At 40.1% G+C, this 144,179-nt stretch overlaps 1 protein-coding gene and 1 pseudogene across 1 annotated transcript; one reads left to right on the top strand and one right to left on the bottom strand.

The window, feature by feature from the left end:
* The first annotated feature begins 80,793 nt into the window (after positions 1-80,793).
* LOC110561298 (large ribosomal subunit protein uL15-like) lies at positions 80,794-81,213 on the top strand (annotated as a pseudogene).
* Positions 81,214-102,096: 20,883 nt separating this feature from the next.
* Slc17a6 (solute carrier family 17 member 6) lies at positions 102,097-141,765 on the bottom strand. Its single transcript, XM_021657649.2, has 12 exons — positions 140,826-141,765; positions 138,092-138,344; positions 136,708-136,826; positions 120,558-120,672; positions 119,443-119,530; positions 118,208-118,294; positions 114,323-114,465; positions 110,723-110,872; positions 107,108-107,240; positions 105,522-105,632; positions 105,013-105,140; positions 102,097-104,182 (listed from the first exon to the last, which is right to left on the bottom strand). Exons 1-12 carry the CDS (start codon positions 140,909-140,911, stop codon positions 103,847-103,849), a joined length of 1,749 nt encoding a protein of 582 aa, XP_021513324.1. The 5' UTR covers positions 140,912-141,765; the 3' UTR covers positions 102,097-103,846.
* Positions 141,766-144,179: the final 2,414 nt, after the last annotated feature.

Genomic DNA, 144,179 nt, shown 5'->3' with positions numbered 1-144,179 from the left:
ATTCAACTGACAAAGATTCTAAAATGTATTTAAGATTATAAATAGTCTTGTCTTAGAAATTCTTCATTTCCCGTTCAGTTCTGAAAGATTGCATTTTTGGTGTAAATTCTTGGCTGCCCAGTTTTTTCTCTTAATGACATTGAGTGTGTACTGTTTTTCAGACTTTACCAGTTTACTCTGAAATCTGTTGCTAGGGAATAGTGTGTTCTTTTGGTAAGTTACAAAGATCCATCTTTCTGTTTTAGACATCTTTCATAGTGTAGCTTTCTTGGCAAGGTATCTTCTCAGAGGATGTGTCTTAGTATGCTGATTTGGTAGGCTACTTTGTTTCTAAGTTCAGTTGAGGCAGGGAATTCACCCAATAGTTAAAGCGGCTTAAAGCAGAGGCTGTGGGCTGAGTGTGTACACTCAGAGAGAGTGTACACAAAGAGAGAGCCCAGTAACTGGGAGAAAGTGCACTGCAGGTGTGTATCAAGGGGAGAGGTTGCCTCTGCAGCAGGTATGACCACGGAGCTGTAGGGGTATTGGTCTAGAAACATACAGGGTCTTGAATACATAAAACAACCTTTAAAAAGAAGAATAAAAGTGTTGAAATTAACCCATTCAAATTCAAAGCTTTACTGTAAGCTCTAATAAATAAGATATGGTGAGATTTACATAAAGCAGCCATTTAATTAATGAAACCAACTTTACAGCGAAACATCTCTTCCCTTTATATTTATAGACAGTTAGTGCTCAGTCAGAGAACCAATGTGTTCTGGTGGATAAATTCTAATGAAACAAATTGGATATGGAGGAAAAAAAGTAAACCCTTAGTTAGCGTCCTACATAGCACTGAAATGAAGAGAGAAGCTATGGGTCCACAATAGCAAACGAAGGCCTTGACTACCCATGAGCAGGGACCCAGCTATTAATGAGCAAGACCCAGCAGGATCCCAGCCATCATTCTGTAGGTAACATTTCACTTTGTTTTAAACTTCACGTTGAAAATTGCTTGTATTTATTCACCATTCTTCTAGATGCTTCCCTATGGGATGAGGCATAAACAGCAACACATTCTTTTTGTTCTTTCACATTCCTGTTTCAATTAGAATTTTTCAGGCAACCATGAACATGTTATTTCCATACCAACTCTCTCAAAATCCCTGAGTCTCCACAATTCCCTTGGGCCTGGCCCCATTTCATGAGCTGAAGTTAATTTTCATGTTTGTTCAAGGCCCTAACATTTTTTTTTTTTTTTGTATTATTCCATAAATGTTCGACACAATTTCGGTAAACTCTTGTATCAAAGTCCAAAGCTCAGAATGAGCCCTGGAGTAAATTAACTTTCCACAAACTCTGTCAGCCCATGACTGGTCAAAACACCCTAGCACCCAGTTTCCAAAATCAAAGCAAGGCAAGCGTCAGAAATGTCTTTCTTTGTCAGTTAATGAGGTGTTATTTTCTAAAGTCAAAATGTCCTAGCAGACAGGCATTTAATCATTTATATTCCAGGTTTTAAAGTTCAAATTATAATTGCTGCTGGACCCAATTTCAAGTAGAAATATTAAATTTTAAATGATAAAGTTTTTGTTGTTGTTGTTTTTAAGACAATTAAAACCAGATAAGGGCAAGCCTACCACCCTGGAGCAAAGCTGGATTCACATTAATCTGGGTTTAATTCCACTGATGCTTTTGTTGTCCAGGTAAAATTTGGACAAATTATCTCAAAGCCCTTGTCTCGATTCTTCACTGGTAGAAGGGTAAGACACCTGATTCTCAGGATTGTCCTGAGTAGCCAGGAAGGAGTGCTCATTTGTATTTTAGGGTGTGTTCTTTTTTCTTTTTTTTTTTTTTGCAGTAAAGATTCAGTTGTTTTTATTTCAAGAAGTCACAATCTTCACTTTTTACACATGCAACTATTCTATGTATGGACACTGTGAAAATGGGGGAAGAAGATATGGTTACACTTGTAGGTTACTCAGATTTTGTACCCTCAGCCAGACTGTATTACAAAGTGTCTGTTCTTTTTTTTTTTTTTTTTTTTTTCAATGCAGTTTATTCAGGAACCTTGAACAATCCTCGGACCCTGGGGAAAGCCAGCCCACAGCTTAAATAGCCTCTGGGTAGCCAAGCCAGGCCTGCCACGTGGGCAATGCAGATAGGTCCACATACATGGAAGCAAGCCAGATCCTCGGCCTTAGCCAAATGTGGAGTTGTTCGTGACAGAGAGCACTCACCGTCGGGAAGGTGGAAGGCGGAAACCAGCTCCATCTTTAAGGCATAGCATTCCGCAGCTCTCTACAGTTCCCCCTTTTTGTTTTAGACTCATCAGGCAAGAGTAGAGGTCTGATCTCTGATATTAGAAATAAATTGGGACTTTGTACCGATGTTCATTTAGGTGTCATCCACCCAAAGAGCATCAGACTTAGGGTGTGTTCTTAAGGCGAGCCATCTTAATAGCCTTCGGGGTGGCCATTAAGTCCCCAAAACTGCAAGAGACATTTCAGACATATGCATGTAGTGACTTTTATTAAGAACCACAATTGGGTGCATAGGTGCTTGGTAAACTTTTAAGAACATATTGATGACACCAAGAGATTCCTTTCCTCTCCTTCTAAAGGTCAGATTAACACAGCCAACAGAGTAAAACTCTGAGCGGGAGTCTTCATTCACAGCTCACAAATGAGACAGATGTGTAGACCAGAGCAGCACAGCATGCATTCAAGGGAATGGTCCAAGACCAAGGTCTGCATTTCTGCCTTGCTCAGTTTGGCTTTGGGAAAATGGCTTAAACCATGTTTACTACAGTTTCTTTGTCTCCACATAAAAGCAAATAAAAACAGCCATTTCATGAGGCATCCATGCAGCAGTTTAAGACAAATATTGTTTTGGCGAAGAAGAAAGGCGGTTGCAAGCTTAACTTACTTTCTGATTGGTAAAGCACTGGGATGAAAGTTCAAATACACATCGATATTGTAATTATTTGAGATGGTAACTGAATTTGACTTCTAAATTTTAAGGTATGCCTTACAAAGCAGTTTCCATTAAGAATTTGTTCCTGAAAATTCTGATAATTGTTTTTAAATGTAAATATTCCTGGGAAAGATAACAAAACAATTTACAAGATGTCAGAGTCAGGTTTAGCCAAAGAATACATGCAAGGGAGGGCTGGAGAGGGACTATGCACACATATTATGAGTGTATATATGCAATTAGATGTACTTAAAGAGATTTATTAAATGTCTTTGGGCCATGAGATTTAAGGGCAAAAGGCCCATGTAATTATGGATTGGCCCCACCCATAGTGAAGGTGGGTCTTCTCACCTCATTTAGCTTCACCTAGCTCATCCCACATAGATGTGCTAAAGGTAACCTACTCTAATCTCCCACAGGGTTACCATAATCTACGTAATCCCTGATAGTCATCCCAAGGACTAACCTAATCTAGATCATCTCTGATGGGCATGCCCAGAGGCTAACCTAAACTAGATAATCCCTATGCCAAGAGGCTAACTTAACCTAGATCATCCCCATAGGTGTGCCCGGAGGCTTATCTCCTAGGTGATTCTAAAATTGGGAATCTATTGACCACCACAGGTTTCAGTAGGTCAAATAAAGCCAAGCCACAGGGAGAAGCATTCCTCCTTCCTCATTCTCCTGATTAAAATGCTAATGTCTCCTAGAAACATCTACTGTATTTAACCAAATGTCCAGCTGAACTAATACTAGAAATACCAACAGCAAACAGATTTCTCCAGAAACAACACACATCCTCCTAACACGAATTAGCAGGTGCTCCTGAAGGACTTCATTGATTCCTAACATTTAATCTTATAGAACTCACAATTAGGACACACTCTTCCTACCCTAGTTAAATGTTAAGCTTATATAAGCTTCCTTGTATTGAGATCTTTTGTTAATTTTTCTACTGTTTTCCACTTTCAATTTCTAATCAGTCTATTTAGAGTTTTATTGTAACATAATATTTATTATTCCATTTAAAGTTCACTAATATTTTTGTCTACAGTCCCCAGAATTCTTGCAAACCACTCAGTAAATTTCGTTAAATATTTAAGCTTTTGATGACTACACTTTTTAAAAGTAGACATGACTATGAAATTCAAAGTTAGTCAAAATGTATCTGAAAGTCTTTCTCAAGCTCCTGTCATGACTGACACACTTTATCCCAGCATTTCTATATAAAATCTCACTTCTTGAAAAAGTTCTTCTTTGACTGTAAATTGTAACAATTTAAAACCTCGCCCCAAGCCAAATTCCTAGTTTTCATTTTTTGTTTTTGTTTCCTTGAGGTAGAGTATCAGGAAGGCACTTCTTTGCTAAAAACAAAACAAAACATGTCAGCTAACTTCCTAAACATATTTTTGGTCAAAATAGCATCACATGCTTACCTCTAGCTGCAAGGTAACCTGGAAAAGAGAGTGTGTTAGTGGCAAAAGGCAGGATCTTGCCAGAAGGAAGGTCAGGGTGAATAAAAATGGCTGGGTGGTAGGATCTGGCTTCTGAATTTGATAAACAGGGAAGAGAATATTGATCATTTTTATATTGAACTGCCTTTATTTATTTATTTGCACTTTTGTTTTTCATGTAGGGATTCATGTGGCCCAGGATGGCTTTTCAAACTTACTATGAAGCCGAGGATGACCTTGAACTCCTAAGTCTCCTGACTTTACCACCCAAAGTGATAAGAATGCACCATTAGAGAGGGACAAGATGGCAGTGCCAGGGGAACACTGAATCTGAGGAGCAGTACAACATTTTCCATACAACAACCAAGAGACTGAACTCTGGGACCTAAAACAACAGCAATCATGTTTCCCAGGTGAGAGGAAACCCCCATGCCATGGGAATCAGTTGGGTCCACTCTCAGGTCCCCCAGCCAGAACCTGGAAGAGATCCCAGGTCGCTCAAGCACTAGGTCGCCAGACCAGAGCCACACACCTGTGTGTCCTGATCACCTTCCCAGGCTGATCAGTCGGCACAAAAACACCAGAGACTGGGAGTCCCAGTTGGGAGAAAACCCCACAGGGCAGGAAGGAAACGGCACTGACTTAGGTAACCCAGTCTTTCCCTGGAAAAAGTCTCACAGACCAGCCAGTACGAGCTACCATCACTGAACTGGGCTTCAGCCGCAGGCACAGACAGTTGCTGCATGCCCAGCTCTCCAGCACAGACAAAGCTGTGACCCCAGGGCACCAGAGACTGGGAGTCACTGTCAGGAGAAATCCTTACAGAAAACGAAGCAAAGGGGACAGACATAGGCTACCCAGTATATCCCTGGAAAAGGTTCCACAGACCAGCCCAAACCAGGGACCTGCTGTGTACCAGATATCCTGCTGTTACCAGGAGAGCAGTACCCACCCACCACAAATAACAGCTCGGATACTGGGGTACAGAGCCCCAACCTCAGACCTACAAAAGACCGGAATTCCCAAGATCAACCCCCAGATACTGCTCTAAGGGGCAACCAGTTATCCCTAACAAAACTGACCAAACCACGGGACACACAGGTTACAGCAGCAGATCACTAAATTTACAGCAAGAAACCCAGAAGCAGGACAGCTGTCTTCAGGACTTCTCTGGGTGAGAGGAGAGCCCTCTCAACTAACAAGGACGACAGTTACCACTCAGGTCTCTATGCCTGAGGTGAGCAGCAGCAAGTCCTGAAAAACACCGGCCATCCAGTGACTATACCCAAAAAGCTGAGAAGGCTTCCTTCAGGAAAAACCACCTTCCTGCCAAGGGGATTCTGTCCACCACAGCATTCTAGGAACCACCAGAAACTAACTCCAAACAACTAAGATAGCCCAATGGGTAGAGACCAGCATAAAAGCTCAACCAACAAAAGACAGAGCAATATAGCATCTCCAGAACCCAGTTATCCAGGGGCAAGCAGCCCTGTAAACCCCAGCATAATTGAAATTCAAGAAGATGACCTAACATCTATGCTCATGAAGAAGATAACAGAGGAAACAAAGACCTAGAGGAAGATAAACTCAGACAGATTATGGCCATCCGTAAAGAAATAGAGAAAGTTTCAGCCAATTTGTGGCCTTTAGAGAGGAAATGCTTAAATCACTGAAAGAAATAAAAGAAATAGGATTGTTCAAACAAACAGCTGAAGGAATTGAAGGAAAAACAGGAAAATACAGTCAGACACGTGAAGGAAATCAACAAAACTGCTCAAGATCTGCAGATAGAATTGGAAAAGTTAAAGAAAACACAAATGGAGGAAATCGTGGACAGAAAGAACTTAGGGTAGATGGGGAAGGACACTTCATATTCATCAAGGGAGAATTCCACCAGGAAGACATCACAGTCCTGCACATCTATGCCCCAAATACAAGGGCACCCATATTTGTTTTTTGTTTTTTTTTGCTTTTTATTTATTTATTTATCTTTAAATTTTTTATTTAACTTTTATTAATTACACTTTATTCCTTTTGTATCCCCCATAAGCCCCTCCCTCCACCCTTCCCGGTCCCCCCTCCCCCCTTTCTGCATGCATGCCTCTCCCCAAGTCCACTGATAAGGAGGGTCCTCCTCTCCTTCTTTCTGATCTTTTTTTTTTTTTTTTTTTTTTTTTTTGTTCTTCTCAATGCAGTTTATTCAGGAACCTTGAACAATCTTCTGATCCTGGGGAAAGCCAGCCCACAAATTAAATAGCCTCTGGGTAGCCAACCCCAGCATGCCTCCTGGGCAATGCAGATAGGTCCACATACAAGGAAGCAAGCCAGATCCTCAGCCTTAGCCAAATATGGAGTTGTTTGTGACAGAGAGCACTCACCATCCAGAAGGTGGAAGGAGGAAATCAGCTCCATCTTTAAGGCAGGGCATTACGAAGCTCTCTACAGTTCCCCCTTTTTGTTTTAGACGCATCAGGCAAGAGTAGAGGTCTGATCTCTGATATTAGAAATAAATTGGGACTTTGTACCAATGTTCATTTAGGTGTCATCCACCCAAAGAGCATCAGACCCGTCCAATACCTTTTTCTCAGAGGTGGGACGTGGGGCATCAACCCGCATGCAATCAGACATGCTCTTCTCTGGGTCGAAAGTGGCTGACCCTGAGTGCAGTGCTTAGCCTCGCATCCTGAGCATAACGTTTTAGCTCTTTATGGTAGCCAACCATGCTTGGGGAGAATGTCCTGCTTCAATGGCTGTAAAGGCCTGAATGGTCATGGCTGCATTATGCTGTTGTGAGACTCTAATCTTGCATATACACCACAGGCAAACCAAGGAGACCAACACCAGAAGGCCTGCTAATGCTCCCATGCCCGCCCATTCCTTCAGATGATTTATGGCTGCAGCAATCCATGATGATAATCCTGTGGCTAGTTCTGCGTCCACTCTGGTAGAATTTACCGTAACAATGGCCACTCTCAGTTGCTCCATCATAGTATCGAATTCTTCAGTCCAATTACCTAAACTATAGCTAGACAATTGTTTAGACAGATTTGCAGTACGGGAAAAATTCTCATATTGTATGCTAGTGACACAAATTCCAGAATACTTCCATTGACAGCCAAGTTGAGCGATTTGCCATAGGGTATCAATTTGCTCCTGCACGAGGTCAATCCTCTGATTGAACACTATCAAGTCTCCTTTTAGTTGAGCATTAATTCCTTTTTGTACATCTAGAGCATGAGCTACATTGGCTAAAAGATTATTTAGGGTCTGAGCAGTCTGCATAGTATGACTCATGGCTAATGCCGCGGTGGTAGCTCCAACAGCCGCCAATGAGATGGCAGTAACAATGGCAGCTGTAATTCCAAGATCCCTTTTCTGTCTGAAGAGAGTCATAGCATGAGGGGCATCAACAGGCACAGGCACCCAGCGAGGCATGCGAGTAACCAGGACATACCTAAATTCTCTTGCATTCTGCCATTGGGCAAAAAAGCAAGTATCATTACCACAATTACTTGGCTCTATCTGGCTATCAATGAATAAAAATGGGGGTTATAAACAAACAGGTGTGGACTTATAGGAAATATTATGAGAAGCCTTAACCCCCTCGTTGGAACATCCTGCATCGGTTCTAGAACTAGCAGTGGTGGTGTCCGAGGTCTGAGTAGGTTCAGGAGACCATTGCCCCCAGGGACGAGACATGCTCCATGTAAATTGACTAACTCCATGTTTTCCTCCACTTTTGAAAGTCATTTAAGGTTCTTAAATTATCTTTTCTTTTTTTTTTAATTTTTTGTCAATTACACTTTATTCATTCTGCATCCCCCCATAAGCCCCTCGCTTTCTCCCCTCCCGATCCCACCCTCCCTCTCCTTTCTGTATGCATGCCACTCCCCAGGTCCACTGATAGGGGAGGTTCTCCTCTCCTTTCTGATCTTAGTCCATCAGTTCACATCAAAAATGGCTGCATTGTCCTCTACTATGGCATGGTAAGGCTGCTCCCCCCAGGGGGAGGTGATCAAAGAGCAGGCCAGTCAGATTATGTCAGAGGCAGTCCCTCTTCACATTGCTATGTAGTCCACTTGGAGACTGAGCTGCCATGGGCTACATCTGTGCAGGGGTTCTAGGTTATCTCCATGAATAGTACTTGGTTGGAGTATGAGTCTCTGGGAAGGTCCCTGTGTTCAAAATTTCTTGTTCTGTTGCTCTTTGTGGGGGCCCTGTCCTCTCCAGCTCTTACTATTTCCCAGTTCTTACATAAAATTCCATTCACTCTGCCCAACAGTTGCCCATCAGGCCCAGCATCTGCTTTGATAGTCTGTAGGGCAGAGGCTTTCAGAGGGTGGTAGGTTCCTAGGTTGTTTCCTGTTTTCTTCTTCTTCTGATGTCCATCCTCTTTTCCTTTCAGGATGGGGATTGAGCATTTTAGTTAGGGCCCTCTATCTTGCTTAGTTTCTTTAGATGCACAGATTTTAGTGGGTTTGTCCTATGTTGTATGTCTATATGAGTGAGTATATACCGTGTGTGTCTTTTTGCTTCTGGGACAACTTACTCAGGATGATCCTTTCCAGGTCCCACCATTTACCTGCAAATTTCATGATTTCCCTATTTTTCATTGTTGAGTAATATTCCATTGTACTGATGTACCACAATTTCTGCATCCATTCTTCAGTTGAGGGGCATCTGGGTTGTTTCCAGCTTCTGGCTATTACAAATAAAGCTGCTACAAACATGGTTGAGCAAATGTCCTTTTTGTGCACTTGAGCCTCTTTTGGATATATGCCCAGGAGTGGTATGGCTGGATCTTGAGGAAGCGCTATTCCTAGTTGTCTGAGAAAGCACCAGATTGATTTCCAGAGTGGGTGTGCAAGTTTACATTCCCACCATCAGTAGAGGAGTGTTTCCCTTTCTCCACAACCTCTCCAGCATGTGTTGTCACTTGAGTTTTTGATCTTGGCCATTCTGATGGGTGGAAGGTGAAATCTCAGGGTTGTTTTGATTTGCATTTCTCTAATGGCTAATGAGGTTGAGCATTTCTTTAAGTATTTCTCTGCCATTCGATATTCCACTGTCGAGAATTCTCTGTTTAGCTCTGTTCCCCATTTTTTAATTGGATTACTTGGTTTGCTGCTTTTCAGCTTCTTTAGTTCTTTATATATACTGGATATGAGTTCTCTGTCAGATAAAGGGTTGGTGAAGATTCTTTCCCAATCTGTGGGCAGTCGCTTTGTTTTGATGACTGTGTCCTTTGCTTTACAGAAGCTTTTCAATTTCATGAGGTCCCATTTATTGATTGTTGCTCTTAGAGCCTGTGCTGTTGGTGTTCTCTTCAGGAAGTTTTCTCCTGTACCAATAATTTCTAGGGTATTCCCCACTTTTTTTTCTGGCCGATTTAATGTGTCTGGTTTTATGTTGAGGTCTTTAATCCACTTGGACTTCAGTTTTGTGCAGGGTGATAAGTATTGATCTATTTTCATTTTTCTACATGTGGACAACCAGTTGGAACAGCACCATTTGTTGAAGATGCTATCTTTTTTTCATTGTATGGTTTTGGCATCTTTGTCAAAGATCAGGTATCCATAAGTGTGTGGGTTTATTTCTGGGTCCTCTGTTCGGTTCCATTGATCCACCATTCTGTTTCTATGCCAGTACCATGCAGTTTTTAGAACTGTTGCTCTATAGTACAAATTAAGATCCGGGATGGAGATACCTCCTGAAGATCTTTTATTGTAGAGGATTGTTTTAGCAATTCTGGGTTTCTTGTTATTCCATATGAAATTGAGAATTTTTCTTTCCAGGTCTGTAAAGAATTGTGTTGGTAATTTGATGGGAATTGTATTGAATCTGTAGATTGCTTTTGGTAAGATGGCCATTTTTACTATGTTAATCCTGCCAAGCCATGAGCATGGGAGATCTTTCCATCTTCTCATATCTTCTTCTAATTCTTTCTTCAGAGACTTGAAATTTTTTTCATACAAGTCTTTGACTTGCTTGGTTAGGGTTACTCTGAGGTCCCTTATGTCATTTGTGGCTATTGTGAAGGGTGTTGTTTCCCTAATTTGTTTCTAAGCCCTTTTGTCTTTTGTATACAGGAGGGCTACTGATTTTTTTGAGTTAATTTTGTATCTGGCCACTTTGCTGAAGGTGTTTATCAGCTGTAGGAGTTTCCTGGTAGAGTTTTTGGGGTCACTCACGTATACTGTATACTATCATATCATCTGCAAATAGTGACAATTTGACTTCTTCCTTTCCAATTTGTATCCCCTTGATCTCCTTCAACTGTCTTATTCCTCTAGCAAGGACTTCCAGAACTATATTGAAGAGATATGGAGAGAGTGGGCAGCCTTGTCTTGTCCCTGATTTCAGTGGGATTGCTTCAAGTTTCTCTCCATTCAGTTTGATGTTGGCTATAGGTTTGCTGTATATTGCCTTTACTATGTTTAGATATGTGCCTTCTATCCCTGATCTTTCCAATACTTTAAACATGAATAGATGTTGGACTTTGTCAAATGCTTTTTCAGCATCTAGGGAGATTATCATGTGGTTTTTTTTCTTTCAATTTGTTAATATGGTGGATCACATTGATGGATTTCCGTATACTGAACCACCCCTGCATACCTGGGATGAAGCCTACTTGGTCATGGTGGATGATATCTTTGATGTGTTCTTGTATTCGGTTTGCAAGTATTTTGTTGAGTATTTTTGCATCAATGTTCATAAGGGAGATTGGCCTGAAGTTCTCTTTTTTGGTTGGGTCTTTGTGAGGTTTAGGTACCAAGGTGACTGTGGCTTCATAGAATGAATTTGGTAATGTTGCTTCTGTTTCGATTTTGTGGAATAGTTTGAAGAGAACTGGAGTTAGCTCTTTTTTGAATGTCTGGTAGAATTCTGCGCTGAAACCATCAGGCCCTGGGCTTTTTTTGGATGGGAGACTTTCGATGACTGCTTCTATTTTTTGGGGGGATATAGGACTATTTAATTGATTTACCTGGTCCTGATTTAGCTTTGGTAAGTGGAATCGATCAAGAAAATTGTCCATTTCATTTAAATTTTCAAATTTTGTTGCATATAGACTTTTGAAGTAAGTCCTAATGATTGCTTGGATTTCCTCAGTGTCTGTAGTTATGTCCCCCTTTTCATTTCTGATTTTGTTGATTTGGATGGTGTCTCTCTGCCTTTTAGTTAGCTTGGCTAAGGGTTTGTCTATCTTGTTGATTTGCTCAAAGAACCAGCTCTTTGTTTCATTGATTATTTGAATTGTTTTATTTGTTTCTAATTGATTGATTTCAGCCCTGAGTTTGATTATTTCCAGCCGTCTGCTCCTTCTTGGTGTGTCTGCTTCTTCTTTTTCTAGGGTTTTTAAGTGAGCCATTAAGTTGCTTGAATGCGCTGTCTCAGATTTCTTCTTGAAGGCACTTAGTGCTATGAACTTTCCTCTTAGCACTGCCTTCATTGTGTCCCACAAGTTTGGGTATGTTGTGTCTTCATTTTCATTGAGTTCTGGGAAGATTTTAATTTCTTTCTTTATTTCTTCCCTGACCCAGCTGTCATTTAGTAGCAAGTTGTTCAGTTTCCATGTGTGTGTAGGCTTTTTGCTATTTCTGTTATTACTGAGGTCTAGCTTTATTCCATGGTGATCAGACAGGATACAAGGGATCATTTCAATCTTCTTGTATCTGTTGAGGCTTGCTTTGTGACCAACTATGTGGTGTATTTTGGAGAAGGTTCCATGGGGTGCTGAGAAGAAGGTAAATTCTTTTGTGTTTGGGTGTAAGGTTCTGTAAATGTCTGTTAGGTCCATTTGATTCATGACCTCTGTTAGAGATATTGTTTCTTTGTTTAATTTCTGTTTTGTTGATCTGTCCTTTGTTGAAAGTTGGGTGTTGAAGTCTCCCACTATTAGTGTGTGTGGATCTATGTGTGGTTTAAGTTTTATCAATGTTTCTTTCACAAATGTGGGTGCCCTTGTATTTGGGGCATAGATGTTCAGGATTGGGATGTCTTCTTGGTGGAATTTTTCCTTGATGAGTATGAAGTGTCCTTCCCCATCTCTTTTGAATAATTTTGGTTGAAATTTTATTTTATCAGATATTAGAATGGCTGCTCCTGCTTGCTTCTTGCATCCATTTGCTTGAAAAGCAGTCTTCCATCCCTTTACCCTCAGGTAATGTCTATCTTTGTGATTTAGGTGTGTTTCTTGTATACAACAGATTGCTGGGTTTTGTTTACCCATCTATTCTGTTAGTCTGTGTCTTTTTATTGGAGAATTAAGTCCATTGATATTGAGAGAGATTAATGACCAGTGGCTGTTAGATCCTTTGAATTTGATGTTGGCTGTAGTCATACGGTTGTGTGCTTGGTTGCTTTTTGTTTTACTGTAGTGGGGTTATTTATTTCCTGTGTTTTCTTGAATGTAGTTAGTTTTCTTGGGTTGTATTTTCCCTTCCAGTGTCTTCTGTAATGCTGGATTTGTTTGTAGGTATTGTTGAAATTTGTTTTTGTCATTGAATATCTTGTTTTCTCCATCTATGAGGACTGAGAGTTTTGCAGTGTATAGTAGCCTGGGCTGACATCTGTGTTCTCTTAGGGTCTGCATGATATCTGTCCAGGCCCTTCTGGCTTTCATAGTCTCTGTTGAAAAGTCAGGTGTGATTCTATTGGGTTTGCCATTATATGTTACTTGGCCTTTTTCTCTTGCAGCTTTTAGTATTTCAGCTTTGTTCTGTATACTTACGGTTTTGATTATTATGTGGCAGGAGGATTTTCTTTTCTGGTCTAATTTATTGGGTGTTCTATAGGCCTCTTGTATTCTTATTGGCCTCTCCTTTAAGTTGGGGAAATTTTCTTCAATGATTTTGTTGAAAATATTTTCTGGGCCTTGGTGCAGGGAATCTTCTTTTTCCTCTATTCCTATTATTTTTAGGTTTTTTCTTTTTATGTTGTCTTGAATTTCTTGGACGGTCTGTGTCAGGAATTTTTTAGATTTAACATTTTCTTTGACAGATACATCTATTTCTTCCATTGTATCTTCCACCCCTGAGATTCTTTCTTCTATTTCTTGTAGCCTATTGGTTTTGCAAACCTCTGTAGTTCCTGCTTTCTTCCCTAACTTCTTTCTCTCCACAATTTCTTCCATTTGTATTTTTTTTTAATTTTTCCAATTCTATCTTCAGGTCTTGAGTTATTTTGTTGGTTTCCTTCCCCTGTCTGACTGTATTTTCATGTTTTTCCGTTAATTCCTTCAGCTGTTTGTTTGAACAATCCACTGTTTCTTTTATTTCATTCAGTGATTTAAGCATTTCCTCTCTAAAGGCCACAGACTGTTTGGCTGCAGCTTCCTGAATTTCTTCACAGATGGCCATAATCTCCTTCTCTTTAATTTCCTCCATTTCTTTATGGATAGCCATGATCTGTTTGTTTTTATCTTCCTCTAATTCTTTTCGTATTTTATTTGTTTCCTCTGTTATCTTCTTCATGAGCATAGATGTTAGGTCATCTCCTTGAATTTCATTTATGCTGGGGTGTCTAGGGCTATTTGCCCCTGGATAACTGGGTTCTGGAGATGCTATATTGCTCTGGCTTTTGTTGGTTGAACTTTTGCGCTGTCCTCTACCCATTGGGCTATCTTAGGTGTTTGAATTTAGTTTCTGGTTGTTCCTGGACTCTTGTAGTGGAGAGAATCCCTTTGGCAGGAAGATGGTTTTTCCTGAAGGAAGCCTTCCCAGCTTTTTGGGTATAGTCACTGGATGTCCAGTGTTTTTCAGGAGTTGCTACAGCTCACCTCAGGCATAGAGACCTGGGTAGTAACTGTGGTCCTGATTAGTCGAGAGGGCTCTCCTCTCACTGGGAGAAGTCCTGGAGACAGCTGCCCTCCTTCTGGGTTTCTTGCTATAAATTTAGTGATCAGCTGCTGTAACCTGTGTGTCCGGTGGTTTGGTCAGTTTTGTTAGGGATAACTGGTTGCCCCTTGGAGCAATATCTGGGGGTTGATCTCAGAGTTCCCAGTCTTTTGTAGGTCTGAGGTTGGGGCTCTGTGCCCCAGAACCCAAGAGGTAATCTGTGGCGGGTGAGTACTGCTCTGGTGTCTTGGTGCACACAGTTCTGCCTCTAATGTGTAGTTTGTACCAAGCAAGCCTCTGGGCTGGCGGAGTGTGCACCCACCTTCTAGTCTGCGGGAGCTGAGTTTCCAATCACTCTGTGCTCCTGTTTGGGTCCAGATCTGTGATGGCTGGGTGTACTCACCACTTTGCGATCTGCAGGCTGCTAGACTTTCCCTAGGTGACCCCAGCGGCACGGTTTTTTCCTTCCCTGTGGGGTCCTCTCTGGACAGGGGTTCCCAGTTCCTGTTGTACTGGGGCGTGCAGCTTGTTTGTACCGCTGAGCTGAGCACGCAGCTCTCTACGCTGCAGGAGCTCAGCTGTAATGGCGGCAGAGACCTTCCAGGGAAAGACTGGGTGACCCGCGATCAGACCTGCAACCTTGCTTCCCCGTGGGGTCCCCCCGTGACTGTGACTCCCAGCCTCAGGCACCCTTGTACCCACGGATCATCCTGGGAAAGTGATGGGGACACGCAGGCTTGCAGCTCCAGCCCACAGACCCAAAGCCCGAGTTACGCGGGATTTCTTCCGGGTTCTGGCTGGGCAGCCGAGAGTGGACCTGATGGATTCCCACGCCTTGGGAGCCTCCCCTCAAAGACCGCTGTGGTTTGAGGGCCTAGAGTTCAGTCTCCTGGTCGCTGCACGGAGAGTGCTGTCCTGTTTTTCAGTCGCGGTGCTCTCCTGGCGTCGCCATCTTGGCTCCCCTCCGGGCACCCACATTTGTAAAAAAAAAAAAAAAAAAATTGATAAAACTTAAACTACACGTAGATCCCCACACATTAATAGTGGGAGACTTCAACACCCCACTCTCACAAAGGACAGGTCAACAAAACAGAAATTAAACAAAGAAACAATATCTCTAACAGAGGTCATGAATCAAATGGACCTAACAGACATTTACAGAACCTTACACCCAAACACAAAAGAATTTACCTTCTTCTCAGGACCCCATGGAACTTTCTCCAAAATACACCACATAGTTGGTCACAAAGCAAGCCTCAACAGATACAAGAAGATTGAAATAATCCTTTGTATCCTGTCTGATCACCATGGAATAAAGCTGGACCTCAACAACAATGGAAATAGCAAAAAGCCTACACACACATGGAAACTGAACAACTTGCTACTAAATGACAGCTGGGTCAGGGAAGAAAAAAAAGAAAGAATATAAAATCTAAGAAAGAAAGAAAGAAAGAAAGAAAGAAAGAAAGAAAGAAAGAAAAAAGAAAATAAAGCCACATAAACAAACTGAAGGAGAAAAACCACATGATCATCTCCTTAGATGCTGAAAAGGCATTTGACAAAATCCAACATCCATTCATGTTTAAAGTATTGGAGAGATCAGGGATAGAAGGCACATATCTAAACATAATAAAGGCGATATACAGCAAGCCTATAGCCAACATCAAAGTAAACGAAGAGAAACTTAAAGCTACCCCACTGAAATCAGGGACAAGACAAGGCTGCTCACTCTCTCCATATCTCCTCAACATAGTTCTGGAAGTCCTAGCTAGAGCAGTAAGACAGTTGAAGGAGATCAAGGGGATACAAATTGGAAAGGAAGAAGTCAAATTATCACTATTGGCAGATGATATGATAGTATACAGTATACGTGAGTGACCCCAAAAACTCTACCAGGGAACTCCTACAGCTGATAAACACCTTCAGCAAAGTGGCCAGATACAAAATTAACTCAAAAAAATCAGTAGCCCTCATGTATACAAAAGACAAAAGGGTTGAGAAACAAATTAGGGAAACAACACCCTTCACAATAGCCACAAATGACATAAGGGACCTCAGAGTAACCCTAACCAAGCAAGTCAAAGACTTGTATGAAAAAAATTTCAAGTCTCTGAAGAAGGAATTAGAAGAAGATATGAGAAGATGGAAAGATCTCCCATGCTCATGGCTTGGCAGGATTAACATAATAAAAATGGCCATCTTACCAAAAGCAATCTACAGATTCAATACAATTCCCATCAAATTACCAACACAATTTTTCACAGACCTGGAAAGAAAAATTCTCAACTTCATATGGAATAACAAAAACCCAGAATTACTAAAACAATCCTCTACAATAACAGATTTTCTGGAGGTATCTCCACCCCTGATCTTAAGCTGTACTATAGAGCAACAGTTCTAAAAACTGCATGGTACTGGCATAGTAACAGAATGGTGGATCAATGGAACCGAACAGAGGACCCAGAAATAAACCCACACACTTATGGATACCTGATCTTTGACAAAGATGCCAAAACCATACAATGGAAAAAAGATAGCATCTTCAATAAATGGTGCTGGTCTAACTGGATGTCTACATGTAGAAAAATAAAAATAGATCAATACTTATCACCCTGCACAAAACTGAAGTCCAAGTGGATCAAAGACCTCAACATAAAACCAGAGACATTAAATAGGTTAGAAGAAACAGTGGGGAATTCCCTAGAACTCATTGGCACAGGAGATAACTTCTTGAACAGAGCACCAACAGCATAGTCTCTAAGAGCAACAATCAATAAATGGGACCTTATGAAGCTGAAAGCTTCTGTAAAGCAAAAGACACAGTCATCAAAATAAAATGACAGCCTACAGATTGGGAAAGGATCTTCACCAACCCTTTATCTGACAGAGGGCTAATATCCAGTATATATAAAGAACTAAAGAAGCTGAAAAGCAGCAAACCAAGTAATCCAATTAAAAAATGAGGAACAGATCTAAACAAAGAACTCTCTGTAGAGGAATATCAAATGGCAGAGAAACACTTAAAGAAATGCTCAAACTCATTAGCCATTAGGGAAATGCAAATCAAAACAACCCTGAGATTTCACCTTACACCCATGAGAACGGCCAAGGTAAAAAACTCAAGTGACAACACATGCTGGAGAGGTTGTGGAGAAAGGGGAACCCTCCTCCACTGCTGGTGGGAATGTCAACTTGTACAACCACTCTGGAAATCAATCTGGCCCTTTCTCAGAGAACTAGAAATAGTGCTTCCTTAAGATCCAGCCATACCACTCCTGGGCATATATCCAAAAGATGCTCAAGTACACAATCAGGACATTTGCTCAACCATGTTTGTAGCAGCTTTAGTTGTAATAGCCAGAAGCTGGAAACAACCCAGATGCCCCTCAACTGAAGAATGGATGCAGAAATTGTGGTACATCAGTACAATGGAATATTACTCAGCAATGAAAAATAGGGAAATCATGAAATTTGCAGGTAAATGGTGGGACCTCGAAAGGATCATCTTTTTTTTTAATTTTTAATTTTTTACTAATTACACTTTATTCATTTTGTATCCCCCCCATAAGCCCCTCCCTCCTCCCCATTTTTTAAGTGGATTACTTGGTTTGCTTCTTTTCAGCTTCTTTAGTTCTTTATATATACTGGATATGAGTCCTCTGTCAGATAAAGGGTTGGTGAAGATTCTTTCCCAATCTGTGGGCAGTCGCTTTGTTTTGATGACTGTGTCCTTTGCTTTACAGAAGCTTTTCAGTTTCATGAGGTCCCATTTATTGATTGTTGCTCTTAGAGCCTGTGCTGTTGGTGTTCTCTTCAGGAAGTTTTCTCCTGTACCAATGATTTCTAGAGTATTCCCCACTTTTTTTTCTAGCTGATTTAATGTGTCTGGTTTCATGTTGAGGTCTTTGATCCAGTTGGACTTCAGTTTTGTGCAGGGTGATAAGTATGGATCTACATTTATTTTTCTACATGTAGACATCCAGTAGGACCAGCACCATTTGTTGAAGATGCTATCTTTTTTCCATTGTATGGTTTTGGCATCTTTGTCAAAGATCAGGTATCCATAAGTGTGTGGGTTTATTTCTGGGTCCTCTGTTCGGTTCCATTGATCCACCATTCTGTTACTATGCCAGTACCATGCAGTTTTTAGAACTGTTGCTCTATAGTACAACTTAAGATCAGGGGTGGAGATACCTCCAGAAAATCTGTTATTGTAGAGGATTGTTTTAGCAATTCTGGGTTTCTTGTTATTCCATATGAAATTGAGAATTTTTCTTTCCAGGTCTGTGAAAAATTGTGTTGGTAATTTGATGGGAATTGTATTGAATCTGTAGATTGCTTTTGGTAAGATGGCCATTTTTACTATGTTAATCCTGCCAAGCCATGAGCATGGGAGATCTTTCCATCTTCTCATATCTTCTTCTAATTCTTTCTTCAGAGACTTGAAATTTTTTTCATACAAGTCTTTGACTTGCTTGGTTAGGGTTACTCTGAGGTCCCTTATGTCATTTGTGGCTATTGTGAAGGGTGTTGTTTCCCTAATTTGTTTCTAAGCCCTTTTGTCTTTTGTATACATGAGGGCTACTGATTTTTTTGAGTTAATTTTGTATCTGGCCACTTTACTGAAGGTGTTTATAAGCTGTAGGAGTTCCCTGGTAGAGTTTTTGGGGTCACTCACGTATACTGTATACTATCATATCATCTGCCAATAGTGATAATTTGACTTCTTCTGGAAAGGATCATCTTGAGTGAGCTGTCCCAGAAGCAGAAAGACACACATGGTATATACTCACTCATATAGACATATAATATAAGATAAACCTCCTAAAATATGTACATCTAAAGAAACTAATCAATAGAGAGGACCCTGACTAAAACGCCTGATCCCCATCCAGAAAGTCAAAGAGGATGGACATCAGAAGAAGAAGAAAACAGCAAACAACCTACGAACCTGCCACAGAGGGCCTCTGAAAGCCTCTGCCCTGCAGACTATCAAAGCAGACCCTAAGACTTATGGCCAACTGTTAGGCAGAGTACACAGAATCTTATGTAAGAAATGGGAAATAGTAAGATCTGGAGAGGACATGAACTCCGAAAGGAGAGCAACAGAACCAGAAATTTGAACACAGGGGTCTTCCCAGAGACTCATACTCCAACCAAGTACCAGGCATGGAGATAACCTAGAACCCCAGCACAGATGTAGCCCATGGCAGTTTAGTGTCTAAGTGGGTTACACAGTAATAGGAAGAGGGACTGCCTCTGACATAATTTGAATGGTCTGCTCTTTGATCACCTCCCCCTGAGGGGGGGAGCAGCCTTACCAGGCCACAGAAGATGACAATGCAGCCACTCCTGATGAGAGCTGATAGACTAAGATCAGAAGAAATGAGAGGAGGACCTCCCCTATCAGAGGACTCTGGGAGGGGCATGGGTGAAGAAGGGGGAGGGAGGGTTGGACTGGGAGGGGAGAAGGGAGGGGTTTATGGGGGGATACAAAGTGAATAAAGTGTAATAAAAAAAACCTACTGAAAGAATTTAGAAATCTATTTATAAAGGAATGTTTAATTGCAATATTGTGTATTTATATCCTTCAATACTTATTAGATATTTTAAATGGTGTATTTCTGAATCCTTTAATATTTAAATGTTCCAAAATAAGTAATTTTTTGAGGAAAAGAAAGCAATAACATATTTTTGATCAGACTGTAATAAAGGCATGTGTGTTTGTGTCTGTAAGAGGGATTTGCATAGGAAGGTATATCACACCATGAAATGGTTAGTAATAGATGCGAACCACTGTTAGGCTTTTATGCATATTTTCTTCTTTACATTTTATGTGTATCCTGAAGTTTACATATTTGTATAATCTTAATAAAAATACCAAAATCACCTTTATTTTAATGAAAAAAAGAATGCACCATGATATTCAATTTTATTTTGCGTTTTGAAGGTTTGTTTTTAATTGTCTGTGCACCTGTGGGTGTGGCTGTCCTTGGAGTCCTGATGAGGGTGCCAGATGAGGCTGTGAACCATGAAACACAGGTGTTGAGAACTGAACTCAGTTATTTGCTTTAGTGGTTTGCAGCCATAACTTTGGATCCTTATTGCACGTTTACAATCAGTATTTTCCACTGAGTTTCATGAACAGAAATTCTGACTCAAATTTAAAGAATTTGATAAAAGTTTCATGTTTCTGGCATTGTAAGTTATATAATTTTTCCTAAACCACAACTCCTCCACCATCATCCCTAACTTTCATTTCATTTTATCCCAACCCTTTAGGCACAGCCCACTGAACTCCATATCAGTCAAATGGTTAAATCCAGAGTTCCTACAAAATTCAGTTGCAGGTGACTCGATAAAGCAGTCTGAAGAATTCAGATATTTCCCTGACTGCCTGTAATGCCTCCTGTTCCAGCTCCAGACCTGTAAAAATAAAATATCGCCAATGGAAGCCAAGTCATTACCCCGTGAAATCACTGCAGCACATGTACTTGCAAATTTAAATCAGATCTTCTTAACTTGGCAGCAGGGTTTTACAAGTAGTGATTTCATTGTGTTGGTTTTATATAGAGAGGCACATTTTTTGGCAGGTAATCCCAAAGATCAAATTGTGAGAGCATTCTAGTCTTGGGGACAGAACTCAGACTTTCAGTAGCTTGAAAGGATTACCTGTCTGGTGTCCCTGACAGCCTGTCTCCTCTTACCATCATTGTTTACACCCTCTGCACTCACTGTTGGCCAGACCTTAGCATGCTGATGCCCGGTTATAACACCATTAAGATTTGAACGGCTATTCTGCTGTTTGACCGTAGTGTGACTTTGTCCATGTTGCAGATCCCCCTGTCGCCTCAGAGTACTTTTCTATAAAAGTAAGCATTACAATGCCGAGCTTATAAAGTTGTGATGGGTGCTGTATACTGTAGTTCTTAGCATAGCTCTCAGCGTGTACTGTCCTATAAGTGGTGGCTATTGCCATTATATTATCACCCAGACGGATCATAAAAATAGTCTGGGGTGACCTCAATTAGCCAGTAAAACAGCTCACTAAGTATGCATTCCAGAATAGCATAAAAACGCTCTGTAGGAGTATGTGTGGGAAGGGAAAGATGTCCCTTGGGAATGAGACTCAGGAAACTGGGTAATATGAGAAGTCACCTGAGATTCAAGTTTGCTATTTCCTCTGGAAGCTTAGGGAGTATAAAATATGAGAGACCCTCAGGGTTTATCCAATGCATTCCATTCATTTTACTTAGGAAAAAAAAAAACAGAGGCATATTAGCTGAATAATGATGTCATAGTTAATTAGTGGTGAACTGGGATGTAATTTTAGTTTCCTGAACCCTGATGTATGGATTGCTCTCTTCACATCAAGATAAGAGAATTCTTTCATTCCTTTCAGATAAAGAGAAAAATGAATCTGGATGTATGTTGAAATTCTGGTGACATCTGCTTACAAAGAACCTGATTTCAAAAGAGGAGTAGTTATCTATCATGCCATCTTGGCTTTTTACAAGTCTTTAGGCTCAGCTTTCCAGAGTTGATTATGCAGCTGGTTCTCCAATTCTGTTTTCTTAGAGTGGAATGAGCAACAAGTATCAATATTGTGGATGAAGCTTGAAATCTTCGAGATGGACAAAATAATGTTGGACTTGGGCTATGCTTGAGTGGCAGGTATTAAAATCTCCTCTTATCCCTAGTCCATCTTTGCTCTGTGGGTGAACCAATGACAGAATAAATCAACCACCACGATGTACAGCTCATTCTCTAAAACTCATTATCTCTCCAGTAACGTGCTATCATCTACCTCAACATGCCTCAAACTGACCAGAGAGGAAACCAGATCTCAGAATCCACTTGGTGACTCTTCCAAGACGATGTAAACAGTGAAGACCAGCTGTATTAAAACAAGACAAAGCATAGATTCTCACTCACATATACTCACATGCACATAATAACTAAAGCACACAACTAAGAGAACTCCCTAAATTAAAAAGAACATACACACAATTATACCCCAATTAATTGGAGCATTGTTCAGTTAAAAACCATAGCATAACATATAACCTCCCTTGCACAACAAAAGGATGCTCAACACCTTTAGTTTGTCAAAATTTCGATAGCTGAGACCGAGACCAGAAACTTGAATATCCAAATATTTAAGGACAAAACTAAGGAACAACAACAACAACAACAACAAAAAACCCCACAATCTTTTGGGGATTAAAAACACCCAAAGGCAACAGTATGGCAGGGAGTTTTGATTTTAAAGAATTTGCTGAGAGACAGATAATAAAAAAATGGAGGTCAATATTCAGGCTTAAAAATAATTCTGCTTTAAGGTCATTTTAAAAATATTAGAACTAACTGGAGAAGCAGACAGACATTGCTACAGCTTTTCATCAGGGTTGTTTTATCATTGCCTCTAAATTAGTATAATATAAAACTATCTGCTCCCAGTTATTTGGAAATAAATCCTAACACTTTTTATCACTAATATAGCACTTGTTTGTAGTTATTACATTTTATACTTAACATTTTAGTCAAGTATACCTTACCCTTTGATCCTGGAGGGAAGACAACTTTGAAATCTGGTGTGTGTTCCCTTCCCTTTTCTCTAATCTTTATCAATATAATAGTAACTCAGTATCATACAGAATGTAGAGCAGGTAAGGTCACTCCAACAGTTTTGGAGAAATTTGTGGTTTATTAAGAATTACAGTTGTTTATATGTCAGAAATGTCACTGTTGTCTCAGTATCTGAACCCAGCAGGTCCTTCATGTGTGCCAGAAGAACAACTATTCCACAGTACAGTGATCTGCTTTAAAATTACTCTCTCCCAATGGAGAAATTAATATTTCTCCCTTGAAATATTAGTTCCATTTAGGGATCAGTTACTAGTACCCAAAATTTGATATCAATATCTTTTCTAAGTGTTCTCAGAACGAACTGACCTGGAAGACCCTGGAAGACTCAGGATACCAAGTTTTAATCTCACTGGGTAGACTTAGAGAGCACATTTTGTTGATTAATTAAGAAAAAAAATATTGCTGACATCTGATTCCCCCACACCAAGCTCTTACTGAGGGTTAGTCAGTGTCTTCCATGTGTCTTTATTGTAAATGTCAAATGAATGTGTGGGGGTGTTATAGAAGTTATAAAGTAGCATTCATAGTATTACTTCATTTCAGCCTATCTCTCCCTCTGAATTGTGTTATCCTCCTCCTAGTCTGTTTGCATTCCAGCAAGATGCAGCATAAATTAACTTGAGCCAATGGACCCAAAGGACTCTAGGACTAGTCACTGCATTTGCTGTGCTCAGTCATGAAATCTATGAATCCCACAGTGGTATATGGAGGAGTTCTTCCAGCTTTCTCTCCTCATGACATCAATTCATTGCATCCAGCAAAAGCCATTTGGAGTGAGAGAGGAGGACAGGTCTTGCAATTGTCAACAGCAAGGCTACCAACAGAAAAAGAGAGCTCAGCGAAGTCAAACTTTATTAGATCAGATTCTTAAACTCTTTATCAAGTTATCAACATCCCTGTCTGTCATCAATCTAGGCTTTTAGCTCCACAGTAGAATGTTTGCTTCACATACCCAAAACTGTGAGCTTGAGCCCAGAATTGGAAAGTTAAAATAGGTTTATTTGAAGATTCCTTTTCTTTTTCATTTTACCTTTGTTCCTAATGATTTTAGTGTTTTGTCTTTTAACTTGAAGTGGAAGATAATCCCAAGATTATCTTGTTAGCTGGATACTAGTGCATGCAAACTTGATTCATCTTCTGGCTTTTTAAAAACTTGTATTTATTTAGTCTCTTTCTCTCTCTCTCTCACTCTCTCTTTGTGTGTGTACACATGTGCACATGAGCTTATGTAACATCTGAGCATGTAGGTCCAATCATGTGCCACTGCAGGTGTGTGGAAGTCAGATCACAATTTTCAGGAGTCAGTTCTCTCCTTCTGCTGCAGGTTCTGAGGATGGATTAGACTTAGGTCCTCAGGCTGGCACTGAAGTTGTTTACCCTCTACCTATCTTATACTCCTATCTTCAAGCTTTTGACAGAGTGAGTTCTTGAGTGGGATGATCCTGGTGAGCTGCGGTGAGGCAGCCCCTGCTCCCACGACTAGATCCTGCAGCCCTCAGCTTGTCAGCCAGAGTTTGACAACAGCTTAATGCCTGTAGAATTACCTGTCTGTCATTATCTACCAGGGAACAATTTTTTGTCTTTGCCTCAGTTACAAATAAGAGTAAAATGAAAGAGTCTGTGTTTGTTTCTGAATATTTTCACTTTCAGAGGGAAAAAATTTATAAAATTATTAAGATCTCAGGTGGTGCCATAATGCGTAAATTTCAAAAGGTACTTACTTTTAAAGTACTGCTTTATCCCGGAAAATTTAATATGCCTTTAACAGCACTTAGAAAATGCAGGCTTAGATTTCTATTGGGATATTTGACATTTAATCAAGCAGAATCAAAAGAATTGTATCTGCTTCAAGAAATGAACCTAACCAAGCTGGTTCCGTTTCCTGAAACAACTGTCCCTACTGCAAAGAAACAACTTCTCCATCAGGAGTCTGGGCGCCCCTGTCCAGGGCAGCTCGCAAGCAGGAGAGATCACATTCCCAGGGAATGACTAGCAGGCTAGAGAGAATCGGGTCTGTTTCTGGATTTCTTTCTGAAAAACTGGGTAGAAATTCTGTGAAAAAGTATTTATAATCTTGATGAAATACTGCTGGTTTTGTTTCTTTGAAAGATATCCTTGGCTTCCTGAAGTTCTGGGTTAAGGGCTGTTGTCTGAAAAGTCACTCGACAAGACAGAGAAGGTATGTGGGAGGGTCAATGTCGCACAGTGGTATCTATGTGAACATAGTGTTACCATCAAGCCTCCTTCGAACAATTGTATTATTGTTGCTGTCTGGATTCACATCACACAAATATTATATGTTTCTCCCAAAACATTTCAGTTCTATGAGATGAATTGTCACTTGTAAGAACTCCCAGCCATGAATAAACAGAGATAGACTCAAGGCTATGCCAACCTTCCCACCCCAGAAGAATGGGCTTTAACATGTTTTAAAGACCACCTTACGTAATTTTTCATTTCTTTGATGGAAAATTCCAAGGACCAGTTTCTCTGAAGACCTTTCAAGAATTATGACATTGATTTGTAGCCAAGGCAATGGCTTCTAAGTGTTTTTCCTCAGACTCTCCCTGCCATTCTGTGTTGTCCTGTCATGGTCTACTACACTGGAGAAATCTGACATGCTTTGCTGACACCAAATATCCAAAGCAAGGCCTGTAATCCTATTGCTCAAGACAGAGCCAGGATCACAAGACTTCAGAGTGAATTCTAGGTGGTGAAACTTTGTATCAACAAAGAAAGAAAAAGGTAGGGAGGGAAAGGAGGAAGAGAGGAAGAGAAAGAGGGAGGAGGGAAAGGAGGGAGGTAGAAAGGTAAGAAGGAAGAGAGGGAATCAAGTATTCACCATCAACTGTAAATTTTGTTATTTCTTTTTTTTTTTTTAATTTTGTTATTTCTAAATGAGAAAGCATTCTTTAAAAACAAAAACAATCTGACGCTAGCCTATCAGGTCTCACCAGGACTGGCTGCATTGTCTTCCTCTGTGGCCTGATAAGGCTGCCCCCTTCCCCTCAGGGGGAGGTGATAAAAGAGCCAGCCACTGAAATTCGTGTCAGAGACAGTCCATGTTCCCATTACTATGGAACCTACTTGGACACTGAGCTGCCATGGGCTACAGCTGTGCAAGGGTTCTAAGTTATCTCCATGCATAGTCCTTGGTTGGAGTATCAGTTTCAGAAAAGATGCCTGGGCCCAGATTTTTTACTCTCCTTGTGGAACCCCTGACCTCTCCAGGTCTTTCTATCTCCCCCTTCTTTCATAAGATTCCTTGCACTCTGCCCAAAGTTTCGCTATGAGTCTCAACATTGTAAGTGTACTTGGGGAGGGGCATGGGAGGATAAGAAGAAGGGAGAATGGGATTGGAAGGGAACAAGGGAGGGGGCTTCAGCTGGGATACAAAGTGAATAAATGGTAATAAATAAAAAAATAAATTAAAAAGAAAACTTTGGACTTTAAAAGGAAAAAAAACAAACAACAATAAACCCCCAAACAAACAAATAAACAAAAACAACCTCTTCTGTAAACCAGACACATCCTACTATATGGTGAATCTGAAAAGCCTGTGGTTTAATTTTGAAACAGCCATGCAGAGCAAGAGGAAGGTGACAGCAAACGCATGTGTCAGGCCTGCCCAGCATCGTGCTCTGTATCTGCATCTTTGCTTGGTTGGTTCCAGCGCACACCCATCTTAGTGCCCGAGTGAGCGTCATTCCTTAAGTGCTGTATTTCTCTAGATGTCTGGAAACCCATACCAAATGCAATCATGCGTCAGAGTTCCAAGGGCAGGGTTTGATGAAGAGCACTGCACCGCCATTGCTGAGAATGCAAACATATTCTGCCTGTATGAGACATAGGTTCAGTTATCATCGGCAAATAAACCTTGGTAATGAGGTTTAGGGCTCCTCTCGGTTGCATGTTGATGATAAATTCTCAGTGGAACTGCCTCAGACCCATTAAAGCAAGCTTGCTCCTGCCACCGTGGCTGTTAATTTGACAGGACACTGTCACATTAAGTAGAACAAACATGTTTTCGCCCAGTCGGCCATCCAGAACCGATACGGCTGTTACTTTAACAACTGGATATTGATTGGAGTGGGTCACCCCTCCCGACCCTCCTCTGGGAGGTGGAAACCAATCTAAGCCTGGCTGAGGCTCTGCCTGTTTGGCACACATGGGTACCCTCTTAACAACAGCCACAAATTTTAAACCATTTAGCTTCCTGTCGTGTTCATCCTTCAGACAAACCCTGTTTCTAATTTGTATCAGGGGCAATAGGCTCTGAATAAATCACTATCATTAATTTTATGCATCTACATATTCAGCTGGGAGAGCTGTTGTTTTCAGTATTTACAAATTAATAGAAATATAAAACATCCTAAGACAACATACAAAGATTTTATAACAAGTCCAAAATTATTGAATTTTCAAAGAAAAGAGCTTAATCTCTCTCTCTCTCTCTTTAAATTGTTCATTAGGAGACATCTACTTCTTTTTTCAAATTAAAGTCCACTTAACAGATAACATCTGAAATTCTGTAAATCAAATTTCTGGATAGTTTACTTGTATCTAACCTACTATTAACTGTTGGCTTTTTGCCTCCCTTACTAATATAAAAGACATACCTGATATTTAGCTAAATTTGCTTTCTAGCCAGTAATTGACTTTCCAGAGACAAAATTCCATGTGTAAAATTGCTGGGCCCCTAGTGACCTGTGCCTCTTAGTCAGCCTAAAGTTATGCTGTGCTTTGTGCAGAAAATTCTTTTTATCATGAAATCTATATTTGAAAGGCCATTAAAGAATATGGGGTGAATCTGTCTTAAAAAATTCAAAGAAGTGGGCATCTGATATTTCCTTGATATGTCCAGTGATAGCAAGCGCCTTAAATTCATGGCCACTTTAGTACTAGTACTTCTATTAAAAAGATATTGTTTTACTTGGCAAAAATGTATTGACATAAAATCTCACTCATTGCTTATAAATCCCCTGGTCATATAGTATAGCTCACATTCCTGTTCATCGTGGATATGAGTCAAATATTTGAAAATAGACGTGGTGTGTTTCTGTCTACTCCAAGTTAAACAACACATTTCTTTCTACTAGTCCTGTGACAGTAGTTAGAGTTTGGGTCTATATTTGCAGTGTCCCCCACAGGCTCATGGCTACAATTCCCAGCAGGAGGTACCATTTGTGAGGCTGTGGAGACCTTGAAAGGTGGAGCCTTGCTGGAGGAAATAGATCCCAAAGGTCTTAGGAAGGTTATACGCAGTCATGGGTACCATCTCTACTCTCCCCTACCACACTCGCTCTGCCATGCAGATTGAAGCCTCAGAAGCTATGAGCCACATCAGTCCTTCTCTCATTTAATTCATTCTGTTGGGTATTTTGTCATGCTGATAAAAAATCTAACATAGTGACCTACATAAAGAACATATCTATTATTTATTCTTGCTACAATGGCTGAATTGAACAGCTTGGATAGACGATGTGGTCCACAAGAGCAAGAATATTTAATTGTATCTTCTGTCCAACGATATATCAGGTTTGCTGACTGTCATCCTATTCCACAGTGTGTCTTAAGTCCTCTTAACATCCTTGGTCTTGTCATCTTTTAGTCGTCTCTACTCTAGCAAGACTGACATTCCTAAAATATGAGAAGCATGCATTACTTCTTGTAGAAATTATTTCTATCATTGCAGAGAGAAATCCATCAACTTAAAAAAACTCTCATGATAAAAGACCATGTATATGTAAAATGCATATATCCCAAATTCTCAGAAAAGCCACTGAAATTGTCTGATTTATTGTCGAAATATAATTTTTTACTATATCTCTAAATCTACTCTTGCTTTAAATGGTTCTTTGAAATTTACGTTTGAGGTATGATTATGTGGCTCAGAGGAAGAGCCTTGCTTAGCAAGTTTAAGGTCTTGGGTTCAGTCCCTGGCACCAAAACCCAAACAAATGAGAACTATTGAGCACCTGTTTCTTCATAGTGTTGTTCTAGATTTTGTATGAAACACACAGATAGAAACACACTGGCTTCTCGTTACACAGGGAAATATGTTAATTACTTCATTTTATATTTAGAGTCTCCCTTGAGTACCACAAGAGTGGTTGGTTTGTTCTGTTGTGTTTCCACGGAGTCAAGCACAACCCCTGGCATGCTGATCCAATATACATTAGCTGTATTTGTAGGTTAATCAGAAAGGTGGAGGGAGCTGCAATCAAACATTAACGTTAGTGACACAAGCTGACTCAGTGGTGTGTGCTACCTGAAAATCAGGATCAACCTGGCCAGGACAGGGAATTCGGTGGAGACTGTATCATGTAATGTAACTTCCTCTTTAAAAGAAGTTCCTTTTTTTGAATCAGGATGTTCTAGTTCATGATTTAAAACAGAGATCTGGTTGAATGTAGCAGCACTCACCTGGCACACCAGCACCTTAGGTAGAAGAAAAATACATTAAAAAACAAAACAAAACAAAACAAAACAAAACCTCTTTCTTCTAGCTAACAGATTCATAGTTTCTAGTTTCGGCTACATGGAAACTCCAAGGTCATTCTGGACTTCTTGAGACCCTGCCTCCAAAACTATTAAGAAATACCTGATACCCATGATTGACATCTGGAGGATATGTGACTAACATCTCACTGTACCGAGTCTGTCATCCTGAGTACGTAGTTCTAATGACTCTTGGGAGCCTGGAAATCTGCAAGCTGATGCTCTCAACTGAAGCTTCTACGTGAATAGCATTAGCCGCCAGAAACTCACATACACAAGGTCCCTTCTCATTTTAGTTAGCTTAGGATTTTAGAAAATAAATATGCACATAGCAATCTGCCTTCTGTGCTCTCCAATCATTGGTTTCAGTTGCACAGATGAAGTCATGTGGGAAAATTCCACCCTGTTCCTTCACTTAAAAAAAAAAAAAACTTCAAATGTGACAAAAGTCCTGTAATTTTTCTTCTCCATGCAAAAACTTGCTTAAATGCTGTGTTTTCCATTTCTGGTCACTGGTAGAAAGTTCTGAGTTCTTTTTGCCCAAGATCCAACATTTTGTTCCAGGGGAACTTGCTGTACTCTGAAGAGAGTAAGTGGTCCAGGAATCTATTCATATTCTTGTCCTTCCACTTGAAAACAGCTCAGTACGGCCCTATGCTCCTCTGTACCCAAAGATACAGCATGGACTTTGTGACGAAGCCCCTGATGTTTTATCTCAGGACACTCCTGGGAAGGCCATGGAATGCAGGTTCCTGTCTCCAGACAATTCTCAGCACAGTTAGTTCATAATCTTCATATTTGATTATAAACAGGACCACATGTGATTTGTCTCTAGCTTTACCTTCTGCAATAGCTCTAGGGAAACAAAAGTTTATGCGTTCAATACTATCTTCATACTTTTCATATTGTCAAGCTTCTATACCCTGCAAGTAAACTAGGCCATACATATACCCCTGAGGAAAATGAATTTTAAAATTTTATTATGTATTTTATGTATGAATGCTCTTTCTGTATGTATGTCTGCATGCCAGGAGAGGGCATCGAATCCCATTATAGATTTTGCTGGGACTTGAATTCAGGACCTCTGGAAGAGCATCCAGCTCTTAACTGCTTAGTTATCACTCCAGACACCGAGGGAAAAAATTTGTGAAAGTCACCAACCAAGGATCATGCACAAAGAGGACCTAGACCTCCTTGCAGATGTAGCCTATAGGCAGCTCAGTCTCCAAGTAGGTCCCCTAGTGAGGGAACCAGTGGTTATCTCTGACATGGACTTGTTTGCCCACCTTTTGATCACTTTCCCCTGGAGACATGGCCTTGACAGGCCACAGAGGAAGAGGATCGAGACAGTCCTAAAGAGACTTGATAGGCTAGGGTCGGATGGTAAGGGATGAGGACTCCTCTTTTCTGTGGTCTAGGGGAGGGAGATGGGGGGAAGAAAGAAGGAGGGTGGGGCTGAGAGGAGACGAGGATAGGGGCTACAACAGGGATATAGAGGGAATAAATTCCAAAGAATAAATTTAAAAAGTAAAAAAGAAGAGGAAGAAGAAAGTCACCATCTCAGTATCCCCATCTTGGTGACTCTGTCAATTTCAGCTTTTCTGCACCCTGCTCTGAAAAAGTCTGTCTGTACTTTACACTTGATCCTCTGCCTTAGTTGCAGGATTTAGTTAAATACCAACTATGTGGCCCTTAGGTTGCATTTTAACTCAGTCTATGACTCACCTCACTTCTGACCCTCATGGCCACCTGAGTACTTGGTGGCAGACTTCACAGACTAGGGCATCACCCTCTATTAGACTTACAGCCAGTGCTCTGTCACGCTCACTGTAACATCCCTAAAAGTGATCCATGGTACCAGCTTAGCTGCACATCTGTCTGACCTGTCTTCATGGTATCATTTGTGTCTTACTGGGAAGATACAGTATGAGCGTACCACACTCTTAATAATTCATTGCATCTTCAGCACTGATGGGTCTGTGGAGCCATATCAACAAGACCCAGGGTCCTGTAGGTAAATCACTGAAAATTTCATCATCAGCTCCACAAGTCAGAGGGTATGATGCTGCTATGATGTCTTAAAAGCAAACTGTGAGCAGTGAATCTGACCTCCTTTGTCTTTGTGGTAGTGACTCCCACGTGAGTTTCAGAGCAGGGGTACAATGCTTAGCACAGGCGAGCCTGGCGCATGTCAGCTGAGCGAGCAGGCTGATGGAAAGTGACTCTGGCAGTGCTGAGTTGAGATGGAATTAAGGATTCATGAGAGCACAGAGCACTCTACAGCACAAAGCCCCGAATGAATCCGGAATGAGTCACAAGGGAGATCTGGCCAGGCGTCGAATCCCAAATAAGCAAGGAATTGCCTTTTGATGATGCTGTGCTGTAAATATCATCTCATCACCTCAGAAAACTAGGTCCTCCTTTAATCCTATCAGGAATGAGCTAGGATATTAGGGATACTGCAGGGCCTGTCTTCCTGATGTATGTAATGGTTTGTGTGGCAAAAGCTGCCAACAAAAAGCAATTCTTGAAAGACTCTTGAAGAAAATAGGCTTTATTAAGCTGTTACTTTTATTTTTCAGCCACACGGAAAGTCTTAGGTAGAATTTGGATAAATTCGTCTTCTTGCAGGCACTCACTGGCTAATATAGTTCCGATGTGCCCGTTCTTCTCTGGATCAGGCTATAGGCTTGCTGACGGTGAAGCCCTGAGGAGAAACTCAGGGTGTCAGCTTGCCTGAATGATTTATCCCCCTAATTCTGAACTGTAAGATGTCATTTTTTCAGCAACAGACAGAAAGCAGAAAGTTAACAATTGTGCATTTTCCACAGAGTTCCTAAAGGCCCTGGGTTGAGTGTGCCCAGAATCTCTAGAGCTTCATGTTTTCATGTGCCTGGCTTGTACCATGCAGCCTCTGTGGGACCGTTCCTTGAAGGACTGAGTAGAGCAGACCTTACTCCCAGCCCACATGTGTGTTCAGGGCCGCTGCCTTGTCCATGTCTGCCACGAAGGACCGGCTATTCTTCAGCCTAGACTGTTCTTTCAAGCTAGTGGAGGAGGAAGGTCCTGCTTTCAACACGGTGCCATGCTGTGCCAGCTACACGGAATATAGCGACTTGCCCTACACGACAGAGGTGAATCGTGGGATTCTGCAAGCACGAGCAGAGATACGCACCCACATAATCCTGTCACAGGACTGTCTTTCCTCCATGGCAGCTTTCAGTGTAACACCAAAAGAGGAGAGTGAACCGAGACATAATTTAGAAGAAATAAATTATGTATGTGTAGCCTCCATCGTCATGGCTGTTCTCGACTCTAATGTTCGGCAAGCTGATTAAACCAAGGCAGCTCTGGGCTCTGGGCTACGTGACCAGAATTCCATTAAGGAGACTGCTTGATGGGGAAGAAGGCTCCAGCCTCCTCCCAGCTCTTCCAGTTTCTGAGTGTTCCCTCTGTGGTTGTCAGCAGAGGGAGAAGAGGCAGGAAAGCAAGCCGCTTTATGGTTCCATCTTAGCACACATCTTCTAGAAAAATTACAGCACCTTGCCTGACCAATGTTAATAACTTTTTATCCACTTGATCGATCACTGTAATACCACAGAATAGCCACGGTTTGTCAGAAACCGTGCATCTTCGGACTTCGAGAATTATCTGGTAGTTTTCATTACTTTCTTCAATTTTCCCTGTTACAAAAAAAAAAGTGACTTTATGTAAATAAAATACAATCCACACTTAAAGCTGACGAGTATATATTTCTATGCACCAAAGATACTATGGTTTGGAAGGTGTACTACATAAGATATTGCATTCTTATAATTGCTACTCTCTGTCTATACACTGCAACCAGTTTTTTATCACTGCAAATCTGTATTGGTTGAGATGGATATAAAACCTTTTTGTTTATTTTTGGTATTTCGAATTGTGTGCGTGTGTGCGTGTGTGTGTGTGTGTGTGTGTGTGTGTCCATGGAGGTACATGTACCTGAGTGAGCTGGAAACTGCGTGGGTCCTTTAGAAAAGCAGAAAGAATTCTTAACTGCTGAGGAATCTTTGCAGTCTTTAATTTTTTTTTTTTTTTTACTTATTTGTAAAGTTCTGGAGCATGAATTTCATTGATGAAAATATGTTACAATATTTAAAAGTTGGCCACACCTACTTAGTTTCAACCAAATAGAGAAAAAAAAACTTACTGTTTTAGTTATTCATTTTGAGGCAGGGTCATGGAGTCTCAGCTGACCTCAGTCTACTCACTCCACAGACCCAGCCTCCTGACACTTGTGATCCTTCTGCCTCAATGTCCTCAGTGCAAAAATAACAATATGAGCAACATTTGAGAATGGTTTTGAGTGGTGTCCTCTATGAAAGTAACTGGAGATTGATAAAACTCAGTTCATTTACTCTTTCAGTAACCATTTTCTTCATGACAATAGATCGATAACAACATATATAGGCCATCTAGGTGCACACTTAGCTTATGTTCTGGTAGAAAAATAAGCCCAGAGACTAAACAACAGGATAAGCAATAAACAGCACAGCAATGCATGTGTGTGTCTATTTATACATCTATTAGTTTTTAGCAGTCTGTTAAATCAGCAGGTGGTAAGTGCGATGTAAAGACAATTTTACAAGTGAAATAACACAGAGAGTAACCTGTTTGGGAGAGAGATAGGTGTGCCTATGTTAGAATACATTCAGAGAGGGGCGATGACCTTGCTAAGACGTGCTCCCTGATTGATGAGAAAGAGAGGGGAAAAGAAAGACAAGGCGGGGCGTGCTCAGGCAGAGGGGGTACCTGCTGTGTGAATTAGACTGGCTTGTCTTAATGAGAAAAGAGGTCGGTTACACGGAAGCAGCAGAAGCATGGATTAGACAGAAGTGATGAGTGATGTTGGAGAGATTGAATTCAGAGGGAAAGTCAGGGCCTGAAGGCCATGGTGAATATGAAGCTTTGAGTGGCGAGAAACTGAAGATGCTATTAAATTAATAGGGAAAAGTAACACTCTGTAATTCAACATTTCAGTTCTTATAATGATCCAACATTAAACTGTATATGACAGAGCTCAGGCAGAAGCAATGGGGGTGGTACTGGTGAAAGTCTCCCTGGGCTTTAAATGCACGATTTAGGACAGAGAGGACTGAAGACCATGGTGGGTATTGTAGCTTGTGTGGGTAGAAAGCCAGAGGTTGTGCTCAGCAGAATAGGGGGGACTGCAGAAGGATCAGGGAGAGTAGGACAGAGCTCTGTTGTGTGCTTTGAAGATGGTCCCATTGTGAGGTCTCTTAGGCATTTGAGAAGGAAAGTAAAGTAGCTCACTGCACAAGATCCTGGAACTTGGAAGCAGGAGATGTTTGTTCATGGATTTGCATCTTGGATCATTAGGACTGGAGTTTTTTGTCACAGCTGTGAGACTGAATGAGATCAGCAAGAGTATAGAGGACAGAAAGGATGGGTGACAAATACCAAGTCATGGTCATAATAGGCAGATAGTATAGAAAAGCCAGTCAATGACACTCGGAATTAGGTAGCAGAGCTGGGACCTAAGAGAAGGGTGTTGTGAGAAAGAGGATAAGCCTTAGGAGGCAGCTGGGAAGTAGAGGGCAGGTCTTGAAGCCAACCCTCTCCATTGAATTACTTGAATTGGGTGTAGCAGTGGCCATTCTCCATCTCGTGCCTACAGGGGATTTCTTGATATCTTCATGCTCTGTCTGGATTCTTGTGCCCAGCATTATTCTCTACTGGGCAGACACATGATGGTCTGGGCTAGCTATGGAAATCCAGTGAAGCCTTGCTGCAAGTTCTACTACATGAGCATCAGCAATTCAGTCCAGTGGCAGTAAGCAGGGACTCTGAAAATGCTCCCCACTCATCACCAGCCATATACATGCCATCACCCTATGCTCACCACCACTTCTATACACACCAGCACTTCCCACACTCCAACAATGACAGCACTCCTACACACACAAACATCCCTCCTTCACATAACCACTACCACCATCCCTCCCTGTATACCTCTACCTGCACACACCACAACCTACACATATACATAGCCCTGTAACACATACATACATCATATACATACATCATAATACATACATCATATACATAGCCCTGTAACACAGAGAAGCATGCTAATTTTGCTGTTTGAATTCAGAGAATTAGATTCAGCCTGCTAGCCTTAAATTTACACTGGGATATGGGGTGGAGGATGGATGTAACTAAGAATAACTCAGCAGTTAAGAGCACTTAGAAGTCTTGCAGAGAAATTCAGTTCCCAGTACCCACATGGCAGCTCGTCAACCTGGTAGTCTAGTTCTGGAGGCTCTAACTTTCTCTTCTAGCCTCTAAGGGTTCCTACATACACGTGGTGCACATGACTCACAATGGCACAAACACACACACCCAAATAAAGAAACAAAGAAACAAATCTATCAAAATAATTTTTAAAAACGTTATATAGGGCTGGGGAGATAGCAAATCAGTGGTAGCCTTCTTGACTATCATGTGCAAGATTTGACATTACAAATGAGGAAACGGGTTTTCTTGGACAACAGCTATAGTTGTTGGTGCTACTAGTAGGTCATTATTATTAATTGATAATATTTTATGAATTATCATACCATATTAAGATACATACAAACATATATATATACATATATATGTATATATATATGTATATATATATATATGATCATTTCAACAAGTCTTTTTGACACCTTAGGCTGATATTAAGTGGCCCTGACTGATTTTAAGAGCAGATTCTGAAGCCATTGAGAAACAAACAGCTTTTCTAAGGTCACACACACAGCAGGCTAAACCTCCTCTCAAAAGCAGACATCTGGAGCTGGAGCTCTGGCTCAAGAAGTCAGAGTGGAGGTGTCCACCCCCCACGTGGTCTGACGTTGGTAATATGAGTACCTTCAACTCTGTTACCAACTGCCCCTTCACAATTCCTGGCAGCCAGCCCTGGAATTCTTCTGTCTGCTGCTGTTAAAACAAAGCATTTCATGGTCAGTCTGACTAACAAGCCACCCAAAGCCATTTGAGATGTGGTCTTCCATTCCTTCAGGTGCCTAAGCTGAGCTTGATGATGTTACTAGCTATTGGTTTGGGAAGCACCTCACCATGGCCTTGTCGGGCCTCTGAGTTTGTTCTCTTGACCTCATTCCAAGCCCACACATCACACCTGCAATGAGGGTGAGAGCTGGAACTTGATGATGATTAAGAATCGATTTGCAAAGAAATAATACTTTCATGTCATCATCTTTGTTTAAGTGACTTGTAGCTGAGATTTCTGTTAAATAAAATGGGAATGTCAAGCTTTGAGCCAGAGGAGGAAGGGAGAATTTGAATCCCTCATATGGAAAGCACATAAAAATAGCTGTGCTACTGGAAGGGTATAAAACCTCTCCATCCCCACCCCTCTTAAATACAAACACACCAAACAGTTCTGTCCATTTCCCCCCAAGCCATTGGAAAATATTACTTCACTGATAATACCATGTAATAACTCTAAACTATGTCTAATGAATGCCAGAAAACCTGTAGACCACTTCAATTACTCAACATGCCTTTCCCTTCCTACAGCTTGATCAGTTCACATAAATCTTTGCAGCATTCCATAGAGGAGGAATGGCTGACTGGCTGGTAGCAGGCGGGTGTGATGCTTTTGTCTGCCATTATCACTAGCTGTGCTGGGTCACATACAGCCTCACCAGCCTTTCCTGTTCTGCCAAGACCTGTACATCTCTGGGAAGGGAGAACCTGTGATCTGATATGTTGAGCTGGGATTCTGTCTCTCTCTCTATGTGTTTGTGTGTGGGTATGTGTGTGTGTCTGTGTGTGTATATGTGCGATATATGTATGTGTATTGTGTTGGGTGTGGGGGTGTGTGTGGTGTGTGCCATGTAGTTTGTGATGTTGTGTGTGTGTTTGTGTGGTGTCTGTGTGATCTGTGTATGTGGGTGTGTGATGTGTGTATGTGTGTGGTGTGTGATGTGTGAATATGTATGTGTGTGTGGTATGAGTATGTATGTGTGTATACATCCAGTGTCAGTGTATGGGCATGTGCTATACAGTGTGTGATGTGTGTTGTATGTGTTGTGTTCTATATATTGTGTGCTGTGTATGTTGTGCATGTTGTATTATGTGTGCCATGTGCTCTGTGGTGTGTGCATAAACGCTGGTACAAATAGAACTACTCATCCCCATGAAAAACAAAAGATAATGCTAACAGCATTATCTGGTGCATTAAACCACTGTGCATTTAACCTTCTGGTGCACTGATCACATGCTTTCTTTTGGGGGAACATACAGTACATTCTGCATTCTCAGTTCCACACACACCGCGCTAGGAAACCATTTGCATGCTGAGCCTGGATGCTCTCATCTTATCAAAGGGAGAGATTGGATTCCGGATGCCTGGAGAGCGATGTGGTGGTAGGGAGACACTCATTCCCACTTTGTGAACATCAGTGAAGACTAAAGCATATTATCTTCAGTTATTCATCATTATCTCCTCAGATGTTCTTCTGTAGTGTCTCCCTCCTGAGTAGCTCATACTTAGCTGTGTCTTACATTCTTGTGGGTCCTTTTATTTTTCTTCCTGGCTCTCTTTTTTAAGCCCGTATTAAAATATGTTTTTAAAAGTCTCCAATTATGTCTCATAAAAGAAGTCATTCTTCACTGGATTATAAAGTTACCAAACTATTTTTAAATAAAGTGAGAATATATAATAATTGGTTTGGGACTTACAAATTATTTCAAAGTAAAGTTAAATATCAATATAAATTAGTTAGCCTTGATTTTAAAACAAGTGTGCTCAAGTGTCTAAAACATTTCTGTAACTACAATATCTAGCAAGTTAGTTTTTGGCTAGTTGAAATACGTATTATGCTGAAAATACAAACATTGATAAAGGGAAATAATTGTTTAGTGCTTAAGAGTTAGGATCAATTGTAATAAGGTAATCCAATCCTGCCAGATTTTGCTGGATATGCTGTATTTTTATTTTCAAACAATATAAATCTTAGAGAAATAAGTCTTAGAAAGTGGAAAATAAGAAACACAGCCACTCAACCAATGTGGCTGAAGATCTTGAGAGATTCTAGGAGTCTGGTGTGAAAGTATCTAAGTTTCTTTTTCACCTTACTAGTTTTTTGTGCCCTAAGCTTTATTTTCAATTAGCTCCTGAATATATTGAGGGTGGTAGAGTTCCATTGATGAATAACTTACACTGTCTTTTCTGCCAGTAATGGCTTGAATTGAATTTACAAAGGGGATAAAATCGCAGTTGTTGAACAAGTCAAGGGAGGTAATAGATGATGACCCAGAAGAGGCTTCAGTAACAAGCAAGTGAACTATTAGAAAGATATTAATCAGAAGAAGAGGGGCAAGGGAGGAAAAGAAGGGAGACAAGTGTTAAGTCTCACACCCAGGACAAATGGCTAAGAGGTGCTCATTACCATATTAAAGCAGACCTGGCCTCCAGGTTCCCCAGCATTTCTCAGTCCCCACCTATGACTGGGCCCTCCTAGCTGGCATTCCCTGCCCCCTACCCTAATCTTCTCCAGCCTAAGGGCTGGGCTTGCCCTTTCCCCAGCTGCTCTTTCCTATTTAATCCAACCACTTCAGTTTCCTGGTCTTTTTGACCTATTCTCTTGGCCAGTCTCTTGGCCCAGGATGCCCATCTTGTTAGGCAGCATCTATCCCATCTTCTTTCCCCCTCTCCTCACGTGGCCCTGTTCATGTTCATTCTGGACTTTGCCTCTGACTATGTCCCTGCCTCTGACTATGTCTCCTCTTATCTAAAATACACTTTCTCTTCCACCATACCGAAGAGCAGTCATGTCCTTTCCTTTTTTCATTTTTTCATTCAACAGGGAGTAAGGGGGTGATGCAAAAGGAGAGAGGGAGAGAAGGAGAGGAATACTTGAACACAGGCGAGCCTGCCAGTGTCTGAATGTGTTCCTCCAGATTTATGGGATGAAATGAAATGGCTGATGTGGTAACAATACTAAGAATTCAGAGGTGATTAAGTCATGAGGGTGAAGCCCTTGAAGCTCTTATAAAAAAAAAAGGGCTTCAGGGAGGGGATTCATGTTCTTCTACTCCTCACAAGTCAGGACACATGAGACACATCTGTCTCATGATATAATCCTGGGCATCATTTTCACAGCAGAGACACTGAAACTTCACCTGAATTTGGACATGACAGCACTTTGATCTCAGCAATTTCCAGATTTTAAAATTGTGAAAATAAATAAATAACTACTATTATAAATTAACCAGCCTTGTGCATTTTCTTAATGCAACATTAATGAATAGATGTGGCCAGATTGGAAAATTAAAAAGAAGGAAAAAAAAAAAAGGTGAAATGTTCTTTGTGTTGAAGAGAACTGAGTCAGCTGTGTCTAAAAAATTGCAATCACTTCCCAATATTACAACAAGGATAAGTGACCTTCTGCCCACTGGTGCTCTCATTACCAACAGGGCCACCTATTAAGTATACAAGGAGTCTCAGAAGGAAGTGTTTGAAAGGAAAGAAGCAGAGGGTTGGAAGCTTCTTTGGAAAGCATTGGAAGCAGAGCTCAGAACCATTGTCATCGCATCATCCATTGCTGCTGTGGACAGTAGATTATTTATGTTGATTTGTTGACAAAGGGAAATATTCTACTTCAAAGGTACTAGACTCAAATTTCATTTGTGTGTTATTATTCTTGACTATTGGCCCATTATTGCAACAAGCACACCAAAGTTAAAGATTAATACAGAGCTTAAATGTACAATTGCTAAGTCATGGTATTGAGATCTTTAAGTGTGCATATAAGTGACACCATTGTCCTTACTCTCAGATCTGAACAAAATATAAAATCAAGGAATGGCGGTGGACACCTCAATATTACATTTAACTTACAAAAGATGATCCAGGACGACTAATGTCTGCATTCAAGAACAGGGCTGTGTCCACTCCATCATGGCCATACTGAATTGAAACAGGTTTTCACAGGGCCAACATTAGACTTGCAAGAGCAGAGTATATGACTGCTTAAAAGGCTAGGAGCTGGGGCTGGGGCTGGAACTTGTCCAGCCCTCATAAGGCTAGATGATAAAATACAAGATAATAAAAGACTCCAACATGACTAAGCAAGATGACTCTTTAGATTTTCACTCATTCCCTGACCAAGGATGGAAAGAAGACAGTTTCTAGGTGAACACCTCTCTCATTGAGGAAACGTCTAGCTTTAAGGAAGCCCCAACTCTACACCAGGCTTTCTTCAACCATAAACTGGATCTGGGACCAGAGACACCCACAGAGCATTCTAAACCTCATGCCTAAACTCTCTCACTGCCATGTGGTCTGCTCTACCATAGACAATATTTGTTTTACTACTGCATTTTCACTACCAAAACAGTTTATTCCACAGAGTTTGCTAGATTATTAAAGCCTCCTAAATAATCACTTCATATGCAAATAATTCTTAGGGTAAACTCTTGGCTACAGCTGGCTAATTTGGAGACATTTAGAGTAGTTGTTGTAGTCCCTGAAAGCTCTGACTTACAAATGAAAGTTTTATTTTTCTATCTAGATTCAGCCTCCTTTTAGCTGAGTAGGCTAGAAATCTAAACTCTAATTTGCTATTACACCTAGAAACTGCAGAGCGTGGTTTGCCCAAGAAGGCTGAAAACATCAAGGAAGTACAGAGGTAAAAAGCACTTTGATGGTACTGGCCTTGTGGGATTAGGATCATGACAGGCTTCAAATGCATTTTAATCAAAATGAAAAATAAAACAACCTATATCTTGTAGCCATAAGTAAAGAAAGAAACCATTGGCATTTAATGTGACAGCCAAGCACAAAGAGAAGTGGGAAAGGGGGATTTTGTCTTTTTCCACTTATAAATCCATTAATTTTTCATGATGTACTCAGCCTTGGAGAGATTTTATATACAAGAGGAGGTTTATGATGAGTCCAAGGGCAGACTATATGGGATTCAATAAGTTGTCAAACAATCGGCTGTTTCATGTTGATAAAAAAAAAAAACTGTATTCATTCTTTTAAAAAAAAAGAAAAAGAAAGAAAGAAATCAGGCAGAATCTATTGTATCTTCTTGTGAATGCTTTTCATTCAAACCTGAGACAAAAGGCTTGCTGCAGCTAAGAGCCTCAAGGTCCAGAGGAGCTATGTGCCCTCTTATTATAATTCTTTTTGTTAATATATGCACCTCTGTCCCTGAAGGACAAGCCTTGTGCTCACCCGGCATCAGAAGCTGATTAATGTCTCAGGGTGTGACGTGTATTTAAGTCAGACTCCTGGTCCGTTAGTTATGCAGGCACCATGCCTCTGCCCACTGTTCTGCACTGCTCCACTCTGCATTGCTCGGTATTTATCAACCTGCCTCTGTTCCCATAATGCTTTATAAAGACATCAGCAAATCACATGTGTATTAAGCAGAGGCAGGTAGAGGGTTATGAATTTATCACAGCTTCAGGCTATTCTGTGACAAATTAAATATCACCCTGGCTACTGAGGTCCTCACCAGGCAATTGGTCAGAATCAACTGCAGACAGATTGAAAACCACTAAGCAGCTGGTCCAAATATTATATGTTGAAACGCTGAACTAGGCAGAAAATTACACATCGCTAAAGACTAACCTCTCATTTCTACAAGACTGTTGCCTGAGATCTCCATAGGAAACAATCTTTATGGTGAATTATAAAAGTGATAGCAATAGATGGCTGGTGAGAATGAGAGGCGGTAGGGCAGCGTCATGTCTGTATTCCTAGCACCAACATATTTTCCATTTTCATGAAGAATGGTCTTTAGATTAATTAAAAAATAAAAAACTTAGAGGATGTCAGTTTGCATATTTCTCTTGAGTCCTTTCTCCTCACTGTGGAAACCTATCAGGAGGTAGATCACTGGTTCTCAACTTGTGGGTTGCAACCACCCGGGGGTCAAATATCCAATATCCTGCATATCAGATAGTTAGATTACAGTTTATAACAGTAGCAAAATTACAGTTATGAAGTATCAATGAAATAATTTTATGGTTGGGGTTTACTACGCTATGAGAGACTATAGTAAAGGGTCACAGCATTAGGAATGTTGAGAATCATTGCACTAAAATACGGGTTAAAAAATAAAAGATGGTCAGGTGCACAGGTTTTCTGGGAATGTATATGTTGACCCTGATTTTCAACAGGCTTTAGTTGCAAGAAAACTTCCTTTCCCCTTTTCCTCATCTGAGGGACTCAGATTAAGTCTGGACTCAAAAGCTACATAATCTGTTCAATGATAGTTGTCAAGATAAATTTAGACAAGAACTAGTTCTCCAGAAAAGGTTCTGCAGCCAATTGCAGAGTTTATCTGTTGAAGCACTTAGATTTTAAAATGAGATGTTATCATTTGTGTTATGTATATACACTCCTTAATTTTTATTTAAAATAAGAATATTAACAGCACACTTTCTTTCCTTACATTAACCAAAAAGGGAGCTGTTTCTTATGCTTAGATCATACAGTTGAAAGCATTCAGACCCAAAAGAATTCTTAGAACTGCCTACTGCAGGGTTTTCCAATGGTGAAGTACACAATTTAGTTTTACCCCTGCAGTAAGTAACAGAAGTTCCAGAATTCTGGCAGTTATTAGTTCTATAGAGTGTTGTCTGGCTTTCTCGATGGATGCTTCCTGGCTTCTATTTGATGAGTCACGTCTACTAGGCTCTTTGGACTAATTCTGGTCAGCAAGCTCAGAGTCAAAAGGAAAACCATCATGGACTGGACATACCCCTTTTTCTAGAAAAGTCACCTACAATTTTCATAAAGCTGTGTGCTCTGGCAGCTGTTATTCCTGAGTGGCTGTGAAGCAAATGTCCTCTTTACTATCATGAACCCACAGCAAACACAAAGAAAGATGGGGAAGTGAGGTTTGCAGGCAATTATTGTTGCTACATAATCTGGCATAGCCTGATGTGTTTGAAGATTGGATAAGTTTAAAGACTACAGATACAGACAGGTTTCTATACTAGGGAAACTTTCAAGCCTTTGAAATGCTCATAAGGAACTTAAATATTCAAGAGAGAGCCCTTATGGGAAAGCCTTTTCTTCTCATATCTATTTGCCACACTTCAGAATGCTTATTGGGATGTCAACACTATATTTTTCCATAAGGATTCAGGGAAACAGGATGTGTGTGTATGTGTGTGGGGCGTGTTGTTCTTGTCCAATTTATGCAGTTTACAAAATAGTTAAACAAGCTTCAAAGAAAGAAGGTCTTCTAGGAGATCATATTCAGTGGGACAATGTAGAGCTATTTTAATCCAGTAACATGGCTGCTCTGGCAAGGGATCACATCTAAAGACTTTCTAGGTCATGTGATACAGCTGTAATGCAGACATGCCCTAGATTGCATTATGGTCTTGCTGATAAAACACTCTCTTAGTACACACCTCTAATTCAAAACAATTAAAGTAAAATTAGTTTATAGAAGGGAGTAGGAATGTTTGAAAATAATGCCTGATTGAGGGGCAAAGTGAGAATCAGAGAAAAATCTGACAGAAGGAATCAGAGATGTGTTATGGCTGCCTCTCACAAGAACAGTCAGGAAAGAGAGATCACTTAAGAGCAGAGCAGGGAGATAGAGAAGAATTGTTGAGTTTATTGCAGTTTACTTGAAGGTAAGTTCATTTGAGGTTAGGCAGTTCTGTTCAGTTCCATTCAGTTTAGTGCGTTTTCAGTTCACGGAGGTCAGAGGTAGTTATTCTCAGCAGAGGAATTCAGTTAGAAGCTAACAGAAGCCAGATTGAATCAGTCAGCTTGGAGAAGAGTTTGAGCCAGAAAAGCTGAGTTGAATCAGCTGGCCAGAGTTCAGAAAGAGCGAGAAAGGGTAAGTTTCTTCAGCAGTAAGTCTTAGAGGCTAAAAGTATTCTAGGTTTAAATCAGGAGGTGAAGGCTGGAATCTGAAGCCCTCAAGGTCTGTGCTTACAGAGGTTAGAAGCTTCAAGGCACAGACCTAGGGTAGTTAGATGGAAATTCCCTGGGCTCAGCCTAAGCCATATATTCATAAAACTTGAGTATTGCTCTCATCTCATCTCCCATGTGAGATATAAAGATATTTACACCTGAAGCTCAAGCTGGGAGTCCCCTTGTAGTCAGGCTTTTGGCTGCTTTATTGGGTTCTTTTACCTACAATCCTTCTCCACCCCAATCCTTCCAACCCCCAAAACTAGGTAAGAGAGAAAGAAGGATAGAGAGGAAAGAGGGTGTAGAGCTCTTCAGACTACTTCCTGCTGCTGCCCCTGCCCTGTTGCTATGTGTTTGCTGTTTGCTGTATTGCTGGTTACTGATTGGAAGAATACTGACAACGAAAGAACTCATTGCCCCTAACCAGCAGGAAATAGTCTAAAGAGATCTACTCCTCCTTGTCGCTCTATCTTTCTTTCCTCCTACCTAGTGTTGGGGGTTTAGAAGGGATTGGAGAAGGGTAGTAGGTAAAAGAGCCCAAAAAAGTAGCCAAAAGGCTGACTACAGGATGGACAAATAGCCAGTTAGCAGCAGACATGGAAGGTCTCTTGGCAAGATAAAGTACCTTCACAAATGCCTCTGATATTTGCTATTTACCATGCCTTTTACATACATTTCCAAAAGATGTAGTATAGGGGCAGGTGATAGCTCAATCAATAAAGCATTTTCTGCATGGCATGAACACTCAAGTCTAAAAATCAGGCTTGGCAACATGTACTTGTAATACCCATGCTGAAGAGGCAGAAAGGAGCAAATTAATGGGACTTGCTTACCCCGTAGCCTCATCTAGTAAAGTAAATTCTAGGTCAGTGAGCGACCTTGCCCACAAGTTAAATTAAATTGAAAGTATAGAAGATGAAGAGATGACTCAGTGGTTAAGAGTACTTTGCAAATAGCCTGAGTTTAGTCCTCAGCACCCACATGGCTATTCACAACTGCCTTGAACTCCAATTCCAAGGGATGCAACACTGCCTTTTTGAACTGATTCAGGCATGTTGTATATTCATATCTGCTCACACTCACACATAAAATAAAAAGTTTTTTTTTAATAATTGATGGTGCACCAGAGGTAGGACACATACACACTAACTTGATAGACAATTCGGGTCTATAGATCCTGGGAGTCTACAGTAGATCCATTCTCTCTCTAAAAACCTTTAGGAGGTACTCCAAGGATGTATTGAATTTGTTTTCTGTGGAGAAATGAGAGAGAGAGAGAAAGAGAGACAAAGAGGGAATGAGGGATGGATGGAGGGAGGGAAAGAGAGAGGGAGGGAGAGAGATACAGACAGGGAGGAAAGGACCCAGAGACAGAAGGAAAGAGAGAGAGAAAGAGTTTCGACTTGAAATGAAAGGGAAAATAGCTGGTTGCTGTGTTTATTTTTAAGCTATGGAAGACAGGCTTGGAAGCACTTTGATGCCGAAGAAGTGGCAGAATCTCCCTCTTCACAAATCCACAGTGTTGAGAGCCATGCCTCTCAGCACAGAGAGGAGGCTGGGCAGCCTTTGGATTTGAGCACAATACCAGGAGAGAGGAACAACAGCTGCTTTTCCCACAGACACACAAGCAACTAGACATAGCCATATATTTCTTAATTGAGAGAATCTTCTAAATGTGCTTCTTAAGGTTACCTTTTGTGTCAGGCCTCAGCTTGACCTCTGGGTTTCACTGCAGTGTACATCATCAGCTGACACCGTGTTACATAAATTGCGGGCAGGATCTAATTCTGGAGCTTCCTTAAATATGGCTGCTGAATGAAGCTTTTCCAGGGCTCTAGGAAGTACTCAGATTGTATTGGGTTCTTTACCCTAGTGAAATGAGATTTTTAGTTAAAAAGTAATGAAATGTGATTAAGGCATAAATAATTTAAAAGATCTGGGTATTGCACTGAACATTGGAGTGTGAATAATTTTGTGTCACGCACCAGGGAGTATACTGGTAGGCAGGCACAGGTGGGGGTTACAAAATGCTAAAGATTGCCTTGAGGGGATCAGATATAATGGCTGGAGCAAGCAAACCTCTTTTCTTTTCAGCCAAAAAAAAAAAAGAATCTCTTTCACTCTGCTTCCCTAGGTGGAGCAGATTGGCTCAAGAAAATGTGCTGCTCAGTGCAGCAGAGTGCCCTCTGCTTCAGCAGTGAGGCGTCAGCCTTATAGCCTCTCTACACAGGAAAAGACAGGGTATTGGACTAAACAGGGATTGGAATAAGGTTGAACTTGAAGTTTGATGCTGTATCAAAGGGATACATACATATCCCTGGGGGATAAGGATATGCGATAGAAGCTCCACCTAGCGCTTGAAAGGAAGTAGACACTGGAATGCTGAAACCCACCAGCTCTCTTCCAGATCATTGTTTTCCCCAGACATCCCCATCAAACAGAATTTCTACATTTGGTAAGGTCTGTTGGTCAAACATCGGAGAGTACATGGGAGTAAAGACTTGTTTGTGGTCTGCATCTCACATGAAAATAGGATTTAAAACATCTCCCTAGGGCCTGAAAAGATGACTCAGTAGGGAAGAGCATACACTGCTCTTTTGGAGGACCTGAGTTTGATTCTCCACACCCCTGTCAGTGGCTTACAACTGTATCTCCAGTTCCAATGAATCAAATGCCCTCTTCATGTCTCCATGTGCAAAAACCAACCAATTAAACCCAAATCATTTGATGGGATTGGCTTTTTTGGCTCTCTAGTCATGCCTGCACCTGGTAAGCATATTCAGCTTAAAGGTCACCCACCTTTTTTTCTTTCTACTGACCCACTTTTTTCATATTCCCCTTGACTCTGATCTAGAAGGTACATTCTTAGGAAAATGTTTTAGATTTGACAGCCTTTTAAAACTGTATTCCCAGAGCTATGGCTTCTAAAGGAGAGAGAGAGAAAGAGAGAGAGAGAGAGAGAGAGAGAGAGAGAGAGAGACCGAGGTAATTTGGAATAATGTATTGTGAAAGGCGGGCTTCCTAAATTTTCTGCTTGTAGGAGAAGAAGAGGTATCTACTTGCTAACCAAACTGAGACGAAAAGTCTGGGCCCATTTCATTGAGCCTTTCACGAATTAGTTTCTTTGCTTTGGAGTCTGATAAAGCTGATATGCATTCACATTGCCAACACAGATATAAAGTTCCCCAAAGACACAGATCTTCATTTAAGGAAACTTGAACTTTGGAGAAAGAAATGGGTACTTAAACAAATACCTAAAAGCAGAAGGACAACAGCTAGAAATAAAAAAACATAAGACTCTATGGAAGATAGATGGGTAAACGAATATCTGACCAGGAAGATGTAGGGCTGATGGAGGCCTGGAAATGGAGATGCGTTTCATTCATGGAGAAAATAGGGAGGATAGACAACTGGACTCATAAAAGTATGGGTTAAGGGAATTTGACTGGTGAACAAGATTTCATGGGTCGCTGCATGCTGTGTTTGGCAGTTTGGGAAAGCTCATTAGTAACTACATTTGTTTCCTACATCTGCTATAACAAGTTACTGCGAATTATTGATTACAAGTAATGAGACTTTGTTTCATGACTCCAGGACCAGAATCCTACAGTTAAGCTCTAATGGCTAGAATTACACAGTCAAAATACAAGTGAAGCCATGATATCTCTGAAGTGCCTAGAGAATAATCTGTTTTTTCCTACTGTCTAAATAGTAATTCCTAAATTCTCAGCATTTTTTGGACTTTTGAAAATTCTGTCTTTTTGTTCTTGGATCTGTTTTCTCCTCTAATAATGGACAGTAATTGGATTATGAACTCTTCTTACCAATTACAAATATTGACACTATTTTCCAGTAGGATTGAATTCTGAGATTCCAGGCAGACATGAATTTAGGAAGAGATTATTAAAAATCGATGTCAATTTTGAAAAAAGGAGCAGAATAACCTAATAGTCACAATTCAAGAAGCATCAACTATTGTGCACTGCCTCCAAACACTTAGTAAGCACAGGGGCTTACTTCAAAAGTAGCATAGACTAGTATAGAAGATATGAATGATAATTTAACTTTTAGGTGGAAAGTATAGGAGAAAATGATGACGATGAAGATGATGATGAAGGTAGTGTTGATCATGATGATGAGAATGGCAATAATCAAATGGTGATGATAATAATAAGAGTAATGGTCAAGATGATGGTGATAATTAAGATGATTACAATGAGAGTAAGGGTGATAATGACGATAAAGATGATGAAATCGAGAATGATGATGGTAACAATCATAGCCATTATGATGATAACATCAGAATACTCCCTTGCTTAAAGTTCTCTGATGGTCAATGCATTGCTCTTACATGGCTTATAGCATAGTCATGCTGGTACAAGTGTCATATTATTTTCTCAATGAAGCTTACACTTCAGCTAGGTTATTTTTCTAAACATTGCTCAGAAAGACCGTCATTGCAAAGGCTGTATCTTATGATGTGAACCCCTTACCATTATTATTGACCCATTCCAAAAATTTCCTGCCAAGTTCTTATAAAACACTAAGACACCACAAAGCACATATAAACATATTCAGTCACGCAGGTCTTTCCTCCTGAGAATATAGTTCATATTTTTTGTCTTTTTTATTTTTTATATTAATCACAGTTATTTACTTTGTATCCCAGCTGTAGCCCCCTCCATCATTCCCTCCCAATCCCACCGTCCTTCCCTCATCTCCTCCCTGACCCTTTCCAAATCCACTGATAGGGGAGGACCTCCTCCCCTTCCATCTTACCCTAGCTTATCAGGTCTCCTCAGGACTGGCTGCAATGTCCTCCTCTGTGGCCTAGCAAGACTGTTCCTCCCTCAGGGGAGGGGGAGTCGAAGAGCTCACCATTGAGTTCATGTCAGAAATAGTCCCTGTTCCCCTTACTAGAGAATTCACTTGGATACTGAGCTACCATGGGCTATATCCGAGCAGAAATTCTAGGTTATATCCATCCATGGTCCTTGGTTGGAGAAACAGTCTCATGAAAGACCCCTGTGCCCTGATATATTTGGTCCTTATGGAGCTCCTGTTCTTTCCAGGTCTTACTACCCTCCCTTCTTTCATATGATTCCCTGCACTCTGCTGAAGGTTTGGTTATGAGTCTTAATATCTGCTTTGATACAGTACTAGGTAGAGTCTTTCAGAGACCCTCTGTGGTAGGCTCCTGTCCTATTACTTGTTTTCTCCTACATCCAATGTCCATCCCATTTGTCTTTCTAAGTGACGATTGATCATCTTACCCTGGGTCCTCTTTCTTGTTTATCTTCTTTAGGTGTATAGATTTCAGTGTATTTACCTATCTTATAGGTCTATATGAGTGAGTATATACCATGTGTGTCTTTCTGCTTTTTGGATACCTCACTCAGGATGATCGTTTCTAGATGCCACCATTTGCCTGCAAATTTCATGTTTTCCTCGTTTTTAATTGCTGTGTAGTATTCCATTGTGTAAAAGTACCACAATTTCTGTATCCATTCCTCAACTGAGGGACATCTGGGTTGTTTCCAGGTTCTGGCTATTACGAATAAAACTGCTACAAACATGGTTGAGCAAATGTCCTTGTTGTGTACTTGAGCATCTTTGGGTAGTTAATTTTTTGAGAAAAGCTCTGCATATGATATCCAAAGGTGATGACCAGCCAATGTTCATCTTTTTCTCTGTTAAATATGCACTGCGGAGAGCAATATAAGTCACTGAGAGGGAGCATGTGGAATATTGTGTGTACATGATAGTTACTCAAGAAATAAATAAACATTCCAAATAACCATTTCCTCTCATCTGAGTGCATAAATGTTTTAAATTTGTCCCTGACAGTGCCCATGACACTGCCCATGACACCAAGAGGAACTGTTAATAAAGATCACATAAAAGCTGAACTCAGAACAGCAAGGGACACAGAAAGATGCAGAAGGATTTGCACCATCTGTCTAAACAAACCCAGATGAATGAAGTCATAACTACCTCTCCAAGACTGAACTTTACAGCTGTAAAAAGGTGCATACTGGCCAGCCTGCACTGTGCTGTCTGTCTCACAAAATCCCTCAATTATATGTATGAAATCAAAGCTTTATATAGTTTAAACAAAGTTTCCATTCATTAACTCCAGTGATGTTGGTTTCACATTCACTTTTCGCCCATAGTCACGTCCATGCTACCATAGTCAGATGGTAGCGTGTTGACTTCCATATGGTGGGACATTCCATCTCCAAACTGCTTCATTAAACACCAAAGAAGGTGCAGAAAGGCACCAGAGCATTTCTTATCCCTTTCAATTTAATTAAGAAGTTACTAATCCCTAAGTTCTTATGAATATTTAGAAAGAGAAACCTGTGAATTTTCATCTCTTTTAAGATCATGGTCTTGTTGATATATCCGAAAATATAACTGGAGAGGAGCATGCACTGCTGATGGGAAAGAGAGACTGTTTCACAAAATTAAACTGGACCAATGTTACTAATGAGGTCTCTCACTGAATATTCTAGTATCATGAAGACTTGCTGTATTCACAATGAGCAAGAATAGCTCCTCAAAGAGAACCTAGTCCAGTAACTAGGATGAAGCAGTAAAGTCAGAGAGGACCTAATAAACCTGACCAATAGAGCAAAGACAGAACCCTTTTTTATATTTAGCACACAGAGAAAATAAAATCTTCTACCAGGCATGCAGTTTTAGTAGCCCAGTAAAGTGGCAGTGATCATTATGACAAGAGGGAATGTTTACCTCACGGGTAGTGTGTAATGATGGAGTGGTGGGTTATTGGGCACTTCTTTTGCTATAACTAATTTTACAACAGATGTTACTTGGAATTAACTATGCAGAAACAAGAATGGATGCAATGCTCATTTGTTTAGAGATTAATATGTTTTATTTAAGAAAATAAAACCCAGGGCTGGAGAGATGGTTCTGTGGTTAAGAACATGGCTGCTCTTCTAAAGGACCCAGAAGTAATTCCTAGCACCCACCTGAAGGCTCACAGCTGTTTACTTCTCCAGTCCTAGGGTCTTGAAAGCATTCTGGCTTGCACAGACAACAGGTACACATGTGGTACACATGCATACATGGAGAAAAACACTAAAAAAAAAGGAATAAAGAAAATACAGTCCCAAAATGTAATGGAAACTAATAGATTTAATTGCTGTTCTGACAAAGAAGAGATGTTATCTTGATTTTAAAATCAAGAAAAAAAAATTTGTTTTGCCAATGTGTGTCAAATATGGTGCACACTAGCCCACATGGTGGAATTACAGGGGCTTTGTCTCATAAAAGCAAAGGAATAGGTGTTAGCCTATTTCAAGAAATATTTTGCTAACCTAGCTTCAAGTCTGCGACAGATGCATGCTAGGTGATTTCTCCATCGAAGATGGCAACTGTGCTACTCTCAAGTGATGGCTAAATGACAACTAGCCTTGTGAGGAGAGAGTATTCTCCTGAATATGTCCCAAACCCAAGACAAGGTCCTTCACCATGAAAGCAGGCTGGCCTTAAACTCACAGGGATCCTCTTGTATCTGCCTCTCAAGTTCTGGGATTAAAGTTGTGTGACACCACACCCTAGAATGTTTTCAAGATAGGACTCAGGCAAGAAACAGCTACCACACACACCAAAAAAAAAAAAAAAAAAAAAAAAAAAGAGAGAAATAAATTTGAATGTTCCTGTTACAATGAAGTGTTTTCAAAATTTATCTCAACAGATGAATGGGTAATGAAAATCTGGTGCATATGCTATTATTGAATATTATTTCACTCTAAAGAAAAATAAAATCACAAAATTTGCATGAAATGGATAGACTTAAATATACAGAAGAATATATTAATAGAGAAGGTCACCCAACCTTAGAGAAGAAAAACAAATCAACAAAAGAACAAACCACGTTCTCCCTCAAATGCATATCCAAATCCATAAATGAGTAAACACATGTGCCCAGCATAGTATAACATTTAGAACCGAGTAGAAGGAAGGATGATTTAAGAATCATCATGGTTTACATATATATCACATTTTTTTCTTTGTAAATCCTTTGGATGCTTTCTTAAGGTTTAAGAAATTTTGGGGGGGAAATATGTCCTTAAATGGACAGTGTCCACATGTGATTCCATGACAAGATATTGCTTTGCTGAAAGATCTGAATTTTAAGTTATGGTTTTCATTGCTTGACTATTCTATAGGCTGTAGTTCTATGCAAGTTCTACTAAAACTAGTGTATTTTATTCCTTAAATATGAATTTCAGCTTTCCAAATGAAACTGTGAAGACTGTTATGTGTAGAGGAAGTTTAGTCTAGCAACATGGCTGCTCTGGCAAGGGATCACATCCAAAGACCTTCTTGGTCTGTGTGATCTGGCTAGAATACAGACATGGTCTTAGTACACACCTTTAATTCCAAAAACTGAAAGTAAGATTAGAGTATAGTAAGAAGCAGCAATGTTTGAAAGTGACATCTAATTGAGGTGCAGACAAAGTGAAGAATCAGAGAAAGATTTGACAGAATGAGTCAGAGATAAGATATGCCCAACTCTCAGGAGAACAACAGAGAAAAGAGGAGGCTATTGAAGAGTAGCACAGTGAGAGAGTGGAGTGGTGGTGGTGGTGGTAGTAGCAGTGGTAGTTTCACGTGGCAGTTTTACTCAGTCAGATTTACAGAGCCTGGTCGCAGAGAGAACTAGCCAAAGAATGAGAAGGAGCCAGAAGATTAGAACATACTGCCAGAGGTAGAGTCTAAGCAGAGCAATTCAGTCAGAAGCCTAGAGATAAGCCAGATTGAATCAGTCAGCTTGGGGAGGAGTTTGGGTGAGAAATGCTGAGTGGAACCAGCCAGCCAGAGTTCAGAAAGAGCTGGAAGGGTGAGTTTATTCAGCAGTAAGTTTCAGAGACTGAAACATTGTAAGCCTAGGTTAGCAGGTGGAGGCTGGAAGCTGAAGCCTTCAAGGTTCAGGTTACAGAATATTAGATTGTATGAAGGTTATAAGCTTGCAGGCCTAGGCCGAAGGATAGCTAAACAACTTCTCTGTTTCTTTAAATATATATATCCATTTTACAACTCAGTGATGTTCTCAAGGATCTTGAAGCCACCCCTTTGAAGTGTAATCAGAGGGAAAACAGTGGTCGTTTTCCCAGTATCTGAGGGATAGGCAGAGCTCGCTCTGATGGGCACCTTTCAAGTTGCACAACCATGTTCTTTCATATAGAGGTGATAACTTTTTTTTGCTCATGTCTTGCCTTTGGGCAAAATCATGAAGCAAATGTAGCGGACCTGTTTCTTACCTCCAAACCCTGCACCTTTAAAGCTAGGTTGGCCTGACTCTAGACCCTCCCTGCGCTTTGACTCAGTGGCAATGAGTATAGACTCAGTTCTGGCCACTTGTTGCGGTATTACCAAATAGAATCATCTTTGCCAATTCCAACTTTTTTTTTTTTTAGTACAATTTGTCATTTGACAGGGGCGATTTGTTTTAGTAATCTTACACACCATTCTTAGGAAGTTTTGCTTTGCTACCTTCTTCCGAATTCTCACATCTGATGTGGTTTAGGCAAAATATGCTCTTTTGTTGTTTTTTTTGTTTGACTCATCTATAGTGAAGATTTTCTTGACACACAAGCTTATCTCATATATCTATAGCTCAACTTCTAGAATAATCTTTAATCTTTAATGGCTTAAATTAATGGTGGTGAATGAAGGAATGATAAAATAAAGTGCTATATCTGTCCAGACACTGCCATATTGGCAGAGGAGCAATGGGCTAGTAGCTGGTAAACATCTGATGGGTGGGAACATTGGGGAAGGCCTCATTATCTCACAGAGAACAGTGACCTAGCTAGTGGGAACCAAAGAGCCGACTGTCTTCCTCTTATTTTACGTATTGCTTTCTAGTATTTTTTGTTCTCAAATGCTTTTATAGTCTTTTTTCTTGTTAACATAATTAATTACTTTATTAATGGAACTTCTCACTTCATTTATCTTACATTCTAGATGAAAATTAAAGTAGAGCGTTAGAGATTAGTCCATTTCTTTTTTTTCAATTTCCTTTTTATAATTTATTTTATTATCTGATTGCAGCCCCTTCCCTCCCTCCTCTCGGTCCCACCATCCCTCTTCCTCCCTCCATCCTCCTTCCCTAGTCCACAGAAAGGGGGAGCACTTCTCCCCTGTTATATGACCTTAGCCTATCAAGCCTCATCAGGACTGCCTGCATCCTCTTGCTCTACTCTGTGGTCTGGGAAAACGGCCTGCCAAGGAGAAGTGATCATAGCGAGGGGGTGGGGGGCCACATAGACGATTGAAATAGTCCACCCAGCAGGAGATGCAGAAACTCTACAGCCAAACTTTAAGCAGAGTGCAGGGAGTCTTATGGAAGATTGGAGGGATAGAAGAACCCAGAGGGGACATGAGCTCTACAAGGCTCTACAAAGCCAACATATCTGGCCTAAGGGGTTCTTCAGAAACTTATGAACCAACCAGGGACCATGCATGGAGAAGACCTAGAGCCCCTGCTCAGATGAAGCCAATAGGCAGCTCAGTCTCCATGCCGGATCCCTGTAAAAGAGCGAGGGATGCCTCTGCTTTTATATTCATTAAGCTATTCTTTCAGTTTGTCAAACTTTTATAGAGTCATGTGTTAAAATATTTTATTTTCCTTGTGATAAGAAATGACATTATTTCCTGATCCGTTGCTTAAGCCATAAGTTTGCTGAGATTAATATTAGTGTATAATGTATTACACCGCTTGCTTAAAAATGCCGTCAGTCTAATAACGCACACCAGAGAAAAACCCACCTCAAAGCTTATGAAACACGCAGATTTCACTCCATAAGGAAGAATGCAGCCACATGAACTGGATCTCGATGCTAAGGAGTGCAGACAGCTGAGGCCAAGCCTGTCATACACATCTGGTTGTGTACCATCTGTGAATGGAATTCAGTATAGCATCTCACCGGCCAGGTCATCTTGATGCAGTCTCTCTGTACTGTCACAGCCACACAGCCTTCACCATCTCTCTGAACTACCTACTTCTAAGTCTGAAAACTTGCTAACTCTGAAGTATTATTTTCTCTTTCCTCCTTTTCCTTTGGCTGGTTCCTTCTTGTTGTTTTTGATCTCCCTTTAAATTTAGCCTTTGTGTAGATACTTTTCCTGACACAGGAGTTGCATCACTCTCTGGCCTTTCTTATCTGCCCCTGTAGTCCCTCCACTTGATTTTGCTTTAATATATCAGTGGTTTGCAAAGGTTTCTCTGCTGCCAGTGAGTCTTAGGGGATCCATAAGGACAATGAGATTTTCATAATAATACTAAAATTCTGCTTGCATTCCCCACTATGTTGACATTTGTGCTAGCAATGCAAAATGTTGGAAAGACCATATGTACCCAAGAATGAATCAAAACATCAACAGCAAACTATGCAGGGTACAAAACAAAAATGAAATAACCACAAAACTGCCATATGAGGAGATCCCAAGAGAAATAGCAGGATGCATTAATTTTATGAAGTGTTTGAACATGGGCATGTAATGTTTTATGTGATGAGTCAATAAGAACAAACAAAAATATGTCAGTTGTATACACAGAATGGTAAGAATAACAAAAAAAAAAAAACATCTTCCTGTGGTGGAATGGAGAATCGAACCTGCAATTTTACATCGGAAAGACAGTTTATTTAAAGGAACTACTGGCAAACATCTATTTGGGAGGCATTTTTCTTTTTAATTAAACACAGCAGGATTATCACATTAAGTAAAATAACCAATGGCACTTTTTCCCAATGATAAAATTTGAGGTTATCAATAAAATTAAAAATCTGAAAAATGTGTATGTTACCAGCAGTTCCCAACACCCATGTGTTCTTGTGAGATTTGTGGACACATTCGCCTGTTTTGAATTATATAACTAAACACTTCAATATATGGAAGATGTATAAACTGAGGAAAATAGGTTTTTTATAAATGAGTAATGCATGGTGTTAAAAAATCATGACTCACTAGAAGATCCATTCATGCTGGAGAACAGATTGTTGGCTTCTGAGTTAATGGAACATGAAGTTCATTCATAGGATTTTAAATTATACACCACAATTAATGATTGAGAAACCACCACTTGCCAAATTTCTCTTATAGTATCAAGACAACCACCATTATCTAAAACAGCTGGGCACAGCCTTTCTTACCATCTTCAGTCATGCTTTGATATCCTAGGAAGAGTAGTTCTAGAACACACTCCCCACATAGTCAAGAAGCCTGCTAATCGTCAAGTCCCTGCTATGAGGTGGCACAGTATTTATATACAAACCATGCACACACACCCAGATTATTTAGGAACTTTGTTCATTCCCAGATTACTTCATATTAATGGTTCCTAATACTGCTAAATGTAAGTGATGAACTGTTGTTCAGAGAGCAATGGTAAGGAAATGCTTGTTTATGTGGCATATTCAAAACAGACATACTGTTGTGAGACTTCTGCTGGGGGCTTGGTTGACTCTGCAGACTCAGGAGTCTTGGATTCTGGGGGCTCACTGATGAAGTTCTTAATACAGAAGAGCATCGCAACAAATTGAACGAAGAGACAAAGGAGAGAGTCCAGTTGTGCTCATTCACCCTCACACTAAAGAGATTAGCAAAAGTGTGTGAGGACTGTGAGGACATTGTTAAATTTATTTTTCCATCCAAAAATGTAGCCATTTTAATTAAATAGTCCAACATTAATGTGTCTTGATACAATGAATACTACTTTTAGATAGAATAAGATTGATTTTTTGTTTGTTACTTCTTTTTTTTTTGGATGAAATAGTATTTTTTTAATGCTTTGTTTTCTTCTTTTTTTTTTTTTCAAAGCAGTTTATTCAGGAACCTTGAACAATCATCTGACCCTGGGGAAAGCCAGCCCACAGCTTAAATAGCCTCTGGGTAGCCAACCCCAGCGTGCCACGTGGGCAATGCAGATAGGTCCACATACATGGAAGCAAGCCAGATCCTCAGCCTTAGCCAAATGTGGAATTGTTCGTGACAGAGAGCACTCACCCTCGGGAAGGTGGAAGGCGGAAACCAGCTCCATCTTTAAGGCGCGGCATTACGCAGCTCTCTACAGTTCCCCCTTGTTGTTTTAGACGCATCAGCCGCTTTCGACCCAGAGAAGAGCATGTCTGATTGCATGCGGGTTGATGCCCCAGGTCCCACCTCTAAGAAAAAGGTATCGGACGGGTCTGATGCTCTTTGGATGGATGACACCTAAATGAACATCAGTACAAAGTCCCAATTTATTTCTAATATCAGAGATCAGACCTCTACTCTTGACTGTTTGTTACTTCTTAATACAACACTACTGATAGATAGTGTGTATGTAACTAAACATGTTTGTTATTCTATGATATTTTATTTTATTATTATTAATATTATTATTTACAATGTATTCACTTTGTATCCTGGTTGTAGCTTAATCCTTCATCTCCTCCCAGTCTAACCTTCAAAGAATTTCACAACAAAGAAATTTGGGAACCCATGCTTGATAGCATCTATTTCAAGTTTAAATATCTATTTCTATATTTTAATGTTTGCTTTTTTATCCCCTGCTTATCTTACTGTTGTGTCTTAGCCACAAAAGAAGATCTAGATTCCTCTGAGCATAAAACAGACATTGTTATATATTAGGTGTCCAATAAACACTTGAGTACATGAATAAATTTCTCCATCGGAGATGACAAAAACCAAGTTTTATTGTGGTTACATGCCCAAGGTCACATAGCTCTCAGCAGGTCAGCCAAGATTAAAATTCAGCACCAATGGATTTCATAGTTTAATCATTCTTCAAAGTTGTTTTCTGCAGCAAAGATTTGGAAGGGGTCTAGTCAAGGCAATATTTGGTTTTAATATCAAGAGTCTTAGAGCGTCCAGAACCTTTAGGATACTGTGGACTTGAGAAAATATCATTTTAGAAATACAGAGAAACATAGAAGATATTTTAGTTCAACTTCTTTGAGGCTTGGTATGGTCATAGAGTTGATTATCCACAAAGCCAAGTTGCTGACCCCTGCCTAGGCTTTCATCTCTCCTATCAGGGCCAAAACTGTGAACCAATACTGTGAAAGTCACATAAAATATTTTCATTTCTTCTGCCTCACCCAGGGCTGTCTTTCCTAAGACCAGAAATAATGAGAAAAAATATGGAAGAGATAAAGCCCATTGTGCTAAGTTGAAGGGTTTGACTTACGAGCACAGTAGGTCTGCTTTTCTATCACTCATGTCTAGCCTGCACATTGTTTAAAGGTGAGTTCTGATGACTGACACCCAGGTGCACACAGGTGTCTCTGCCAAACCACAGTCTGTATAACTTGAAACACGGTCTGGTCATTTTAATGGTTGGCAGAGATAACCACAATATACAAACAACGAGAGATCGGGGATCTTAATATTCATGTCAAATCTCTCTGACAATTTACCTTATTTATATTGGTCACTTAACCATGAAAGTAAAATATTCTCTAAGTCATCCTAAATGCTGTATGGAGAGATATGAAGTTGTGAAGCTGTGCAGGCTGGCAGTGACGGCACACAACTTTAATCCCAGCACTCAGGAGGCAGAGGCAAGCGGATCTCTGAGTTCAAGGTCAGCCTAATCTAAGGAGCAAGTCCCAGAGAAGCCAGGGCTACACAGAGAAATCCTGTCTTGAAAAACAAAACAAAACAAACAACAACAAAAGAAGCATGTTCACATGTGCATTCATAGATATCATAGCTAAGGAGCTGAAGAATAGAATAAAGAACGACCCCACATATCCCGCACTATGTCCTAAGAAAGTTCAGAAAAATGCCAGTCTCCCATGGGTTCCAGTGTTCAGAGAAATAGCATTGATCAACACTGGCCTAAGTACTGAGTGGCTTCTTAGGGAGATAAGCTCCCCATCCTCTGCCACATATCAGATGATCAATACATGATCACTGAGAGACTAATTTTTCATAGACCCATACATATGTCAGGCAATTCACCACGGTTATGGTTTCTCTAATTTGGAAATGCTAACAACCAAGCAAATCCTGCTGTCTTAACTTCATAAATCATAGAGGTCTGGGTACTTCTATTTGGAAGATTACGTATTATCCACTCACAGGCTTAAATCTAGATCACAGCTTTCAGATGGAATTTATTTATTTAGCTTATAGCCTCACTATAAAGTATAAAATATTAGCACTTTGAAAAATGTACACATTATCATTGGGGCATTGTAGAGGAGAGATTTAAAGAAACAGAATCCTAGATTCAAAGTTATTAAGTTAAAGAAATGACAGTTTAAACCTATCCTCAGTGCTGTGGTCTGAATAGGTGTGTCCATCCCCTGTTAATATGGTACCCAGTCACGAGTGGCATCAGGAGTCAGAGCCTCTGGAGTGCAATCAGTTCATCAGGCAGAACCCTATTGTACCTTCAAAAGGGATGTCCAGAAAACAGACTGGTCCAGCTGCCTTTGGCCAGGAAGAGTTCCAGATGCAGCTTTCACAGACACTTAACTGACCTGTACCTGATTTTTTATTTGGACCACTGTGGGAAATAAATGCATGTGTATAAATCACCCAGTGTACAACATCTTATTATAGAATCCTGAATGACATCTGCAGACTCTTTTTCCTACCCTTGGTATTAATCTTTTAGTTTCCAAGTTTTAACATCCAGACACTAGGAGAGTCTACGTGCTTTGCAGTTTTTGTTGATTTGATTTAATGCAATTCGCTGCTGACTGAAAATGCTAATGGAAAATTCCAGACACAAACATCAGTGTAAAGCCATGTATCCTTATGAGTAGCACTGTAAACCATCACCCTGTCCCTCCATCCTGCCCAGGATGTGAATCATACCAGGGTCTCTACACTGCCAATAACATACGTTCATTGCTTTGCACCTTCTCAATTATGACCAACGGTTGTGAGTCACAGGGCTAGTGTTAAGCAACAGGATGCTAACATCATATGCCTATTCACTTCTCATCTCATCATGAAGCCATGTATCACCTCACATTTTCAGAATAAGGAGTGTGAAATAGCAAGAAAGGGGTGAGAAAGAATAGCCAAAGAACCATAACCACAGTATATTATTGCAATAATTATTCTTAATAGCTTATAATGCTTAATTGATACATTTTACCATAAGCACAGAGCATAGGAAACACCCATTGTTCTTGGCATTACCTAGGGTTTCAGGTATTGGTGAGAGTCGCCACACCCATCTTCATTTGATAAGAGAAGACTACAACAAAGTTGCTCTAAAGTGATGGTCAAGTGGTCTCTGGAGGGAGTAGTATGTTGAAGGGAGGCCATCATTTTACAAGGACCGATCCTTAATATTCTAAGATTTTTTTGTGACTGGTTGTTAAATATACCTATTATTAAAGATTGTTTTAAAACTTACAATTATACACATTATATTTAAAATAAAAGTAACAAAACTCATCCCTTCTTGCCTTTCCATGTTTTGATGTTGCCCATGCTTTTCAGTTCATTGACTCTCTCCTGCTTGTTTGGAAGGACAGCAGAAACAATCGCTGCTACTAGACTCCACAGCTTTGATTGTTAGGCATGTTGGTTGGGAGTATTTACACCAGAGAAATTACAAGTGAGGCTTTTAGAACCCACTGTTGGTAAATAGCGCATCCACGACCAGACCCTGAGGGTTCTGGATTGCTTTCTGGTGTTTTACCAGTTCTGCAGTAGTAGGGTGGGAGAGGGAGAGGGAAAAGGGGAAGGAGAGGGACAGGCAGAGGTAGAGGGAGACAGACAGGGAGAGAGAGAAGAAAGGGGGGGAAAGAGGGAGATGTCCTGTTTTTGACGACTTGAGGAATTAATTCTTGACCTCCTTACTTGAAGAAGTCAGTGATAAACCTTTTGGTCTCAGTGTCTGTTTTTAGCTCTCAGGTTTTATAGTAATGAGGACTATAAGTAACCTTTGGTCTCAGTTTGAAGGGAGTAAGAGCTGGTTGTATCTATGTGTTCAAGAATGTGTATGTGCATACAAATATGCATGTAACAGCAATCAATGACAAAAGAGGCCATAAATTTAAAAGAGATCAAGGAGAGTTATATGAGATCATTTGGGTGGGAGTGATAGGAAGAGGTAATGAATAATGATATAATTATATTATAATCTCAGAAAAAATAAAGATATAGTTTAAAGAAATATTTGTCTTATTTTTTCATGTCACTAACGTTCCACATCATAGTTTCAATGATCTTTTCTAAGTACCTTCTTCCAAGATTTAACAGTCAATGACATCACTGTAATTACAGAAGACCCAAAGGTCAGACCAGTTCCTGTTCTGTACTAAACATCTAGGCTTGTAGCAGACACATAAACACAAGCTAACAAAAGGCATGGGGAGGGGTCACCCCATTCATCAGGTAGAAACCAAAGTGTCCAAAGCAGAGATGAGACAGACTTTAATAAAGCAAATCATTACCAAGTCTGCTCAGCACCGCCCTGCAGCCCAGAGTGAAGACACGGATGAATGATTTATGCTCCATACAGACACCGCGGATTAACTTAGTGTGAATGACTATGTGACCTGTCAGGGCTGGTTTTATTTATTTGTTTGTTTGGTTTGGTGGTGGTTAGTGAGTTTTGGGTTTTGTGAGAGGGCCTCCCTATGTAGACCATACTGACCTCAAACTCAGCACAATCTTCCTACAACAACCTCTAGAGTGCTGGGATTACAAAACCGAGAAACTAGACAAAGCTACCTCTGTCTTGCTGCCCAACAACTCAGACGAAAATGCAAATGCAATATGATAGGAAGTGCCTTCACTGCCTTAACCTACAGCCTTCCGAACCTCATTTGCATCTCTTGTGCTGGTGAAGCCCTGAGACCCGAGGGAGCCAGAATAGGCTTCCTTTTTCCAGCTGGCTCCCCAGAGTTCTGCAAGCTGAGTGGAGCCGCACACAACCACAGATGGAGACTGAATCACCCCAGTTTGCTCTGAGCTTCCCAAGGCCAGGACTAGGCGACCTTCACACCCCCCTGCATCTCTGCAGAAGGTTGCCTCAGCTTTGCTCCTAGTGTGTGGCTCTCGTTGCCATGGCAACCACCTCTTCAGGTGGTCAGAACATCTGAGGGCAGTGCCCAGAACTTGTTACGATAGGAGTTAATGTGGTACTCAGCTTGCTTTTCCTAACTGTTGTTCTTTGAGCTGGAAGCTGTTTCTGTACCTTAAAAACAGATAAAACAAAACAGTCTCATGAGATCTCCCCTTTAGTCTTGGGACTAATTGTCAAGGCATCCTATTTTTTTCCTCCAAATATGTGCCATAGGTGAAACTGGGAGGAAGAAAGGCCTGACTGACACCCTTGTTTATAGACAGTCCTGGCACACCTCTGGGCTGAGAGGCCTCCCTTTCCCGCAAACACAGCCACCAGTATCTTGCTTATAAATTTCAGCTATGAGGGAACTGGTTTAATTTTCCAGGAGGTGAGATTTTAGAGAAATGATTATAGGTTTGACCAAAACATTTGTGTGGATACTCTCACAACATCATTGTTAATAGTGCATGTTGTTTGACTTTACATTAAATTCAAAAACAGTGGAGTAGTTAGAAATATGAGTTTGACAAACCTCAGGCACAGTGACTCAGGCCTGTAATCTCAGTCTTCAGGAAACAGGCAGGCTTATCACAAGTTCCAAGCCAGCAGGAACAGCACAGTGAGGTTTAGGCTGGCCTGGTCACAGGGTGAGGCCCTGTCTCAACAAACAATAAAGAAGCCAATGTAGTGAGATAATTTGTACCTTTGTGAACTTTTATTTATTTTTTGACAATTTTATACATATATACTGTGATCATATCCACCCCATCTACACCCCCATCTTACTCAGGTCACCCTCCTTTTAATATTATCAATATTATCATCTATCAATCATCTACCTATATCTTTGTCTCTATTTTTTAGTAGCCCATTGTGTACAATAAGTGCTGCGTGTTGGCATGTTGATCCATCTTATCAGCTTTATCTTGTGCAGGTGAGCATAGCTAGAGTGAGTTCATGGGCACAATGGCCAAGTCATGTCTAGATGACAGCATTTCATAGCACTTTTTTCCATCTGTCAACTATTACATTCTTTCCACTACTTCTGAAACTTCCCTGAGCCTTGTGGTTTTGGGGGTCAAGGAATGATATCAATGTTTCATTTAGGACCAAGAAACTAGCACTCATTTATTCGCAACACTTTCACCTGGTATGAGCCTTTGCATTAACTATTGCCCAATGCAGAAGAAGCTTCGCTGTCCAAAGTTGAAAGCAACATTTATTTATATTTATGTCTATAACATAAATATTTAGATAGTTGAGAGTCTAAACCCTAGTCTAAATAATAACAGATTCTGCCCCTAGAATGTGTTTTTGACCAGGTTTGCTGCACCCAGCATTTATTTCCTTCTTGTGGAGTGGGTCTCACATCTAACCAGATGTTGGTTGGTTCCTCCCATAACTTTCATCTCAGTATTGCTCCAGTGAGCACACTTGCCTGGAAGGTTGGCATTACAGCATGCCCAATGGCTTGCTAGCACCTTCTGGCCCCATGAAGGCTAAACAGAAAGCCAGAAGCTTTCTGGTCAGTTTCAGCTTGCTTTCTCTGCGTCCTGCAACTAATGAGTGTTGTGTCTCTTACATCATAATCTTACCATCTAGTTATGGTAGGCAATGAAGAGTACAGGCAACAGCCTATGTAGTTTTGGAGACCCTGCAGGATTTCTATTGTTAAAAAAACATGTTTTGTTTCTATTATGTTCCTTGGTTTAAATTATTTCATAAATAAGTTTAAAAAGTAAATATTTAAATGTGAAAATATAGTCATGTCATCCTCCATTTACAGACAGATTTCAATTAGATATATTTTTTCAAAGGAAAAATGTGAATGTTCAGAGGGAGGAGCTATGCTTGACTTTGTTTATTTACAATTATCTTTTTGTCTCCCTCAATGTCCAAGTGTATGAATTAAGTTTGGAAAGAATTGCTTCTTCACCTATACTATACCATAGGAAATAAAACTATTAAAAATATAAAATCTTTTTAAATACTCCAAGTCAGTAGTCAGGATTAAGAAATCCATCTTTGTCTGTTCCTTGGCTGTAGAATTTTAAATTGAGGAGTAATTGTTGGATTGGAATGAAATCCATGAGTCAAGAGATGCCTGGCTACAACATCAGACTCCTGAAAAGGAAATCAATACTCTCTTCCTCTGACCTCTGCAGCCAGGCCCCAGGACAGTGGGGAATGAATAATAACTACTTCATCCTCACAAGAACCGTAATCTTCCCTACAGTGAGAAGATGAACCTAGGTGCTGTTCAGCAGCTAAAAAGAATCCCTCCACAGCGAAGGTCCTGAGGACGGGTCAGGACGAGACATATCTGAACAATGGCTTTAATTAAATCCAACAGTGTTTTGTTTTGTTTTGTTTTGTTTTTTTTCCCAGCATGTTTATCACTGTCTTTATTGGTGGGTGAACAGCAGAAAATACCAAACAAAAGGGTGTTACAATCTAGGACCAACCAAATTTACAATATAAACAAGAGCCAGTAAAATAAACAGATAGATGACAGATGTCCTGTGGTAATCCAGTAAAAGAACTACCACAACAACAACAATGTACTCCGAAAAGAATCTGAACCTAATATGCAAGAGGGATAATAGCAGAGTTAAAAGCACTTTCCAAACCAGCCTGACCAAAAGACATCCTGCCCTCGGGCAGAGGCACAGGGTGACTTCAAGCCCTGTGGATGCAGTCCAGCAGGGCTGCTGAAGCTGTGGGTCAGAAAGTGTGCTCTCTGAAGTGTTTCTGATCCAGCACAGCCAGTTCACGAAGTCTACCGGAATATTCTGAACTCTAGAAAGCACGACACAATTTCCCCAGCCTTAAGAAAGAGATACCATAAACATACAAGAGGACTACAGAACACCAAACAGACTGCACTAGTTCTAAGAGCGCTTTTACACACTTGAGAACTTGCTGTCAATTATACTACACAGACAAACAAAATAATAAGTACAGGTGCAGATCGTCTCTTAAAAAATGTAGGTTTTCACATTATTTAATAACAGTAAAATGAATACCCCTTAGGAATGTCCAGGACTAGAAATTACGTTGCACACGGCTGATAAAAAAACACCTGCTGTAGCTGTGAAAACTGAAGATGTGCAATGTTCCATCATAAAGGGAAGTGTTCACATGAGAGCTATGATAAAAATAGATGGGCAGTATGACCCAGTTTTTGTAAAATAAATTTTATTGTATACAATATTTAATACATTACAGACACAAATGCAAATTTAAAATCCAGAATTACAGCTTGGTGTTTATTTTTTAACTCCACTAAGTCCATTTGTTATGAGACAGTTATTAATTAGACAGCTATAAGGACATTTATTTGATCAGTATCTAGGTCGGTGTTCTGTGATCAGTTTTGAGGCATGAGTTCTGAGGCTAACCTGAATCATTTTCTTTCCTTTTTTCAGTTTTTTTTTTTTATTATTTATTAAAATTTATTCACTTTGTATCCTGGATGTGGCCCCCCTTCCTCATCACCTCCCAATCCTGTCCTCCCTCCCTCTTCTCCCCCTATGCCCTTCCCCTAATAAGTCCACTAATAAGGGAGGTCCTTCTCCCCTCTACATGACCCTAGCCTATCAGGTTGTTAGGCCCAGCAAGAGCCTAAATATAAGAAGGTATGAAGAGAACTCAGGAAACTAATCATCCATCGATGCAAAAACGCAAGAGACTCACTCTTCTTAACCTTTGCAATGGGGTCACCCTGCTGATCAGCTAGGAGTGGCCCTGGGAGACAAAGAGCTTAAGTTTTTAAAAGACACAAGGCAGGAATCTCCTGGGGTTGACTTCTTGGCAAGTTAGGATTGGATGAAGTGTCTAACTTTTAAAATAATTGGTTAGTTCTGGTCACCCTTAGGTCTAGTCAGCCCTGTCGTAAATATCTGATCTTCAAGTCCGTTTGGAATTTCCTGCCATCCACAGTTAAATGTGGGGGAGTGATTAACTCATCCCATGTCTGTTCTGAGGAGTGGGGGTTACAGGCTTTGGATCAAAGGTCAGGAGAAGGATTGGGGCCATTTGGCCCAGTTTCCAAACAAAGTCCATTTAGTAGAGATCTCTGCTTGTTCTCTTCCTTATCTCTGCCCTCACAGAAGGCTAATGTCAGGAACTTTTACATTCCTCGGTTCTCTGGAGAAGCACTAAGAGGCTTTAATTAACATGGGCCTAAAACTTGCAAATATAAGTTATAAGGCAATTAAAGAAACATAGGTTACAAAGTTAGTCTGATTCTTTCAAGGTCTCATCAGGGTTATCTGTATCATCTTCCTCTGTGGCCTGGCAAGGCTGCATCCCACAGGAGGAGGAGATCAGCAAGCCTGCACTGAGTTCATGCCAGAGACAGTCCCTGTTCCCCTTACTAGGGAACTGAGTCTATGGGCTACATGTGAGCAGGAATTTTAGGTCTTCTGCATGCATGGTCCTTGGGTGGGGTATCAGGTTGTTTTTTTGTTTTGTTTTGTTTTTGTTTTTTTTTCCTTTGGGTCTGTTGGTCTCTTTGTGGAGCTCCTGTCACCCCAGGTCTTTCTATCTCCCTCTTCTTTCATAAAATTCCATGCCCTCTGCCCAAAGTTTGGCTGAGTCTCAGCCTCTGCTTCAATTCCTCGAACAGTAGGGTCTTTCAGAGGCCATCTGTGGTAGGCTCCTGTCCTGTTCCCTGTCTTCTCCTGCTTCCTATGTCTATCGATCGTGTTTGCCCTTTTGAATAGGATTTAGCATCTTCCCTAGGGTCTTCCTTGTTGTTTAGCTTTTTTGGGATTATAGATCTTAGTATGTTTATTCTATATTTTATATCTAGTAACCACTTATGAATGAGTATATATCATGTGGGTCTTTCTGCTTCTGGATTACCTCACTCATAATGATCTTTTCTAGTTTCTAATTTGCCTGCAAATTTCATTATTTCCATTGAATAAATGTACCACAATTTCTGTATCCATTCCTCCATTAAGAGACATCTGGATTGTTTCCAGATTCTGGCTATTACAAATATAGCTGCTGCAAACATGAGCATATTTGTTGAGCATATTTCGGATATATGCCTGGGAGTGGTATAGCTGGATCTTGAGGTAGCACTATTCCTAATTGTCTGAGAAACCTCCAGATTGATTTCCAAAGTGGTTGTACAAGTTTACATTCCTACCAGCAATAGAGGAGGGTTCCCCTTTCTTCACAACCTCTCCAGCACGAATTGTCACTTGAGTTTTTGATCTTAGCCATTCTGATGGGTGTAAGGTGAAATCTCGGGGTCGTTAAGATTTGCATCTCCCTGATGACTAAGGATGTTGAACATTTCTTTAAATGTTTCTCTGCCATTCTCTATTCCTCTATTGAGAATTCTCTGTTTAGTTCTGTATCCCATCTTTTTTAAAATTGTATTACTTGGTTTGTTGGTGTTTAACTTCTTGAGTTCTTTATATATTCTAGATATTAGCCCTCTGTCAGATATAGGGTTGGTAAAGATTTGTAGGCAGTCGTTTTGTTCTGATGACAATGTCCTTTGCTTTACAGAAGCTTTTCTTCTTTTTTAAAAATTTATTCTATTTTATGTGTATGGGTTTGTTCCTAAAGATATGTCTGTGCATTATGTATATGTCCAGTGCTTGAGGAGGTCAGAAAAGAGTATTGGATCCCCATGGAACTAGAGCTACAGGTTATTATGAACTGTCATGTTACTGGGAACTGAACTCTGGTCTTCTGGAACTCTAGTTTTATCTCCTGAGTCATCTATCCACCCTATCAAATCACCTTACAGCTTGTATCTTACTAATTTCAGTGAGGCAGATAACCTGACTCACATCACCTACTCCACATCTATACTTGGATCTCATGTTCCTTTCCGACCTGATTTTCAGAGCACATAGAATTTACCTGAGAGTGTCTGTGTGCTTGGAATGGAGGTCTGAATTTCCACAGATCTGTTACTTTTCATGCCTCCAGTGCCCAGAACAATGTCTGAAACAGTGTACTTTTCAGTGACATTAAGTGTGAGCATACATTTCTGTTAGCTAATGGTCACAGCATATGGCCATAGTGGCATTCTTACCACTAGAGGAGGTGGCACAGGCATCCAAGCTGGAACAAATGGCCAGATAACCAGGGTAATGTGAGCTCAGCTGAAGTGCAACCCTTTCTTTCCAGATTCTGGTTAAATATGAGGAGGATGTTAAGAGGATTGGTGAAAGTGTCACCAAGAATTAATTTTTATAGTTTTCCAACCACTCTACTGAGGAAAAACAAAACAAAACAAAAGAGTCAGCTGAAGAGTCACTAAATGTAAAAAAAAAAAAAAAAAAAAAAAAAAGAGGGGAGCTCCATGGAGGATCAGAAGAGGGCAAGGCTCTGGGCACTATAGTCGTCCAACATAAAAAGAAACAAGGGCGTCTCCTAAGATATCCCCATCTCTTCCACCTCAAAAATGCCATCAGTGGAGGCCTGACCCTTAGAGTATAAGCCAGTGTGATTGAAAACTAAGATCTTATTCTGCTCATATGTGTCAGTCTGCTGGTTGGACTGTTGGAAGCAATGGAAGGTAACTGACATTCATACAATAAAATGGATACATGATAAATATTTAACAGAGGTATCACAATATGCCCAATTCTTAATATTTGCCTCATCTCACTGCTGTCTCTGCATTTTTATTACATTTTTCTCAAATGTGTTTTTGGAAAGGCTTTGAATAAATAAATGTATAAACATGAAAATAAGCATGCTTTAAGGATCTGGGATGGGGATTTTTGCTTTACTTGTGGCCACATTTCCAAGGGAGTCTAAAATATCCTCACAGATGTCAAATTGTTTGAAGGTCAGTGTCAACATCCCAGGGGCCCCCGTCACTCATTTGGAAAGAAATACAACTAATTTTGGACTAACATATTTCCTGCATTCTAGTTATGAAAATTGAAATTTGGCTACTTAAAGGTTCATTTGGCTGTTGTTGAGGACATCTGCACTGTGAGCCTGGCACGTTTTGGGGTAATTCTGAAGTCTGCAAAGTTCTCATAGCTGCTTAGTGGCTCCTTGTGGTGTGTTTCTTCCCATGTGTAACAATTCATCACAAGGTTAACTCACAATCAGAGTTGAAATGCTCCTAAAAGTACTCAAAACATTCTTGAGTCACCTCACCCATTCTGCACAGCCACTCACCTACACTGACTAAGTGCTTGGACCTCATGTTTCCTCTGCACCTGATCGTAGAATTTACCTGAAAATGCCTGTGTACTTGGAGTAGAGGTATGGGTTTTCACAAGTCCCTCTTTTATAAATGGTGGAAGAGTTGTTCATGTGGTCTGTAATTGAAAACACACAGGATTATCCTCTCAGAGTGGACAGCCAAGGCTTTCATCACGCCTCTGCATGACATTTACGGTTAAATCTCTACTGACTTGCAGGTGCTGCGTAGCATAGCCCTGTTCTCATCTCCTGTAGTTGTCCACCATGCCCCTGCAGCGCTGAGTGTAGACCAGATCTTGGTACATGCTGGAGGCTGTGATACTTGCTTAACCCACTGATATGATTAAGCATCACTCTGATATTCTGTTTTGAAAGAGAAATAAAATGAAGCACAGGCATTTAAGCAACCCAGTCTTACAGTTAGTAAGCATTTGGATATGAACCCAGGAATCACATGGCATCTGCTCTCTGCTGTTTACTGGTATACATTACTATTTACTATTTGCTGTTTACTGGTGTATATACTATTTTTTTTTATTCAAGTTCCTCTCCTTTAGGTACCCTCCTTATACTTAATGATTTCCATGAAATTTACCTGGTCCAACTTTCTCTCACGAGCCCTGGGAGTGGACAGAACCAAACTGTATATGTCTTACATATTTCTAGAAGGCACATGTTCACACCAGTATAACTCATGAGCCTGCAAGATAGAGGTGGCTTGCCTTTTTCTATCACTCAAGAAAAAATATGCAAAAATTTGTCTAATTTCATCTTCTCTCGGGTGCACAGAATATATACTTCTCACCCCAAAATGTTTATTGACAAACCAAATAAATGACACATTATTTGGAAAAGATATGTTTTTTTGTTTTTTTGTTTTTTTTTTTGTGGTCAAAGTTTAGCAAACAACTTGCCTTCTCAGATTCAGGGTCAGGAGACTTATCACTTGAGCTATCCAAGCCTTCTACAACTTGACTTCTAAAAGAGTATGTTCTAGTGAGGCCAATAATCTGTAAGCGAATAAGCAAATTCTATGTAAGAGAATATATCAGGGATGTTATCACCAAGTCATAATATAATGAAATGTATGGAAACACAAAATATAATATGATGTCTTCCCAATCAGATAATTTTGGCCATATTAAAATGCCATTGAATATTCTAGGACTTAAACAGCTTTCATATGTATGCTTTAGAGTCATTTAATAAAGAGATCTTAGAAGGATGTCCAATGCCAAGGTCTTATTATATAGTGGTTGCTCCTATTATTGTAAATTTTTACTTAAATTGCTTCCAAAAGTAGATAAAAAATCTTCATTTCCCAGGAATTTATTGGACATCTTCATCTTCTGATACTATCTCTTTGCTGCACTGAACTTTGCAAGCAAGTTAGTAAGGGTATTGAGGTTAAAAGCTCATGCCGAGAGATGGTTCCAGCCAAGAATCTCCTAAATATATTTTTGTTATAAAAATCCTGAGTTTGGGTTTTATATCCCAGCTTTATCCCACATATCATCCCATCATATTTTAGAACCTCTTAGACTGTGTCTTGGAGTTATGTCCTTAATGAAGGGCTTTGGTTTCCTCCCCACCCTGTCTTTTGGCAGTCTCCATTGTTACTCTCAGTACGATAACACTCTCAGATTCCAAATGGACTTTCCTTTGCTTGGGTTATTCTTCAGAAAATACTACAAGGTAAAGGGATAAGACAGGCAAGGCTTCAATGACATTGAATATATAACCAATTTCTTGTAGGAAGTCAGTTGCAATTTGGCTAAATTTGAATGAGAAGTAATTAGTAGTTAATTGCTCATGAAAAGAGGTAGTTCCAGAATTTTCTGAATTTTAGTCATTACCTTCGATATTTTTATGTGAACAGGTTCTGTGTGTTAAAATAATATCAGTAGGCTGACATGCTGGCTCACTCCTGAAATCTCAGTTCTCGAGAGGCTGACACAGGAGGAACAAAAGTTAGAGGCCAGCAACATTTTCATTCCTGTCTCTAATTTTGTTATAGCAAAAACTTAATGAAAAAACGAGGAAATGAAGAATGGAAGGAATACCTGTAAAATTTGTTAGAGTAAAAACTATCTCCTGAAGAGTAGACATATATGCGGATGTGTTAACTCTTGTGTGAGAGGAATCATACTAGAAGTCAAGGGACCTGTGAGAGCTCAAGGAATGGTTCTCATCTGGATTTCCTTGAGGCACAGCTGGAAGAGTTTAGAAAGCGTGGTGTATCTGTAACGCCATGATATAGTTATGTGTGGAACTGCAGCATGCGAACAAGATAGATGTTAGCAGAAAACATGGCAGTGTGTGTCCTTCATGAAGTTACCTGTCTGCATACTGTGAGGTTTCAGAGTCACGTGTGAGTTTTCCTTCCTCAGTTTTCCCATATGGTTGATCCATAGTAATTTCCTTTATATGACAAGCTATAGAAAATATCAAATATCAAGAAATATGTGGAAGAAATTTTAAGGGTTCAACTATTATTTGATGTGAAATAAAACATATTTCCCTTTTGGAAAGCTGGATCCAGCCCTGCTCAACAACATCGCAGTCGAAATACTTGGAAAGTCTCAGAATTCCTGTGCCCACTTCCCATAAGAAGCCTCTAAAACAACTATTAATTCTCACTGCTCTGCCTAAAGTGAGCATGAAGTTGAAATGATGGTTTAAATCAGTGGAAAGCTGAGACACGAGTATTTCCAAAAACAGTGAATTCAAGGATTGACATGAATGCATAAAGTGCCTATTTCTTCACTTTGAACAAAGTTTTGAAAGTTGACAGAGTGTTCATAAGGCCATGCTCATTGCTCATTCACTAAATTGGTGCCTAATATGAAGCACATTTTCCTTCAGAGAAATGATTGTATATGAGAGGAAATACCTCCTTAGTCCCTCTGTGAAAATCAAGAGAGAAGCCTGGAGTCCTTGTGTGGTTTATACTTGAGATTCTGATTAAAAGATACAATGACAATCCCGGGAGAACTTAGTTCATGGTGAGGATTTTAACTGAACATATTGAAAAAAGATTGGAAAGATTCTCCAAGTGCATTTGGTCACCAGATCTTTTTTCAATATATGACCATGAACCATCTTTTCTTTCTGAACTACGGAATAATATGAATGTAAAAACCAGGAATTTTCTAAGCAGTGGCCACATCTGTTTTCTACTCCAAATAATCCCCACCTCTAAGTTTAGAGGCTGATGCAGTCTCTGGGAGGAAGGAAATTTAGTTCAGTTCCTTGATGTGATATGCAAGATAGTAAGGCACAGGGTCGTCTCTTTAATCATCTCTTCTTATTCTTCCAGACCTGCCCTTGCTGAGGCCTCAGCTTCTTTCCACTGTAATGAAAATGGGTCCCCTTATTAGTATGCATTTTACTTGATAGAACTTTTTATAACTGTTGCTTATGGGATTTAAATTATTGGCTTTTTGAATTACTGTTTGTTCTGTAGACAGAAGCTTGATTAGCACTATGTTCTGCATCCTCACTGAATAACAAGTGTATGCCAGGTATACCTAAGGGATGTGGGTATGTATGTGTGTGTTAATTTCTAATATCTATACCAGTAAATACCCAATGAGTCAGTGTTTTAGAAACATGCAATGGCATTCATATGTATATTATTATTTCATTTACAAATGAGAAGCTAAAATTTCACAGACATCAGACAGCACACATGTTATTCTACGATATCTACTTACTATTTATGTAACTGTGTCATGTCCGATAATTTAAATGAATACAGGGAAGGGAGACTGGAGCAAAAGAGGTAAAGTTTTTGTCTTAGTTGTAACCTGTGAGACTTCACACTCTAGGGGTCATAGGATGAGCTAACATTTGATCATTACAAATTATAAGCCAAATACACAAAACACCTGCAATTGTTGGGCTTGGGTGTCTTGTCTGGTAGTGTGGACATAGCAGATGTATTTGGATTTTTGATAAGGACACTTGTTTCCAAGGATAGTGTTTGGAGTCAGGTGACTAAGTAGACATTGTCACTCAAGTGTAAACAGGGACCATTTTCCCTTTGACCTACAGGAAAGCTTCACTCCTGGTGCTGGCATAGAACTCAGACAGGATCTTGGAAGGAATTAAGGTAGAGTGGTTTTCATTCATTATTTTTTCAGATCAGGTGAACCCATAGGCTTCCCACATGCAAAATAGAGTATTTGTTGTACTTTAGAACAAAATTCTTCTGGCTCCCTTTTCGTGTCCCATGACCCTCTGATGAAGAAAGAACATTCACAAGAGCATAAGAGAGAAAGAAGAATGAATTGGCCTGGTTTCTTAAAACTTTCCAGAGAAGAAAGATAAAGACAAGAATGTAATGAATGCTGCCTTACTCTACTGAAGATCCAGGTTAGGAGTGTTAGGGGCTTTAACTTAAACCTATTCATTTCAACAACAAAGAAGCAACATTAGGGAGATATAACTACTGGCTATTGTACTGATGTTTCTTCTCTGAGTGAGAAAAAAAGATCATTCAGACACTGCAGCACTAACTATTCATTCAAGAGCTGGCACTTAGTTTATAGTCATGCTATTAGAGCATCGGACCAAGACAAGAACTCAAGGTGCACACCAGACACCATTCCATATTAGCTGGTGTGCCATGTGGCCAAATTCACTGTACTCAAGCAAGCCATCCATTTTGTAGAGGTCACTTGTCTGTTGCTTTCTAGTGAATTCATGATTACCATTTAATTATTTCATTCATTCTTATATTTTTAAACATTTCCTCAAGCGGCTGGGAAGATAGTTCAGTCTGTAAAAGCTTGTCCCAAATGCATTTGTATGAGCATTAGCATCTACATTAAAAAGAATAAATAGCTGAGGGTGGCAGAGCTTGGAGTGCATGGTACCCCAGGACTGACGCAGTAGAGACAGGAAGCTCCCTGCTGCTAGCTTACCAGATAGCCCCGCTGAGTCAAACAACCCCAAGTCAGTGAAAGATCCTGTCTCAAAATAAAACTAATGCAATCGTGCTAGACTTTTTCTTTTTTCTTTTCTTTTTCTTTTTTTTTTTTTTGAGACAGGGTTTTTTTTGTGTAGCCTTGGCTGTTCTGAACTCGCTTTGAAGACCAAGTGGCCTCAAACTCACAGAGATCCACCTGTCTCTGCCTTCCTGAGTGCTGGGATTACAGGCGTGCCCTACCACTCCTTGCTGACTCTTCAACAGGAATAACACCAGGTTGATCTCTGGCCTCCACGGGCATCCGGTGAATAATTTCATGTCTACTTGCCATGACGTTGGTTTAACAGTCCTGTGTTTGTTGCTGCCATGAAGGGCTGCTTTAGATGTCAGTTAAAGTTTGTCGTCAAATAAGCTTAAGTAAAGGAGACTTCCCTCAAAATCCTCAAACCTTACTGAAGAAAGACTGTGAAGTAAAAGTCGCCCCTACACCTGCATCCTTGCTTTGCAACTAGAGGCTGGCCTAAAGTTATCTTATAGAAGAGTAAAACAGACCGTCTGACCACTTCATATTTTACTTGGGAAGATGCCTATGCAGGTTTTCTACCCATTTTTAAAATTTGGTTATTTTTCTTTGTTATTCAATTTCACCTGTTCCTTCTCTGTTTCAGATATTAAGCCGTTGCCATTTGTGTTGATTGCAAATATTTTCAACAATGCCTCATGATTGTTTTGATTCTGTTTGTTTCATTTGACTCAAAGATGGCTTGCTGGCCTACATAGTCAGTCCTTTTTGCTTATTTTTACTTGTTGGCTGGTATTTGGTGTGGGAGCCAAAAAATTCATGCTTGGGAACATCTCCCATGTGTTTTCTTCTAAAGACTTATGACTTTGGAGTTGACATTGGGCCTTCACCTTGCTTGGGTAGAGTCCCTTTTAGTTTCACATGGACATCCAGTTCTCCAAACACTGCTCTAGGAAGATCTTTCCTCTTCCTTGCCAAACATGTTCCTAGCATGTTTGCCAAAGATTTGTTACATGATTACACTTGAGTTTGTATGATCTCTGTTATACTGCTTGGTTGTTCTACCAACTCTGAGCCATTTTGCCTAACATAGCTTGGAAACAAAGCTTGAAGTCAGGAAGTATGTGGCATCTACCTTAGTTCTCTCAACACCAGTTGGGGTATCTAGCTTTTTTTGTGATTCCATAGTGAGCAGACACCACTACACACTTGTTCCAATGACTGCTACAGAAAAGAAACAGCAAGTGTTGCTTTAAATGTGGAGAAGAACCATTCACAGTCTGTAAGAACTGTAAACTTATTGTGAATACCAGTGTGGAGGTTATGCAAAAAGGAAAAGAATATAGAACTTCCGTGTGACCAAGCAATCCCTTTTCTGTGTATATATCCAGAAAAAAAAAATGAGATAAAGACTTTGTAGAGATAGCCACAGAGTGACATTCATTACTGCATTATTTTTTGAGACAAATGCATTCCCAATGGTAGATAAAGAGCTAGGTAAACTATTGTGGTGTCGTGTGCATGTGTGTGTGTGTGTGTGTGTGTGTGTATTATTCAACATTTTAAGATGAGATCCTAACATTTGTCCTGACATGGATAAGGGAAGCTATTGTTAAATGCAAAGAAAGAAACCAAAGAAAGAATAAAACAGTAAGATCTCTCTTCCATGTTGAATATTTTTAAAAGTTGAACAAACAGAAATAAGGAGTAGAACAATGGTCACCAGGGGCCACAGGGAATGCTGGGAAAATATGAATGAAAAGTACAAAGTTGTGATTATGTTTTAAAAGTCACCCCTAGGGTTCCAGAAACAGTATGGTGGCTATAGTTAATAATTTTGTATTGCAAATTTGATATTTCCTAGAAGAGATTTCAGGTGCTTACATTTCCCGAAAGTGCCTTTGTGAGGGAGCTGGCATGTACACCTCTTGAATATTCACAGTAATTTCACAGTACATATACATATAAACACACCATGTTTTACACTCTAAATGTGTCAAATATTTGTAAATCTGCAAAGTCAAAACCTCCTCTAGTCTTTAGTCTGCTGGTCTACCTTACAGGCTCTAAATTTGCTGAGCTTCCCATTTCCTTGAGCACTTAAAATCTCAATCTCTATCTCTCCATTCTTTATCAGACACTTCAGCATGTATCCCTATTTAATACTTATTTAACCTGTAGCTAGAGGCAGATTCAGGGATCATCAGTCTTGATAGTAACTATGGGAAGCTTCCTAAGAAAAGAGATATGATGCACTCACATAGAATCAGACACTGTAGGGAAAATGTGCAAAAGAGCCACTGTATCCAGATTCTTCGTAGTGAATCATGCAAGTGCCTTTGGTTTTAAAATGGACAGTCACATAGATAGTGCTTTCTTCTTTCTCAGAAGAGTGACTTGTCTTATGTTTCAGGCACAGAATGTAGTAGAAAAAATCCAGGATAAACTGCAATCCCATGGTAAAGAATTAAAGCAATTTATGGATATAATATGAAGTAACTTTCAAGTCGGACACTTCTAAGTTTGGTAAGAAACCTGTGCCTTCTGAGACTGACACTCTACCAAGGACCATCTATGGATATAACCTAGAACTTCTGCTCGGATGTGGCCTGTGGTAGCTCAGTAACCAAGTAGTTTTCCAAAGTAAGGGAAACAAGGACTATTTCTAACAGGATCTCAAGGGCAGGCTCTTTGACCTCCCCCAACCCCAGGGGAGGAGCAATCCTGTTAGGCCACAGAGGAGGACTTTGCAGCCAGCCCTGAAGATACCTGATAAAACAGGGTCAAATGAAAGGAGAGGAGGTCCTCCCCTATCAGTGGACTTGGAAAGGGGCAGGGAGGAGACCATGGAGGGAGTGTGGGGTTGGGGAGGGAATGACGGAGCTGGATACAGCTGGGACACAGAGTTAACAAAATGTAACTAAAAAGAAAAATAAAATTAAAAAAAAATAAAAAAAAAGAAACCTGTTCCTTTCAGTTAGATATGCTTTCACTGCATACTTTGGCCAATAACAGAATGTAGAAAAATAGCTCAGATAACATTGCACCATGACACTGTTCATCATGACACACTCATCATGGTACTGATAAGTGAAGTCTGCATGAAGCATAGTAATGTGCGTGCAAAAAAAGGGGGGGGGGAACTGGTAGATGGTCCAGTCAGGAAAGAACACACCTTATGAGCACATATACTGGAGCTGGTTTCCCTGAGTTTACATAAAATAGGAAAGATGGTCACAGTGTCACACTCTTGTGATCCCAGTACTGGAGAGGCAGGGACAGGTAGATCCCGGGGGCTCACTGGCTGGGTAGTCTAGCCCACTTCATGAGTTTCTGGTCACTGAGTGACCCTGTCTCAAGAAACAATGTGGATGGCTCCTGAGGAAGGACGCCCAAGGTTTTTCTCTGACCTCCATGTACATGCACATATTACCATTTGTACACACACGTATGTACTCATTCAAAACAACAACAACCAGAGACAAGAAACAGAAGCAAAATAGACTATCTTAGTGCTTTGGGTAGTAGATTTCCTTTTCTCTAATTTCATTGGCAAAAGAATGTTCTACTACATCTTCAAGATATTTGGCTTTGTAAAACCATTGTACTCACAATGAACTTTAAATGTAGATGTGTTTCTTTGTTTATTTCAAAAAAATAAAATAAAATACCACAGATAGTAATTAAGCTGCCCTTGTATCCTCTCCTTGATTGCAATTATCTATGCTTAATAATAACTCGACTGAAGCAGGGATGAATGAACTAGCACATAAATGAATACAGATGTGATCACACATGTGCCTCCCCTCTTTTCACTTCCTTCTCTAAGAAGTCAAAAGTACTCCTATCCTTTGAACTACTGAAACAGCAAGAACCCCACATTCTGTGTGTTTGATAAAGAAGAATAAAGTGGGTGTTTTCATCTTTTCAGAAATCCAGAGAACATCCTTGGATGATGCGACATCATTGGTGAATGCATTAGTGTGAAACCTACTCAGCCCTGATTAACTGGGATTACCTTATAGGCACTGAATACATGGCATCTTGAAGATAAGATATGCTGTCAGTATCTCCCTATAGCCATTTTTAGCACCACAGAACTGCTTCTCTTTAATTTCTGCTGAGATCTATAAGCTTAGATGGAATGGTCACCAAGGGGTATAAAAAAATCAGCAAGCACTTGTGAAATTCACTCTTTTAGCATGAAAGGTGTGATGTTTTATACTCTGTGGGAAAGAGGAGGATAATATAGATGTTGGAAATAGAATCACATCAAAGTTTTGTGACCTACAACATCTAAAGAATCCCTGTCTTTGAGTTCAGCTCTGGCTTCATGTTCAAGGCAGAATTCCTTGCAACTTTTGTCTGCCCTAAACTCTATGGGGAGACAGTGATGGGTCCTATCCATCTCTCTGGGGTTTAGAGTTCTGGTATCCAGAGAGATCTATGGGGGGTGGGGGGAGGAGGGTTTAATCATGTTAGATATCAATAAGAACCAAAAGCGCAAACTCCGAGCAAGCCAGCTTGTTTGATTTCCTAGAGTCTCATTTTGCTGGCTGTGTGATGTGAGACGATGAGTTTTCTCATCTGTGATGTGGAAGTAGCAATAACTTCTTCATGTATCCAACTGGATGTTGTGTAGAAAGCTTTGTGTGCTCTGTGTAATAGGCCCCATACTTCAACTGTATTATAAGGAACCACGAACTGGAATCCTTCTTGCTTGTGTACACACAAACCTATCCTGTGTCTATAAACACAACTGGCTTTATCTCTTGATGCACTGACAGAGTCCTAAGGAAATTCCCTAACTTTTTGGTAGACAGTGCTGGAGTGAAGCAGTGCAGTATCTCGTTGATGTGGCATTTCCATTTATCTGAACATATAGCCAGTAGTAGTACAGATGCACTGTATGACATCCTTATCACACATTTGTGCACAGTATATACCTGTGGACGTGGCCATCGGTATGCATGCCTGAGTGGAGCCCAGGGCTTGCTATCACGTGTCTTCCTCAATCATGTTCCACCTTAGGTCCCTGCCCCGCAAGACAGGGTTTCTCTGTGTAGCCTTGGCTTTCCTAGACTAGCTTTGTAGACCTGGCTGGCCTCAAACTCACAGTGGTCCACCTGTCTCTGCCTCCCTGGGTGTTGGGATTAGAGGTATGTACCACCACACCCGGCTTCCACCTTAGAGTTTTAAGGTGGGGTTCATCCCTATAGCCAGAGCTACGTGGTGGCTACACTGATTGCCAATTTGTTTTCCTATACCAGGATTTTATGTGGTTTAAGCTGGGGATTTAAACATCACCCTTACATAGTAAGTTCATAACCAACTGAGGCATCTCTCAGTACTCATCTTTGTAGGGATGAGTTCAATTTTCATTTCTGTGATAAATTTTGTGCTTGTTTTTATATGCCTGCTAGCATTTTTGTAAACTCTTTTTTTTTTTTTAGATTCCTATTTAAACTAAATCTGTTTCCCACTTGCTTTCTTGGTATTATGCAGTTTGAGCTCCTCATGTCCATCAGTTACTTGCTTGTAAATTCTGGATTAAACATTTGAAAATACTCTCTGCTTCCACAGAATGTTTCTTTTTTCTGGCAGTTTCTCTCTTGGGTGCGTAGATGCTTTTCATATGATATAATCCATTCGCCTATGTGTGCTTTGTTATGTGTGAGATTAACATCTACACAGAAAAATCCCTACCTCAGCTTTTTCATTTTCTACAAATATTTCAAGTCTTATTTTAAGTCTTTAATACACATTTTGTTGAATTTTGCATATAATGTGAGACCCTGGTCGATTTTGACTCCTATGAGTGGATGTATTTTTAATGTCATTTGTCAAAGAGACTTTCTTCTTTATATTCTAATGTCTTGGCATATGTGTTGACACTCAATTGACTATAAATTCATGAACTTACTATCCTGTGCCTCTTCTACGCCCTGATTATGGCAGCACAGTTGTCAAACTCTGTTTGCTTGTATTTTATTGCCATTGTCTTTTTTGCTTGTTTGTTTATTTGTTTGTTTGTTTGTTTTTCCATATGTGTTCATCAGGGTTACTGACCTATTTTTGCATAGCCTTTATTTCGCTTTTATATAGGGTTGCACCAGCCGCATGGAGTATTTTTGGGAAGAGGTTAAGAAGAGTGTGTTTTACTTCTTTAAATATTTGGTACAGCTCTTTCCTTTCTGCTGCTGCCATGCCATCCAGACTGAGGAAGATCTGGAAACTCCAGGGCCATGTAAATCACAGACACCGCCTCATCAGTAAGCACCACAAACGCTCAGGAGGCCGTGGGAATGCTGGAGGCAGGCATCACCACAGGATCAACTTTGACAATTATCATACAGGTTACTTTGGGAAAATTGGTATGAGGCATTACTACTTACAGAGGAACCAGTGTTTCTGCCCGACTGTCAACCTGGATAAATTGTGGATGCTGGTCAGTGAGTAGACACAGGTCAATGCTGCAAAAACAAAACAAGAGTTTCTCCCATCATTGATGTTGTACCTCAAAGTTCTGGGGAAGGGCAAGCTCCCTAAGCAGGCTATTATTGTGAAGGCCAAATTCTTCAGCAGTAGAATACAATACAAAATGCCACTCAGGGAGTTTAATTAAATGCTAACAAAAAAAAAGTATTTGTTACATAGCACAGAAACGATGTGACCCTTATTTTTGTTGTTGTTATTGTTGTTGTTTGGTTTTTTGTTTGTTTGTTTTTGTTTTTCTGATGAAGTATGATTTACACAACTGATTCAGACTCTTCACTCATTATTAATCTATTCATTTTTTGTTCAGTCCTAATAGATCATAATAGGGTGTCTATTTAGCCATTTGTATATTTCTTTTAGGTTATGAATTTAGCAAGAGCTTCTTTCTAATATTTTCTCAATATCCTTCTTATTTTTATTGTATGCTACAATGTTTCATTTTTCATAGTTGATTCTATTTGAGTCCTTTAATTTTTTTCTTTGTTAGAATATTTTAAAATTTTGTTTTACCTTTATTTATTTATTTATTTATTTATGATTTCAAAACATAATCCTTAGTTTTATTGACCTTTTCTGTTTTTTTTTCCTAGCCTTTATTTTGTTTATTTCTGACATACTCTTTACTATTTCTATCTTTCTGCAAATTTGGGACTTAGCCTTCTTCTTTTTTTTACTTCTTTGAATAATATTGATGTTATTTATTTTCAAGTTTTCTTGTTTTGGATGAAGGTGCTCATTGTCAGAAACATCACTCTCAGAACTGCTCCAGATGTGACATTTTAACATTGTCTGTATCCATCCTGACTTATTTCTTAGTCTTCTCTTGTATTTTTTTAAAAATTTATTTATTTATTATGTATACAATGTTATGTCTGCATGTACACCTGCAGGCCAGAAGAGGGCACCAGATCTCATTATAGATGTTTGTGAGCCACCATGTGGTTGTTGGGAATTGAACTCAGGACCTCTGCAAGAGTAGCTGGTGCTCTCAACCTCTGAGCCACCTCTCCAACCCCTCTCCTCTTGTATTTTTACCTTTAACTTATTGTTCAGGTTTTCTGCTCTATTTCCATATAATTACTGATTTTCCAAAGTTATGTTCCTGATTTCTTGTTCCCTGTACTCATAGCCAGAGAGAGAGAGAGAGAGAGAGAGAGAGAACAAATCTGTCTAAAGGCAATGACTTGCCTGTGTTCTTCCACATGACCGTTCCAGAAAGTGGTGGGTGTGCTTTGAAGAAGAATGTGTTCTATTGCTGTTGAAGGATGGTGTGCCTGTGAGTCTGTTGGCCTCTGGTCTAAAGGATATGTTAAAGACAATGTTTTCTTACTGATTTTCTGTCTGGGTGATCTGTCCATCAATAGAAGGATGGTGAGGAACTATTCACCCTCCCCCACATTTGCTTCCTATTTTAGCTGAGCCAGTGTTGGATAACACACACACACACACACACATACACACACACACAGATACACACACCTGTGTGAGTGTATGATATCAAGTTCTATCTTGAAGAAAGGTTGACTTCCTTATTACAGAATAATCTTTGTCTCCATTTATTGATATTAGTATACAGTCTACTTGATCTGAGATCCTTTATTCCCCTCCACCTCATTTGGGTGAAAAATATTTTCCATCTTTTAATTTTCATTAGTTTCTGTCAAAAAGCATAATATGTCTCTCATAGGCAACATATAGGGTACTGCGCCTTAATACATTCGTTCATCTTATGGTTTTTGATTAAAAATTGGATCCATTTGTATATGGAGCAATGTTTGATAGATGATGACTTACCACTGCTGATTTAGTAATTGTTTTCTGCTTGTTTGTAGATACTTTCTGCTTTTTGTTCTCTCATTCCTGTCTTTGGATTACATGGTTTTCTTCAGTGACCTACTTTGATCTTTACTTTGAAAATCCTTGTGTATCTTCTATAGAAAAATATGATACAGCAGTGCCATTCTATTTAATCCAAAGATACCTTAACTATGACCACAATACAAAATGCAACGCTACTGTCTCCACTTTGTTATTTTACTTTCATGCTTTTCGTTTTGTAATTTGTAGATACCTGTCCTGTATACTGAAAAGAAATTGAAATAACTGTTAGCATTTTGAAGAGTTTTGTCTTTTGTCATCCATATGAAACAGATGAATGATTTATATACCCCATCGCTGGAACATTAGGAATTTGACATGTAATTACTTTTACCCATGAGGTATTTTACATTAAGAAAATTAATTTTTAATGAGCATAGACTGTACCAAATTAGACTTTCTCCCAGAAAACTGTTCAAGCAAAAGTATAACCCCTGGGATCTATGCTTTAACAAAATGAGTTAGCAGATTTGGGGTTTTGTATGCATGTGTTCAATATAGTGCTCGCCTCTCAGCTGGGTAGAAAAGAGAGTGTACCCTTTTGTCTGAAGACCATACTGAGATGCTTTTGAATCATGAGATTTCTGGTAAAGTGTGCCAATTTTAGACAGGACACTGTTCTGAAGCTGTGAGTCTACCACCATCCTCATTAAAAAAATTCCTGAAAATTCAGTTTTGGAGCAGAAATTTTCAAACAGCTGCTGAACAGCAAGGGGTCTACTTGCGGCCAACAGCTATCCAAGTTGCTCTTTGAAAGCATTGTCTCCTTAGCAAATGGAAGGAAAGCATAAGAGCTCTTCAGCACTGCACACACACAGGAAACAAAAGTATTCAGGGAGAGTGCTTTTAGGACTGTGCAGCAAAGCTCAGGAACACTGGAATATCTATTGCTTTCCCCCATGAGGAGCTGGGAGAATGGGGAAACTGAAACTGCAGAAGCCCAGAGAATTAGCATAACTAAACCAAGGCCAGATGACTGGGAAATTGAATTTGATCAAGGAACCTGTCCCTCAATCACAATCAGCTCTATATCCTGTAGAAATTCTTAGGTAGACTCTTACATCTTCAAGCTTGCAGGACTTAGACATGACAGCTTCCACCTTCCACTCTCTGCTTCCTTTTTCAAAATTAAGTCTCTGTTTTTAAACTTTGATGTTTTCAAAAAAATCTGTTTAAGTATAGCTTTTCATTTGCTGAGTTTAACAAGGAAACCATTAAAAACACAATTTATCAAAAATGTTCTCACCACAACAGATAAATTGAATGGATGTTTGTATTTATTACCATGAAGATGAAAAGAGTTACTTGGAAATAAGCTGCAAACCTGCTCCCCAATCAAAGGCAAGTGAAAATCAATAATTCATCTTCCTATGACTTTCTGCCCTTGGCTGGCAATGCAGACAAAATTAACGGCAAACCTGACAGCTGAAAGGAATGACTCTACTGTGCTATGTTCCCTGGGGCGGTGAGGGGGCGCCATTTGCATCCGAGCAGCATAGTCTCTCATTTATCATCCTCTTTACTCTGGGAATGGATGACTCAGACATTCATTCTGATTTAGTTTAATCTATAATCTGGGCAGCTACTGTTGGGTATAACCTAAATTACACGCTGTCTTTCTTTGAGTCATCTCTTGAGTATACCTGCACCTTAATTCAATAAAATCAAACCAGTAAATACCAATAACAAGCTGCAAGGTCCATAGGCCATGATAGAAGAGTGGCCACTGAGTGTCATAATTAGAGATCATTTCATTGTTGGGAACTAAACACTACGGAAACAGTTAATAGTAAGGCAAAAGATACAATTTCACAAATATCTAGGAAAAAAATGAGATATGTGGAGCTGGAGAGATGGCTCAGTGGCTAAGAGCACTTGCTGTTCGTGTAGAGGGCCTGTGTTCAGATCTCAGCAACGATGGCGGCTCACAACCATCTGTGGCTCCAGGGGTTCAAGGCCCTCTCTGGGCTCTGAAGCACACACGTATATGTAAATAAATAATAACTTTGTTTTTTAAAAAAGAAATGATGTATTTGTATTCTTTACAGTGAAGTAATGTTATATATAAATGTAAAATTGTGTTGCCTCATCCCCCAGAGAAGAATGGGTTGAGATATTCAGATTAGGCTGGTAAAATTTTGAAATTCCTATAAAACCATTTTTTTTAATCCTTTTGTTTTTGGTCTCAATCCCTGTTTTTGGACCCTCAAAACCAAGAACCATTTAATTATTATTATTCTAATAGACTTCATTTATTTAGAACTCTCTGTAGGCCAGGCTCTGCCATAAGCTTTTCTCATGCATGCTCTTATACTTTATGCCCACAACTTCCATACAGGTCTTTTTTATATCCAAGATTAATGGATGTGGTTTGTTTTGTTTTGTTTTGTTTTTGTTTTTTTTTGTTTTTTCAACACCAAAAAGATTCTTTGTTCAAGCTATGCTTTTTCTACCTTGCTGGCCTAATACAGGAACAGATGCTTGACATGGGGGATTGCACACTTAAGCTCAGGCTTATCTGGCAGAAGATGTTCAAAGTATATTTAATTGAAAATATATTTAGTTAGTGATTTCAAATATCAGTTACCATTTCTTCATCATGAGTAGCCAGGGACAACACTAAGGTACAAAATATTCTTTCTGTGAGGTCTGGAATTTTTCTTCTCATTCTAATTTTGTTTCTTTAAAAAATACAAGGCACCCAAGAGATAAAGTACTCATTGTGAGAGTTCTCTTGAGTGTGACTTTACAGGAAATATCATTCACATCAAGTGGGTTTGAAAAATGGATGAACTTTAGACCATATGTCTTAATCAAACCTTTAAGTACAGGCTCTCCTGTATTTAAACAACACATCATTGTGGTCCTAAGCTTATCAAAAGGTCACACTGAGATGAATTACACATGGAAGAGGAGGAAATGACACAGGAAAGGAGTAAGGATTTATCCCAGAGAGAAATGGCAGATGCCGTGCTGACGGCATTTCTCAGTGAGAGTCAGGGCTGATGAATAGAAAAGTAATCTAGTTCATATAAGTGCCCATATTTGAGGGAGTGAAAAGGGCAGACACTATGCCCAACCTCTCCAACTGAAGACTTTCTGAGAGACCCACCTATAGCAGCCAGTTTCTTCTTGTCCTGACAATGCCTCCTCTGCAGATAACTGTTTCTCACCAGGCAGGAGGGTTGGAGTGGAACCAGAGCCTGGGGAGCAAACGTTGCGGCATTAACAACTGAAACCATGAGTGGAAATCAAGCTTTCCTCCTTTACAGTGTCTCTATCAGATATTTTGTAACAGAGATGGAATGCCGACAAACACTTCATTAAAAATGCAAAAAGAAAAAAAAAGTTTGTTAAGAGAATCAGTAAAGCGGAAATTAAGGACAATAACCCAAGAGAGCAGTAAAATATCAAAATAGGTCCAGTACAGACAGGACAAAATCCCAGAGCTCACTCAGTTCCCAGTTCCAAGAACACTGACCATCTCCCATGGCATCCTTTAAGCACAGCTGGGCATGCTTCACCAGTGGAAAGGGGTAATCCTTTTATTGTCATGCAAACAAAGCCATGCTGCATACATTTCGGTGAGGGTTAGGTTTATCTGGGGGGAGCCCCCTCCCAAAAACATCTTACAGAATGATCTAGCTCAACTGAAGCAGAGATGGGGCATATTGGGTATAAAGTTGGCAAGTAAAGGATAAGGTTTCCCAGGGACAGGTTGGTTAAAGCTACCCAAGAAAGGACTCAACGGAGCAAAAAGAAGACAAGAGAGGATAATGGTGGGTGAATACCATCAGAGTACATTGTACACATGCAAGAAATTGTCAAAAATAAATTTTAAAAAGGATTTAAGGGAAAGAAAAATAAAAAGCTGAATGAGTTTATAATGTTGAGTCTTGATCAGCACAGCACCGCACAAAGTGTCTGAGCTCTGTGAACATTTATTTGACAATATTCACATGCAAGGCCCTCATTAAAGAGGCGTAGTCATCCTTTGAAGTAATTAGGTTTTTAATTCATTGTGGTATTTGTACTAAAGATATATAAGGATAACAAAATCAAATTATAATTTTCCTTTCATTAATTTTTTTATATTTATAAGTTAATTTTATACATGTACCTGCAACCATGCACAAGTGGAAGGCAGAAGACAACTTGTGGGAGTCAGTTCTCTCCTTCCATCATGTGGACTATAGGGATCCAGCCCAGGTAGACAGGCTTGGCAACTAGTGCCTTTACTAGCTGAATCATTGCACCAGCCCTCCTGTGCTTTCCTACGTGGATAAGGCAAACAAAGCCACACCACCCACACCAATCCAACTCCTCAAAAATAAATAAATAAACAAACAAACAAATAAATAAATAAAATTTAGTAGACCAAAATATATTACTTTGGTATTTTAGGGCTTAGTAAAGTTGTTGTTTTTTTCTTAATTTTTATTTGTATGTTTTTGTACATGGATGTATGTGTATCACATGAGCTGCCTGGTCCCCTGAGAAGTCAAAAGAGGGCATCAGATCCCCCTGGAACTGGAGCTCCACTTGGCTGTGAGATGGCATGAGGATGTTGGGAACTGAACTCCAGCCATCTGGAAGAGCATTCAGGGTCCTTAACTGTTGAGTCATGTCTCCTGCCCAGAGTTTTCTTCTTGCACAGCTTTCTAGATGAATTCAAAGAAACCCTCAGTCTCTTATGGTGTGCACATTGATAGGACTAGTAGAAGACTGAATATTCCAGGACAGTTATTTTTCTTTTCTTTATTATCATCACTGAACATTATTAGACATTTCAGTATAATATAAACTAGATGTAAATACCTAATGACATAAAGATTGAGTGGCATGAAAAATCTTAAGAAAGTTGAATTATAATATATATATGCTTGTGAGCAATGCTCTAGAAATAGACTGTTTTCCAAAGGTTTACAATGATTTTGTTTTGTTTTGTTTTTTTCTTAAACAGTCATGATGATGAACATAATTTCTTCCACAAGTTAAATAGTGTTCTTGCAAGTATTTGGGGTGAATTTAAAACATATGTGCAAATACTTTTAGTTGGTTACTAGCCACTACCAACACATTAGAATAAGGCTGCTTATGGTAAACCATTGTATATTTATATTCACAATATGGTCTCCCAGATTGGATAAATGGCTTGAAAAATCAACAAATTAGTAGGTTTTAAAAACAGGAAGATATATGGCCACTTCTTGAGTTCTATGTATTTTATTCTGTTGACTGGCATGGACTGCGTGCAGTAGGTACTTACCAAATGTTCATAAATGACTCAAAGGGAAGAGGGTAGTAGATGATTCAAGGTCATTTTTAGAATCAGAAACATTATTTGACATAATAAGCAGAGTCCATAAACATATTTTCAATGCTTTGGCACTTTACAAAAACTCACCTTTACTGATGCAAAGGTAGGCTATGCCATTTGTAATCTGTGCTGGTGAACCTTCCTTGGTTCTGATCTGGGAAGCCGTGAATATCAGAAGAGAAGTAGACTATAGAATAGACAGACTCCTAGGCTCTTTCTATTTACATGGAAAAAAATAAAAGTGTAGAGATGACTTTGGGAAGAAGGGGCTGGCTGTGGGGATAGGCTGTCCTGTGTGAGCCCTAGCAGCAGAGACAGGACTTCATTCTTCTGTTCCCCAGACGCTCTTAAGAGTTTTCTTATTAAGCATATAACTATAACTCTGGCAGATCAAGACACTGAAATTGATTTCATAATCCCCCAAACAAGCCTCTCAAAAAGGACTTTCAGCAACTGTGGATACTGCTTATGGTAGAAGGGATATCTAGCAAACACAAATAAAGAAGGGTCTTCTCATGGTACCTCCAAAAGACAGTGTTGTGATCTAATGTAGTGATTGCAGTGCCTTAAAGGATTTAATCTGACGTCTTAAGAGACTGTTACCTTTCCTTCTTAGGGACACCCAGACATGTGCTTTGCTCTAGCTAATAAGAATACTTTCCCTGCATTCTTTAGGTACTCTCTGATTTAGGATTGTTTTCCAGGGTTCTGGATTTATAAGCATGCAAACTGTTTCCAAGTCCATATTCTTGCTGGATGACTATGGAACCAAATGCCTTGTCCTCTTTTCTCTCTGTCTCTCTGTCTGCCTATCTCTTTCTCTGACACACACACACACACACACACACACACACACACACACACACACATTTTTATTGAAAATGTCTTCTATTCTCATACAATATATCCCGATTACAGTTTCCTCTCCGTCTATTCCTAGTTCCTCCCTACCGCTCCTGCCCTCCAGATCCACTCCCTTTCTGCCTCTCATTAGAAACAACAGGCTTCTACAAGATAATGTCTGTTACACAGTACACAGTCAGTTTGTGACCCTTGTGTGGTAAGCCGTTTCTCATTTTGAGGATTTATTTTACTTTATGTGTGTGTGTGTGTTTGTGTATTTGTTATATATGTGTGTAAGTGCCGGTGCCCACAGGGCTGGATGGCAGGCCATTGTCAGTCACCAGTCCTCTGTAAGAACAGAAGCATAGTTAAGTGCTGAGCGATGTCGCCAACCCTGGTACCATTTCTTGATTCTTGGAAAACTACACGATTGGCCATTTACTTCTGCAGGTTCAGACACTTAATTCAGGAATGGAAGCGTCACAAAAGCTGTGGAGTTTAAGTGCTAAACACTTTGATGTGCCAATATCAATTGGTGTGGCTGTTGGGCACAAGTGAAGATTTGGATAGTGTTTCTTTCGGAAAAGATCTAATTCCAAAGTTTGAATTTAAACTCTTGTTAGTATCTTTTTTGTTGCTGTAATAAAATATCCGGGGGGAGGGGAGGGAAAAAGCAACTTAAGGGAGAAAGAGCTTATTTGGGTTTACAGTTCCAGAGGGAGAGAGTCCTTTATAGCTGGGAAAGGAAGCCATGTTGGCAAGTGTACGAAGCTGGCTGATCACACTGCAGCCAGTAAAGGCAAGCTATTGAAATCCAAAGCCCACTACAGGGTACTTCCACCATCAACAAGGTTCTGTCTCCTAAAGAGAAGGACCAACTTAGGACCAAGAGTTCAAACATGAACCTGTCGGGGACACTTCACATTCAAGGTAAAAGTGGTACACTTCCAAAACACTGATAGGATTTGTGTAGTTCTATCAGCTTCCTCTAAAGCACTTTGTCCTGAGACCCACAGTGATATCAAGGTCATTGATATAAACACACTGTAAAGTTCAAGCATTGGCTTCTGCCTTCCTCCAAACAACCTTCAGTAGTAGCTTCGGATCCAGTGTTCACAGTCTTTCTCCTGAAGTAACTCCTAACTCTGCATTGGCGAGAAAGCCAGAGGCTGTCTGTTAGTGAGCACTCTCAGGTCTTGCTTAAGTTAGTAGGCTATGTTGCATTAAGCACCCGAGGAAAGTTGAGGAGTAACATAAATTGGGTAGGAATAGGATTGGGTCTGGACACTATTCCCATTGATAGACTCTGCCATCTACAAGCCTGCTGCCTCCATAAACGTGCTGGTAAGAGCTACAAGGTAGCTTACAATCATCTCTAGGAAAAGCTGTTTCCTCTCTGTCAATCAGCAACAAAACAACTTTTGTTTGACAAAGGAAAGCAGTTTCTAGTTTCACATATTAGTGCAGGGTAGAATGGTATTCTCTTGTAAAGAGAATTAAAGCATTGTTAATATCGGCCAAGACTACAAAGTCAAGTATTGATAATCAGGAATGACAGGCTCATACTTAATGGGGTCCTTCCTAAAGACAGAGAGACCGTGTTCACAGGGGTGAAAGGAAGGATATTTAGTCAGGCACAAGGTCTGCCATTATTGACCTACCCACATTTTCCTTGTGTTCATGACTGGCTCCCTCCTTCTGTCTAAGTTGTGCTAAGTCCTAGACTTTTGTCACTTTTCTATAAACACTCTGGCATATTTCTCTATCTCCAACCACCCTGAGCATTATCAACTGGCAGACATTTCTCAAAATAATTTCTGTACCCTTCATCTCCCCACTGAAATTCTGGCTAATTTAGCCAGCTTGTTAAGTGCTATATTTACATACATGTCTGATAAACAAAGATGCCTTTGTAAGTACACATGATCACCTACCCCCACATTTGAACCCCTGCCCCTGTGCTTTTTATTAATGCAAGATTTTAAATAGTAGTGCCCCCCAAACAGGTTCTAAAATCATCCTTTTTCTCTATAGCCTCCTCATAAAATGTATCATGAAATATGCTCAGCATTTTCTTCTAAGTATTTCATTACCTACTGATATTTTGGGGTGGGGGGTAGTGTCTTTCCATGGTCCAAAAACTAAAACAAATGGTTGCCTGTGTCTATTCTTGCTTTCTTTTTTGTGTATTCTCCTCTACAGGAGAACTAGATAAGTTTTTCCCTGAAATTTGAGCCATTTATCAATTCTGTTTAAAAATTGATAACAGTCTCCCAGAAAAGCTGAAAAGGCAAACAGGTCTTGGCTTCCTTCATACTTTTTCAGGAACATCCTGCATTCACATTCCCACTCCATTTCACAAACTCAGCTGGTTTTTATTCTTGAAGTGCTCTCCCTGCTGCTACTTGACCAGCTGGCAATTTCTTACTTAAAATGTCACCCCTGGTGTTAGGGATGTTCTCTAGAGGAAGGGAACAAATGATTGGATTACGTGGTTCGGGCCTGCAGGGTCTCACAGTAGCCATGCATACCTTGCAGAGACAGAAAATAAAATAAAATAAAATAAAATAAAATAAAATAAAATAAAATAAAATAAAATAAAAACCCAGCTTTTTGTGCTCAGGGAATTGAAGCCTCAGAACAGAAGGGATCAATGCTACAGCCACAGGATGAAGTGGATAGTTACTGACCTTCAGCCTCAACCCCAGGACAAGTGGCTAACTGAGGTGCTTAGTTAAGATATCAAAACACAGCAGGCTGCCAGGCTCTCCCAGCATCCCTCAGCCTCTGCCTGTTACAGGGTTTGGCTGACAAACCTTGCTGCCCCATACCCTGAGCTCTCTAGGCTAGAGATTGGGGTGCCCTTTCCCTGTGGCTTTCCTATATAATCCTATATAACCTTTTTTACCTTTTCTCTTCTGACCCCTTGGTTTCCTGCCTCTCTCTTCTTAGCTTCCCCCTTCTCAGGGACATGTTCACTCTAAACTTTCCCAGATTTCTCTGCCTCTGGCTATGCTATCCCTCATGTCTGCAATAAATTTTCTCCTCCACGATACCTGAAATCAGGCATGTCCTGACCTTTTCAGTTGGCTCTTTGGATTTGCTATCTCCAGTTGCTGGTCACACTGGCTTATGACTCACAGCCACTGCTTTCTCCAAGGAATTCCCATATCCTCTGCCTTTAGAGGTGATGTTTCTGTTTTATTTTGTTTTCCTGCAATGACAGACTGGAAGGAAACTACAGAAGTCCAGCCCTCTTGCTTCAAAGTGTAACTACAAGGTACAATTGATATTTTAGAGCTCCTGGTAAGACCAGCCTGAAAAGACCTGCAGCAGGGACCAAATGCCTCCACCTGCCTTCATTTTTCCTCCTCCACCTTCCATGAGATCATTCCTTAAATCACTCAAAATGTCCCCACCTTGGCCTATGTCCCAGGATGGTGATGCCAAGTGTCCTGAAGGTGCTATCTGACAAAGTCTCAGTGCTCAGATGACCTGGACTGACCTTTCACTGCCCTTAGCAGAAACTTGCTACAAAATTTTACTTCTATTTTTATTCTTTACGGTTAAAGGCCTCTTACCAAAAGCTAGACTGAGATAACATTACAAAAGCTGGTGCTAATAAGCATAAAACTAGTGGTTGTTCCCTGGGAAAAACAGCTGTGCAGAAAACTGAGTCTTTCTTAGAACCTATTATTTAGACACATACATTTAGGTCATTCATAAGCGGCATTAGTAAGCATAAGACACAGGATCTTGGAAAAACCATTAAAGAAGAAAACCTTAGGGAAATACTAGGAGCTGGCAAACTATATTTGGTTTTCATGAACAGCTTCAAAAACACAGAACTAGTATGGACAGGAAAAGATGCTGATTATGCAATTAATGACAAACCTTTGGTACCTCCCTGAAGGCAAAGCAAGCAGTTTTAGGAATCCTAATGCTCTTCTAGCCTTTACAGGATTGTAATAAAGATAGGGATCACATTGAAACAAGGGTTTATGACAAAGACAGAGAAGAACATTTTGGCTCAGTGAACTGCCTGGCTTCCTGAGCAGATGTGTCAGAGCATGACTTTCTTGATGTAGGAAAACAAAGAACAGACTGCTTTTGCTAAAGCAAAGTTTGTGTTGCTAGAAAGCTTGTACAGCTTTTTAAGAATAAAAGGAAAGGATGGTGGGTACATGTTAAATATAAAAGAAAAATAGGAGAGGGAAAGAAAAAATTAAACAAGGGACTGAGAGATTGGGCTTCCATAGGAAGATGAGCTTGATATGACAGGTAGTAGGAAAATAACTCCTGATTTTTAATTCTGTGCTAAACTTAAACAGAGTCAAACTCTGTCATCTAGATGACTAGAGTCATCCTGTCTAGCATTTCTGTAACTGCAAGTTTTCACAAACCCGATCTTAAGGAAAAAGACACTGAGTTAAAAGAAAACTGATTTTATCATAATCTTCATTTTTAGTTCTTAGGAAATTTGCTGTTTGCTTGCTTTGTCTCTTTTTCTTTAATATGCTTATGTAAAAAGGAATATTTTTGACAAAAAAATGTATTCTAAAAGGCAACATAATCAATGATTAAAGTCTCTGAGGAAATGATTTTGTGTATAAACAACCCTGGGGGAGACACAGGTTGTCGGAGCAGGTCAAGCCATGCTGAGATGTGCTTCCTTTCTGTCCGACTCGTAAAATGAAACTAAAAGGTGTCCTGTGTCTGATTCCTCTGATTCGCCACTCTCGTACCCCCCTGCCCTGTTCTTAGGGGAACCAGGGAGTTAGCTCTGAACCTTATTGTAAAATCAGACTGGCATTTATAAGACATACCTGAGGGATGCTAACAATGGAGCCCTTAAAATAACCAGCCATGAGAGTTCTGAGTGCTGACCTGAGGTGGGGCTTGCTCTGAGAAACTTGATTCATTTCATGGTGAGTTTTTCGTTGTGCAGCAATACCAAAAAGAAGGCAGATGTCAAGATGATGATGAAGAAGAAGAAGAAGAAGAAGAAGAAGAAGAAGAAGAAGAAGAAGAAGAAGAAGAAGAAGAAGAAGGAGAAGAAGAAGAAGAAGAAGGCTGCAGATGTCATATGTTCATATGTCATAAATAACCCAGATAAATTATCCAGTCTGGGGCCTCTGTAGAAAATAATTGCAAGTCAGTATCATACACACATGGCCATGATATGATGGGACCAAGGAGCTGGATGCTGCTTCGTATGAGTGTGTTTTTTGCTCCGCCTGCTACACCCTACAGCAAGGGTTCCTTCCTGTGGTATACTTGGTTTCTGTAAGCCTTTGAGCTCCTAATCCCTTAGTGACATGTTGGAAGTTGCTTACACAACTGGATGCTTTCTGTAAATATCATTTGTTGTAGTTAGGGTTACTTGTGATGAAACTCCATGACCAAAAGCAACTTGGGGATGAAAGGGTTTATTTTATGCACAGTTCCATATAACAGTTCATCTTCAGTTCCTCTCAAGTAGGAGACGAACTGAAGGCAGGAGCTTAGGCACAGGCCATGGAGGGGTACTGCATACTAACTTGCTCATGACTTGCTCATCCTGCTTTCTGATAGCACCAGGACCACCAGCCTAGAAATAGCACCATCCATAATGGGCTGGGTCCTTCCCGGTCAGTCGCTAATTTTAAAAAATGCTCTATAGGCTTGTCTACAGTCCTATATTATGGAAGCAAGTTCTCAGCTGATGTTCTCTCTTTTCAGATAACTCTAGTTTATGTCAAGTAGACATAAAACTAGCCAGAAATCTTTTGTAAGAACTGCCAGCTTGTCCTGAGCTCTGCTGTAACTAAAGGTTATAAAACATCTCCCCAAACCTGTGTAGAAATTGATGTCTATGCAGACACTCAGGAGGCTGAAACCTATGCAGAACTCTGTGTGCTGAGTACAGCATGGCCTGTAGCAAAGCAGCCTTAGCCAGAAGGAAAGATCACTTCAAGACATTGCTGCTGGGGCTAGCAAACAGGATAGACACCAGAAGTGGTGGAAGAGAGGGAAGAGGACAGGAGCCTCTGAAAGGCTCCACCCAACAGGGGATTGAAGCAGATGCTGAGACTCACAGCCAAACATTGGGCAGAGCACAGGGAGGCTTATAGAAGAAAGGCTGGAGTGGGGGGTGAACCAGAGAGGACAGGAGCTCCATAAGGAGACCAACAAAGCCAAAAAATCTAGGCCATGAGGCCCCTTCAGAGACTGATGCATCAACCAAGGACCATGCATGGAAAGGACCTAGACCATCTGATCAGATGTAGCTGATGGGCAGCTTAGTCTCCTGTGGGTTCTGAAGTGAGGGGAGCAGGGGTGGCCTCTATCATAAGCTCAGTTGCTGGCTCTTTGATCACTCTCCTCTGGCGACGCAGCAGGCCACAGAGGAAGAGGATCCAGGCAGTCCTGATGAGACATGATAACCTAGGGTCAGATGGCAGGGGAGGAGGACTTCCCCTTTCAGGGTACTAGGGAATGGGAGGAGGTGTAGGAGGGAGGTTGTTACTGAGAGATGAAGGAGGAGCTAAAATATAAAATGAACAAACAAACAAACAAAACCTGCTGCTGAGAAGATAGCAAAGCCCAGAGCATCATGGGAGACCAGGTGAGTGCCTGCTTTTAACAGTGGCATGGGCAGTATCCTGTGTGTGGATCAGCTCTCCAACACCTCTTAGAGGGCAGGGCACAGAGAGTGATGAGTGTGGGTTTACTTGATTTTCAGTTTTCTATACTTTGCTGACCTTGTGTAGGGGTATACATAGGGTTGTTGATTCTTAATAAACATGTTACTCCAAATAACAGCTGTATCTCCTGCAGGAACTGAAGTTGCTAATCACAGTGAATGGCCTCCCTGAACCCTTTAAGTAATATTAAGTATAGTAACAATCGCTGAGTGCTGAGAACCAGGCTGTGATTAGAGATTCAACTGATACCTCCAAGAAGATGTGTTATATGCCTTGCCTGCCATGCTCATCTTATTCCTTGCCTTTTTATACAGAATTTCTGCCCTCTGATCCTAGACATAATCAACAGCATGTCTTTTCAGGCGGGCTTCTTGTCAGCAGGACCTCAGGTCAGCGTCTCTCTGTTCTGTGTGGCATCTATGTTGACTATGCCATTGCTGACCAGCATTCCACAGGCCCCATTCCGGACAGTGTTAATAGTGGGGTCAGATGGTCACACTCCTTCACATTTTAGAAACAGTGCTTGGAAAACAATGTGTATATTTTACAGAATCTATGTTAACCATGAGTCTTATTGCCCTTACTAAAGGGAGGGGGGGAGCTGACGTTCACGGTAGTTGCTCTGTGATTGGAAAGATGGCATGCTACTCTTGCAGGGAACCACAGTTTAGTTCCTCATACCCATGTGGGGTGTCTCACACCTGCTTAAAACTCCAGCTCCACAGGATCCAGTGCCGTCTTTTGGCCCCTTGGACTCACATGTATGTACTGACACACCCAAATACACTTATTTAAAAGTAAAATAAAATAAACAATTTTTTAAGGAGTAGCTTTTTGTGGTCATAAATAAGAAATAATAATGATGATGATGGTGATAATAATAATAATAGTAACTTTTAAAACTGAGAGCCTGATAGTTTCTAAGACCAGAGAGAAGTTATAAGTTAAATGTGTTAAACTATCTCTTCCAGATTTTTTTTTATTTCAGAAATTCTCATGTTGAAGGATTACTGCTTTAGAATGGAACTGTGGTCACTGCAGAAAATAATTGGCTGATATGAGGTGATAGTAGAGTTGTGAATTCATAGTGAAAAACAAATTGTGTCTCTATAAAAAGAAAGCCACTGTAGAGACAGAAAACTCACAGGGAGAATTATGCACCAAGACTGGAAATCTGGGGCTGAGGAGATGGCTCAATGGTTAAAATGTTTGTCATGAAAGTGTGAGTACTGGAGTTTGAATCACCAGAAACCTCCACTGGGTACCTCTTGGCTTTCTTGGTTGTTTTTAAAAATAAACAACCTCAAAACCTACTAGTAGTCTATCACCACACCTATGCATAGCATTCTCCTAGGTATGACCATCTCAGCTCTACTTAGAACTATTTTAATTATAAATTTTATGCCTAAGGGTCTGCCTGACAGGCTCATCCTCTCCAGTTTCTTACCCACTCCTAAGAGCACTGGACTGATTATTTTTCAAACACGTTGTAGTTAACACACTAATGTGGTCCCTTTCTGTCTGCCTTTCATTCCCTATGAGGTGCACAGGGATTCTCTCCATCTCCAAAACCAGCTCCGTGTTGTCTTTCTTCCTTGGGCCTCTTTCGGGAACACGAATTCCACCGTGTTGCTCCAGTGCATTCTTTGCATTAAGGATTTGTTGAGCTCCTGATCTTTTTTAGGCCTTAGATGTAGCACCACTGACAACCTGTGTCTTTTACATGCTAGTGGAAGAAAAGCTAATTGATAGTTGCTGTACGGAGAACTTAGAAGTTTTAGAAAGTGTTCACTAGAACACTTGATACGTAAGAAGTGTTCATAGCTATCCAGTATATGAAGAGTTTGTTGTCCAATCACAAAAGTAGGAATTTGCTAATTCGTTTTGTATTCTCTGGCAGATCCTATTCCTACCTGTTTTTACTTTTTTTCTCCTACATTAAATTTCTCTAGAGCTAAGAAAATGTCTCGTTCATTCTCCTTAATTTCCATATCTCCAAGGCAACTAGAGATGGCAAAGCGTCAAGAGAATAGGGAACTGCTTTGATGCATAGAACAGCTTTGGAAAGATGTGTTAGTGTTCTGCATTAAAGCTTAGCAAGGCTGCTTCCCCTCAGGGGAGGTGGTCAAAGAGCAGCCAATCAGTTCATGTCAGACAGTCCCTGTTCCCATCACAATGGAACCCACTTGGATACTGAACTGCCATGGCTACATCTGTGCAGAATCAGAAGGAAGGAAAAGAAGTCCTCCCCTATCAGTGGACTTGGAGAGGAGCATGCATGCACAGGGTGGAGGGAGGGAGGGATTGGGACGGGAGGAGGGAGGAAACCATGGGAGTTGGGGATACAAAGTGAATAAAGTGTAATTAATAAAAAAAAAAACACAGTGAAGCTACAAAAAAAAAGCTTAGTAGGTCTGCTTTTCTACCTATTAAATGACCCACTTCCACTTATGTAGTTTTAACAAGAAAAGACACATCCATCAAAAGGATGGAAAATCCTTTCCACCCCATGGCTTCTGCGCCTGCCATCTTCTCTCACACTCCCTCACTGTCGCTCTACAGTGGGTTAACTAACTCAAGGTCAATGCAGCCTATAAGATCACTGGCTTAGTTTCTGAAATCATTCATTTCCCTTTCCTGGCTCTAAGTCTCCATGCGCTTCCTGTTTTATTTAAGTTTGATAGGACTCCAGAATGTTCTTCCTATCACAGTTATTTGTGACATGTCATTAGAATGCACACCTGTGGTTTTCCCCAAGTGCATTTCATCCTACTACAGGACATCAGGTAGTAAATGGCTTCATGAGTTCTATGATGAGAGGTCATTGAACAATGTACTATTCCCTCAGCAGAATTAAAAATAAGAACCACACAAAGAAGCCCAGCAGTAGTGAAAATGGGTAGCTAGTAATTTTAATGGAATAGCAATGTAGTCAGAAAATAAACATACAGGCTTTTCTTTCATGGAATTCTGACAATAATTGTAACAGTCAACTTGAGGGACCTCAGTAATTTATCAGAAAGGATAGAATAAAACAAAATAAAAATTGGACATGAGACTAGTTTACAAACAGTTTTGTAAATATTTTTAGAAGCCATTAAGACTTCTAAATGGAGCATGTAAAACAAGAAACATCATATTTAGGCTCAATCCCAAACTGTTTTTATTTTCTCTGTTAATCCATAGAATTGAGAGCCATTGTGTTTTCACGTTGATGTTGATGGGCTAATTTGATGTTTGTTGCTGTTTTTATTATGAGAAAGGTCTCACCATGTAGTCCCTGTTGCTGTGAAATTCACAGTGGTCTGCCTGCCTTTGTCTCTTGGGTGTTCGGATTAAAAGCTGCCACATCCTAGTCTGTACACTTTAGTCTACTCATAGACATGGATGCCTCCAAAATATTATCATAATCATCTCTTTATTTTCAAGTCTCTGCAAAGCAATCCGCAGACTTTAGGAGGTCTGCTGTAAAATAGCCTTCACCTGTGACATTGCCTCATGCATGCATTGGTTGGCTTTGGGCTGAAGAATTTTGGAATCTCTCTTATGCCTTGACTTTATAAACCAAAGCATTTCCCTGGAGTGATTGCATTAAATTTTGTAGATTTAGAAATGTGTTAAATGACCTTGAAGGTTATGACTGTGTCTCCATTAGCAACTCAGAGATAAAAATAAAACAATAAAAGACTGAAGAGTAATAAGGGTTGTTTTTGAGAGGGAAATGTCATATCTAGTTTGATAATTTTTATTTATAAAACTTTTAGAAAAGAAAAATATAATTAAAATATTTATGTGAGTTTCCAGAACAAATATTGATATTGTGTCATATTTACTATAGATACAATAAAAATTCAAAATTTGAAATTTGATTTATATGCTATCTTCCTTCACTGCAGATGTAATTATGAATATCTGTGAGGTATATCTTTGTCTTCTTCCTGTACGGTGTGAATGATGGTTCAATAAACATTTATTATTTGACATCAGTCATAGTTTTGGCTTATATATTGGTACATGTGTGGATGTCAGAGAACAATCTGAGAGAATCAATTCTTTCCTTTTGTTGTGGGATTCTTTGAGTGGAATGAAGCTTATTTCTTGACTTAGCTCAGTGGAGGCTCAGACTTGAGGCAGTTCTCCTTCCTCAGATTCCCAAATGCTTGGATTTACAGGCTTGAGCAATTCCTTTTTAACAATGTCTTTTATGAAAGGAAGCTTCTGGACTTGTAATGAATTTGTAGTAAAAATGGGTATACGGGGACTTGAATATTAAAAGGAAGTTTTTGCTGTGGCCAGAGTCTGGATTTTATTCTTCAGACTCCTCGGAAAGTTACATACCATCATAGGAATAATTTCTTACTTAGGAAATAGAAATACTAACATTCCCTCAATTTAGAAATAAATATGAGAATAAAGTGAAGGAAGGTATTGAGAAATAGGTCAGAAATGCAAAATAAAATATACATACTATGATGAGTAAAACACATAAAAAGAATAGATATAGAGGAGAATGGAAGCAAGGGGCTGCCTTACCAAGATGAAAGAAATGAAGGGGTCAAAATGCAAAGTCTGTGCAGTGGAACTGGCTGAGTGTAGGGTGCAAGAGTTGTGATATTGCTGTCTTCTAGGTATAACAAGATGACCTGTGAACTTCCGTGAGCATTAGGCGGGGTCTGGTGTCTTTCTCTTCATGTAGGTGATGTAGGCATGTGTTTATGAAGGGTGGGGGATCTATATTTCTTCACTTTTACTCTAATAAACTCTATCAGAGTTGTGGCTTTGCAGATAGTATTTGAACTGACAAATACATATTCAATTAGTTTGTTCAAAGAAAACCTAGCTAAAAATCATAGCACACCCAATTATAATGTATTTCAAAACTTAAAAATTCTAGCAATATCTGTGCTGCCTTGACATAAGTCTGATATTCCTTGTAGACTTTCAAGTGTCTTCATGTGTTAAACAAAAGTGTCAATCAACTAATATATCATGCAACTGTCAACTAACACATCACACAAGTCCTTTGAGCAGTACAGTATTAGGAGCCAAATTCTATGTTTATTTCTCATACATATTGTAAATATGTAATTATGATTTTATTTACACTTGTGTTTGAGTATGCATGCATGTTTATGTGTGTGAGCATGTGTGTGTGTGTATGTGTGTGTGTATGACTGACATATGAATAAAGTGCCTGCAGATTCCAGAAGAGGTTACCACATCCCTGGGTGGAGCTCAAGCTTGGGAAATAAATTGTGAGACAACCAACATGCGTGCCCAGAACAGCACTCTGGTCCTCTGGAAGATGTACCCTTAAGCATTGAAATATCTCTCCAGCTCCTCCACTCCCACCCCTCCTACACCAGGTTATTATAGATTATAAGTCATAGCACAGGTTTCTGTTTTCACATCTGTAAAATACAGACTCTGAGCTCTTACTGCATTTCACTTAATACACACATTCCATCAGCTGTCTGGTGCATTGTCAAATAGTTTGACTAACATATTTAATGTTATTGTTCTATTTTATTTTGACAAACTTAGACTTTTTGCAAGCTTCTTTTTTTTTTTAATTTCTAAACTTGGAATAAATGAGTACCTGGTTTAGAGAGCCACTGTGGGCTTACATAGTGACACACTGTCACTTACATCAGTGACAGTCACTGAGAATGACACCAGGCTATGTGGGAAATGAAAATGAGGTGGCAGGATTGAACTGACAAGTTGAAATTTATTTTCAAACTTTGCTATAAAATTAGCAGCAGTTGTGACGACACAGTCATTGAAAAGTAGAGTTTGACTCAGAGTATCATTTCTCAGCTTGCAGGTCTCCCCATCTAAAGAGTAGTAAATCTCAAGACACTAGCTTGCAAGTCTATTACTGTTTGCTTGATTCAGTAAAACCCAGCTTGCTTCTTGGGTTCATTTGCTTGAAAATCCTTTTCCAGCCCTTTACCCTGAGGGAATTGTCTGTCTTTGATGCTGAGGTGTGTTTCTTGTATGCAGCAGAATGATAGATCCTGTTTTCCCATCCATTCTGGTACCCTGTGTCTTTTGTTTAATTCCATTGATGTTGAAAGATATTAATGAGCAATGGTTGTTGATTCCTGTTATTTTGACTTTTTGGTGGTGATGTGCATGTGTGTGCGCGCGCGAGTGTGTATGTGTTTGTGGTTTGCTGGTGTGAAATTATTTTTGTGTTTTCTACATTTGTCTTCATTGAAACATCCATAAGCTACAAAACTGTAAAGCTGGACACCACACCAAACCGAAATGAATGTACTGATTTTACAAAAGGATAAATAGAACATTTTATTAACACTTGTTTTGCAGCAACAAAATGACAGTTCACACCTTTTCACTCAGCACAGCAAAGGTTATGATCACACAATATTTGAGACACAAAGCAGAGGGGAAATTCTAGGTCCTTAAGGTCAGGAGTGGTTTGCATTTAAAAGCAAACTTCATATTTCATATTTGCAGTAGCAGGGCCTCCAGTCAAGAGCACAGGACACTGAACAGATCAAATACCCAAAACGGACAGGCAAACACACCAGGTGACATTTTGCATTAAATTAGGATGTGCATTCTTATCACCGCAAAACATTATAAATAGCTCTGGTGTTAACTTTTTTAAAAGAAGGAAATCATTACTACCATAAGCAACATGGGAAGAATTTACAAACAGGAGGTTTTATGCTTTGCACTTATTGCTTGGTACACAAATGTTGCAGTTCCTGTTTAATTATATTAAGAAATGACGAGCAAAATGCCTTTTTTCCCATCTAAAATTCTATGACTCTATGAAAGTAGAAATTGCAATCCCCTAACCAACATTAGGTGTATGCTTGTTTTGGTTCTGTGTGAAAAGTATTTGTTATGTCTGTGTGAGTGAATATGTATAAGATATACAGGGATATAGATATAATTTTAATATATTTTGTCCTATATACTCAAGACAAATATCTCTTAAATGGGACATTAGGTAATAAAATTGTCTACATATAGATCTCTAGTGTTTATCTTTTCATATTATATATAGCTTTGTGGCATGAGTTTCATATAGTCTTTAGTTATCAAGGAAGATTATCTAAATCATTTCCTATTTTGTTGTTAATATTGCATTTCAAGGGTTATATATTTATACTAAATTTTTATTAGGTTCTTTATGATTATATATATATTAATCATTTCCTAATGTAAGTTACAACCAGTACAAAGTTGTAATAAAAAATACATTGAAGTCTATTTCTTCTTATATTTTTTCAAAAAAAGTTATGTGATATGTTACATGAAAGTTGAATTTTATTGAAATGTGAGGGGTTTGATACTGTCAGGTAATGAATGGGAGAGCATGGAGCATACTCCTCCCTTTACAAGCTCTCTTTCATAAAAATAAGTGTTTGTGCCCAAGCATTTCACAAAACACTGCAAGATAAGCTTTTTGAAGATCACAAAATATCACACACTCTGCATTCCTACTAATAATTCGGTACAATTTGCTAGCTGCTAGTACACAATATAGTTCTTCAATTAAAAGACAGAGCCACTCCATGATATGCACATAATGATTATAGTCAATACCCGATCTAGCCAGCTTTCCAGCTCCACTATGTCTCTAGACAGGATATCCCTGGGATATTTTGCAGTCCAGTGTAATAAATAAATAAGTGCAGTTTGCATGATCAAGTAGCTTTGGCTTCCTAACTTCTGTAGGATGACATGTGCCAACTGTTTTAGTTGTGTTCTCTAATATGGTGATGGGTCCAACAAATACCTACTTAAACCTACAGTAAACCTTCAAGTCACAAACAAAAGGATGAATGACCTGAATGGAAATGACATAATGTGACATCTTCCACAGATTGCACTTAATGGGAATCTCATGGTCTATTTTCAATTCTTATTTTTTTAACAGCAAGACTTGCTTGGTTGATATGTTTACATGGCCACACCACATTTTTAAAATTATTTTGTGCAATCACAATTAATTTAATCACAAACACTAAAAATAAACCCAGCAACTAGCTTCGTTATGAATAATCATCTTGGTCCTTGTAGGTATATGTCTCCTGTGCACCTTCTTGAACAAATTCTTCCTTCTTCTCCCAGCCACCAGGCCAGCCTCCATTCTCCTGTGTTGTGGCACCATAAGATTTGGTGGTACCATAATTTATGTAATTCTGAGTGATGTCCCCTGTTTCTTCTTCCAGTTCATCTTCATGAATAAAGCCACATTTTTCTTCACTGGTTTCCTCAGGGTCTGCCCAAGGTTGCTTCTCTCCTGAGGCAAATATTGCATAAAATATGACTCCCCCATAGTGGACAAGTGCAGCAATGAGGAAGACGTACTGCCACTCTTCACGGGACTGTGGTGAGAAAAAGCAGTGCTGTGAGAGCATATTCCAAAACTAGAAAGCCACCCTGTGAGAACACTCTGCCATCTTTATGAGGCACTATTATGGGGGGTATCCATGTCATGAAAACACTTTGAAATAAGACTATTCATTTTATTGTTTAATATTTTAAGGTAGAAGTTTGAAAATAAAATCTCAAATACATGCCTGGCCTGCTGAGTTTAAGAATATTCTTTCACATTTAGTATTTTCTAGTCTTGCACCTTTTTTGGTTGGGTGCATTCACTATATAACTGAGGGTGGTCTTGAATTGGGACCTGACTCTTTCTCCTTGGTGCTAGAGTGATGACCATGAACCATCTTAGCCATCTCTTCCATCTGTAAAACCCAAATGTTGAAGTCCTATATGTACATAAAAGGACAGCTCTCTGACAGTAACAGTATTCTTCATAAAACTGCCTTGGAATATGAATTGAGGTTGTCAAATAAAACTGGAAAAAGCTGTTTGTATACTTTATAATGTAGAGGCAAAGGGTTGTAGTGCTTGGGGGTGATGTTCTTTCACAACAGGGACATCAGAAACAGGTATTTTGTAGAATGTCCTAGCTTGTCTAATTAACACTTCTAAATAAATAAATAATCAGTGGATGTTGGATGGGTTTGAAAAACACCTTGTTTGATGGTTGGGAAGATGGGCTTTATCAGAGCTAATATAGAAATCTGTCCTCTGGGTTTCATTTGTCTTTCCTATTTAAAAGTGGAGAGAACACCCCAAGGAGAACACCAAAATTTCCTCCAACCATAAGAGAGAATCTCTTACATGCAACCACTCTTGCTCCTACCTTGTTCTTTGTCATTGCACCAACGATGATAGGGCAAACCATTCCCGACAGTGTGCCAACACCATTTGAAATGCCCATTAAGATACTGGCATATCTTGGAGCAATATCCAGATGGTTAACATTGAAGCCTGAAATATAAACAGAAGTTTTGGCTCAAGGTCAGCATAAACCAAGAAGCAAGTACTCTGGTACAGAACATCAGATCACATCTTCCCAAAAGATAGTGGGTACATACTGTGTGCTTAACTATGAGTTTTCATAAGTCCATCCAAGGCATTTTGAGAAAGAGAGGATATACATTTGCTTTTTCAAGATTTAATTTGGCTTACAGCAAACATTCTCTTAATGAATTGATCAAGTGTGACAAAGAATAAGAAAATCATTAGGGGGAAGTTGAACAATATAATTCTAAATGATGTTTCTATATGTTACAACTGTTGTCCAGCACATAGATAATTAATAACAAAGATCAAGATATAATATAGAGAGACAAAGAGGAAGCCCCTCACCAGAGATAGCAAATCCACTGAATCCCACTGCAAGCACCAAGAAGGAGATGGCCACTCCTCTAGTGTGAGAGTAGCCAACAACCAGAAGCAGGGTGGCTTCCATGCCGAAACCTTTGGAGGCAAGCACAGCAGAGTATTGCAAAGGTTTCTGTAACCTTCTGTGAAATTTTATTAGTTCTCTGAGAATTTCTTATGATGTATTCTGATCATATTTTCCCTGAATCTTCCCAGAACTACCCCCACTTCCTTCCTCACCCAACTGTGTCTTTTTTGTTTTACAACTTATCAAATCAAATTTGTGGTGCTCATATATTCTTGAGTATATGTCTTTCCACTGGAGGTTGATCAACTTATTAAATCTTAAAAAAACAAAAACAACAACAACAAAACACCCCATTGTCCCTCTCCCAGTGGCTATCAATTGCCAACATCTCCTCAGCTGGGGTGGGACGTGGTGCCCACCTCCTTTCAGTGCAATGTTCCCTAAATATATTTTGAATAACAACTACTAATATGACTTAAACCCTACTCCACAAGATTGACATATATGTGGCACCATTATTGGGCCAAGAACCTGAGGCTAGACAGGACATAGGCCCTATAGGAGAACATTCTACTATTACTCTGTTAAATCAACATACTCTTAAGCAATTCCTAATGGCTTACCTTTAAACTTGTTTACTAACTGATCTTTCAACCCTCATAAGAGAAGCTTCTACTTACTGCAAATGTTGATCAACGCTGTGACCCATAATGGGCCAACGTACAGGGAATAAGAGGCAGCAGAATTCTCAGTACTAACCAAAACATATATACTGCAAACACATGCACCCCCCCACACACACACACACGCACTTTCAAATGCTCAGGGATCATTAGGAAGAAGTCACAGAAAGAGTATAAGAGATAGAGGCAGTGGATGACAACAAGAAAACAATGTCTTCTAGACACAGCAGGGAAGCCTCATGTACAAACTCAAAACCATTGTGTCAGTGTGCATAAAACCTGTACAAGCTTAACTCAGACTAACCCCAAGAATAAAATTACTATAAACAAGTAAAGCAAAACTACTAACATTTCTTAATCTTACAAATGTGGACAGTATACCTCAGAGAGACATAGTGGTAATAGTTTATGCCAAAGATTATGGGAGAATTTATTATGTGTTTTTAGCAATTTATTTACTTTTTATGTGCATTACATGTGAAGGTGTCAGATCCCTTGGAATTGGCATTACAGACAGTTGTGAGCTGCCATGGGGGCTGGGACTTGAACCTGGGTCCTTTGAAAGAGCAAACAGTGCTCTTAACCACTAAGCCATCTCTCCAGCCCCTACTATGTGTTTTTTAAATCCAAATTAACCTAATGTTTTAGTGGTTAGAGGTTTAGTTACAATATACACAGATGGCTTTGTTAAGCAATGCCTTGTAATGAGTGAGGTTGGCCATGGGAAAATGATTTGAAATGAACTATAAAGGTGCACTTCTAACAGGCATGAAGCGGTTTGACCCACTTAGAAAATCGGATTCATGTATGTAAATCACAGGTTCTTTAAGCAGGAACATATGCACCACATGCACACTTACCCCCACAATTCATGATCTTTCTCACTGTTGTTGTTGAAAGAATTTGCTTGCTTCTTAGAAAGTCGGCAATTTGGCCGCCGATAGGCACAATGATTGTCATGACGAGATGTGGGACCGCGGACAGCATGCCGACCTGACAAGTGCAGGAAGGGGGGAAAAGTAGGAGAGAATAGAGGAAGTGGGAAATCGAATGACCTGGCTTTCTCTATCCATCTTCATCCATTCCTACGAGCCAGGGAAGGCAAAACACTGTCTCCAAATGCACACTCACTCTCTTAGAATAAGCAGTAATGTCCACAGAGCAAACCATGAGAGCTAAGTAAATTTACTTTGATTTTTTTTTGTATTCTTACAGAAGAAAAATTTTTATTGCTCTATTATGACTCAGAACATTCTGAGTTCATGAATCAACCCTCCTGAATCTTGTAGTGAGTGAGTCATCTTGGTTTTCTGATTCATATTCTTTAAGTGTGTTTGTATAAATTCATCATTAATGAGAGGCAGAAGGCAGAGGATGAGATCTGGGAGAAAATTACACCCTTGCCCCTCAAAAAGGCTATATTTACATTTTCTGTTTTGTTCAAAAGGTGAAACACTACATATTTACATTTTAAGACACTACTTCTAACTTTCATACCCTAGATTTCATTTATGTCAAGGTAAGCTCACAAGTCCTTCAGTAGAGTCATTTGCAGTCAAATGTGGTCATGTTGGCAGACTGTCATACGCAGCCTCTACACTGATTTCCTAGAAATTAGGGCAATATCAAATCTCGCATGCCTTCAGCATTCGTTCTTAACAATTAATTTGGAACAGTAGGCAGTTTCCTAGGTATTGAATGGGGGAAGAGCATATTAAAAAACACACTTAAATTGGCTGTTACCACATGAATGGATGTTCTCGCTTTAGTATATTTTGAAGCACAACTTTTAGTAAGGGAAAGACTGTAATTTACTATTTGTGATTTTGACTCGATTATTGGAGCTATGAAATGCATATTATCCTTCATTTTACAAATATGGACTACTTTAGAGCGACCCTTTCTGTGTCCACATGAAGTGTTTTACATATGAAAGAGGTCTTACACTGAGCAGCTTCAGTTATCTACTGTCCATTTGAATGAACAGCTTTATCCCTTTGCACAAAGAAACGGCACAGACTTAAAGATTTATTACTTTATTTATTAAGAATAAGACTTATTACTCTTTCAGCAGAGTCAGGACCAGAAATGCAAGAAATTAACAGCTAGAGGCTGCTGAGAGGTAAATTTTGGTCCCTGCTTAAACACTTGGAAGTATGGAAAGTTCCAGCTTATTAGGCAAAAATTCCTGAAAATTGTTCATGTGTAGGTCTTTTCAGCTCTAGTGACTTATTATGAATAATCAGTGCACACATCCTCTGGCTGATCCATCCCCTGTTGGACTGTATTTAGTTGGCTCATTGTTTTAAGATTTAAGGAGGATAAGATGGATATTTAGATTCTACAATTTATTCCTCCTAGTATTTCCAAATTCTTATACACTAGTCCTCCCTCATCTGTGTCTCTCTGGTCACAGTTGTATCGCAATTCTATCTGAACTATATTTTGAAGCTGTCAGGAAGCAGAACATGAAAAACAACCCCTCTTAAAGAGCTCAAAGGAAACAAATGTTTCATCTCATTTGATAAGTGCCTGAATTCTGATGTTTAAAGGTGGGCATGCTGATCCTAGAACTAACTTTGCCCTAATTTGCCATTCTCAAAGGGGCTGAAAATATTTAGCTTAGGGAAATACTCCATGTGGGTTCCCTAGTAAGGGGAGCAAGGGCAGCCACTGGCATGAACTTGGTTGCCTGCTCTTTGATCATCTCTCCCTGGCGAGGTATCCTTACCAGACAACGAGAAAGAGGATCCAGACAGTCCTGATTCACTTATTAAAGACAGTATAACAGCTCTTACTCATAGATAAGAAATTAAAGATGATAATTATTAAAAAATCAGCCCCAAGTTGTAGATCAACACTTCATTATATATCTTAGGGTCAAAGCCACATGACCTGGACACAGCTAGATTTGCTACCATGATCTCCTATTTTTTTTTTCAGGTAAGTTGTAGAATTCAAAACAATTTTTACCAGCTTAACAAGAATCCTCAGTCCACACTGCATGTAAAATATAACCATAACTTTTGCTTAAAAAATAACAAGTGAATTAAATAATCCATATATGTTTGTTCATTTATTTTTTCCAAACTGTCCCTGATTTTATTCAAGTGTTTTCAGCTAATTGTAGAAAAAATACTAAGAAAATCATTTTACTACCATCAGTTGGCACCTCTCCCAGCCCACCACAAGTCCTGGCTTTATTAATAACCTCTGAGTGTCACTTTTGTCCTAGATTATGAAAATGGACTCACACCTCCAGCAGTCTTTGTTAAGAGGTGTGATAATCTTAGAGGTCCCAAAGCTGCCCTGCTATGTTTGATCAGCTCCGGGGAGAAGAGCCAGTCTACAGCAGCCATTCTTCTCAGAAAGAGGGGACTGTTTCCTTAGAAACAGCTGCTTCAAAAGAGCTCTTAGGCCAGCAAATGCCAGGCTCAGGCTTTCTATAGCCCAGCTCTCAGTTAGCCTTTCAAGTAAAGACACAATATGAACAGACCAAGCCCAGCTGGATTTACGTAGCAACACAGGAGAAACAGCACAGTCATTGCCAGCAAAGATAAATGTATTCAGGACTCAGCAGAGAGCTGGGCACAGAGCTCAGAGCTGGCACTCCACACTAACCTGCTAAGTGAGTGACTGAATGTACAGTACAGGTCATCTGATGTGTGACACTAAAGGGAATTGAAATGGAGTTTCCATATCCTGAGTCTGTTGCTAGTTAATATCGCATTAGGAGATTTCAATTATTACCCTCAAAAAATAAATAATTGCACTCAGTTTGTTTTACCATCAGTCAAACAGAAATGATAACTATCCATCTGGTCTACCAGATGAGGCTATTCATGAATCCAAAAGAAACTTCTAGAATTTAATATCCCTATACAAAAAGAGTAATTAAATTTGAGTTCTTCTTATAGAAAATCTGAAAATGTTTTTGTTTCTGTTTGTATCTATAAACAAATGTCTTGTATGCCTTGTGTGTGTGAATTGGTAATACAAGATTTCTGTCTAATACTACAAAGCTTCAAATATTTGGGAGAGAGAAGCTATGTTTTATGTCTGAATAACACCAAGTGTCCTATAATAGACTCAACAAATGCTTCTTAGATTAAATTGGATGAACAAAGTGCAAGGACATTTTCAGCCTTTTGATTAGTTAAGTGTATCTTTCAATTGGACAGATCTCTGAAAACACATAGAGAGGAGATTGATAGCAGCCTAAACACAATTCCATTAGAATGGGTTACCTTTCTTGCTAGCAATAAGCTTGTCCTGGACTAAAGGTTATTGTATTTGTTTATGGGGAAAAGTAGGACTAGGACACACACACACACACACACACACACACACACACACACACGTACTTCCTTACAGTAAATCATGAAGATTAGAAGACAAACTTTTGGCTAAAGAAAAGAATATTGACTTAAGTATGAATATTATCCAATATTTTAATAAGGTGAATTTGTACATACCTTGCTAATTTCAAACCCAAAAACTTCCTCAAAATAAGCTGGTTGACTGATGAGCAGTAAATAAAATGTCCAACTCCTGCAGAAGTTTGCAACAATTATTGCATAGACAGGCATGGATGTGAAAAACTTCCTCCATGGAGTCTTGAATTTCTGAAAGCCCAAAACGAGAGTTCCTCTGCTTTAGCATTTTCTGACTGAAATTGATGCTTTCTGTTTGTAGAGGCATAGGATGGGTAATTAAGGAGATAATTAATTGGTAGCTACAGCCTCCCTGTTAACCTTAGGCATGTGAATAATCATTAAAAGAAAACCAAATGCCAATCTTCTGACTTAGTCTAGTTTTTAAAGTATGCAAACTCGTGTACATAGAAAATAAATTCCAAAATCACGGGTTCTAATTTCTAAGATTTTAAAGCAAAATGCTGCCAAATCAGTGGCTTTCTGATATCTAAAATATTGAAAGTTGAATGTATTTGACATGAAAGAGAAAATGAGACCATGATATTGCCCTCCCTCTCTGAAGTTAGCTAAGCCATCATCTATATGTAAATTCTCTCGACCATTAGTGATGATCTGTATATTTTAGGACACAGAGGTACAAGTTCCTGAAATATTTCTGTGGTAATGAGGTCCAGTAGATACATCCTATGACATCATTACCAGCGAGTTATGACATTTGAGTCTTTTCTAAATAAAAGCAAAATACCTAGAGATGATTTACATGATTATAATATTTTTTTAAAAATTAAACCTCATACTCTTAATATTTCAGACTTCAAACTATTTTTCATAGTCACAAACACTTTCTTAATTACCTCATTTGAAGAACAAAATATAGCTCCTGAAGAAAGAATCTCCTAAAATAGCTCCAGTCAGTGTTTCATGATCAAAACAGGAAGTAAATTTCTCGACACAGATTTAATAATTATTCCTGAGTGTTGAACCGCGTGATTGTTGGTATTAATGTATCTGTACTCAGATTTTCAAAAATGACTTCAGATGCAGAATTGGAAGAAATCATGTTGGAGTGATCAGAAATATATGTAATACCAGGAAAGAGAAAAACCTATATCACTAATGTGTAATAAACACTGTTGCTTTCGGTAAATATTTGTTTTGTGATGCATAATAGGTAAGCTCCAAAGGACAGGTGTTTTTTTCTTTACTCCTATAGATGATACATGATGAAAATACTTCACAGGTATATAAAAATGGCCGGAGACAGGAATGTGTGCATGAGGATAACTCTGTGTGTGCAAAAGGTATAACTGAAGAGATTAAGAGTCAACAATTTCAGCACTCGGGAAGGCGGAGGCAGGTGGAGCTCTGTGAGTTAGCGGCCAGCCTGATCTACAAAGGGAGTCCAGTACAGCCAAGGCTACACAGAGAAACCCTGCCAAAAAAAAAAGTCAACAACTTTTTTCCTGCTGGGAAAATACTTTTTTGCTTTTTTGAGGATTATCGACCCTGGGAACTATATTCTTCATATGGTAAAGCACTACAACAGGAAGAGAAAGGTGTCAATTTTTAAAAGATGTATTTATTTTTATCTTATATGAAGCATATTTTGCTTCAATGTATGTCTGTTCACTACATGTGGGCCTGGTGCCCACGGATGCCAGAAAATGGCATCAGATCCCCTGGAACTGGAGTTACAGATGCTTGTGAGATGCCCTGTGGGTGCTGGGAATTGAACTTTGGTCCTCTGGAAGAGCAACCAATGTCCTTTATTAATCACTGAGTCATCTCCCTAGCTCCACTATCTTACTTTATGCCTTAAAAATTCAGAGGTAAGGAGGTGGGACTGGGAAGAGAGAGGGGTGCTGCAGCTGGGATACAAAGTAAATACATTGTAATAAATAATAAAAAACTTAAATTACTGGGAACTACAAGTAGATGTATATCACCCTGACAATATTCTGTTTATTCAGCTGCTGCTTTGGGAATGTGATTATAACATCAACTTGTTCATATATGATCCCTCATTTTCATACATTAATAATATTCCTAGGAGAACAGCATAAAAGATCTAAGCCACACACAATTGATTGTAACCTGTGTTTTCATTGGATCCACACTCAGAACAAGTGACCACAAAAGACAAAGGCAGGGCCATGAGCCGGACAGTGTCAGTCACTGCTGATTGTAGTGGATCTGATAGGTCTTTATGGAAGAGCAGATGACATGCTCACAGAACGAAAGTTTGAATCTGTCCAGAAAAACTGAAGTAAGCAGGACAAGATGTCAGCTATGGTTGTACCTGTGTAGGACCCTTTTGGACCCTGAGGAACATGGTTCCTATCTGTGGCCCCTACTGCATGTCTTTCAGCAGGCTAGAATTTAAGTTCAGGCCCTTAACACTCTCAGGGCAGGCCTTTTCTCCTAAACACTGGAAGAAAAGTGCCTCATCCCTAATACACATTCTTTAAACCTTCCCATAATCCCTGGGTGTTGACCCCCAAACACATAACCTTTGCCAGTATAACTGAGCTTGCATTGCTCTTGACTCCTAGGGAGGTCTGCTTTGTCTGGCCTCCATTGGGAGAGGATGTACCTAGTCCTGCAGGGACCTAATGTGCAAGGGTGGGTTGGTACCCTTAAGTGACCTCACCTTCCTCTGAGGGGAATGAGAGGGGGTGTGTGAGGGGAGTACTGGGAGGAGAGGGGCAGAGCTGAGATCAGGATGTAAAGCAAACAAATAAATAAATTCAAAACTTAAAAAGAGGGGAGGGGAAGCACATTGGACTGGTGTTCCTGGTACTCAGTGTGGTCTCCTCCCTTTTCAGTTCTCTCTCAGAGATATTTTGGGTGCCCTCTGTGGGAGCTTCCTGGCCAAGGAATTCTGAGCAATACAGCTGCAGACGTCAGGGAACCAGTGTTGACTGTGATAGTGGTGTTCAGACAAACAGTCTGCGACTGCATTGCCTGCTATGTTATAGGCATAATTTGGTCCAAAAATGTTCAAAAGAACTTGAAATACAAGTTTGACTTCCATTTGATCTGATTTTGAAATTCATTTTGAAGTGACAGGAACATGTGAAACCTATTTAGAAGAAAAATACAGTGTTTTTTAGAAGGCAATGGGGTATAGGAAGTGGAAAGCTGGAGATTATGTTATTCTCGACTTTCCTAATGCTGCAACCCTTTAATACAGTTCCTTATTTGTGGTGACCCTCAAAACTATAAAGTTACATTTTCGCTACTTCATAACTGTAATTTTGCTGTAGTTATGAATTGTAATGTAAATATTTTTGGAGATAGAGGTTTGCCAAAGAAGTCAAGACTCATAGGTTGAAAAGTGATGTTGCTCTAACCCATCTGTTTTACTTTGGGAAAAAACAAAAACAAAACAAAACAAAACATCTAGCAAGCAAGAAAGAAGATAGCAATCATTCCTAAGGAAGGTTAGGGAGAATGGATGGATGGACGTGAGGGAGGGAGAGAGGGAAAGGAAAGAGGGAAAGAGAGAGAGAAAGAGAGAGAGAGAGAGAGAGAGAGAACTTGGGGCCAGCTACTTCATTTAGTAAGGACTGGTAAGATAATCCAGGAAGGTGAGATGAGCAATAAACAGAGGTATAGACACCATAATGAAACGCTTACTTCCATTGCACCTAACAGATTTGCGCTCTCTCCAATGCTCTCTTCTATGTACCTACGTTCTTCATCCGTAATGGTAGGATGCTTTGCAGGGCTCTCATAAGACACCAGAAGCCAGAACATGTACCAGACCATGCCAAAGCTTCCTGCAAGAAAGGATTGACAAGGAGGAGATGAAAGGCAGGCAGTTGTTAGGAATACGATTAGCAGCTAGAGGTTGGAGACATACAATAATCTCAATGAGAACCATGTGGTGTGGTATGTATGGTGTGAGCGGCTGACTTCATCCACATCAGATTTCTCAAAGACTGATGCCATGGTTCATATCTTTGACTCTAATTAAGCAGCACTGATAAACAAAAACTCACAAGCAGCTACTGAATAACATAAGTTGGAACATCTCATCTTCCATTACTGAGCTGTGACATGCTAGACACAATGCCATACAAGAGAAGACTATTAAACAAGATGAAATTATTATGTTTGGAGAATTCCATAGAATGAGGAGTGGATACGTTTTTTTTTTTTTTTATTTGCTGACCATCAATATATAAAAAATGGTTTAAATTTCAAGAGAGGGAGAAATATCTGTTCCACTCTCTGACTAGAACTTCTAAAGGTCATAAACAGGTTTGAAGCAAAACTGGAGAATTTGCTAGCCTAAATGATGATAGTAGATGAGCATGGGCCTCCACAATTAACATGGAAGGACTTCCTTGTGATGTGCCTATACACTGTGTGTCCTAGCTTAGACTTTGTTGATCGTTCTCTAGGACTGTTCGAAGTTACATTGTCAGCCCACAAACTGTTTTCTCTCCCTTCCAATCCTCTTTTTTATTTATCTCTCTCACCATGAACACATATTCTTGTTGTGCATTATAAATCTGTAAGCAGTAACAGGAGGAGTCCCAAGGGATTTATCCTGCTTTCCCCACTGCTACCAGGCCATTGCATTTTTCTTTCTCACTCTTCCCTCCATCCCTTGGGTAACAATCTAAGTACTCCTGAGCTCACTAATACTTCATGTTTGTCTGTTTAGTCTCTACGACATCTTTCTTAACACCATACATAGACTCTGGTGGGTTGTCTTCCCTTTAATTACTGAATACAGAAGCAAATGTGATTTGAGGCCAGATTTTGTTTAAATCTCTTATAGATGTAGCTGTTATGGCAGGATTTTCCTAGACTTACATCCTCACTGCATCATTCATTGGTGATATGATTCAGTAAGTAACAGTCACTCCAAACCTCCACTACAAAATGGGAAAGATTTCAGTTTTTTGAGGCAGAGTCCTATCATATGCCCTAGCATGATCTCTAAATCATAATCCTCCTAAGTGCAGGGATTTCAGTGTTTACTACAAGGTCCAGTCAAAAAGTAATTTATCTATAAGTTTTTGACAAAAAAAAGTTAAAGGAGATGCTGTTTACATCTCACAGAGCAGTGGGTGTAACTCTCTGAGCATCTACTAACCGAGCGCTCTATCATTTGGTGAAGATTAGCACTGTGTTCCCGTAGTGTGTTCTGCATGCCTGTAACCTTGTGCTTACCAACCCATCAAACATTTCCTGTATGCCACTCTGTTTATTATCCCTACCATGGACTAAAGTGTCCATGGGTCCACTTGGTGTTTTTGTAGCTATTACCCTTCTTCAATTATTCTACTGTCCAAATTTTATCACAGTGATTTTTAAAACAAAAACCAAAGATGCCTTTCAATATTCAGTTTTTGTTACAGACAGCAAGCAAACATGCTTTGTGTAATTCTTTTTCAAATACTTACTGTGTATCCTTTGATTCATACTCAATGGTAAATGTTAAATGAGATTCAAGAAGATAGAATGACTTACTTAAATTAGTATTTCTTTTCTTTTAAAAATATTTTTATTGAAAATAAATTTTTGTAAGCTTTCTGATTACAGTTTCTATTCCCACAACTCCTCCCAGATTTTCCCCACCTACCCACCTTAGAAAACTTTCCTTTCCAATATAAAGAAATAAGATTTGAGATGTGTCCACAACTTTAGAGTCCCATCATCTCTTTAAGTAAATAATAAACTAAGCCAACTCAGGGTAGCAACTAGCCATACAAAGTACAAACCATGTTTGTCCACAAACCCTTGTGAAAACCTAATGAAAAAATAAGACTTAGAATACTATTTTTTAAAAGAACAATTTTTGATTCTCTCTAGGGGTCCAATAAGAGCACCCAGAAGGTAAGGACACTTTCAATCAAACCTGAGTTCCATTCCCAGAAACCACACGGTGGAAGGAGAGAACTGACTCCTACAAGTAGTACTATGACCTCCATATACATGCCTTGGCACGCACATGATGCATGAACACATGCACATATACACAGAGAGAGAGGAGATAGAGAGAGACAGAAACAGACAGAGAGATATGCAAATACATATATGGCTTACAATGAAGAGCATTCACAGATCCAAAAATCTGTCAATGGGCTCTTCAGTACCCAAAGAGTCCTCGAGCCCTTGTTATAAAGCAATGTTTGTCAGTTATCTCTAGGAAGACATGTTTGTCATTTTCAGAATATTTCAATGTAAGAACAAATGGGTGTGGCCAAATTCAGAGACAACCAGAAACCTCTCTATAGTACCATATGCTTTATCTTCCAGATCCTCATGCCCACACCCAAAGATGATATTAGACACCTTTCCAGGGAAATCTGGAAAGCTTCTTCTTCTTCTTCTTCTTCTTCTTCTTCTTCTTCTTCTTCTTCTTCTTCTTCTTCTTCTTCTTCTTCTTCTTCTTCTTCTTCTTCTTCTTCCTCCTCCTCCTCCTCCTCCTCCTCCTCCTCCTCCTCTTCTTCTTCTTCTTCTTCTTCTTCTTCTATTTGGTTTTTCGAAACAGGGTTTCTCTGTGTAGCCTTGGCTGTCCTGGACTCACTTTGTAGACCAGACTGGCCTTGAACTCACAGCAAAACTCCTGCCTCTGCCTACCTGAATAATTATAGGCGTGTGTCACCACACCCAGACATTCAGCTTTTTTTTTAATTGCTTTTTTTTTTCTTTTTTTTACAATTTGTTCACTTTGTATCCAGGCTATAGCCTCCTCCCTCCTCTTCTCCCAACCCCTCCTGCCCTCCCTACCTCTTCTCCTCCCATCCCTCTCCCTCAGTCCACTGATAGGGAAGGTCTTCCTCCACTTCCATCTGACCCTAGCCTATTAGGTCTCATCAGGACTGGCTGTATTGTCTTCCATTGTTGCCTGGTGAGGCTGCACCCCCCCAGAGAGTGTGCCCCTGAGTTCATGTCAGAGACAGTCTCTGTTCCCCTTACTAGGGAACCCTCTTGGAGACTAATTCTATGGGCTACATCTGGGCAGGGGTTTTAGGTCCTCTCCATCCATGGTCATATTTGCAATACTATCTCATCTCTATTTTAATGTGGGAACTCAGTGGACTTTCATTTCTGTTCTGTGATTAGTTTTTATTGACATTGTATCAAATATTTTGATGAATTATCAGGACGAAGATCTTCCTGCTACCCATGCTCACTTAACTTGAGGAGGCAGAATCAGAAAAGATTCAGAATCAGAATCAGAATCAGAAATCAATAGCAAAGATACGTGAGTTGGGGCTAGCTCCTTAAACCTCAGCATCTTAAAATCAGGAGGTCTTTATTCACCTCCTAATCAGAAGCATAGCAATTAATAGAGTATTGCAAAGTGTCCATCAGCAAGGTGGTTGCTCTTTAACACAAGAAACAGCAATGAAAGGAAAGTAACAGCTCAAAGCTTTTTTTTTCTCTTTTCAGAATATAAAGGGATTTTAAGATGAGAAAGTAAGTAAATAAATTGTGCATTGTATGCTACCATCTTACATTATCCTATACATAACTCTATTGAAAATAAATGTAACATACCATACACATAAAACACTGAAGACCATCCAGTATACTGCACGAGGATACCAGCTAAGGGCATCGCAATGACTGCTCCAGCATAGGAACCTAGAGGGAAAGGGAGGAGGGAAGAAAGTGCATGAGAGCAATATTTTTTTCTCTCATGTACATACAACAGCTGCATACAAACATACACGCACACACCCACGCATGCACGCACGCAGGCACATGCACATCACCTCATCAAACACATATTTACCCTACACCCTACTTCCTTTCACAAAATCACAGAACCACACCTTGAATCACACCTAGGTAGCAGGACATAACAGAGATTTAAAGAGCTGTAGCGGTTTGTGGGCTGGGGAGATGGCAAAGAGCACTTAATGCTCTTGTAGAAGACCTGTGTTCTCTTTGCAGAACACACACAGTAGCTAACAACCATCCAAAACTCAAATTCCAGGAGATTTGATGCTCTTTTTCTGGCCTCTGAAGGCACTAGGCACAGAGGGGGTACAGTTACGTACATGCAGACACTCAGACATATAAAATAATAAATAAATAAATACGTAGATCTTTTTAGAAAGGCACAAATTGTGTTGTATACAGATATGCAGTTTTATCTTTGCATAGTGTTTTCTACTTTTGTTTAAAAACTTTTCAGAAATGACTGTGAAAAGAGTATCTCATAAACAGAGACACAAACGGCAATATTTAAAACATTAATGTTCCACATCTGCAGGTAATAACATTGCTGATAACTTAATTTATTATTGGTGGATTATTCACACTTGCTCTGAACTTTAAAGTGAATTTGTGTTCTCTCTTGTTATGATTTAGAAATTGAATTTTTCTTTCTCTTTGGGACTCATAAATCAATATATAAGTAAATAAAGTGGCCAGGCACTGTGATGCATGCCTTTAAACTCAGAGTTCAGAAGGCAGAGGCAGGCAGCTCTCAAGGCAAAGCCTAGTCCACATAGGGAGAATGTGCTAGTCTATGTGGTTTAGACTATGCTAAACACTTCCCATGCCTCATAACTACCTCAAAAATAAAATAAAAAAATAAACAAAATTAAAACCACCAATTAATATACCAAAATAACACAAAGCAAAAAAAAGCTGGTACCAATGCGAATTACAAAACTAAAATAGTGGGTTCGAAACCAGATACTTTTGTAAATGTGTTTATCAATTTTGAAGTATTATTGGTGTCTCCCCTAAACTCTAGCCCACCTCAGCAGCACAATGCTCACCACAGAAGGAGGTGGTAGCCAATCTACTCCTCTCCAAAGGAGGGGCCCACTTGCTCCATATCCCGTGACAGGCTGGGTAGGTGACGCCCTGTGGTGGGAAAACAGACATGGGCACTTAGGCTGCAGGGCCACTCAGGGCACTTAGGCTAGCACATCCCCTCCACTGGGCCTGTTTCTAATCAAATGTTACTAACAGGCTCTTACTAAACCCATGAAATCCCATTCGAAATGCTTTGCCCAGACAGTCTCTTCAGATGCTCCCACCCATCAGGCTTTTCTCTCACCCTAATTTTCTTAAAGCAAAAGTTAAGACTGTCTACCAAACATTCTGTGAAATTTGGACAACTTTTTGTAATGCACTTCACTGAGTGACCCCCAAATACAAGGACCCTATATAGGAGTTCAGCCATCTAGAAACTGACATTAAAAATAATTGGCCCGTTCTATAATTTTGAGTCTATCATGTTTTTCCATTTTGGAAGAAAGAAGAGTTCTCTCGGTGTTTTTATAGTTACATTATTTCTCTATTTCCGTCACATCCTATGTGAACAAGGAACAGTTCATAGGTCAAACTCAGGTTTGCAAATGACACTCCTTCAAAGTCTTCTGGACAGTACCTCAAGATCTAATTGTATAACCACATGGCTTTGAATATGCTAAACACGTCAAGACTTAGAATAAAACTCTCAAGAGGGGTGGAGAGATGGCTCAGCAGTTAAGCTAATCCAGTTTATTTCCTATCTACAATTGTCTGTGACCCCAGCTCCAGGGGATTTGATGCCTCTGGCCTCCTCTGGTACCTTCACTCACATGTTCATACCCTCAGGCTAAAATCCCATCTATACATAACTTAAAAATAATTTATAGATTAATCTCTTAAAAATACTTTCAAGTATAAGGGATGTAGTTCAGTGGTAGGCAAGCTCTTACTTGTCTTGCATGAGTGCATGGAGCCCTGGGTTGGAGCCCCAAGTTGATTGATTCCCTTACATTCCCAGTGCTTCAGTTTTTATTTTAATATTATGCAGTACAGTTAATATCCATTCCTCTAAGAAGATAAAGGTGAACACGCAGTTGCACCTAAACTTGAAATGATGCCACCCTGTAACTCCTACCTCCACAAGCCCCTGCAAAATCCTAACAAAGATGACGCATCCATAATGCACTCGGGCTGCTGACGGGATCAGCATATTGAGGGTAGAGGTGAGCAGGATCGCAGCTCCAAAGACCCTGGAAGACAGAGAAGGAAGATGTCACTCAGCATGACTTGGACAGCTCAAAACTCCACAGGTCAACTTAAGCAGCCAAGAAAAACTATAACCAGTTTTAAAGTAGATATTCTCCTCCTAAAAGAATAAAATAATTCTTATATGGATCACCTAACTGTCATAAAATCATCCTTTAATTACCTAAAAGTTACACATTATTTGATGTGCAGTGAACAAAACAATGGGCTAAAAGCAATCATACTTTAATTCTCCCCACGGTTAGATCTCACAACAGGTGTTTGTCTTACTGAATGTACTAATGTCAATTCTTTCTTTGTTGTTCTTTATTGTGGGATACAGAGGTAGACAGATTCTCTCTGAAATACACCTACAGGCTCATATACACACAACTTAAGAAAGAATTAAAGAGAAAACTTTAAAAAAATCTTTTTGCAAGTAAATTCTAATTTAATTTAATTATTTTTGAAAGTTCCAATAATCTTAACACTAAGGAGTACAATCATGTCCCCAGTGGGAGTGGCAGAACCAAGCCCTCGCAGAGAAGTTTAGGAACACATTCTTCTGAAGGATCCAAAGTTGCACTTTGACCATTCAGTTCAGTCAGGATTGGGTGCCTCACAGATGTCCCAGTTTTTTCAGAGAAGTATTCAATATCACAGTTAACAACTTAGACTTCTGAAGGTGCCATGATGACTATTAACCTGCTACCGGCTTTAATAATCATGTTCATGAAGGGCTGCAGAAGAGCAGCTTTCTCATGTCAGTCAAAGGTGGGGGCAGACAGTTCTCAACAGCCACATCTGCTTCTCTCTCTACTCACTGGGGATAGTTTGTCTCACCTCACTAACACTCTGTCCCCTCCTCTTTCCTCTACATGGCTGCTGGAGAGACATGTTCCGTTAGAGATGATATGGTATGCTAAGATTCGAGGGATATAAGCCATTTTGACCAGTTTGTCTGTCGCATGAGTCTTCATGTAGTTATTGGGGTGGGGTGATTTGGATTACCTATGAATGTGAATTCCTGCCACGACCTTCTTTCTGTTGGTGATGTCTTTAAAGTAGATGTTAGAGTAGAGGTGAAGTTTCACACGCTTCATTAGCCTTGAGACTCAGTTTCTGAACCACCAGCGTTTTTATAGGGATAATTCTCAGTTGCAGGGTGCTGGCTTATGCATGAAGTGATGTTTCAGTTCCATCCTGAACTTTACCCAACAGATACCAAGAGCTTTCTCCCTCCCATCAGAAAATGTCTTCAGAAATTACCAAATATCACGTGTGGGACAAAATCAGCCACATAGTGGAATCAGTGATGTACTATTTGTTGGATGCCAACCACAATCACAGCTAAATTTAATGAGTGCTTATTTGAGGGAAACCAGGTTCAGCCCTCGAAGGCTGTAACTTCACGGCCACTAAGGGACCCATCATCACAGGTATTAATTTACCCACAGTACACACAGAGACACTATCCCTGCAAGTGTACTTTGCAGCAGAGTCCTGTTAGCCTACAATGTTTCTAGCTCTATAAGTGCATGACAATCTCTGAATGCTTCTAAGTTATTAATTCCTCCAACTGTCATTCTAAGCATTGCCATTGCTTCTTGTAAGGACATTGACTTCATTCAAGTTGATTACGAATAAAGTCTTTTTTTAATTTAATTTTTTTATAATGTATTCACTTTACATTCTTATCGCCTCCCAGTCCCACACTCCCTCCCTCTTTCTTCCTATCCCCTTACCCTACTCCTCAGAAAGGGGGAGCCTTTCTCCCCTACCATCTGACCCCAGTCTATCAAGTCTTATTAGGATTGCCTGAATCCTCTTTCTCTGTGGCTTGGCAAGGGCCACCCACCAGGGGTAGGTGATCAAAGAATGGGCAATAGAGCCCATGTCAGAGACAGCCCTGCTCCCTTTACTAGGAGACCTACATGGAGACTGAGATGCCTACAGGTTACATATGAGCAGGAGGTGTAGGTTCTTTCCATGTGTGGTTCTTGGTTGGTGCATCAGTCTCTGCATATCCACCTGGACACAGAATTTTTTAGCTTTGTTGATTTCCTTGTGGGGCACCTGTCCCCTCCAGGCCCTTCTATTCCCCCCACTCTTGCATAAGACCCATACTCTGCCTAAAGTTTGGCTCTGAGTCTTAGCATCTGCTTCGATCCCCTGCTGGGTGGAGTTTTTCAGAGGACATCTACGGTAGGCTCCCATCCTGTTCCCTATCTTCAAATGCTTCCAGTGCTTATTCTATTTTCCCTTCTGAATGAGAATTAAGCATCCTCCCTAGGGTCCTCGTTGTTATTTAACTTCTTTAGGTCTGTGGATTATGTATGGTTATCCTGTATTGTGTGGCTAATATCTGCTTATAAGTGAGTATATATTATGTGTGTCTTTCGAACTTTGCATAAGTTTGAAGGTCAATGAGATAAGGATCTTCTTTAATTTTAGACAATTGTTATACAAATGAGTACCAGAGTAATTAAATTTTGAAGCAACAGGATTCTTGCCCTGTGTGGAAAGCCTTTATGCTTCCTCTTGTTACACTGTCAGGACTGACAAAGTTTTTCCACTCACAGATGCCAAACCCTTGTGGATCTAGAGAGGAGTGTTGTGCTTAGATAGGGAAGGAAGATTATCAGAGCATGTACTGTGCTTCCTCCTATATGCATCCAGCTAATCTTCCAGGAAACTAGCTGCCTGAGTCAGACTTTCTTTACACATTTTCATTTTACCCATAAGGAAAGTGCCACAGAAAGACTGGCCAAGGAAACAGCAAGTAACAGAGCTAATATTTTAATTTAGACCCTTGCTCTTCCATTATTAAGATATTACCCGTACTCAAGAAGCACAAGAATGATCCATCCTGTTGCAGGAGAGGGAGAGAGAAAAATAGAAGTCCAGAAGCAGCATTTGCCCACCTCTAACAGAAACACAAGTGGAAATCATATTCTACTTAGGTTGACCAAGAAGCAAGTTAAGCTTTCATAGAAAAGCTTTTGAGCCTGGTCTTAGAGATGAATACAACAAAGATCAAAGAAATTCCAAAAGGGAGGAATGAGCCACAATGGTTCAAAACTGGAAGTGTTTGCATTGTGGATAGCTGTGTATAACATATCACATATTATGTCTGTATTATGTGGTTCTTGGCTTAGCAGGTGCCATCCAAGAACAGCAGGATTTGTCGTTATCATCATACAAACAGAGAGCACATATACACAGACAAAGAATGACTAAATCTCTAGGCAACATTATCTAACAGTGGGTAGCCCATCTTTGACTGAACTGTCATTATAGGACACGTGGTTGGACCAGAAAATAGGACATTGATGAAGATGGCTGAACATGTGGTACTAGGTATTAAGTAACTGAGAAAAATAAAACAGGTGATTAGTAAAGAGACCTGAAGAACATGGATAGGACAGAAGGCTGGGGATGTGGTCAAGGCTGTCACATCATAAAATTATGAAGTTTGGAATGATCATACAAGACGAGATGATTAAGCCCCTAAGGAGAAATGAATCCATAGCTTTCTAAAACTGAAGGGTTCAAGATCTACGACCGGGGGGTCAAAAATGATCAGATTTTCACTACACAGAAGCAAGTGACCAAACCCATTGATAGTGCGGGGAGGGAACAAATGTTAGCTTAAATATGGTCTGTAAATGTCTGTAACATTCTGCCTTCATCACTTAATAACTATATGGCAGGAAAGCTGATATGCTCTTTGGCTTGTGAGTCCTTGCCTGTCACAAGAATTGAACCTTATACCACTCCTAGCCATAGACCTGAAGGAAATGATGGCAAAATGCAAAAGTGACACCTGCAAACATGTATTTATCATAACCAGTCAAAATAGCCAAGATTCAAAATTAGTCTACATGTTCAATCAACAAAAGCAAGGTGAAAGAAAATATGGTATTTATACAAAAGAGTATTACTCAGCCATAAAGAATACCAAAATCATGTCCCTTGCAGGAAAATAGATGAAAATATAAAACATTAAAACAGGTAAAGCAGACATGGAGAAACAAGCAACCACTACAGGTTTTCAAAGATTTACTGTAGTGTATGACTACAAGGAAAATATGTTTTCTAAAAACTACAGGGTAGTTGCATATATGAACCTTTAGCAATTGTGAAAACATGCACAAAACCTGTGCAAGCTCAAGACAGACAAAATTCCAGGATAGGTGTGGGGTTGGGCATGAATCCCCATCCTTAACTGAGGAGTTACTGATATTTGGTAGTTGCTGGAAAGGAAGAGTCAGTTTTCTTTAAAGATGTGGTCCATGGTGGACTGACCACACTCCAGTGGTCAGGTATCCATGAATATATAGGCATCACAAGTTGGGCTCAATGGGTTAGAGGGGAAAAAACCCACAAAGCTGGACAGGTATGGAAGAAGGCCTGGATCTGGGAAGGAGTCAGGAGAAAAGGATAAATATGATCAAAATACAAAACTCTCAAAGAACTATGAAGAAATAAAAACAAAATGTACAGAACTGTTGATAGCACAAAAAGGAGAAAACTGTGAGGAAGAGGAGCCACGAGCAACAGAAAACAGTGTAGGAGACAGGCTGCATAGCATCGAAGCACATTGGATGCTTGAGTGGAGAGTCATAGAGGTGGTCATGTGCTTGTGAAATTAACATATAGCCAACAATCACAATTTAGTAAATTAAAAAGTAAGTGTGTAGCGATTAAAATATAATTACCGTGCCATGGTTATTAAAATATAAGCACCATGCCATGGTTACTAATGATGGCTTCAACACAGACCTATGTGGCCTGGGTTCAAAAGTCATCTTTGTCATTGTCACCAAGAGACCTAAAACAGCTTGTGCAAGGTTCTGTGCTGCGTTCACTGTCATCAAAACAGCGAAGTTAACAAGCTCAGTGGGGTAGATCTCTGGGTCATTATACACGAAGCACATGGAAGTGTTTTGTGCACATCCTAAACACTTAAGGACTGTTAGTTTGCACAAGGCAACCATAAAAAATCTGTGTGCTGATGTAGCTCCTAAGGATGTTCCGAATGAAGGTCAGGACTGCCACACAAAAATGTCTCCATCAGTGTGAGCCTGTCGATTGTTGCAGAGCTCTAGATTCTCACTGACAATGGCATTAAAAGCTGCTGCTAGGCCACAGAGATGGTTCACAGGGTAAAAACACTTGCTGCAGGACTGATGGCTTGACTTTGATGCCAGAGACTCACACGGTGCAAAGAGAAAACCAGGCTTTCACAGCCGTGTTCAGATTTTCACATGTGCACCGTGGCACACTCCTCAGCAAATAATAAGACAGATTTTGTTGTTGTAGTAGTTGTTATTTAAAAAAAGCAGCTACTGCTATCCCTCCTGCACCTAGAGAACTTCAGCAGCTCCCAAGATCATAAAGAAAAAAAGCTGAGAATAATGACATATACTCACTGGGTCTGACTGTAGAATTCAGACATCCAAGCACTAAACTAAATTACATTTCTAGGAGCAGCAGCAATATGCTAATACTGAAGGTGCCAGAGGTGCCAGTATCTAACACACACACACACACACACACACACACACACACACACACACACACACACCGGATAAAAACACACGTAGAACCTGTCCCTGCAATAGTCTGAGAGCATTGTGGAGTCACTAACAGGAGAAGTAGATAATAATAAGTAGATTGGACTCTTGCAAAGCAGGTCTAGAAATGGCAGCGGTAGGGCTGACTCAAAAAAGAAGTTACAAGCTGAAGAACAGTTTTAGCACTGTGGAGTCTACAGTCCAACAAACACAATAACAAGTGAAGGACTTACTAAACTATGTTCTGAGAATCAGGGTTTCAGACTGTTTAAGACACAGTGGAAGAGTGTGGAGCCAAGAACTTCATTTCTCACCACCCCAGTGATCGTGCCTGTTCTGTCCTGAGAGTCACTGGCTTAGTAATGTTGGGTATTACTCTAGTCATCACATACATGAGGTGCTTACAGGGGAAGACAGCCCCACAGTATGGGGCTTTCTTTCTTCACAGAGAGCAGTCACAAGGGAAAACAGAAGCACATGCTGGGATGGAAGATGTGTTTGTGTGCCTGTGAAGCCCTTTGCATGCAGGTGTACATTGCTATGGAGGCGAAACTGGGGCATTATCCTGCTATGATAATGCTAGGCTGCCTGGCAAGTGAGTCCCAGAAACCCACCTGTCTCTGCCTTCCCAGTGCTGGGATTGTAAGAGCCTACCCCTACACCTAGCATTTTCACAAGGTCTCTGGGAATCAAATACAGGTCCTGATGCATTGCCGCAAGCACTTTACCAACTGAACTGTCTTCGAGATGCAAAATTAACATAAGTAAAAGGGGAACAAGAACCAAACTTTTCAGCCTGATTTTGCCTCGGCTTGAGAGCATTTAAACAAACTGACATTGTGCCAATTTTAAATGAGCTGAAGACACAACTCAGAGGACCAGGACACTTGTTCTTCATCCAGAGGACCCGAGTTCAGTACCCAGCATCCATCTTGCTGGACACAAGCACAATAACTCCAATTTTAGGGGATCTGCCACTATTTCCAGCCTATGTAGGTATGTGTACATGCATGGGCACACACACACACATAAAAATAAGGGTTTAAGCAGTAGTTACAGTGAGATAATTCAAATACAAGCTAGTTTCCTACAGGGGATGCCCTTGGGTGAGTCATCATCACCTACATTTCTAGGTCTCACTTTTTCTACCAGTAAATATAAACATTAAAACTCCACTCAAGGGAGTACCGTGAGGGTTAAAAGAACATATTATGGACGAAGACAGAGCTCATTTCACAGTGAATATCTCTGAATACCATCACTGACATAGAAGTGCCTTAGCCTCAGATAGACTACTCAAAGAATTATCATGTCTCAGCCTGTTCTTTCCATAACAACTTCTCCCCAGTTAGATAATGTTATTTCTATGGCTGCAAATGCACAGTGGTTTCATGACATACGGACATTCTAGAAGCTTAAAGTGCATGAAACAAATGTAGTGGGAATACTCTTTCCCAGTAAGGAAGAGACCCTTGGGTTGACTGAGGCCCATCAGTCTCTTAATCTATGCTCCATAGTCCCCCAAAGAGGTAAGATGGGAAATTATCATTCAATCTTCTCACTCCCTCGCCCCCCCCACAGCTGATTTCCAATTATTCTCCTTTGACAGATGTCCTCAAAGTGGTTAAGAATACTTTGTTTTGTTTTGTTTTTGTCTTTGGTTTTCTTTTCAAAGCAGGGATTCTCTGTGTAGCCCTGGCAATCCTGAAACACTCTCTGTAGACCAGACTGGCCTCTAACTCAGAGACCTGCCTGCCTCTTCCTCCTGAGTGTTGGGATTAAAGGTATGAACTATCACCGAGTTATGTTCCTTTCTTTCCTGAGCAAATGAAGTGTGAAGATGCTGAGCTATTGGGCCATGCGAGAAAGGAAGGCGAGAACACAAACTGTCACACAGTCACGTGAGGTGGATAGTTGTGTTTGTCTCATGTGCTCCCCTCAGGGGGAAGTGTAACAAGTAGGAAGGTGTTTTGTAACCTGCACTTTTTTTCCTTCCTACCCTTCTACCACCCTCCATGCATAAGGAGGTGAATCCCACTGCTAGGTAGCCATTCACACGTCTGGAAAGTTAGTTGGATAAGCTCGCTCCCTTCTGCTTTGCAGCACTCCTGTGCTTCCACTTTGAGAGAGGGTGACTTCCTCTTTCCTTGCTTTTGTCTAAAAGCTAGATTGTTTCAGAAAAAGAAATGTATGTATTTCTTTCAATTATATGTGCCCAGAGAAGCTTATGTACATGACATGTGTGCAGGCACCCTTAGAGGCAGAAGAGCCTGTGAGATCTCCTGGAGCTGGAATCAGGTCTTGAAGTGCTCACAGTGGCTGCTGGGACCCAAACCCAGGCACTCCGCAGGACCAGCAAGTGCTAATAACTTCTCAGCCATCTCTCTCTCCAGCGCCCTGAAATCTAGATTCTTGTTTATATTTTAACAACTCTCTTTCCTTCTTCATTGCTTACAGGAAATGACATCACTGCCCAGCACCCTCAGGCCCTATAGACTTGTGCTGCTTATACACTGACTTTCACAATCCTGGTGATTTTAAATTTCTCTAAGGTGTACTTTCTATGCTCTTCCTCAGATCAGATGCATTTAATAACGTGAAACAAGGTAATTTATTTGAGAAGATTTTATTGAATTTGTGTTACAGAAGAGTTCTAAGGTAATATAACTAACCAGTTACATCTTTATAAAATTAATCTTTGAATTTGGATTTCTTTCTTTTTGTTGTTGGTTTGTTTTGTTTTGTTTTGTTTTTGAGATGGGATTCTCTGTGTAACCCTGGCTGTCCTGGAACCAAATGTGTAGACCAGGCTGGTCTTGAACTCAGAGATCCTCTCACCTCTGTTTCTCAAGTGCTGGAATTTAAAGATGTGTGCCACCATACGTGGCTGAATTCGGATGTAAGTATAAATTATTAAGTTTACATTTTGTTTTACTAGGTAGCCTCTTTTAATAAAAAAAATTAATTTAAGGTCAGTTGTTTTATTTTTTTTTCTGTGTGAGGACGAAGAATGAGCAAGAAAAGAAATATTCAACTTTATATTAAAAGTATTTCAAAAAGTAAGAAAATTTACCCAATATGAATTTTTTTAATTTTGTTAATTTTTATTTTTTAAATTGTAAAAGTCAATTCTCTATAGCATTGTAAAAATATATCTTTGCTACTGTCGTATACTTCAATATGTACTGGAATATCTAAACTATAAATAGAATTTTCCAATAAGGTACACATTTCAAAAATAAATTAAAGAACATTTGTTTACTAAATAAATTCTTTACCTATAATGTAAAGTAGTGAGCTAGATCTAAAGTAGACAGACATTTCATGTTATTTAATCTTCCCTTTGATGGCTGATAGCTAACTTCTGACCTAGCGAGCTACACATGGAGTCAGATAAAGGCTGTGAAAAATCAGAGTGGGGACAAAATAAAATAAAATTTATCGGCTAATGTGTAATCTATTATTTCCTTTGCTCTTAATTTTTCAAAGAACAATATGAGAAAACATGACATGAAATGAAGGACTTTGGTCATTGAAGTTGTTTTTCAAAATAACAAACGATATGAAAGCATCATTTCCTTAGCTCAAATAATGTGGAGAAAAATGAATGGATTTGGATTCTTTCAAGTGAAGGGCTAATTTCTATTGTTTTTCACTTTCATGTTACACATGTGAGAACAAATACACATACATACATGCACATACATGAGCATTCATACACATACACACCCACTGATTTTCTTTCTCTTTAAAAAATACTAAATTTTTGAAATTTTCATACCAAACATTTTGATCATATTTCTCTTTGCCCCTAACTCCTCAGCCCCTTCCTCATGTTCCATGAAATGATCACACATTCTACAGTCGTGTGCAAGACTGGCTTATGAATAAAAAAAAAGACTCAGCGCTTCTAAAAAGAAAAATGCAAACAATACCTACATCATAGACCTCCCGACACAGGCAGGATTAACATGCACACAGGCGGCCAGCAGGGAGATGTACATTTTTCATTTGTACACATTTCTGTGATCTCCTGCCCCCAACACCCTGGAGAATCACTTGCACCCAGTAATATTTGCCCTGTAGACAGGAAAGCTGGTGGCTTGTCACCCACACAGAGGTCACCCGGCTTCCCTAAGTCAATCAACTTGCTGCACGTGGGGAGGGCTTGTCACTTAAGTGGAGAATCCTGTTCTCACCCCAGGTGTGGGACTAATTCCCTCCTGCAGAGTTTGGAAGAATAGACTGATTCAGGCAGTTTTAATCTATTTAATCTAATCAAATCAGGGCCCGGGAACCTCCCTTTGTCACATCTGATGCCTGTCCCCATATTAAAAAAAAAAAAAAAAAAAGGATTGCACAGGCTGAAGGCAGCCTTCTGGGTCCCTTGGTACATCATTAAGTTGTAAAAATGACTTCATCACTCACGACAGAGAAATTAGGCTGCCCGATGGTGGCATAAGGCACCAGGAGCATTATCCTACCAGCTGCCTACCTGACTTTCTTGCACAACCCTCCCTGCTACCCCCACCCGGAAGCTGCGCTGCAGCAGCAGAATGGTGCAGTGTAGAAACCAGAGCTGGGAGGGGGTGAGGGGTTTGCAGAATTGAGAGAGAAAAAACGGCCTCTGTCAGCAAAGCATGAGCAAGTCCTTGGAGACTCCTCCCCCCTCCAGCCTATCTTTTCATCATTCATCTTGTGGTAAAGGGTATTTTCTTTTGTTAGAAAAAATAATAAAAGGTTCCATTACCCCAGATACCTAACCTATCGGGCCCACAATGGCAAAGCAGCTACATGTTTGATAGGCTACTAGGTGAGTGGGATAGAAAAGGTAACCTCTGACCCTAAAAGACTGGGTACTAAAAACCACCTCCACCACCAAGGATGGTGGTCCCCTGCAGCAAGCTGTATGCTCAGAGTCTGAAAGATTTTCTCATGCAGAAGAGACGGAAAGATTTCTCACTGAGGGCTAGGAAGCTGCATCAGGAGGTGGACACTGCCATGAATTGGTAAGTAGAGATGGAGGAAGAGAGAGACAGACATGATAGATACATGGTAAATTGAAATTGCTAGTTGGTAGGCAATAGATAGATGGGTGAAAGAAATAATGATAGAGAAGAACAAAGATAGGTATCAGTAGATGCACACCTAGAAAAATACAGCGACTGTGTATATTTGATGTCAGGGCTTAGGAACTCATTTCCAAAGCTCATTCTAATAGCGTAATTGAATAGATTAATACAACTTTGATACTTGATTTCTTAGAAGGAGAGGGAACTAGCAAAAATTATTGTTCAGACCTAGATCTAAGACAATGTGTGGTTGTTTATGCTAAACATGTCATTCATCTCTAAAAATCAAACTAACAAACATTTTTTTTATAATCAGAGAAGTTAGAAAAATCTACCTAAAGTATTTTATTGTTATAAAGGAAAATGCACATGCATTTTGGTTTTTCTTTTTCATTTTTAGGTACAGATTACTGTCTCTTTTATATTAGGAAAATGGAATTGAGTTATATTAGTCAAAATCCCATGGAAGAATTCTTTCTTTTTTTTTTTTTCGCAAACAGAAGGTTTAAATTTTGAAATCTTCTAGGAGCCTAGATGGACAAAGGGTTAAGTGGAGAGGAAACAACTAAATGCCCCTTTTCTCCTGAAGAACTTCAACCATTCTTCTGAGCTATTGTCAATCATGAAGTCCATCTCTTCAAAGAAAAGAACAGTCGCACTGTGGCATAGAAGTTTAGAAGCCAAGATACCCAGACACCTAGATATACAGGTACAGACAGACAGACAAACAGACAGGCAAATACACACAAACACATACAGGAGGCAGAGGGAGGGGGAAGAAAGACAAACACACACCAGAGAAACATAGACACACACAGACACAGAAATACACACATACACAGATAGACACAAACACACACTAGAGACTCAGAGAGAGACACAGAGGGTCACATATAAAGAGATACACACACACACACAAACACACATACACACACTCACGCTGTGTTTCTTCTCCTGCTCAAAAAGAAAAAAAGACAAATCTAAGGATCCCTTGGGCTTTTGATCCCTAATTCAAGGATTTATCCCCTGGATTTGAGGCATGACAGATTGGAGTCCTTCATTCAGGGAGCAGATGGTTCAGCCTGCTGCTGTAAGTAAATTTCACAATGGATCACACAGTGGTATGCAGAATTTTACACTCCCTGTAGTCCTGTACTCCAGGAGCCTGAGCTCTAGCTGGGGTCCCCTTGGCACCTAGGAAAGGTAGTGTAGTGTCTGTAAAATGGGAGAGCTGGGCCAGATGAGCTCTGCCCAGCTTTACCAGACGTTCCTGTCGAAGGAGAAGATGATGCTGCAACTAAGTAAGCCTCACTTCCTCTTATCCAAATCAACATTTAAAAAATTAAAATCAATTCTAAAGACAAGAAGTGCCTACAGAAGACAAAATGACACAATGTGGATTGAGCATTCTTAACTAGAGGACAGAAGGGAGAAATGATTGCAGCTTTAGAAGCAGAAGTCTGACCTTGAACTTGAATTTCTCCAGCTGTGTTTACCAGCCTACATCTCAAAGATAACATTAGTTGGATCTCCCTCACTTTCTACATGCTTGACCAAAACTTCCATTTTAAAAATAGCTACTTTAACACTTTCTAATGAGGTTTGTATCATTTAGGTGAACAATTTAATTCTAAATAATCAGTTTGGGAGAATTAATTCTTACAGCAGAAATACAACACATGGTCAAGGATGTTCTATTACAGTGGAAATAATCCATTTACCTTAGCATTAGTAAAATAAGGTCATGATCATAGAGTATTTGTTTCTTTCTTTTTAATGTAGGGTTGTAGCAATGACAAATGGCAGCAGCCAACACGTACATCATTCCAGATTCTTCTCCTTAGGCTTATACAACCTCTTGTTCGGCTTCCAGGACAGCAAACCGAAGCAGGTACTTTGGTTTTGAGAAGAAGGAAAAAGAGGTAAGATGTATGTGCCTCTGAGTTGTTAAGTAACATACTCAGGATCTTGAGCTCATAAGATTTGTCTTTCTCGTTTTATTTCTTTAGCCAAATATGCATCATGGCCAGGTAATATTCAAGATGGTAGCAATGTTACCATGAAAATTCAAACAAGCAAAAGAAAAGCACAGGTAAGACTCCCTGCACTGATGTAGCTCACACCTTTTGGAGAAAGGAAGGCATTAGACCAAGAGAAAAGGAAGACATTCTTGTCATCCCCCTGCTTGAGAAATGGAGAGGATGGAAGCAGGTGGAACTTTTTAAAGTGTTTAAATAATATTGGCACATACAGTTACATTGTTAGACACTGAAAATATATCCACCAAATTTCCTTGGCCTTCTTTCTATCCCTGTGATTAAACACTTGCCACAGCCCTTGCATACAGGGCTGAATACAGGACAATCACACATCTGGGCAACTCTGTATATGTAAGTATCTAAATTACTCTGAGTCTCATGTACCCTGTACTAGTTTTTTTAAAAAAAATAATTTGCATCAACATTTTTATCACTGTTTTAAATATGACCACATCGCAAAACATTACAGATTTTTAAAAGGAATCTTCCTTTGAATCCCATCTTAAGACCCTCCCCACAGGTGAATAAAGTCTTCCTCCAAAAATACTCAGTGACTCCTTAAGGAGGGAATGTAAGAAGCATTCTAGTGAGCTGGACGTTCTCCCTTCTGACTCCTTTAGCAAGTCCTCTTAATGAACAGGAAAGTTAACTATTTAGAATATGATCAATAAAATGACCCAGATTCTGAATCCTGAACCAAGAGTAAAACTGTCTTGACTTATCAAGAAAATGGAGAAGTGTAATGTGCTGTTTATTTTCCATTGAGAAATTAGTGGAGACCATAGTTAGGATTCCTCCTCCCCCTAGGAGCTGTTTCCACATCTCCTTCCTCCCTAAAAGAGGGCAAATGTGATCCAAATGTGGTTCACAGCAAAAGGGAAGAGGAGCAGCCCCTGGATTTTGCCCCAGGGAAATCTCAGCCTACAAGAAGGAACATTGTGAATGAACCGGCAGGCAAGTCTCCAGGGCAGAGACCTGCCCTGTGGTATTTTACTATTTCTGGAAGAAAAAAAAAAAAAGATAATAGGAGATATTCATTTTTTCCAGTCAGTTCTACAAGAGTCTCAAGTATTTCTGTGTAGAAAGCTTTCTTGGACAAAATCCTAACTACAGTTTCTAGCAAGAAATGAACATTCAAACCCTGTTAAAAACAGACACATCTGGATGACTGAATTATTTATGATTTTGGTCATATTTCCTTAACAAAGGTTTTTTGTTTTGTTTTGTTTTGTTTTGTTTTTCTTTTTCTTTTTCTTATTGAGCCACTAAAGCTTTTTATAAGCAGAAAAAAAAAATGTCCACACACTCTCACCTATTTTCACATGAAGCTCTCACGTGCTTAGGTTTGTTCCATTATAAAACCGAAGCAAATATGTCAAAACTCTGAGATGTTGGCTCTAAATCTGTATCCTCATGTTACTCTAACACTTTTATCAACCTCCTCAGTCAGGTAGAAGCTAAAATATCATGTTTGGAGATACTGAGTCTCTTTCATTTGTAAATATTTCAAAGGTAAAAAGAATTGGATCCACATTAGAATTCTCAAGCTTTGAAGTTTTTCCTTTGAAAAAAGCATCCCAGGTACCTAATCAGCGGATCTACGTTGCTAAACGGGACAACAAAAACCGCAATAAGCTTGCTTAAAAAAAAAAAAAAAAAAAAAAAAAAAAAAAAAAAAAAAAAAAAAAAAGCAGGAAAACCTGTTTTTCTGACTCCCCGCTGTCACGAAGAGCTACACCCGGAGTCCTCGCTGCCTGTTCCTGGCAGGAGTCCTGTAAGTGCTTTAGGTTTGGCCAGCAGAGTACTCAGACTGTCACACGGTGTGGGATCTTCGCTATCGTTTGGAATTACTTGTTAGTTTATTTGTTGGTGAATCCTCTGTTAATTTTTCCTTCGTTTAGAAATATTTCAGATATGCAGATTTAGGGTATCTTTCTGGAAAAATGTATCTTTAATTTTGGAAAAAACTTAAAATATTTGAGAGTCTAGACCGAGAGTGTTGCTCCCTGTTCTAAATCACTAAGCGTCAACGAAGTTCGTGTTTTCTTTTAAAAAACTCTTCCTGATATCAAGTTTTTCCTAATCAGGATGATAAAATTGGCCTTCATTTTACAGAAGAAATCCACCTGCTAGGTCGGAGTGCTTTGTGCCCTAACCCCTTGATGTAGATGATATTCAAAGATATTCTAACATTTTTGATCAGCCGCCTTGAAATCTCCAATCTAAGCTCTAAATGCCTCAGATAAACTTCCAGGAATTCACCTGGAGGCCTGGAGACCGGTCAAGTAAACCAGTCCTTCTGGACCCGAGGATTAAGCCCGGGAATGATGCTGGGAGTTGCGGGTGAGTGCTAGGGACACGAACCCTTGAGAGCCAGCCTGGGAGCTGACTAGCTGGGACAGGCCGCCTTCCAGACCCCAAACGTTTGCTGGAGTAATGGAGGAGGTGAGGAATTACACGTCAGAGGTCCGAAGAAAGGCCCCACGTCTTTATTTGAGATCTGGAAGCGTGGGACCAGGAGAGCTGAGTGCTCAGCCTCAGTTCAGACGCAAAGAACGAGGTTTAGTTTACCCTTTGTGGCTATTGTTTTTCATTAAAATGCACTCAGTGAAGCAAACAGAACTGTCTCTTCCCCCCTTCCCTCCCCCGGTAGCCATGCCCTCCTCCTAGGTATCGACGGCCGCAAGTCTTTATGCTCCAGGGGCGTCTCTGCAGGTGGACCTCGGGGGAGGGGTGCCCCCCTGAAAGCTGGCGCTAGGACCTCCATCCCCACAGCCGCTGCAGGACTGGAGGCCAGAGGCCGAGGGACGCAGCTGAGCAGCTCGGCTCCCTCCCGCCCCTAAGCACAGAGCTCATTAACAGGTGGAATCGCACCCGAGAGCCCTAGATTCCGCCCGCATCCATAGAAACAAATCCTTCAGGCTCACAACACCATATGGGCTAGCTCTGGGGCTAGCCTTTGACACGCCCTGCTGGAAGGTCTGCACCACCCGGGTACCTATCTGGGCATTCCCTTCCTCTCCCGCCTGTGCATCTTACAGCACCGCCACGTCTTTGCAGCATCCAGCACACATACCGATCCCACCCCACCCCCGCCCTAATGGAAGGCACAGGGGAGTTTTTCTAATAGGTCTGGTAAGAGTGGCCTAGCGCAGCCGACCAACGCGCGCAGGTCTTGGCGAACCTGAGCCCTTTCTTGCTTCCGGAGGCGCGGACCTCAGCGCTGCAGCCGGGAAGGCGTGTCCGGAAACAAAGAGACGCCCTTAGGGAGTTTTCAGATATCCCCGGGCTGTCTAGAACCGGCGCAAACAGGTGCAGGGAGACCCGACCTCACACTCGCTCAGCATTACCGGTTCGCAGCTAGCCGCGATGCGATATATCCGCCCGGAATCTGGGTGATGATGTAGCCCCAGAAGAACGACCCGTGAATCATCCCCACAGTTTCGGGGTCCCAGTTAAATTTGGCTTTCTATAGGAACAGAGGAAAAAAACACAAAGAAACAACAGGTCAGGGAGACGTTGGACAAGGCAAAGTCAGTGCACACAACTCAGTTTTGATGGTCTGCGTGTTCTGAAATGCTGAGGCCAGAGGCTACATTTTCATTTCACAACACAATGACTTCTGACAAGAGGGACTCTTTTTAAAAAGGTGTTGTGGTTCACAACGAAGTATGGAGTGCCAGGCTCCCTGTGGGAGAGATTTTAGAAGCGCCCTCTGAGACTTTCGGACTCCGGGAAGAGGATATTGGTTAAGGTCCCTTTGGCTGTTGCCAGCTAGTAAGAATGCAGGTAGTGGGGCTGAGTCCCCGAATGGAATGCGACCCTCAAAACCCTCGCGCGGAAAAGAAGGCCAGAAAGGCTTGGAAAATCTGGATGGGTAGAACAGAAAGGTTTGGGGACAGTCTCCCCGTGGTGGCGGTAGTGGGAGGTTCTGTTTAGAGCTGTGTGGACCTCAAGGCCTGACTGTCTAAAACACACGGTGCCACAGCAAGATACTGTAAAAGCCCAAGCTTCTGCCTTGCCCAGGAAACTGGGAATTAGGCTTTTGTCTCTTGCAATGAAAATTTCCTGTGTATCCTGGGCTCCAGAGGGCCCAAGGACGCAGTTCGGCTCCAGAGTGTTCCCAAGTTCTGTGACCAAACCGACCAGCTCTACTACTTTCCCCGGAAAGACTTTTGTGACCTTCAGCTCACCTTCGCCCACGAGGCATCACTGCGGAACACACACTGTAAGGTTACCGCGGCGTGCGCTCTGGTGAAAGCAGATTCCTCTACCCCCGCGGCTTCTCTTCCAGCCTGACTCCTAGGCCTTCGATCCTGTCTCTTCCTCAAACCTGATATGCATATGCTGATCTAACTGCGGCGCTTTGTTTCTTTTAGTTTGACAACTAAACGGTTTTTTTTTTTTTTTTGGAGGGGGGGGATCTAGACAAATCCAGGAGGACAGTATAATGTTATGCCCAAAGGAAAATGTTTCTTTTTAGATTTAGAAGACGTTGCCTAGCTCTCATCTGTCATTCCTTACACAAGTCTAGTGAACCAGACACTATTTTATGCCTTGCAAATGAGGGGTGCAAAGGCAGGATTAGAACGAAAACGGCAGATAATATCACTCTGGTGGTTCCTTCCAGGATGGCGGGACAGGGAAGGGCTTAGACAGCATGCAAGCCTTCCTCTTTCGGTAGGGGAATCCAGCTTTGTGAGCAGTGCGAGTCCGCTAGCGGCTAACGCCCACCTCCTTGATAACTTTGCCTCCGCGGTGGATGGTGCTGTTGTTGACCATGTCCACAATGGCCACGCCCAGGTTACAGCGGATGCCAAAGGAGATGCAGAAGCCGAGGCCGCTCATGATGGCTATGATGTAGCGGCGCGGCAGGCCGAAGCAAGTGCAGTCGCAGAGCGGAGCCTTCTTCTCGGGCACCTCCAGGGGCTTGCCGTCCTCGGTCAGCTCGATGGTCTCCCGGGTGTCCTGCTTCTTTTCCAGCACCCTGCGGGCCAGTGTAGGGAACAAAGGTGCCTGAGCCTCGGGATTCAGTTTGCCCAGCCCTTAGGCACTGAGGATCTGGGCTCTGACTTCTTCCTTCAGAAGAGTTGGAATGCAGGTACCATAGAACTTAAGACTTCTGTGAGATTCTATATCCTCCTCCCTAGGCAGCAATGCCTACACCTTAACACCCTCTGGCCTAACTCAGTGAACCCTAGATCTGTCCCTTTTTTGTGTGTATCAATTTACATACAGTCCCCTTGGACCTAACTTTTAGGGTCATCAGGGGGCTAGAGACAGGGTTGGGAGAGGGTTGGCTCCTAGGTGATTTACCCAGGCTACCTCGGGGCCTTTCTAACAACTCAGTTCTATCAAGAACTTGCGAAAGGCTTAGAGCCACCACCTTAGTCCTTCTCCTCACTCTACCCCAGGGTAGCTTGGCTAACACTTCCTAGCCTTGGCTCTTGGGGTGCCATTTCAGCACTCCCTCCCCATCTCTCTCTCTCTCTCTCTCTCTCTCTCTCTCTCTCTCTCTCTCTCCTTCAGTCTTCTCACTTCATCCCCCCCCCCCCCGTTTCTTTACTCCAGTTAGAAACAAAGGCCTCCGCAGCATATGGCAGACACCTCAGCTTCCTTCCTACAACATGAATAATTAATCATTCACAATCTTGCGTCATTACTACCTCAGTTACAACACACTGAAAAATATCTCGGGCCCATTTCCAGAGACAGAAAATGAGATTCCCGGATTTACCAAGGGGTGCCCACACCACTGTCTGTACCACTAAGAGAAAGATCTGATTTTCAAAAGAAAAGTATTTCATAAGATTTGACCCTTCTCAATCAGTTCCTCTTAGGCTCTGATCCTTGAGGAAGTAGGGAAGAAAAGAGAATTGGAATTATAGAAGGACTTTGATAAAAGGTGTTTCTGTTCTCATACTTAACACATCCATAAAACATCGATTTTTTATAAAAGAACAGGGTGGAAGGTAATAGCTATCTCTCAATGTGACTGGTATTTTTTATATTTAAACAATGTCTTAAATTAAAATTGACAAACTCTCAATTCATCTTGTAGTTACTTTTAATTGTGTGCACACCACTAAATGACACCATTTCTTACACACATATACATACACAGGGAGAGAGAAAAAGAGAGAGAGAGGCAAAGCCTATGGAATTTTAACATCAATTTGAGACATGTATAGCTTGAAACATGGCTGCCAAAAAACTTAAAGCTGTCTTCTAAATTTGATCAAATTCCATTGCAGAATAGGTCATTTAGCTGTCTGTGATATGCTATGTGGGTGTTTATCAGTGATATATAATCCAGGCACTAGGGACACAGCAGTGATTTTTTTTTCTTGCAAGAAAGAAATTCAGCCAATTTGATAATTTTTGCATTGGCTTTAGATACCTGAATTTGCAACCTTGACCTCTGTACCTGAATTCCCCACCTCCCAGCTGTTTCTGAGCAGCTGCAGGACTGCAGGGCGCTTGCGGCATCTACTGCCGCAGAGGTGCGTGATGGTGTCTACCAAAGCCCACCAGAACTAAGAAACATGGAAAACAGGGTTGTGCATTGGTCATTGTGTTACAACTCTTTCAGATAGCCAAGGCTTCAGTTTCCAAATGTGAGAATGAACGCTGTTCATGACCCATTTTTCTACAGTGTTTGCTGTCTCATTGATTTTGCTTGTATCAATGATAAGAACTAGTATTCAAAGAAGATATAACACACCTGGCAGGACCTGAATTCATGCAAAGCACAGTATGCTTAGTGTAGTAGTTACAAAAAGGATAGCATTTAAATTTTTTCAATCACTTTCGAAGTAATTTGGCAGCTTACGATTCTGGTTGTTCTTAAGACACTGTGACATTTCCCACAGAAGAGATAGACTTCTAAAAATAAGCAAGCAAATAAAAATGTATGTATGATATTTTATATTCAAGAGAAAAACATCAATGATCAATTATTGATATATTTGGTCCTGTCTCATTCAATACAGAATTTCCCATGAGAGAGTTCTTAACTGTTATTTTGCAGCTGAGATCTAGAATTTTTTTTAAAATCATTTTTAAAGGGGATTGGCCTTTGTTAGTCACTTGTCTGGATCAAAGAAATTTTATAAGCAAAAGTAAGACAGGATTTCTAAGCAGGTGCTGATGAACATTTTGGGATTGCAAAAGAGGATTAAGATCTGGATTGGAACACATGAGAATCTGAGAATCCTCAGGTAATGAAACAAAATCACACACACACACAGACACACAGACACAGCCACACAGACACACTATAGGTTCATTTAGTGCCACATTCTTGCATTCATAAGCAGGTTTCCAATGGAGTCTTGCTTCAACAATAAGCAACAAAAAGACTTTTCCACCATGTTACAACCTCTCCAAGTAAGCAAGCTTTACAGAAATGGTCTTGCAGATTCTGCCATGGTGAGCCCCAGGTAAGCATGGGGTTGCTTTCTCTTACCTGTAGATCTGGCCGAGGGATTTTCCAGCAAAATTCTTTATCCCCTCTTTCCCCGGGGCCAAAATCCTTTGTTTTACCGACTCCATTCCTGTAAAGACTGGTGTCCAGCCTTGGTAGATTTAAATTGTGATGGCTATGAAAGGCGAATTCTGCGCATAGTCTTAATCGGTTAAGGTAGGGCTTTTTCTTCTCAGCAAACAGAGGTGAGCTTTCCAGCAAGGCTGTGAGTTGGAGAGGGGAGGGAGGGCGAGAAAGAGAGTACAACAGAATAGCTGCATGCAGCCCACGGGTTTCCTAATAGGAGAACTGGTACACACAGTCACAAAGTCTCATTGGAAGGGGAGGATCCGGTAGCCGAGGGCGCGCGCACTGCCGTGGTATTTGGGCGGGTGCTGATGAGTCCCTGTTCTGGAAGTAAGCTCACCAAAAAACAACGTAAATTCCCGGTTTTGCGGTCTTATTGCAATCAATTCGCTGTTTTTTAAATCAGATTGGCCAGAAACGTCATCGAATCCTTGTGTTAGGGAAAAAGAAAGAAAGAAAGCCCTACTGTCTAAAATGGTGACTTTGCTGATAAGAGCTCATAGCTCTCAGAACCCTTGGGAGCTTCCCAGGCCTCAGGTGAGCAACTGCTGTTAGCTTCCTGCTTTACTGTGGTCTCCTCCCATCGCGCCGGCGTAATTGTGCTCTGCGGCAGAGTGGCAGAGTGGAATTAAGACTGAGAATGTTAGCTGTTATTTTGCGAACTTGAGTGAATAACAGACACACAGCTGTGATTTAGGCAGCGTCAGGGGAGACTGCATAAAAGCCGACCGCGCCCGTCCGTGCGCGCATCGCAGCTGAGCATTTCAGTACCACGGACAGAGGAAGTTCAGGAACCCAGGATGCTGCTTTTGGCTAACCGGCTTGCCAACTCCTAGGGGAGCTGGGCGGATCGCCCTGACCAAGGGCCTTTGTAGGGCTCTTCAGGAAAGGATGCTATGGAAACCAAGTGGTGAGATGTCATCGTCTGCAGAGTTCTCAGAAGGAAGGCTGCTTTTGGCTCTGCAAGGGAGGAGGGCTTTATTAAACATTGACAAGTTACTCTGCTTGGCCTCCCGCTGCCCAGCATGTCCACACCTGCTCTGACAGCAAGGCGGGGAAGCAGCACTGCAGAAGCTTCTGCTTAGGTGTGCGGTATCCAGGTGAACATCTGGTCCCCTCCGATATAAAGCATATGTTTACGGGATGCATATAATATTGTTTGTGTGTTTGATTCATCCCCTAAGATGAACAAGAAAGGATGCAGAGAAATGGAGGGAGACAAAGAGGTGGCAGAGAGAAGGAGAAGAGACATAGAAATGACAGCTGTAACTTTAAAGCACTCCTTCAAATGAAAGACAGGCAATTTGTTATGAACTCTTTGGAATTCTAAGCTTCTTTAATTAATTAACACACAATACAATACTGAATTATCTCCATACGTGTAAAATGTACCTGTACCTTATGCTTGTCAGCAAATAATAACTGATAATGTTTACAATTTAACACAGTATATTTATACTCCACTGAAATCTCACTTTTCCCCTTTATGATACCTTCTCCCAAGAGGAGGTTTTTTTGCTGTTGTTGTTGGTTGTTTGTTTTTGAGAGATGGTCACACAAGGTTTTCCATCTTGGTTGCATATGTATAACATCAGTGAACTTATTTCATTAAGCAAATCAATTAAATTGTGCTGAATTAATGTGACTTATTAAAGCCTTTCACATGGTTCACAACCTTCTCAGAGGCAGTTCAGGCAATTGGTATGAAACAGACTGGCCTTGACTACATCCTTAAGGTCAAACCTTGGATGCTATTTAAACCAACAGGAGAAGTGGGTTTTATACAGAGACTGTTGGATTAAATCCCAGAGGTACATGCAGAATCACATAAGAACATTCCCTTACTATTTCATATTAAATGTGGAAAATGTATTTCCCAAAGAGAGAGATGAAAAAATGACAAAGAGCTAAAACCCTTTTGGGATTGTTAAGTCCAATGCCTGTAAAATTATATTTTACTAGGAAGTATGGTTGATAAAGAATACCATGAGCATATTTCTGTTATTTGGCATATCTGCATATGTGAATATGTTATATATTAAATATATATTTCAAAACTGTGAAGTCATCTTCAAAAATATCTCTGGAAAGCCACAAAGTACATGCTATATACTTCTATAGGAGATCCAGTATAAAGGAATAAAAATACTCTTATAGAATTGTCTCATCGCAAACAAAATCTCAAGGCCCTTAAGACTTGCCTCACATGCCCATCTTTCAAAATACAGGTTTAACAAATATTTAGATACTCAAGTCACTGAAATTAATTCATTTAGAATATGAATGGTTTTCCATTGTGGATGTTTATGTAAAAATGGAAATTACATTAAATATCTGGGAGGCTGAAATGATGAAGCAAAAATGATTCTCGTAAGCATTTCCACCCCAGCTGACTAGAAGTCAAAACCACCAAAACCCAAGATGGCTGCATCATTCATGTATATTCCAAGCAATAGTACTCTGGTATGAAGATATTGTTCTAGAATAAATAATTGCATTCATCTGCATTGAGAAATATGATCTAGTTTTTCCTCCTTTTCCCAGTAACAGTCTGAGTGTCTGAATGGAAATAAGAGCTAGTATTGATTTACTGATTCTAAAAATATTTATTGAGAGCTGAGAATTGTGCTAGGTCTGGAAACATCTCTTGTAAGGTCTCACAAGTCACATGGCAGATACACATAAATATCATTAGAAATAATTATGGATAAAATTAGACAGGATAAAAGCATAGTCTCTGTGTAAATGTGTACAGACAGCAAGAAATCCTTGTTTTTCTTAATATTAAAAAAAAAATGAAACCTAGAAAATGATGACAGCCCAGTGGCCAGGGGAGGGCAGGAGGATGTACAAAGAGAGCTGGAACATTCCCATCAGTGGTAAGATAAGGTGTAGTCGTGAATAAGAGGAAGTTCTGAACACAGAAAATTATGAGAATTGCTACTGAGTCTCCAGAGACTGAGTAGTGTCATCAGGTTCTGCCCACAGGAATAACTGGTCCCACCATAGCACACCTATTTATTAATCCAACAGATTTCATTTATCCTTCTCTGCATGTGGTCCAAACTTACAAACACTGACTATGAAATTCTTGGGCCCTAGTGAAGTCATTAAATTCATCTTTGGGCAAATATATGCCAATAATTATGAATTTGACTTAGATATATTTGTAAAAGCCCTGATTTCTGTGGGCGCTCTCCTTCTCCCTACAAATAAGTAGCCTATCCATTTCATTCATTGCTTCTGTTCCACCATTAGACAGCTTTTCTT

Source organism: Meriones unguiculatus, chromosome 14 (assembly GCF_030254825.1).
Source record: "Meriones unguiculatus strain TT.TT164.6M chromosome 14, Bangor_MerUng_6.1, whole genome shotgun sequence".
Lineage (NCBI taxonomy): Eukaryota > Metazoa > Chordata > Mammalia > Rodentia > Muridae > Meriones > Meriones unguiculatus.
Note: the sequence above shows the minus strand (reverse complement) of the source record. Positions and strands in the feature narration are given on the sequence as shown.

Coding starts and splice junctions, on each gene's coding strand:
- Slc17a6 (XM_021657649.2), bottom strand. CDS start 140,911: ATGGAGTCGGTAAAACAAAGGATTTTGGCCCCGGGGAAAGAGGGGATA. Junction 136,827..138,091: donor GAGGCAAAGTTATCAAGGAG/GTGGGCGTTAGC, acceptor CTGTTCCTATAG/AAAGCCAAATTTAACTGGGA. Junction 107,241..110,722: donor TTGGGTTTGAAATTAGCAAG/GTATGTACAAAT, acceptor TGCACTTGTCAG/GTCGGCATGCTGTCCGCGGT.